At 47.2% G+C, this 144,179-nt stretch overlaps 3 protein-coding genes and 1 long non-coding RNA gene across 4 annotated transcripts; 1 reads left to right on the plus strand and 3 right to left on the minus strand.

Annotated features, from left to right (window-relative positions):
- Window positions 1–12,638: 12,638 nt before the first annotated feature.
- LOC141164159 (uncharacterized) lies at window positions 12,639–22,808 on the minus strand. Its single transcript, XR_012250855.1, has 5 exons — window positions 22,698–22,808; window positions 18,796–18,838; window positions 15,911–16,017; window positions 14,492–14,539; window positions 12,639–12,818 (listed from the first exon to the last, which is right to left on the minus strand). It is a non-coding gene; the product is annotated as an uncharacterized lncRNA (long non-coding RNA).
- A 4,235-nt stretch (window positions 22,809–27,043) lies between these two features.
- LOC141164056 (uncharacterized) lies at window positions 27,044–29,264 on the minus strand. Its single transcript, XM_073649221.1, has 2 exons — window positions 29,211–29,264; window positions 27,044–28,320 (listed from the first exon to the last, which is right to left on the minus strand). Exons 1-2 carry the CDS (start codon window positions 29,262–29,264, stop codon window positions 27,343–27,345), a joined length of 1,032 nt encoding a protein of 343 aa, XP_073505322.1. The 3' UTR covers window positions 27,044–27,342.
- FAM114A2 (family with sequence similarity 114 member A2) lies at window positions 28,980–64,594 on the minus strand. Its single transcript, XM_073649849.1, has 14 exons — window positions 64,440–64,594; window positions 61,618–61,841; window positions 58,461–58,554; window positions 57,010–57,108; window positions 56,063–56,169; window positions 50,608–50,742; window positions 50,180–50,338; window positions 47,885–48,005; window positions 36,955–37,034; window positions 34,154–34,255; window positions 33,835–33,971; window positions 33,181–33,253; window positions 31,218–31,271; window positions 28,980–29,531 (listed from the first exon to the last, which is right to left on the minus strand). The coding sequence occupies exons 2-14, from the start codon at window positions 61,828–61,830 to the stop codon at window positions 29,430–29,432; spliced, it is 1,476 nt and encodes a 491-aa protein (XP_073505950.1). The 5' UTR covers window positions 61,831–61,841; window positions 64,440–64,594; the 3' UTR covers window positions 28,980–29,429.
- MFAP3 (microfibril associated protein 3) lies at window positions 64,507–73,863 on the plus strand. The gene is made up of 3 exons (XM_073649850.1): window positions 64,507–64,654; window positions 66,053–66,467; window positions 67,884–73,863. Exons 2-3 carry the CDS (start codon window positions 66,182–66,184, stop codon window positions 68,687–68,689), a joined length of 1,092 nt encoding a protein of 363 aa, XP_073505951.1. The 5' UTR covers window positions 64,507–64,654; window positions 66,053–66,181; the 3' UTR covers window positions 68,690–73,863.
- The last annotated feature ends 70,316 nt before the right edge of the window (window positions 73,864–144,179 follow it).

Below are 144,179 nucleotides of genomic sequence, written 5' to 3' on the forward strand. Positions count from 1 at the left end.
CTCGCCGTGCCCCTAGGATCCCTTCTATCTCTGGAGTCCCTCTCACTGCTCCGGTGTTCTCTCCTCACTCTACTCCTCTGGAACTCCTCTGGGATTGCTAACGAACTCCTGCTCCAAGGACTGAAACCAGGAAAATGGACCCTTCTAGATGTTTCTACCCTTCTTTTATACTGTTCTGTCTGTGCTCCCCTAAACTACTTCCTCCACCCACCTCCTCTACTTAGTTCCACCCTCCTAACAGGGACCAGGCCTGTGCTCTCCCTTAGGAGCTATCTGGACCTTCCCTTATGAAGTGGTGTAGTGTTGGATGTGAGTGTGTGGGTCCCGGGTAGTGCTCCCTCCTTACCTGAGAGTGGGGTACCACACCTCTGGCTGAGATGCAGTACCTCTGTGGCAACTGGACCTGCAGGGGCGCCAAATTTCCCCTCCCCTGTTAAACACAGCACGTCCGCAGGCTGGAACAGAGTAAAACTAGAATTTTAAGACAGACAAAATTTTAAAATGCTTTTACGGGTAAAAACGGTAAATAGATAACTTTTTCTTCCCTTTATAGGAGGCACTTTTTCTTAAACGTTACATATAACTACCGGTATGTAAATCAATTTAAGATCACTTTAAATAACTTTCTTTCAGATATAAAACATTTTATCACTTTTTCAAGTAAGTTCAGCAGACTGTAGTGAGATCCTTATCAGGGTGTGCATCTCACTGATGTAAGTGCAATGTGGGGGACCCGTCCACAAAAAAACCCCAGCGTAGGCCCTGGGCGTGGCTGCAGAGCATAACTGATCCACTCGTTGGACCACGTGTTCGGCCACGCCAAACGGGTTTTTGTTCAGTGGTCTATGAAACCAACAAGTGCTAACTTTTTACAATATAAGTTTTTGGGTTAATCACCGTCCTTAACCAGAATGTCCTTTTTCCTTAACTAGGTAACTATAAAAAACGTTTTTTTTTTTAAATGCATTTTCCTTTTTTTTTTTCACACAAGAATTACGTTAATACCTTCTGGGTAACTGTGGCACCCCAGGGGTCTGGTTCCCACAGTAATAGCAATATTACGTCTGTGAGCAGGTGGGAGGTTTCCTGGTCAGACATCCTATGCATGCCACACCTCCTGCCCAGTCCTGGGAGGGGAAGAACTTCCCCTATATAAAGCTGGGGCTGAGGCAGGGTTAGTGAGTAGAGAAAGAGCAGAGAACACAGACAGAGACACAGTCTGGTCTGTAGTGGAGCAGCTATAGGAAAGAAAGATCAGGAGCTCTGTGGGAGCTGTGCTAAAAGAGGTCAGGGGCTGGAAGCTGTAGAGCTCGCCCTGATTGAAGAGTTCTTACCGGACCCGGAGTCCGAGGCTGTGGGGACTAATCCTTACCCAGCAGCAGAAACCGCCCGGCAGGGGATTTCAGGTCCTCTGGCCAAGAAACCCGAAGGCACGGTCACACGCAAGGGACCAGCACCGCGACGTGGAGCGGAAGCTACCAAAAGGCCCCGAGTCACCGGCCATACGGGTGAGCACCACACGGTACACTCAGGGACGTGGGCTACTTTTTCAGCCTCTAGCAAGGTAGCCAGAAGAGTACGATTAGTTGGGGAGGCCTACAACTCGGCCTGGCCAGGGGAGATCCCATCAGCTCACGGACTGACCAGGCCCCGATCGCTAGCCAGTACTCCGGGAGGGTCTACTTTGTCACCAGTAAAGACCCAGAACTACACCGCACCGTCTCTGAGTGGTTCCTGCTACCCCCTTCAAACACGTCGGTTGCCCTGAGGCCATACCCCTCCCGTTGGGGGTTCTACCAGCTACGCTGCACGACCTTACCACCGGCCTCAGCGGTCTGCCCTGCAGCGGCGGCTTCACTCTACTCCTCTGGAACTCCTCTGGGACTGCTAACGAACTCCTGCTCCAAGGACTGGAACCAGGAAAATGGACCCTTCTAGATGTTTCTACCTTTCTTTTATACTGTTCTGTCTGTGCTCCCCTAAACTACTTCCTCCACCCACCTCCTCTACTTAGTTCCACCTTCCTAACAGGGACCAGGCCTGTGCTCTCCCTTAGGAGCGATCTGGACCTTCCCTTATGAAGTGGTGTAGTGTTGGATGTGTGTGTGGGTCCCGGGTAGTGCTCCCTCCTTACCTGAGAGTGGGGTACCACACCTCTGGCTGAGATGCAGTACCTCTGTGGCAACTGGACCCGCAGGGGCGCCACACTAACATACTAAGCATAGCCAGCTTATTCTGTATAGCAGGAACACTTTTGGATAATTTGTGTTGTTTCGCACTAATATAGAGTCTTGTATGCAGGACGGAAATGTTTGTTGTGAAATCATTAAAGGTAATGAATTAAAGATAATAATAACCCGTCCGTTTTACACAACAGCTCCCATTATCCCCAGATTGCTGCAGGCCACCAGTTGGAAATCTAATCATCATGGAAGATTATACAATGAACTTGGGCAGGTTCCATCATGATACATGATATAACAATTATTTGTTATGCATAATATTGGTAATAGAGAATGGGCAGTCTATCAAAAAGTGGTAGATTATCTCAGCAGATAGAGCGTAATATAAAAATTAACTTTTAATAAATCAGTTAAAAGCAAGGGACTCAAATGCATACACAACAAGAAAATGACCCATGAATCCTCATAAGTACATGAACTGTTCCTATACCAAAGGAGCAGTATGTAAGAACAGGAACAATGGTGTAGTTGTAATAAATTAATATTACATATATAAAGGTTGAAACGATCTCACCATATCTGTTGTCCTGTGCAGGTAGCCAAGGTTCCAGAAGACCCTCACACTTATCGAGGTTAGGTTACGTAAGGGGGGGGGCTTATACTTATCAGGCCATGTGAGAGTGTGAACTGTGATAGCAGCAGGAGAGCATTAGGATCCTGTGGGTTTTGCCTGGCTGAGATAAGAGCAGGGGCAGACCGGGAGACTCTGTGTGTTCTGAGGGTGTGTGCTGTGTGAGATGCTGGAAGCAGAGTCTGAGGAGAACTGTGAGGACTGAACTTCAGCAACACTCTCTGTGACGGAGTGCGTGGTCGGTGGTCTGGAAAACAGTGAGTGACTGCGAGAGGAGAGACGGGGTCTGGTGCCATTCACATTGAGAGGATACTGACAAGCCTGGTGAAGAGTGCTTCTTCGACCTTAATCTGAGGCTGCAGGACTAAAGTCCCCGGCGTATGGGCTCGGCATCGGCCGACAAGACAAGGAACCTTTGCTGTTTTTGTAAACGTTGCATTTTATTTGGCGCCAAAGTTTTCCGGGACTAGCTGCAGCCACCGTGATTCACAGGCCTGTAATAGACCTCATCTGAGGTTAACGGTACCGTAACTTTAAGATACCCGGTTATCCCTATACTAGGGGTATAAGAGCAATTGGTATCGTTTCACGCATTCTTATTGTTAATAGTGGTAGGATTGTACTCAGTGTGCCATTTCAGGGGTCCCCATAGAACGCCCTCACTAGATTGACAGAGTGTTTAAGTAAAATTGTTCCAGATCTTTAGAATAATTCACATAAACTGGGAACCTTGAGATGGCACATTGATTTCAGCTTTTGCTGATTGTTTGTATTTAGTAGAGACAGTGTCCCAGGTAGAACCTGAGGCTGATTCATGCAATACTGAATTTTAGTCTAACCCCTGTTTTAGTAAAGAAAGTGTTGTTTATTTCTGTCTCTGTCTCAGTTTGTGACTCACTGGATCTCTCTCGGACCTCTGTTCTTTACATTTTTGGCGTAGTCGGCAGGATCCAGTGCTTGTCATGGACGGAGGTGAGGGAAGAAATGACTCTGCCGCACCAGCAGCCCTTTCGGTGGTTGCGGAACCCCTGGCAGCCGCGGCGACTTTGGGAGGGTATGTGCCGGTAGGAGCTTTACTTTAGCACATGCCGAAATACGATGGGCGTAACATGGCATTGCAGGATTGGGCTGAGAGTGTCCGGAGTATTCTGCGGATGTGTAATCTGGCCTCCGCGTTACAAGCAGAGCTGGCATTAAATGCATTAGAGGGCGATGCTAGGCAGCTGGTGATAGTCCAGAGTCATAGAGGAGCACATTAGAGAAAATCTTGGTACTGTTAGAGTGGAGTTCGGGAGGCCGGGCTCGTGTGGCCCAGCTTCGATCTTTGTTTTTCAATCGGCCCCAAAGGGAATGTGAGACCTTGATGCAGAACTCGAATACCTTACAGGAAACATTGAATGAGAAGCAGCGACTAGACCCGGGGGCCATGGGGTCATTCCGAGAGGTAGACCGCTTGCTCCGGGATCAATTCATAACAGGGTTAGCCAATAAACTCCTTCGAGACAAACTGATGGAGATGACCCGGGCTACACCGGAATTGTCCTTCTGGCAGATTTATTGGGCCGCGATGGAAAGAGAGGAGGAGTCTACTCTGGTGGTCAAGGGGGCAGTGGACAGTGCACAGCTGGAGGGAGGTCGGACGCCAGTTTCAGGAGGACTGGTAAATGTACAGGCTCTGCGTGCCGAGTTGAAGAAGCTAAAGCTGGAGGTGTCTAAACTCAGAGCTGGGCCGGTCCCTACTCCCACGGAGGGGCCATCCGCAGTGTCCTCTGGAATGGTGGTTCCGCAATCTGCCAAGTCCTCCTCGAATGATTCAAGCTCTCGTCCACGAGGAGCAGTCACCTGTTGGAGGTGTGGGCGTCGGGGGCATATCTCCCGATACTGCCTGATGTCTGCAGCCCTGAAGCCTCCTTCGCCAGCATTAAACTCCCAGCCGCTGTCGTGAGAGAGCGAGCATCAGCGGCCCACCCCCCATAAAGCCCTCGACTGGATGAACAAGATTTGTTCACATGCAGTCCAGTGCTGAAAGCAGAGTTTGAAGGGCGGAAGATGAGATGCTTGGTTGACACGGGATCCGAATGTACCATAATGCCCTTAGAAGTGTACGAGAGGCACTTCAGTCAACTAGTGGTTCCCGAGGACTTCCGAGTGATACGACTTACCGCCACTAACAATGGTCAACTGACGGTGAAGGGAATCGTGTGGATGCAACTAAAAATGTTTGGTCAAGAGCTGGGTCAGAAAGAGATAGAGCTGGTGGACCACCCTCCAAGAAGAGGAATGAAGGTGATGCTCGGAATAAACATTCTGCGAGATCTAAATCATCAGATGTATGCCAGTGAGGGACCCCGATACTGGGCTCGTGCTACCCACCATCGACCCACATAGAGAATGTTACACCGTCGAGTGATGAACTGCGATCTCCTGAAGAGTAAGGTCCTTGGGGGCCGTGTGGGCCTGGTCCGAGTGCCATCGCGGACCCCGATCTTGCTAGCACCCCGACAAGAAGAACTCTTAATGCTACCGGTGGGGGCTGCGCAGAGACTGAATGGGCTTGAAGTACTACTCGAGGCAGCCCCAGAGAAGTCCTCATTCGCCAAGGTGCACGTGGTCCGGTCTCTGGCGATTGTGAAGAATGGACGGGTGCTGGTCAGATGCATCAACGTTTTAGATGAGACTGTTGCAATTTCTGCTGGGACCATTCTGACTGAACTGTTCGTGCTAGCGGGGGAGGTACCTGACAAGGCAGTGTTTGAACTGCACCCAGATGAACAGTCTTTCTGGGCATACACGGTCGAAATAGGCCGGACCGAACCTCCTACCGAAGAATGGAATGGTCATGTGATCATGGACCAGATGGGATTGGATCGAGAGAAACTGCATCCGGTGCAATTTGAGCAGCTGGAGAAGGTCTTGTGGGAACATCAAGAGACCTTTTCACGACATGCAGAGGACTTGGGTTGTTCCCGGACGATTGAGCATGAGATTCCTATGGGAGATACCCATCCTATAAGGGAACGTTATTGTCAAATTCCCCCGAAGCTCTATCAAGAGGTGAAGGGCATGGTAGCCAGTATGCCTGACAACCAAGTGATCCAAGAGAGCCAGAGCCCCTGGGCGGCCCCTGTGGTCTTGGTGCAGAATAAGGATGGGACCCTTCGGTTTTGTGTGGACTATCGCAAATTGAATGCTCACATGGTGAGGGACGCATATCCATTACCTCGCATAGAAGAATCTCTGTCGGCATTGGGTCGGGCCAAATATTTCTTGACGTTGGACTTAGCAAGTGGCTATTGGCAGGTACCAGTGGCCGAAAAAGATCGGGCCAAGACGGCGTTTGTCCTATACCAATGGGGCTCTATGAATTCAACCAGATGCCCTTCGGGCTTACTAACGCCCCGGGAACTTTCCAACGCCTGATGGAACATTGATTAGGCAATCTGAATTTTGAATTAGTCCTAATATATCTAGATGACATCATGGTGTTCGGAATCTCATTTGAAGACCATCTTGAGAATTTATGTAAAGTTCTCCGGCGTTCAGTAGTTACGGCCTAAAAATAAAACCAAAGAAGTGACAACTGTTACAGAGTCGGATTGAATATTTAGGCCACGTGGTGACTCCAGACGGGGTGCTGCCCGCGACTAGTAAGGTCATGGTTATGCAGGAGTGGCCACCTCCCCGTACCCTGTGAGAGGTTCAGGCCTTCTTGGATTTAGCGGGGAACTATCGGAGTTTTGTACCTAAGTTTTCACAAGTAGTGAGTCCCCTGAATGAACTTTTAAGAGGGACAGCGCAGGGCCTCCAAAATCGCCCCATCCCATGGGGACCCCAGCAGCAAAGGGCCTTTGTGGAGGTAAAGGCCGCCCTAACGAGTGCTCCATTGTTGGCGTATGCTCGGTTTGATGCTCCTTTCCTGCTATACACCGATGGCAGTCTGCATGGGCTGGGGGCGGTACTAGCACAAGTGCAGGATGGTCAGGAGCGAGTAATTGCCTATGGCAGCAGGTCTTTAGGAGACACTGAACGCAATCCAGCTAACTGCAGTTTGTTTTGCCTAGAGCTACTGGCCCTTGTGTGGGCGATGAAAGAACACTTTGCCGAGTATTTAACAGGATCTGAGGTGCTAGTAATGACTGATAATAACCCTCTGGCTCACTTAGAAAACGCAAAACTGGGAGCTTTGGAGCAGTGGTGGGTCGCTCACCTTGCTAAGTTTAATTATCTAATTAAGTTTCGCTCTGGGTGGGAAAACAGAAATGTGGATGCACTGTCAAGGGTGCCCCTTGGGTCCTAGGGGGAAAATGTTGATGACCAGCTTGAGGACACTGAAACCCTTGACTTGGAGCAAGTACTTATCTTCCGAAGTGTGTTGCATTCAAGTGGGGTGGCGTCAGGGATGCCGTGTGTTCTGGGAAAAACACCCTCGGATTGGGGGAAGGACCAGAACGATTGCCCAGACATTGCACTAGTGCAATTGGGTACAAAAAGGGGTCTGGCTGCGTGCAGAGGACAAGGCCCAGCTGTCCACAGAAGGAATGAAACTACTGCGACAGTGAAATAAGTTGTGTGTGAAACAGGGCCTCTTGTACCGTAAGGTGTACCTGCCAACTGAGCTGCAGCACCAGTACCAGCTAGTAATCCCTATGGGGATGGGTCCGTTGGTCGCTCGCGAGGCGCATGAGAAGGGTGCCCACTTTGGGAGTGAAAAGACACTCCAGTGGCTACAAAGAGTCCTCTATTGTCCTGCATTGGGGGGATGGTGACAGAGGCGTGTCGGCAGTGTCGGGTCTGTGGGCTCAGTAAGAGCCCTGAGCAGCGGGCTCCCACACAATCTATTAAGACTTCCGCTCGCTTAGAGTAGCTCATGATTGACTATGTCTTGATAGGATACTCAACGTCTGGATATTCCTATTGCTTGGTAATAACAGACCACTTCACCAAGTATGCTGTAGTGGTGCCAACAAGAGATCAGACGGCGGAGTCGGCGCCTGAGGCTGTGTGCCGACACTTCATCCAGGTGTTTGGGTGTCCACAAAGAATGCACTCGGATCAAGGGGCATGTTTCCAGGGGGTGTTGATGAAGGAGCTGTACCAGCTGTATGGCATTGCACCGTCGAGAAAAACACCTTACCACCCCCAAGCTAATGGGGTCTGTGAGCGCTTTAATCGGACTCTTTTGAAGATGTTGAGGACGTTGGAGGGTAAACAGCAGGTACGCTGGCCTGAGTATCTCCCCGAATTGATGTGGGCCTACAATAATAGAGCACACAGCACTACTGGTTATTCACCACACATATTGATGTTCGGGAGGCCAGGGTGGGATATTGAGGATTTGAGCATGCCAGGTCCCTCCTCCAATTCCCCTCAGACCGCATCAGAATGGGTTCGAGAACACCGGCAGCGATTAAGGGTGGTGCATCAGGTGGTGGGTGATCGACTCAGTCAGGTGACCCATAGGGACGAGCGTCGCGTGCAAGCCGAGCCTTTCTCTCCGGGGGATAGAGTGTTGGTGAGAATCAAACCACGGTCCGGAAAGCTCAGTGAAAGATGGGAAGTGACTCCGTACCTGGTAAAAAAGCGCGTGAGCTTCCAGTCTACGAGGTCGAGCCGGTGGGGATAGGGGGACCAACCAGTAATCTTCATCGTAACATGCTACGGTGCTGGTTTGAAGATGCGGTCCCCATTCCTATGGAACAACAGGCCGTGTCCCGAGGGGTGAGCATTCCTAATGCTCTTGAATTTGATGGTGAGTCCCCCTCTGCGCCTGTTTACTTGCCCCCTGTGATCAATCTATCCACGTGTGGAGAGTGTGTTGAGAATGTGATATGTCCTTCAGAGAACAGGGAATCAGGTCAGTTACCTGACCCGGATGATGTGGCACAGGGCGCCACACCTCAGGATGGAGCAGCCTCATGGGCTCCCTCTGATGACACCGCTGAAGAGACTTCTGCCCCCTCGGGGACCGAGTCTGTGGGGTCTCAGGACAACTTCTCGAGCTATGGTGGGTATACCCCCACAACGCTATGCACAAGGCAACTGAGTGGGGAGGTGTGTCGAGGATGCCAACCTCTAGTGGGGTGGCATGTGAGAGTGTGAACTGTGATAGCAGCAGGAGAACATTAGGACCCTGTGGTTTTGTCTGGCTGAGCTAAGAGCAGGGGCAGATTGGGAGACCCTGTGTGTTCTGAGGGTGTCTGCTGTGTGAGATGCTGGAAGCAGAATATGAGAACTGTTAGGACTGAACATCAACAAGACTCTCTCTATACAAGCTCTCCTGTCAGGGTTGTTAACCCCTGGCCCTGGTGAAGCTGTGTCCCTGCTTAAGAACGAGTGCTGATCTGGGAAAAGCTGCGTGGCTCTTTGGAGTTTTGTGGAAGTCCATGCTGAGTGAACTAGAAACTTTGTGCTGAATGAGCCAAGTGTCGAGTGAGAGGGAAAGAGACTGAGGATATCATCTCTGTGACGGAGCGCATGTTCGGTGGTCAGGAAAACAGTGAGTGACTGCGAGAGGAGAGACGGGGTCCGGTGCGATTCACATTGACAGGATATTGACAAGCCTGGTGAAGAGTTCTTCCCGGAACCTCAACCTGAGGCTACAGGACTAAAGTCCCTGGTGTGTGGGCTCGGCGATTCACAGGCCTGTAATAGACCACATCTGAGGTTAACGGTACCGTAACTTTAAGATACCTGGGTATCCCTATACTAGGGGTATAAGAGCAATTGGTGTAGTTTCACATTGTTATTGTTAATAGTGGTAGGATTGTACTCACTGTGCCATCTCAGGGGTCCCCATAGAACACCCTCACTAGATTGACAGAGTGTTTAGGTAAAATTGTTCCAGATCTTTAGTATAATTCACATAAACTGGGAACCTTGAGATTGGCACATTGATTTCAGCTTTTGCTGATTGTGTGTAGTTATTAGAGACAGTGTCCCTGGTGGAACCAGAGACTGATTCATGCAGTACTGAATTTTAGTCTAAGTCCTGTTTTAGTAAAGAAAGTGTTGCTTATTTCAGTCTCTGTCTCAGTTTGTGACTCACTGGATCTCTCTTGGACCTCCGGTCTTTACAGGCCACACATTACCCCAAAGGAAGGAAGCGAAACTAGAACTTGTGTATGCCCTTCATCAACCCCTCCTGACGCGTTTCGTCATTGTACTCATCAGGGGAGATGGGGTAAAAGAAAGACCGCTGTATACGGCCGGGGCTACAATGTTCCCTCAAATGGAGTGGGGCAGAAATATCTGTACTGCGGGACATCTGAGTATTATATCCGCGTATTGCCGCCAGGAAGTGACATATTCTGTGTGTCTAAGCTGTGAAACGCACCAGTGGAATGTACATCTCATCCTGTGCCGTCGTGACAGAAGTGAACGTCACTTCCGGTTACCGCTGTGGAGCGCATCATGTGATGTCCGCGTCATCACTCAGCGTCCCGCTTGGAACGCACCAATGAGGCGCATGGATCAACTAAACTTTAGAGAGCCCCAAATGACAAAGTGAAAACATATGTATTATATAAGACATAAGGGGAGAGCTTAAAGTGTCAACTTATATCTTAAAATACAAGAGAATTTGAATAATAGCAATTCGGGCATGGTAAAACAAAAAAGTTATCCTGCCACTTCAACATACAACTCATTGAAGGAGGAATGGCCTAATATGGCTTAGTAGGAATCCTTGCAGGTTCAGAAACACAGGTGTAGGTGTAATGGTATAATATCCACAAAGTATATATACGTGGATAAAAAGTAAATGCATCAAAGTACATCAAATATACTACAATAAACCCCAAAAACATTTTTGGAGCATTGAGGACATGGTTTGGAATCTGGGAATGAAGAAAAAAAATTCCTAGAATATCAGGAACAACTAGGCACACCCTCACTTTTTCCTCAAGTCTGTTTTTTTCATCATGGTTTTTTTCAAAATTCATGGCAAAAACTGCAAGGTTTTCCAGTGATTTTGAAAATCGTGGCAAAAAATAAACATGTTTTTGCAAGTAATTCGAAAATCCGCCAACTTAAAATAAGCTCAGAATGCCACATGAATGTCACACATGGTAATACACTTTGATATATTTTTTATGGCCCTTGGAAGGGTTTCAATATGATTGCCATGAGGATACGGCGATAGAGTGGGGTCAGAAGATTGCGGTGGCTGGTCACCCAAACTCCTGCACTGGTTAGAACTCATACTAAACAATGCAGGTTTTCTTTGCTCTGGCATTGTTAGGGTTAATCAGTTCAGTTGATCTCCTGGAGCTCGCCATTGTAGAACGAGCAAAAAAGCTTGTAAAAGAACTTCAACATGACGTTTCAAGGATGGAGCGAGACTGCCATCTACTGGCCAGAGACAGTCAAGCGGAACCAAAATATACAAAGGAAGTTGCAGGGAGGGCAGATTCAGAGGCTGGACCCGATCAGGTGACTTCCAGGAAGGAGTTGAGAGAGATAAGAGGCCAGTGCGCCAAACCTGAGGGGTCTTTGGCGCCAAGCAGCAGAGAGGAGCAGACGTGCTCCCTGCGTCCTGAGAAACCCCGCGTGACAGGCCAAATCCAGAGGCCTGAGAGGTGCTCCAGCCGGGCACCGGTAAAAGAGCTCCGGATCCCTCACAGTTGTGACTCGAGTGCTGTGCCTGCTGAGGATCCTAGGAACCTGATCGCGGTGCTGAGTGAGTTCGCGGAACCCGACGTCAGCCGCCGACAGACGAGGCCTGGACCCCCCTATCCAAGGCTCGAGAGACTGCCCCCAACAGCCAAGCAGCGAAGAGCTGCATACGTGAGCAGGGCCGTCACTTCCACTGCTCACCCACGGTATCGGGGACAATTGGGTTTAAGTACTCAGGTTGGGAGGGGAACGGTTGGGGCTAAAGTAGCACAACGTGATTTAATTGAATTCATCCGGAAAGAGACTCACGGCCTAGCGGGAATAACCGGTGACCCCTGCTAGGGCCAAATTCACGGTTAAAGAACTTGTGTGGTGCTTTTCATGCTTGAGGGCATCACCTTACTTTAAGAGACTGCGCCTTATTTTAAGAGACTGCTCCTTACTTTGAGAAATTTCGTATTTTTCTGATATTTCAAACCACTGTTCATTACCCTTGTTGCTAATCCCTTGTTTCAGTATACCTGTTGTATAAAACTGTTTACAAACATCTCTGACTGTTCTCGCCTTGTGTCTCTGTGCGTTGCATTCCGGTACCAGCATTACACCATCATGGACTGCTTCAGCTGTTCTGTGTTGGACACTCCCCTCTGGTATATATGCTTGCCACTGGTACTTGGGAATTGCCAGTGATAATTAATTCTGCCTGGTTTGGAGTTGTTTGGTATTTGGAGTTGACAGTTGGAGAGTTGTTTCTGTGTGGAGTTAGTTTGCATGTTCATCCTCATCCACTCCTATTTGGTTTCACCTACCTTCCCCTCCCTTGTGTTGCACTCTGATGTTTGGTGAGTATATTTTGTATAATTGCAGTTTTCATATATCCCTGTCTGTCTTCCCTTGTCTGCCTGGTTAGTGGTATTCTATAGACTTCGGCCTCACACCTTCCTGGGTGGGGGCAGGAACAGATACGGGTAAGTCAGGAGCAGAGCAAGGCACGTGACCCCGGCATCTCCACCTTCAGGAGTAATCTGGGGGACAGAGATAGACTAGGGCACCCCATAGCATGAGGGGTAGGGAAGGTGCCCCTTTCCCCGAGAAATCCTGCAACAGTACCGTGACAATGATAACATGGCCCTAAGACCAGAAAATGTTGTATGTACTGATATTAGGCAGTAATTGAATCAAATCAGGATGCAGAAGGACCAATGACAAAGTAACAATTGACTTCTAACTTTATTAGGAAATTCTGAGTGACCATTAAGAAAGTATGATATAACATATGTACACAGAAATATCAAAACAGCAACAGTCATAATAAAGTCTTCTTCCAGCGCCAGCTGTGGACTTCTCAGGCATCAGTGTTTGCCCTTTTTATCCTTTTTCTTCTTTTCTCCCTGTGAATTAGGTAGAAATAATATAAATATGTGATAATTTGCTCAGACCAGAACACCTTTCTAAAGAGGATACGATTAATCATTTGCATTTTTTTAAGTCACTTTTATTTGTCTCGATTCATTGTCGTTTCTGCACCAAATTCTTCAAAATGGCGCACACGGTTTATGAATTTTGCGCAAAGTCAAAAATGCTCTTTAATTTTGCCTTTAACCTTTTTTGCAACTTCTTAGTACAAAAAAGTTGCACATTTAGCAAAATGTTGTACAAATTTCTTTCGTACAGAAAATCACTCCTGGGAGGACTGGAGTAAATTTGTGCAAAAAAGTTTTAGGACTTTTCGAAAAGTCAAAAATGATGAATCAGATGAAAATATTTCAACGACACCCAAAGCAGGTACACAAGGGGGCATTATATCTGGCATAGGGAATACCCCTAACTTCTATTCTAATCATAAAGAGATGAGCAAATCAAAATTATTTTTAATTATTAGGAATTTGAGCGATACGCGTTTCGCTTCATGCAAATTGTCTAAAATTGCTACCAACATTTTATACATTGCAGAAGATTGCATCAGAAGGATCATATGACCTTGGGATTCCTCATAATTCTATGTAGTTATTACATCACATGGTATAGCAGACATAATCAGAAGGGAGTATCATAGGATGTATAAAAGCTGAGGCAGGGAATGCAGGAGCTGCTTTGTAGCGAATCTGGATAGTGAGAGGACGTCACAGCTTGCAATTTATCCATAGAAATATGGAAATAAAGCCATAAAACTGAAGAAACTGTATGGATAGTGTATGACAGCACCGCAGGGAAGAGACGGAGTGTTATACACGTCTTTTCAGGACAATTGGGGACTTTGAGGTACTTTAATTTGGGGCAAATTGATTCAGAGTGAATTGAAATTCCTGCCAAAATTCTTCAAAAATATCAAAAGATTCGCTAATCTTTTGCCTCTCTGTGCTGTGCATGAAATTGCAGGGTCTCATAAGAGATGTTCTTTGTATACATTGTGGGTGAAAGATGAGGGTCCTGAGTGGGAAATCCCACCTATGAACTCAAGAGTTTGCTATCAGGTTATTTGAAAATGGAGTTTCTAAACCAGTGGATCTCATGTGCTCCTACCTCATGAGACTAACCCCGTGTGCTTTATTTAAAAAATGTTACCAGCCCTCACACCCCCACCCCCATGCCCTTCACCCTCAAATGCAGTAAAATATATAATTTTCTAAATAGAAGTGGTAAATTTATGGCAGAAAAGTGAGGGACAAGGCATGCAGAAACTAAGAGATAGAACTGCTTTCAGCAGTTTTTTTTTACAAGGTTGGTAACGACAATATAACATCAAAGCCACCCAATAAATTTAGGTCCAAAAAGCAGCACATTATCGCCACCCAGGGGTCACATTCTGATACTACATACGCTGCATAAATCTACATCATAGGGGCAAGGTGGGAGCATGAAGCGGACTGAGAGTTGCGTTCACTGCAAATACAAATTCATAATATTAGATGCTGGATTCCTGGAATTACCACTAGAGGGAGACAATTACATGGTGTTATAAACTGAATTCCAATAATACCGCAATATGCAGTGACCTCCCTCTAGTGGTGGCTGCAGGTAGCACAGAAATCAGGACTTATGATAAATTGTAAGATGGTCTTACATCAGAATCACTGTCAGAGCTGGAACTGCTGTCGCACTTATCTCCATCCTATTAGAAGAAGAAAAAAGAAAAAACAGGAGGTCAGTGGTATCATTGCTTAAACAGATCAGAACGGTCATTTGTTTTTCCAGTCTTTGTCAGGCTTAATATATCTTATTTAGAAATTCCTAATTAGTCATTCAGAGAACAAAATACATTATTTCCAAGCAGTATCCTTTCCTACCTTCCTCCATTTCATTCTTCCTTTCTCCCTCATGCCCTTCCTTTTTCCCTTCCTTTCTATATTTCTTTTTTCCTCCGTTTCTTCATTCCACCCTTCCTCTATTCCATTCGTACTCTTTCTATCTCTCTTTGTTCCTCCCTACCTCCTTCCTTCTTTACTTACTTTTTCCCTTCTTTCATTCCATTCTCCCTTTTTTCATTCTTCTCTCTCCATCATACTTCCTTCCTCTTTCCTTTCCTCCACCCTCCCTTCCTCACTTTCGTCCTTCATTTTATCCTCCCGCTCTTCCTTCCTCACTCTTTCCCTTCCTTCTGCCCCAACTTCCTTTCTCCCTCTCTCCCCTCCTTCCTTTTTCCCTTCCTTCCTCCCTCTGCCAACTTCCTTTCTCCTGCCTTTTCTTCCTCCCTCTTTCCCTCTTTCTTCCTCCTTCTTCTCTCTTCTTTCCATCCCTTCCTCTCTCCCTTCCTTCTTCCCTTTCCATCCCTTCCTCTCTCCCTTCCTTCTTCCTCCCTCCCTTACCTTCCTTTCTCTCTGCTGCTCTCCTTTCCATCCTTTATTTCATCCTCCCCTTTTCCTTCCATTCTGCTTTCCTTCCTTTAACTTGTCCAATTCTCCTTCCTTCTTGCCAATTCTAAGCTGCTTCTTTCATTCCCCCCTTCCTGCCTTTCTTCCTTCTTTCCTCCCTGCTTCCTTCGTTGTCCCCCTTTCCTCACTATCTTAGACCTTCTGGGAAGTTTATATTAACCCCACTACTTCCCTAGTCGACCACAGATGTTGGCACAAACCTCTCCACCACCCTTGACCAGCAGAGTTGTCACCATTAATCACTTATAGAGTTTGGCTTACAATGAGCACTTATCACCTATCCCACCTACGTGAGGGGTCTGATCACTGGGGTCCCCACTGATCACAAGGATGGAGGTCTTCATGGCATCATGTGATGGCAGGAGATCAGCCATGTCCGGCAGTCCCATGGAGTTTACCTGGAGCCATTCCTGTGAGCAGTTTGGGTCTAAGAGGACAGATCTGCACCGTACAAACACTTAGAACCCATCTTGTGGATAGGTGACAAGAATCAATCTTTGGTCGCTCCCCTCCTAACTGTACATCAGTAACAATATGGCGGCGTTGTCTCGTCAATGAAGCAAGAAAAATAATCTATGGTGGTTTTCACTTTTTGGACATCCATCCTTCACCTTTTTATCCTTCTTCTTCTTCTTCTTTTCCTTCTTATCCTTTTTGTCTTTATCTTCTTTCTTGTCCTTATCCTTGTCCTTATCTTTGTCGTCGTCTTTTCCAAATACTGAAAGGGGTTAACAGATACTGGTTAATCTACAAAACTCAGAACCAATACAGTAATAGTAAAAACCTGGAAGACTGCGCTCATCTATTGTAGGAAGGAAATATCCTGTGACGGGAACTTTTACTGTCATATTCCCTATGTAAAACACTAAGGAAGCCCCCGAGGAGCCCCGGATCGGGGCAGCGTGAGACTTTTGGCACTTAGACTTTGGGGGCTCTTTAGGATCCGCAGTTTTATACCTAAAATATAGAGTGTTACAAAACTAATCCCAAGAAAAACCTATATCTATAATACAAACGCATTGTACTTAATAAGGAATTCGAGTACGGACGACCTGGCTTTTCGGGTACTGCTCAAGGACACAGAACACTAGACTGTTTTGTTTTTCTGGAGAACATGAAGAGTTTTCTAGTAGGAAATGCTTTGAGAAACGCTCCTTCTTTGGCCAGTTTTTGGAGGAGTTTTTAGTTTCCTGAAGAGTTCTTTTTTCCCGGTGTTCTTTTCAGCCTTTTGATTGGACAGTGCCTAGTTTGGAGCAGATCCCATCAGGAGCTTCTTCTAAAGAAGTAACCTATACTTGCTTTTCTCCAAAAGAAAAGTGCTCAAAAGACTGAAAATATGAACAGCAAAGTGATTTTACAATAGAAGTGACAAGGAGTCTTTCAAGCATTCTTCGGGCCTTTTTTCGGAGCAGATCTGACCCCCAAAAAAAATTCCTCAAAAGGCTGATGTTCACACAGCATTCATATTAAGTATTTTTTCTGAGTTTTGAAGCAGAAATTCCAAGTTTTTCAGGAGTTTTGAGTAGGATTTTAGAAAGTTTTTGCTAATAAAAAATCAGCAAAAAAACTCAGTGTGAACATATCCTTAGAGATTCCACGTAAAATCCACCCAGAGCTTCCACCATATATCATTACAGTGGGTGGTGGAGGTCACTGTTTAATATAGGGTATATATGGAACTGCTGTGGAAAATTTCTGCAGGGACATTCCTAATTGTGTAGATTTTGGCAATGATTTTTTTGCTAATTTTTTGGTGTGGATTAGGTTAAATATCAAAAAAAAGTTATATTCTCCTCCCCTAATGCTTCCTTGGCTCCTCCGCCGATCTCGCTATAACCCCGCCTCCTCTGATGACATCACATCCTATGTGAATGCAGCAGCCGGTGATTGGCCCTACCGCTAGGACCCCCAGAAATTCCAAAAATGGGGCTTCGTAACACCAGATCTGAGCCCAGCAGGACCCTCATCTTGAATGAAGCTGAGGGGTGCATGCCCAGCCATCGCTCCATTCATTGTCTATGGTACTGTTTGAGAAACAACACTCGCCTATTTTCAGCAGTCCCATAGACAATGAAGGAAAAGAAGGGCAATATTGCACACCCATTTCATGCATGACGTGGTTCCAGAGTCCCAGTCTCAGGATTGCTGAATGTCCCAGCGGACGGACCCCCAGTGATCAGTAAGTTTTCCCCTATTCTGTGTGCAGGGTATAAATTGCAATTTTGGGAAAATCTCTTTAAATATTAAATTCTTGGCAGCATATAGCCACCAGTAGAGGGCGATCATTGCATTTGCTAGCTCCCCTTGACTTCTGTGGAAGCCTTGGTCATCTATATATAGGAAATTGCCCCCTTGTGCTGCCTGGTGGTATTGCATGTTGGAAAAAAAAAATCACAACAAAATTAAAGAGAGGCACAACGCCATGATCAAAACTAACATACAAGTCACGGGGGAAAATCTGGATGTTTTCACTGCAAACTGAAAATGCAAACAACCTTCTACGATTTAAGTGCTTATTTAATATATCCGCTTGCTGGCAGTGATTAAAAATACTCTTTTTTTATAATATCACAAACACATAGAGATTCAGTTTTGTGGACAACTGGGAAGTGGCTACTAGGGAAAGTGAAGAATTTATGCAGACTCTATGGGCTGGTAAAAATTCGTTGTTAGTTTGCTCCCCCTGGTGGCTACTTTGTGCTACAGAAAGTCATTCAAATCTATGAATACATAGAAATGATCTCTGTATAAAGGAAATATCATATTAATCAGTGTGAAATGTAATAATAGAAACAGAAAAAACTGGCCGGCACTTCCAAAACAAGAAATAGGTGTGTACAGGTGCTAACTAGGAGCAGCTACCTCCATATACAACAAACAGACAAAGTAGCACGCTGTAACGCTAAGTATGCAAACATGAAATATATGAAAATTTAATAGCATTACTGCTGTAGAAAATAGAAATAGAGACTTTTGAGAGACACCTTATAGTGGCTACCAGGTACACATGAATTGGACAATTTATGCGCTAAGATTTCTCATTTATTTCTATTTTCTACAGCAGTAATGCTATTCAGATTTCATATATTTCATGTTCGCATACTTAGCGTTGCAGAGTGCTGCTTTGTTAGTTGTATATGGAGATGGCTACTCTTAGTAAGCACCTGTTCACACCTACTTGTTGTTTTGGCCGGTTTTTTTCTGTTTCTATGTATAAGCTTTGATTGAGCACTCCGCCTCTAGGCCACAGGCGATTTTAATTGGAGCAGGATCTTATTATCCCACACACAAGCAACCTTATGTCTCTTAGAGAGGAGTTCACATTGATAGGGTCATGGTATTTTGAGAGACGCCTTATCGTGGCTATCAGGTACACATGAATTGGCCAACTGAAATGTAATAATTATATAATAAAATGTGCAATGATAATAATACTTATCACCAATGTCAGAAATGAGTTTGGATCATAAATTGTTTGGCTGCTCCAAAAACTTACATTTCATAACACCAGACATCTTGGAAGAAGTTTTGCTTTACTCCTGGAAATAAATAACAGATCATTTTAGGCAATAAACACCCCCCCTTTTGTCACAGAAGCTGAGATATGAGGAGCTGTTTGGTGGATTTTATGCACCGGAGAACTGCTGTCCTTATTAAAATGGTACTGTAGGATCAATAATAAATTTTACTTTAAAGGGCACCTGTCACTTGTCATAAATATGTAATATTTTTACCTGGTGTAAATGCCGCTGTTCTCCTGAATCCGGCATGGTTTTTCTTTTGTTCCTGCGCCTCTCGGTTCCTGAGATATGGCCCTTTCTTCTCTGTTTATTGTCATTTTTAGCAAAGTAGGTGTGGTTATCAAGAAGATGCCCACAGAGAAGAGTTGAGGACCACACCCAATTTGCTAAAAATAGTATATTTACATACAGGGAAGAGGGGGTCATATCTCAGGAATGGAGAGGCATAGGAAGAAAAGAAAAACATCGTCGGATTCAGGAGAACAGCGGCATTTACACCAGGTAAAAATATTAGATATTTATGGCAAGTGACAGGTCCCCTTTAATTTGTTTAAATAGGTGCATTTCTTTTCTACTTGCCATCAGTTCCTGATCGGTTGAGTCCTACAAGAAGGCATATGGTACATGGTACGATAAACAGCTATGTCTCAAAAAGGCCCTGTTAAAATCACATATTAAATTATCCGCATTTTTCTTGGTAAATCTCCTTTATGCGAACACTAAAAATGTAACAAAAATTGAGTACATCGCATATATCAAACGCAAAATGGAAGCATCGTTTTCAGCGAGCTGTGCCGAATATATATTGTGCCACTATATATCTTTGTAAAATCATGCATCCTGTGACATTATTAATGTGGTTATGGTTACAAAGTTCAATCTTTCTCCATCAATAATATATTGATATATTTCTAGATTTATTCTAACTCTCAATGTCATTTGCTATTTGATGAGTCCTAACTAGTGATGAGCAAGTATGTTCTGTCCGAGTATGCTTGGGCCGAGCACCGAGTAGTTACAGCGTGCTTGGTGATATGGTTGAATCGCTCCTGTGTACATGATTTGTGACTGTTTGACAGCTTTATTACATGTGAGGAATGTGTAAGAAGCAGACATTCCTCACATGTAATAAAACGGTCAAACAGTCACAAATCATCCACACGGGAGCGATTCAAACATAACACCGAGCAGCTGTAACTACTCGGTGCTCGGCCCAAGCATACTCGCCGAAAGGGTTAACAGAGCATACTCGCTCATCACTAGTCCTAACCTTTTTTAAATGCTGATGTTGCATCTGCAATTACTACCTTTTGTGGTGGGGCATTCTGATGTTGGACTACTCTAACTGTAAAGAATCCTTTCCTATAGTGATGTCTAAATTGCCTTTGTCATATGTAATGAATGCCTCTTGGTCTTTTCTTAAGTCCTTTGGAAGGAAGAAATCATGAGCCAGTTCTTTGTATTGACCACATATATTCATTCATGTGAGATGCCTTTTTTTCTTACCCGAACAAACCCTTCTTTCTAAAATCTCATTATGAAAAAAGACCTCCCATCCCATTACATATTCTGGTAATTTCCCTACTGTGATGCCTATCCAGCTCTCCTATATCCTTTTTCACAATGTGGAAGCTGAAACTGGATCCCATATTCAAGATGTGGCCTTACAAGGGATTTATAAAGGGGTGACAACACATTGGGATCACAGCTTTTGCAGCTGCTGCCTGGCATTGAGTACTGCAGTTTAGCTTACATGTAACAAGAAGTCATTCTCCTGTTTTGTAAAAGCAACATTAAAACTCATCTGCCATGTTTTTGCCCTTGCAGTCTGCTTATCTAGGTCTTTTTATTACACTAATATATTTTACAATATAGATGAGTTTTGTGTCATCAATAAAAACGGACACTGTACTTTCTGTCCCTTCCTTGTGGTGCCCACTGCTGTTCTTGTAGCACCTTACTGCAGATCCTTCTAGTATCCAATCCTGATCCTTGTGGCTCCCACTAGTGATCCTTGTTAAATTCACTGCTGATCTCCGTGGCCCCCACTGATGATCTGTATAGTACTCCACTGATAATCCTGGTTATACCCACTGCTGATTCCTGTGGCTTTCACTGCTGATACTTGTACCCACTGCAAGATCCTTGTGGCCACCACTACTGATCTTTGTGGCACCCCACGGCTGATCCTTGTTAAACCCACTGATGATCTTTGTAGTACCCACTACGTATCCTTGATTTCACCCACTGCTAATAATCGTAGTACCCATTGCAGATCCTTGTTGTACCCATTGCAGATCCTTGTTGTACCCACTGCTGATAATCGTAGTACCCACTGCAGATCCTTGTTGTACCCACTGCTGATAATCGTAGTACCCACTGCAGATCCTTGTTGTACCCACTGCTGATAACCGTAGTACCCACTGCAGATCCTTGTTGTACCCACTGCTGATAATCGTAGTACCCACTACAGATCCTTGTTGTACCCACTGCTGATAATCGTAGTACCCACTGCAGATCCTTGTTGTACCCACTGCTGATAATCGTAGTACCCACTGCAGATCCTTGTTGTACCCACTGCTGATAATCTTAGTACCCACTGCTGATAATCGTAGTACCCACTGCTGATAATTGTAGTACCCACTGCAGATCCTTGTTGTACCCACTGTAGATCCTTGTTGTACCCTCTGCTGATAATTGTAGTACCCACTGCAGATCCTTGTTCTACCCACTGCTGATAATCGTAGTACCCACTGCTGATAATCGTAGTACCCACTACAGATCCTTGTTGTACCCACTGCTGATAATCGTAGTACCCACTGCAGATCCTTGTTGTACCCACTGCTGATAATCGTAGTACCCACTGCAGATCCTTGTTGTACCCACTGCTGATAATCTTAGTACCCACTGCTGATAATCGTAGTACCCACTGCTGATAATTGTAGTACCCACTGCAGATCCTTGTTGTACCCACTGTAGATCCTTGTTGTACCCACTGCTGATAATTGTAGTACCCACTGCAGATCCTTGTTCTACCCACTGCAGATCCTTGTTCTACCCACTGCAGATCCTTGTTCTACCCACTGCAGATCCTTCTTGTAGTTGCTGATGCTCGTTATGGCCCCCACTGCTGATCCTTATTGCACCCACTCCTATTCCTTGTGGTACTCGCCCCTAATCCTTGTAGCCCACCACTACTGATCCTTGTAATACCCACTGCTGAACCTTGCATCTCCCACTGCTGATAATCATAGTTTTTGTAGTTACTGATGCTCCTTGTAGCCCCCACTGCTGATATTTATTAAAACCACAGCAAGATCCTCATGGCCCCCACTGCTGATCTTTGTGGCACCCCATTGCTAAGCCTTGTTAAACCTACTGCAACCCCCACTGCTGATCTTTGTGGCACTTCACTGATGTTCCTTGTAGTACCCACTCCTAATCCTTGTGGCCTCCACTGCTGAACCTTGCTGCTCCCATTGCTGATCCTTGGGGCCCCAATGCTTAATTGTACCATATGCATTGACTATTTTCTGCAAATATATTCTGGTGCCCAAGTGAGGAATGCCAGGATTGCTAGTGAAGTGATAGCAAGAAGCAGTGCGAATAGCCTCTGTCCACTCCTTCTGTCATTAGTTCTCTGTGTGCCCTTTTCAGGTGTCTGCCCTGCCTGCACTATGTCCCAGCTCTGCCAAAATGGCATCTCCTTTTCTTAATACATGCATGGATGCCATGTGCAATTAATTATGCATAAGACACGAGCATGAAACATCTGTGTGCTGTCAGCGATACTTCGTGCATGATTATAGATATATTCACTACTTAAAATTTCCTTCTTGTCTACAAAAAAAAATAATGTAGGAGATTTTGTAGTTACCTGTCCCAGAAGGCGTCTTCAAGGCTGCTTCTCCGCAATCGCTAAAGACAGAATGTGATGACTGTAACCTGACAGGGTGGGACCAGATAAATGGCCAACACCCAAAGAAACTTGTCCTACAGGTAACACAAGGAGTTTCCTCCTGAATACCTGCATCACACTCTGTTAAAATAACTTTACAAACACTTTTTGTAAAACTTTTGTAGAACTTTTCAAATAAAAATAGTCCCATCATATACACTCCTCAACAGTGAAACAGCAGCTCCAAGAAGGAAAAGTCGTGGAATTATGGAAATCACTGGATGGATAGACATGTTACTGATCTGCAAATAGTGAAAAAATGGAAATAAAATTTTGAAAACTTCACGATTTATTCAGTATGGAGTATGAGCGCCACATGCGGAAATCTCCAAAATTACAGCCTTGGTTGCTATCAGTGAGATTATTAATGGTCGTCTGAGAAACGTTCTGCTGCTCTGAATGCACTTGAGCAAATCATCAAGATCCACTGCTGGCAGCTCCATTTACAACTGCCAACCAATGACGTCCCAGATGTGTTCGATGGAGGACAAGTCCGGAGATGCTGCAGGCCATGGTAGCACATTTATGCCACTCAGGCTGATCACAGTAGAACGAGTAATATGATGGCTGGCGTTGTCATGTTAAAAAACAGCTCCTTGGACACGTTGGAGAAACTGCTCCACGACCAAATCAATGTAACGCCAAACTGTTAGGGTACCTGGAATAAAGACTAGAAGGGTTCGGTTATCGCTCATTATGTCACCCCATACCATAATCCTGGGTGTTGCCCACGTGGTCTTCAAACCAATCTCCACCAATTATTGCTTCCAAAACAAAAGCAAGACTCATTGCTGAGGAACATAGACCTCCACCCCAACCTCCATTGCCGTCTTGCTCTGCACCATGCAGTGGCGTGAGGTCAATGGACACCTGTAGCTGAAAGTCTGGCTCTAAGCCCAATGTCGTGCCAACGGCTCCTGATGGTTTGTGTAGACGGTGTCTGACAGCTTAGGCTCAGTATCGGCCATCTAATTTCTTTTATAGTATAGAATGGATCACTACGCACCAAATTTGAAGATCTGTCTGTGCAAAGGTTTGTCTTTGTTCTGCCAACCACTTGGACACCCAACATTGAACAGTGAAGACATCTTGGTCTACATACATTGTAGTCCACCAGAGTGATAAACCAAGGTCTTAGTTCAAGGATTCTGTCCCTCTCAGTTTGCAAGAAGTGGCAATAACTGGCACCTTGATGAACAGGAGGCATCGCACAATCATCCAGCAAGGCTTGATCTGATTTTTGAGGTTTTACATGGCCAAAAATGCGCTATCAATCCAGCTTTTATGTCCCAAATCGGAGCTAGGTGCGTGAAAATTGATCATTTGCCGATCTTCACGACACCTATTGCATTCTCAATTTTCAGAACTTTACGGCTTCTCCTTCTTGGTGTTGGAAGGAGCGTGGATGGATAGATATTAATCTCATCTGAAATTGGCCTTAGACAAAGATCACATTTTTATTGTTCATTCCATTTTTCTGTTCTATTATAGGACCAGAAAAACAATTTGACCGTGCGCTGCAACCTTAGCATGATGAGCACCGATGGACCTTGTTGCCTTATAACGGCGGTCTGTCCATGGAGGAAAAGTGCTGCGTGTTGTATTCTTTTCCCTGTTAAATATGATGGAAACTGTCCCCCTCCTCATGGCCTCCGTAAACCAGAATGGCTCTAAGGCAGCGAAATTCAATCTTTGTAAATATAAAGTCCTGACCAAAGCTAAAGGGGAAATTCAACACTTTTTTGATGTGAAAAAGTCACAAACGCCACTTTTTTTGCCGAAATTTGCAATTTTTTTTTTGAGCGGGTATAATTTTTTTAAAGGTGGGCACATGGATTACCGCATGAATGAGGTTAATCTATGTGCAAACCTGTTACAGTACAAACTGCAAATCCACTGATTCCAAAGAAAATACTTCTTGGACTTGGAGGCATAACATGATGGTCCGTGTGAATCCACCCAGTGTATTACGTCCCAACCGTCCAGGTGGTGACGGGCAAGCTCATCATAACCATAGTGGGGAGTTTCGGATTTTCAACCGTGCTTTTTATTTTTAAACCCAGGATATAATGACTACATGACACAAAACAGGTTGTGCATTTTCTCCAGGCGATACGTGATGATGGACACCACTGCAAATCGTGAAGAAACATGAAAACAAATGTCTCCTGGTATACAAAACATATCTGGGCCCTCTTCTGTTCCCCATGACTGTGCCCAGAGCACAAGGTCCATAAAGTCATGGTTGAGGTATTTTAGTGTAAAGAACTTGACCGGTCGCACAGAGCCCAGACCTCAACTCCATCCAACACCTATGGGATGACCTAGAATGGAAATTGTGTGCCTGACCTCTCCCCAACATCAGGGTCTGACCTTACAAATGCTCTTCTGGATGAAGGAGCAAAAATTCCTACAGGCACCTCCAAAATCTTATGGAAAGTCTTCCCAGAAGAGTGGAAGCTGTACATCTGCAACGCGGCATGGTTTCAAAATCTCCGCTTGCTGTCACTCAGTAACAATCTTAATTTTTTTTTAAGAAAATCGTTTTTTTATCTCCAGCTGTAAAACAGAGACAGACATCCGGTCATACCTGTAGGACAAGGACTTTCCAAATGTCATCCGAGCTTTGCTGCGTGCTGCAGGATGCCCAGGGCTACTTTACAGACTGTCTGTGGCTGCACGATCCCATGTCAGGCATGTATAAATCTATTTTGCATGCAGCTTTATAGGCAGTAACTTTCATAGGGTCTATGCTCCAGGGGGCGAGATAGTGGGAACATTTCTTGGGAATACCCTGTACACTGAATACAGTATATATATAAAAAAATTATAATTGGATTTCATAAAACATTTTTGCACCATTTAGCTTTTACAACCTCTTGGTTTCCCAACACATTTAAGATTGCTGTGGTCAGTGATCATAAAGGAGTTCGGAAAAGGACAGATAATAGAGTTCGCTGACGGATACTCAGTTAACCCATTCTGCAGACACCATCAGTGCAACCCCAAAGGCAATTGTGGGAAAGACTTAGTGCAACACAAAGGGAAGAGGGGAAGGGAGCCCACACTCTAGGGAAAGGGGGGGAAGTGGAGACCTCCTAGGTTGATCTAGCATCACCCTGTCTCCCCTAGCGTCCCTGTATTGGCTCTTCACCAATTGCTGCATGCGTTCCTCGCCCTGTCTTTCCCTGGCATTTGGCTAAGGCTAGGGAAGGGAGGAGATGAGCACTAGTCGATCTCCACTAAACTCTATAGACAACAAGTGTGAACAAACAGGGGGGGATTGCTTAGCTTTAGACGAATCCAGACAAATGCGCACAAGTCCTCAAGCTTCAAAGAGGACGAAGTACTGCTCTTGCTAAAGCCTTCACCAGCAGTAATGAATATCGCCGGCACCTCCCTCTGAAACACACCAGGTATTTATACACCCAGGCCAGGGAGTTAATTAGCCAGAGGGAGGTAGCTGCTGAGTCCTAGAGACAGCCTCTAAGAAGATGTCTGTAATGTCAAACGTAGAGATCTCCTGCAACCAACTGCAGGGCGACTGTTGGTCACTTTTGACACACCCATGACAGCAATAGAAGGCAAACTGTGCTACATTTTTGAATGAAACTCAATGATAAAAAATTATTTTTAGCCAAGAATACATGCAGTTATACAAAAAAAAAATTATCCCCAACCCCATGTCCCTTCCCAAAATATAGGCCTAAGTTGAAGGACGAATCATTCCAGGATGCCAAAAATGTGAATTCTGTCTTTGGGCTCCAACAGATCCAATGGGATGTCCCCAGTCCCCTATCACATCAGTCACACAGGTTACACTTGAATTGGCTTTTATTTCAGGTTTTGTAGCCACACAAGTATAAATATATATACAGAAAAATGCAGATTTGTCTCCTGAGCTGTTGATTTGTAGAGGATGAGGCAGCAGGGGTGACGTATGGTATCGATGTAATGAGACCCTGACAGTCCGTGGCTCCATGGTGAATGATGAGATGCGCCTATGGGGTCATTCATCTACAGCTGGTGGTCCTGCCCACGCATTTCTGGCTTTACCTGGTATATTGTGAGTATCGTCCGTATGACCTGAACACACAACTGCTGCAGAAACTGTCCGGCAGTATTCATAGGAACACATGAAGGATGACTCCGGCGAGGCACATAACTGTCACCCTGTTAGACATCTCATGGCACAACCTAATGATGGGACTACCCGTGAAGACCAAGTTTATGCACAACGCAAAAATGACACTTTAAAGGGGCCGTTAACAATGTGGAACTTTTTTTTTCTTTATTCACATCCACAGAAAATGAATATATTTATCATGACATATTAAAAATAAATTACTAAATAAAGCAACAGACTTTTCACTTTTAGTCAGATGATACATTTCGTATTGCTAGATTAAACATGAATCCCTTTTAAAAATAAAAATAGACATTTAAAGGGGTTGTCCGTTATTTTTTTTTATATAAATGAGCTAAAGGCGGGAAGTGGTGTAAAATAATAAAAGATGCTCACGTATGATATCATGTCCATCATTTATGGGACAGCTCTAGCCAATCACTGGCCTCGGTGATATGACATGTGACCACTGAGGACAGCGATTGGCTGCACGTGACCACTGAGGCCAGAGATTGGCTGCACGTGACCACTGAGGCCAGAGATTGGCTGCACGTGACCACTGAGGACAGCTATTGGCTGCACGTGACCACTGAGGACAGCGATTGGCTGAACGTGACCACTGAGGCCAAAGATTGGCTGCACGTGACCACTGAGGACAGTGATTGGCTGCACGTGACCACTGAGGCCAGAGATTGGCAGCACGTGACCACTGAGGACAGCGATTGGCTGCACGTGACCACTGAGGCCAGAGACTGGCAGCACGTGACCACTGAGGACGGCGATTGGCTGAACGTGACCACTGAGGCCAGAGATTGGCTGCACGTGACCACTGAGGACAGCGATTGGCTGAACGTGACCACTGAGGCCAGAGATTGGCTGCACGTGACCACTGAGGCCAGAGATTGGCTGCACGTGACCACTGAGGCCAGAGATTGGCTGCACGTGACCACTGAGGCCAGAGATTGGCTGCACGTGACCACTGAGGCCAGAGATTGGCTGCACGTGACCACTGAGGCCAGAGATTGGCTGCACGTGACCACTGAGGCCAGAGATTGGCTGCACGTGACCACTGAGGCCAGAGATTGGCTGCACGTGACCACTGAGGCCAGAGATTGGCTGCACGTGACCACTGAGGCCAGAGATTGGCTGCACGTGACCACTGAGGACAGTGATTGGCTGCACGTGACCACTGAGGCCAGAGATTGGCTGCACGTGACCACTGAGGACAGAGATTGGCTGCACGTGACCACTGAAGACAGCGATTGGCTGCACGTGACCACTGAGGACAGCGATTGGCTGCACGTGACCACTGAGGACAGCGATTGGCTGAATGTAACCACTGAAGACAGCGATTGGCTGAACGTGCCCAATGAGGCCAGAGATTGGCTGCAGGTGACCACTGAGGACAGTGATTGGCTGCAGCAGTCATGTGAATGGTGGATATGAATTCATCACTGCAAGACCATTAGGGTCAACTAGTATGGCAGTGCTAGGTAGACTTAATAGGTGAATATTGCTTATTATGTGTGTATATGTATAACTATATATGTATATCTATCTACATATAATGCATGTATGTATAGTTTCCTGCCCTTAGTTCATTTTTGAAAAATCCTGGAAAGCCCCTTTAAGACCATGAGATATCTTCTTCTGTATCGCAAACAGAAAATCGATTAATGAAGTAATAAATGAATAAAGGATGAGTTATAGGCCAGCTCTAACATTAGTAAGTCTGGAAAAAAAAAAACTATAAATTTGTGCATCAAACAGTCTTGTCGGATCGCCCGCAGTCTTCTCCCTAATGACTGGGCTGATCGCTAACTAAGCACTCAGCCTGATCGTAGAGAGAAGTGCCGCACGGTCCTGTATATGGCCGCCTGGCACTGATCTGTATATGTGCAGGGTAGGAAGTGAAGCTGAACACAGTGAGTGACTTAACACAGTGGGACACATTAATGAAGCCTGGGGAGGTGAGCGAACCACTAGACCACCAAATATAGACCCCAATCTTCTACCCCTTAAATATTCCTTTATGTGACTCCGTCCTAGGTTATAAGATTTAATGTGGCTGGATGCAAACTAGTGCAATTGTGGTGTGCAAGTTCCACCATCACTGCCATACTCAGAACTGCCTGCAGGAGGCGCTACAAGTCACACAATGGCTTATTGAGTTTCATAACAGCTGGATAGCCCCATATTGCTTGTGAAAGTTCATTTATCAACTAAAAGGGCCCTTCCAGTCCCGATTTTGTTGAAGAAAAAGGAATGAACTCCAGATTTTAGCGCCAAAAGCGATTCCCGATTACCCCTCTCCCGGTCAGTCGTGTTAACACCCCTTTAACATCAGAACGGTAAACCATAAAGAGTAGAGCTCACGTAAACCCACGGACACATATGACACTTATTTTAGTGATACAAGTCAAAAATAGAAATCTTCCCTCAAAATTTTGGTTTTTCGCTTCCTGGTTTCTCTTAACCCTGCTGCAGGTCAGAAGCGCGTCAGACTGGAGGGCGAGGGTCTCGTCCTAGACGCCCTTAGAGTCGGTCCTGCTCTGAATGTGGGAGATCTCAAGCACAGGGAGCAGAAGCTGGAAAGCATCTTGAATGTAGGAAGCGCTGTTTGATGCCTGGGAAGGAAAAAGGAAGGAAAGGGGTCAGCAGCCGTTGTGCAAACTGTGCGGTGTCTGCCGGTGGGGGCACCACAGATGTCCCGCCATCGAGGAATTCATTACCAAGGGGTCATCACACGAACAGCTTTCATCTATGATCCATGAGGGTCCTAGATCACGAAAGGTATTTATTAAGAGCAGTATCACAAAGCGTTTCGGCTGTGTCCAGCCTTCATCAGGTGCAAGCACCAAGGTGATGCACCAGATGAAGGCTGGATACAGTCGAAACGCAGTGAGATATTGTTCTTAATAAATACCTTTTAATATTTTTGGTGAGTCCCCTACTCTCCATTTTACCTATATGGGAGCGCCTGGTTTGATATGATTGTTTCCTGCCGGAACGCTCCTTGGAGGAGATGTGTGCAGCTGTGGTGTTGGCTGCAGCTGAATGTTGTGTTTCTCCCATGCGATACAGGGAGTTTTACCCTAAATTGCACAACCGCACCAGGTGAGAGTCTTTTATATGTCTCTCACTTTATTTTGCCGTTCTATCTATCTGCCAATACTACACTCAGATAGCACAGCTCCACATACCACTTTACCCCTAAGGAAAATAACTCTAGATATTAAACTTCTAAGGGGGATAAAGAGGGCATGTGTGACCACCACCATTACATACGCTTCTAAGGGCAAGTGTGACCACAATTATCTAAGGGGTAACGTCTCTACTAGTGGAGAGTGACATGACAGTGTAAGGAGACTTGTAGGCCATGCAATGCTCCTATGGGAAAATTGCATATTTAAATTCCCAGAGAAGCATTGCATTGCCCACAAGTCTCCTTACACTGGCATGTCAGGCATGTCACTCTCCACACAGAGAGACTTTACCCCTTAGAATACAGTCAGAGCCAAGTCAGATTCCTTGCTTTGCACTGAGGAAGGGGGAAACACTCCAAAACACGTGTCTGCTAATAGGATAAAAGCCAAACAAGAATCTCTAGGGCTCTTTAAAGGGTCGATATTAACTTTTAGGAATGCTACATCCAATAGGTGGCGCTAGAGTTCTAGTCCTCTTCCTCTCTCTGAAGAGGCAATTAGACCACAATTATATTGCACGTGTGTGACCCCCAATATTATCACTTCTAAGTGTGCGGTAGCGAACATATGCGACCACCATTTCATTCACTTCTATGGGAGGCGTATTGAGCTTGCGCGACCATGATTCCATCCACTTCTAAGGGAGCGATAGCAATCATGGATGACCACCATTCCCATAAACAGTGAACGAAGCTGTGAAAACACAGGTGCACTTTATTCACACGGGTGACATAGGATCCCCTTTGTGATGATGGGTCGGACCCCTCACTGATCACAAGTGTATTGCTTGTGTTGTGGATATGTAATAACTGTTCTTTGTGGGATAACCACTTTAATATTAAAGGGGTCACCCAGGACTGTGATACTTATAAAGTTATCAATATCAGGTCGGTGGTGGGGCCGACAACTGACACTACCAGGTCAGGCGCCGAACGGAAGTACACAGTGTAGTGGCTGTTCTGGGGTACTGCGGTTCATCTGGTGGTGGTTGCAGGCAGTGCAGACAATACTCCTGTATTCCTTTCCACAAGAGGCCCCATGGTCGTATTGCAGCCTGCATCTATGGAAGGTATACGGCTCAATGCAGCAATAAATATGGAAACTCACCTCTAGGAATACTCCTGTGATTAAAGGGTTCAGGATGTCCGATTTTTCAGATGCCTGGAAATAGCATAAATATTAGACGAGTACACACATGAGACCCAGCAATACCCGATTATTCTTTATTTGCAAAATGAAAATGGTTGTCCTAATGCCCCTATTAAAGGGGCTTCATAGCACATGGGGGAAAGAAAAGCATCGTATGGACCCCCCTCTCTATGAGTCAGAGCTGTGATGAGACGGGAAGTAAATGAACCTCTAATATCTGCTTTTTGGTGTAACTGCAGAGATTACTGACCCCTATGACACAAACTCCTGGACTGCCACTATCACCGTGGACGGATAGCAGTGAAAATCTGCAGATGATTCACAAGCGGATCCCTTTTAGAGATGACATTTCTGCATCCTTTCTTTACTCTATTCTGCAAATTTAAAAACTTAGATATTGCCACCTAGTGGTCAATCTACAGCATTAAAAATGCTTGAAATTAATTAGAAAATGAGAGCAAGTAATAAACATGCAGCTATGAATTCTGCTATTTGCTATTATGTAAGAACCTCCTAAATTTATGTATGGATCGCCTACATTTATGAAGGATATAAAATAAAAGAACACTCCGGTAAGACCCCGGACATTGTTGGACAGAATACTCCGGGAAGACCCCGGACATTGTTGGACAGAATACTCCGGGAAGACCCCGGACATTGTTGGACAGAGCACTCCGGGAAGACCCCGGACATTGTTGGACAGAACACTCCGGTAAGACCCCGGACATTGTTGGACAGAACACTCCGGGAAGACCCCAGACATTGTTGGACAGAATACTCCGGGAAGACCCCGGACATTGTTGGACAGAATACTCCGGGAAGACCCCGGACATTGTTGGAAAGAACACTCCGGGAAGACCCCGGACATTGTTGGACAGAATACTCCGGGAAGACCCCGGACATTGTTGGACAGAATACTCCGGGAAGACCCCAGACATTGTTGGACAGAATACTCCGGTAAGACCCCGGACATTGTTGGACAGAACACTCCGGGAAGACCCCGGACATTGTTGGACAGAACACTCCGGGAAGACCCCGGACATTGTTGGACAGAACACTCCGGGAAGACCCCGGACATTGTTGGACAGAACACTCCGGAAAGACCCCGGACATTGTTGGACAGAACACTCCGGGAAGACCGCGGACATTGTTGGACAGAACACTCCGGGAAGACCGCGGACATTGTTGGACAGAACACTCCGGGAAGACCGCGGACATTGTTGGACAGAACACTCCGGGAAGACCCCGGACATTGTTGGACAGAACACTCCGGGAAGACCCCGGACATTGTTGGACAGAACACTCCGGGAAGACCCCGGACATTGTTGGACAGAACACTCCGGGAAGACCCCGGACATTGTTGGACAGAACACTCCGGGAAGACCCCGGACATTGTTGGACAGAACACTCCGGGAAGACCCCGGACATTGTTGGACAGAACACTCCGGGAAGACCCCGGACATTGTTGGACAGAACACTCCGGGAAGACCCCGGACATTGTTGGACAGAACACTCCGGGAAGACCCCGGACATTGTTGGACAGAACACTCCGGGAAGACCCCGGACATTGTTGGACAGAACACTGCGGGAAGACCCCGGACATTGTTGGACAGAACACTGCGGGAAGACCCCGGACATTGTTGGACAGAACACTCTGAGAAGACCCTGGAGATTGTTGGACAGAATACTCAGAGAAGACCCTGGAGATTGTTGGACAGAATACTCAGAGAAGACCCCGGAGATTGTTGGACATCACAGCCTGTGTATTCCTTCTGCTCTCACTGGTCGAAATCTGAATAAAAGAAACTTCTACGTTGGACTGAGCGTAGTTCTCACATGATATCTATATTGTGTAGCAATATTAATGATATATAGCCTGTATCCTGGGTGCCAGTACTATATGTAAAGGCACGTTACTTACCCCTGCGGTTGTCAGAAGAGTGGTCATCCTCTTTGATAGCTGTGACAGCTCCCTGCACAGTGCAACAGTCATTCTGGTGGTGAGAAAGTTAAGACATTTAATGCAAACTTAAAGGGGTTGTCTACTAAATAAAATTATTTTCCATAAATTCTATTAGGTTAAATGGAGATTAAAAATATAAAAATGCTTCTTTAATGAGAATGGGCATCTGCTATAAAGTGGGGCTTGTGCACACAATACGGGGACAGTGTAAAAACATTTTCCAGGATTTATAAACATTTATCCAGACGCAAAGAATGAATTAGAGAATAGTTAAAAAAAATCTCTATACAACTTCTTTCTTGCATGTTCAAGAACATGTGACCGCTGCAGCCAATCACTGGTCTCAATGTACTGTTCATACTGTCATCACCACTGAGGCCAGTGATTGACTATAGAGGTTATGTGAATGATGTACGGTAAAAAGGAACCACAGTATAGCGGTAGGGTTTTGAATAGATGAGTATAGCTTGGTTGTTTTTTTTATTTAACTAATTTCCTTCTATATTCAGATCCGATTGCAAATGCATATAGGTTGATAAATCAATAAATGTAGCCTCCAGGCCACCATTGACAAACAGCGATGGCTTATAGATAAGCGGATTGAACCCTTACTGTGATAGCGCTTTGCCCCGTGTCACTGCTGCCACTTGCGTGTCACCGTGCAGAATTAATGCTGCCGTCTTGTGGAAGACTTCTATGGCACAGGCTGTTTGCTCGGCGAGGCTACGTATGGCAAATTCATGGATATCCTAACAAAGGAGAAGAGGGCATTGGTGTGTATTCCAGGATCACGTTCCTCACTGCTCCAAGTACGTTATATACCAGGGTTGTGCATACCATGGTTATAGGGGATCCCCTAGTCCTGGACAACCCCTTTAAAAACACAGAAAGTACACAGAGCTGGACAGAGATCCAATCACTCTCACTATACCTCTATGGTGGGTTTCCTCTGTGGATCAGCGTTCTCCTCCGCTCCTGTCACTTTCTCCTCCTCCTCCGCTTTAATAATCCAGTTGTAAGTGGCTTTTCGGGCCTGAAATAACAAGAGACGTCAGCGGGCGAAAGTAATTACAGGAAGCCATAATCCACAATGGGGTAAAATTAGGAAACTCGGCTGATGACTCAGAAAGTTGTAAAGTGGCAAATGAGTCTCAGGATTGTTCTGGGTCCACAAAACAGTATGATGGCATACGGGTGATCAGAGAGAAAATGATCTCGCCACATCGCACTCATGTAAAAAAAAATCTGACGCACACTAATCTCAGTATTCTTATTTTTGTATTTGGGGCTAAAAATAATTTTTGCCATTGAGTTTTATCAAAAATGTTGCACCGTTTGGCTTCTATAGCCTTTCTGTTGCACAGACTATTGCTGGCAGCAGAATGAGCTAACTGAGAATCCATCAGTAAGCTCATTCAAATTGAATGACGGGAGGGTCTGTGACTCTTATGTCTTTTGCTGAGCTCCTCTCTGCTGTTTTATGATCACAGTTCACAGCAAAGTTGCAGGGAAACGAAGCCAAACAGGGCAACATTTTCATTAAACCAAATTGCAAAAATTATTGTTAGCCCCAAGCCCACATATTTAAATAAAAAATTATAATAATTATCCCCTTTAATCAATTCTTACAACACAGAATAATCACAGCAGAAATCGATCGGGCAGCGCTGATGCGTCCGTTTTAGTTTATCGGACTGACGCAATGCAATCTCTGTAGGTGCAGCTCCTAACTCCCAAATGGTGCACCTTCATCAGGCACAATGACACTCAGCACAAGTATAATGATCAAAACGAGAGGACTACCTATTCATTAGTGCCCAATTCAGGACAGAAACAAAAAGGATTGGAAAAAGGAACTTGTAAATATATCTAAAGTGTAAGATTTGTATTACATTTCCATAAGACGCACCTAGGTTTTAGAGGAGGAAAATAGAATTAAAATGTCGTCATGATGCACTATTAAGGGGGAAGGGTTCTGCCGCTGAAACTGTTATAGGGTTAATGTTCCCCAATTCTGTTAATATCCCCCATCCGTGTATATATGGCCCCCTCCTTCCTGTTATAAGTGGCCCTCATCCCCATCCCGGTACGCATGGCACCCCTCATCCCCATCCCGGTACGCATGGCACCCCTCATCTCCATCCTGGTATACATGGCACCCCTCATCTCCATCCTGGTATGCATGGCACCCCTCATCCCCGTCCTGGTATGCATGGCACCCCTATCCTTCTTCCTGGTATGCATAGCATCCCCTGATTCCCATCCTGGTATGCATGGCACCCCTCATCTCCATCCTGGTATGCATGGCACCCCTCATCTCCATCCTGGTATGCATGGCACCCCTCATCCCCGTCCTGGTATGCATGGCACCCCTAATCCCCATCCTGGTATGCATAGCACCCCCTGATTCCCATCCTGGTATGCATGGCACCCCTAATCCCCATCCTGGTATGCATAGCACCCCCTGATTCCCATCCTGGTATGCATGGCACCCCAAAATAGTCCGGAAAATACAGTATTTATTTCTTCTTTTTATGATGGATTTTTGCCGTAGATTCTCTTGTAAAATACACATGAAATCAGCCCATGGCAAATCTGCAACAATCGTTCTTAATGAGGAAAAAAGTAGTAAATTATGAGGTGAACCATAATTTGCCAGATTCCGTTTTCTGCACCATAAATTACCCCTCTCCCTGTTTTCTGCACCATAATTTACCCCTCTCCCTGTTTTCTGCACCATAATTTGAGACTTTCCCTGTTTTCTGCACCATAATTTACCCCTCTCCCTGTTTTCTGCACCATAATTTACCCCTCTCCCTGTTTTCTGCACCATAATTTGACACTTTCCTTGTTTTCTGCACCATAATTTGACACTTCCCCTGTTTTCTGCACCATAATTTGACACTTCCCCTGTTTTCTGCACCATAATTTACCCCTCTCCGTTTTCTGCACCATAATTTGACACTTTCCCTGTTTTCTGCACCATAATTTGACACTTCCCCTGTTTTCTGCACCATAATTTGACACTTCCCCTGTTTTCTGCACCATAATTTACCCCTCTCCGTTTTCTGCACCATAATTTGACACTTTCCCTGTTTTCTGCACCATAATTTGACACTTTCCCTGTTTTCTGCCACTGTAGCCACTATTTTTTGTTGTAAAGTTGCTATCTTTCTCCAGCTAACTTCATATCAACCCCTTAGTGACGGGCTTTAACCCCTCCCAAGTGCCGGGCAAGGTCAATTTTTGATGCACAATGAATGCCGTAAAAACGAAAAAAAAAAAACACTAAAAAACAAGAAAAGTTTTTTTGTCACAGTTTCGCCACGCTCGGAATGGTTTCCTTTTTTCCCGTTTTTAATATATTATATAGCAAAGTGAATGGTGTCATTCAAAATTACAACCCAGCCCCACTATGGCTTAAATTTTTCTCCTTCAGGTTGTGACAATGAAAAAGAAATTACTCTTGGAAGAAAGGAAGAGAAAGAAAATATAGCATTCGCTGGGCCATTTTTTACAGCTATCGCCACTCAGATCGGCCCAGCGAGCATGCTTACTTTATTAGTGAAAGGCGTGTCTGGCAGAGCTCACTTCGCTGCAAAACATACGGATAAGACATGTGGAAATCCAACATGCCCAATCCTGGTTTTGCCGATCCTCAACGGGATCTTTCAGACTTTGCTTAATAGAAAGCTGGACCTTCCGCCATTGTGGATATATTGACATACTCACATTTGTCAGTTTCTCCGGCCGCACAGAGATCTGCAACTCCTTGAACAAAGCCGATATTTCCACCACAAAATCCTCATCCGCTAAGGAAAAAAAACAGGGAGTTCAAGATCAGTATGGACACATCAGACCACTGAGAATTATTAAAGGGGGTGTTTCAACCTCCTGGGAGTAAAAAAAAAAAGTGTTAATAATACGTTATTAACGTTATTACAACATTAATAAAGGAACATTGTAATACAGTCTAGATTAAAAATCCACCTTTGGGGGCAATTTTTTTTTTTTTACTTAAATGCATGTATTTTGGGTCCAAAAAGAAATAAAAAATAATTTTTACAATTGGGTTTCATTAAAAATTTTGCACTGAATGGTTTTTACAGGCTTTTTATTTCCCTGCAAATCCAAACTAGATGTGATCCATGGTTATAAATCAGCTGAAACAGACAGATAAAACTGTTACAAACTCTCCCATTGGACTGTCAGAATGAGCTCACTGACAGATTCTCAGTTAACTCTGTAGCCAGCAAGACAGTGAAACATAGAAGCTATAGAAGGCAAATAATGCAACGAGCCCAATGTTAGTCTATGGGAGACCCGAGCATTTTTGCGGCGGCACCCCCGGCAGTCTGTAGAAAGCCTAAAAAGTGCCCAAAAACGATAGTGACAGTGCTCAAATGACATGGGGACAGCATGGGGATCACCCCTGGAAGCATTTCTGACCCCCAGGTCACTGCTGTCAACAACGTGGTCAGAGGTATTAAGCCACTTTTAAGGGCTCATAATAAAACGTTCAAAAATGAAACAAACTGCTTTCCTGTGAAATATGTTAAGGAACTTCCTTTCCAGGGTAAAGACTTGTGTATAAGGTAAAATAAATAACCAAAAACATAAATACTCCTCCACACCTGGGGCTATGTTCACAAGTAGCATTTTTTATGCGTTTTTGCACTTTTGTATTGCTTTCAACCATGACAAATGCATTCACCGGGAAATGTCATTTTAACATTTTACAACCTTATCTGGCCATGTGCTGTGTGACACATGCATACAGTGCTGAAAAGACATGGGAACAGCATGGGGAAGACCCCTGGAAGCATCTCTGACACCCAGGTTACTGCCTAAAAGCGTGCCCATCAGAAGTGATCCTTGCCGCATCAGAAGATGCAGACTTGCAACTATCTCCGTGCAAGTCCTTGTCCCAGGGCAGTGTTCAATTGTACCTCCCCCATTCCTTGCAACGCAAGCGCAAGTATGCAGCCTGCCACCCACCCACCCCCAGGCTGCAATACCATACTGCTAGCTTGCACTTGAAATGGGGCCTTTTATTTTGGAGGAGGCTGAAGCTGGCCACTACCTCATGACTGCGTAGGCAGCGAGGTCTCCATACTCAGTCCCCAGCCGCCACTATTTCTCCTGGGAACTACCCCCACACTTTTCTTAGCTTGGCCTGCTTTAGGGCAGCATTGGACGAGCCCACCAGACAACCAGACTCCTCCAGTGGGCCCTGGCTTCTCCATCATGGGAATTGAGAGTGACAAGGTGAGGAGCATGATTATGATGATAGAAGTTAGCATCTGCTTTGTTTTCTTGGAATGCAAGCGTAAGTGTGCAGCCTGCCACCCACCCGCCCCCAGGCTGCAATACCATACTGCTAGCTTGCTTGCACTTGAAATGAGGCCTTTTAGGCTTGTGGAGGCAGACGCCGGCCACCATGTCATGGCTGCGTCGCCGGCCGGGTATCCATACTCAGTCCCCAGCCGCCCGGCGGCCGGGTGTCCACACTCAGTCCCCAGCCACCAGGGGGCGGCCGGGTGTCCACACTCAGTCCCCAGCCACCAGGGGGCGGCCGGGTGTCCACACTCAGTCCCCAGCTGCCCCTATTTGTCCCAATGCGCCTTATAAACAAGCGCGCACACCAAAACATTACCTGTGCCCTCCCCAGTGCATTTAGTGGGAAGGACAGCCTATTCCGCTGTAGTGTGTGCACGCCAACCCCCTGTTCATGGCACATGCAAAGATGCCTCCCGCCCTGAACCTGTCGTTGCAGACTTGCAACTATCCCCGTTCAAGTCCTTGTCCCAGGGCAGTGTTCAATTGTACCTCCCCCATTCCTTGCAATGCAAACGCAAGTATCCAGCCTGCCACCCACCCACCCCCAGGCTGCAATACCATACTGCTTGCTTGCACTTGAAATTGGGCCTTTTAGGCATGTGGAGGCGGAATCTGGCCACCAAGTCATGGCTGCGTCGGCGGCCTGGTATCCATGCTCAGTCCCCAGCCACCCGGAGGCCGGGTGTCCACGCTTGGTCCCCAGCCGCCAGGGGGCGGCCGGGTGTCAATACTCGGTCCCCAGCCGCCCCTATTTATCCCGGTGCGCCTTATACACAAGTGCGCATACCAAAACATTATCTGTGCCCTCCCCAGTGCATTTAGTGGGAAGGACAGCCTAACCACAAACACGTGGACAAGTGAATGTGGCCAGGGATGGTCCATCTCACTGACGCCTTTACACTGGGTTAATATTGTGGAAGAAGGGACACAGTTGGACACTGGGATGCAACACGTCCTCCAGACATAGAGGATTGCGGGTCCTGGGTCAATCAGGCTTCAACACAAAGTTCAGAAGGTAGACAGCAGCAGTGGTCGGCCTCCTACACAACAAGTAAATTATTCATGATCATGAGGCCATCCATCTCCTTAGCTTTCTGTTCCTTGGAATGCAAGCGCATGTATGTAGTAGCGGCTAGGCCTGAGGTGGTCAGCATTTTGGCGCATATCCTACCTCCTCCGAGGATTGCTGGATGTTTTCCTACTACTATCCCAGTTCTATGACTCCCGTTAAAACAAAGCTTCAGGTGATGAATGATGGATGAGGTGGTGGCAAAGGAGAAAGAGCAGGAGGAACAGGGACCATTCACATCAATATCAGGCCAGTCAACCACACATGTCTTGTAGGATATGTTTCTGTACCAAAAGGAGCAGTTCGGCTACACAGTTATAGGGCATACAGTAAGTGCAATGCCTACCAAAAATTTTGAGGCACTCCAATGCCCCTTGGAAATGACATGGAGGTCAGAGAGCCTTAACTAAACCGTTTTTTCCATTTATAGCAACTGGGTCTCCTGTGCACTGTTGGCCTAAGCAGTGAATGGAAAAATTATGAGGAACTGCAATGCCCCTTGAAACAGACGTGGATTATAGTGTACTAAAAACCTTCAACCCATTATTGGGGAGTGGGTCTCCCTTAGTGTTCGCCTATGCATTGAAAAGCAAAAGCTGACTAAAATTAGGAGGAAATGCAATGCCCGTTGGAAGAGTCGTGTAGGTTAGAGGTAATTAAAAACAACATTTCAATGCCCCTTGGAAGAGCTGTGGAGTTCAGAGTGGTTTAACAAGACGGTTGAAATGCCCCTTGGAAGAGACGTGGAGGTCCCATTGGAATAAAAAGACAATATCAATGCCCCTTGGAAGAGTGGTGGAGGTTACAGTGGAATAAAAAGACAATATCAATGACCCTTGGAAAAGACGTGGAGGTCACAGAAGCTTAACAAGACGATTTTAATGCCCCTTGGAAGAGACGTGGAGGTCACAGTGGTTTAACAAGACGGTTTTAATGCCCCTTGGAAGAGACGTGGAGGTCCCAGTGAAATAAAAAGACAATATCAATGCCCCTTTGAAGAGTGGTGGAGGTCCCAGTGGAATAAAAAGACAATATCAATGCCCCTTGGAAGAGTGGTGGAGGTCGCAGTGGAATAAAAAGACAATATCAATGACCCTTGGAAGAGACATGGAGGTCACAGTAGCTTAACAAGACGATTTTAATGTCCCTTACAAGAGCCATGCAGTAAAGCATATTAAAAACATTATTCCCATTATTGGGGAGTGGGTCTCCCATAGTCTTTGGCTATGCCTTCCAAGCAAAAGCTGCCAAAAATTAGGACAGAGGAACTTGCAATGCTGGCAACACGGACCACGGTCACCCTGGTGGTATAGTGGTGGTGGAGGCTGAGGATAAGGATAAGAGTAAAAACAGCCGAAATCAGGAAGCGTATACCCATGTGTGGGTGTGAAGCGGTGCATGGGAATACACCTCCCGAAATAACACAGTGGATTTGACTTTATGTTACTCTGCTGTCATTTGGTGGTGATGAGAAGTCTGGCCCAATCCAGCCCTTGTTTATTTTGCACTTATCAGTTATAATTCCCCCAGCGGCACTAAAAACACGCTCCGATAACACACTAGCGGCAGGGCAGGCCAGGACCTCCACGGCGTAGAGAGCGAGTTCATTCCAAGTGTCCAGCTTGGATACCCAATAATTAAAAGGCACCGAGGAATCACGGAGGACGCTGGTACGGTCGGCAAGGTACTCCCTCACCATCTTTTGAAACTTTCCACTCCTTGTGAGAGTACCCCACGCCTCAGGGCCTATAAGCTGGGCGGGTCTCAGAAAACTGTCCCAGAACATTGACAGTGCTCCCCTGCCTCTGCTGGATTAGAGTTGCATCTCTCTTGCCTGTACGTCTTGGTTGGTCAACGAACTGTGACCTCTGCCGCTAGCATGTTCAGATTGGAATTTTTTTAACAGTTCTGCAGCAAGGGCCTTCTGGTACTGCCCCATTTTTGTAGACCTCTCCACCTCAGGAATAAGAAAGTGAAATATCTCCTTGTAGCGGGGTCTAAAAGTGTCACCAACCAGTAATGACAGTCACCCAACATTTTGACAACGCGAGGGTCATGGTTAAGGCAGCATAACATAAAGTCAGCCATGCGTGCCAGACTGATAACGGGCAAGACTTCCGTGTCCTCACCAAGATGACGACTGACCATGCTCTCCTCATCCCCCCTGTCCTCAGGCCACCCACGCTGAACCGACAGTATGACAGTTGTACAGGTACTACCGTCTACAGCGCATGATACCAGCTCCTGTTCTTCCTCCTCCTCCTCCTCTCCCTCATTGTCCCCCAATGCACGTTGGGATGAGATGAGGCTGGGCTGTGTGTAATCGACCGCTACGGCTTCTTGATCCATCTCATCATACTCTGGCTGCAATGCCTCCTCTTTAATTCTCTGCAGAGAGAATTGCAAAAGACAGACAAGTGGGATGCTCACACTAATGATGGCGTCATCGCCACTCACCATCTTGGTGGACTCCTCAAAGTTTGTCAATATGGTACATATGTCAGACATCCAGGTCCACTCCTGAGGTCCTATGTGTGGAGTCTGACCTGAATATCGACGGCCTTGTGGCAGCTTGTACTCCACAACTGCTCTCTTCTGCTCACAAATCCTTTGCAACATGTGGAGGGTAGAGTTCCAACGTGTGGGGACATCACACACCAGTCGGTGTGACGGAAGCTGCAAATGCTGCTGCAACACAGCAAGGGCGGCGGAAGCTGTAGCTGACTTCCGAAAAGGAGCTGACAGGCGGCGTACTTTGACAAGCAGATCTGGCAACTCGGGGTACGATTTAAGAAACCGCTGAACCACAAAGTTAAGCACATGAGCTAGGCATGGTACGTGTGTGATCTCACCTCGCCTCAGAGCCGCCACCAGGTTACGGCCAATGTCACACACGACCATGCCTGGATGTAGGTTCAGCGGTCTCGGCCACAGATGCGCCTGCTCTTTCACAGCTGTCCACAACTCACAAGCAGTGTGAGGTTTCTCACCTAAGCTTATGAGTTTCAGCACAGCCTGTTGCCACTTGGCTGAGGCAGTACTGCAGTGCTTCCAGCTTGTAACTCATGTGGTGATATCTGAGATGGAGGCTGAACATGAGGAGGAGGAGGAGGATGAAGCGCAGGAGCTGTACACTGTGGGGGCAACTCTGATTGACATAGGGCCCGCAATCCTCGATGTGGGGAGGATGTGTTCCGTCCCAAGGTCCGACTGGGTCCCGGCTTCCACTATGTTTACCCAGTGTGCCGTCAGGGAGATGTACCATCCCTGGCCACAAGCACTTGTCCACGTGTCCGTTGTCAGGTGGACTCTCCCAGTAACTGCGTTGTTGAGGGCACGGCAGATGTTTTGGGACACGTGCTTGTGTAGTGCGGGGATGGCACACCGGGCAAAATAGTGTCAGCTGGGGACAGAGTACCAAGGGACGGCCACCGACATAAGGTTGCGGTAGGATTCCGTCTCCACCAGCCTAAAAGGCAGCATATCCAAAGCAAGCAGTCGTGAAATGTGCGAATTTAGGACTGTGGTCTGTGTGGCGTTGGCTGCGAATTTGCGCTTTCGTTCAAAGGTCTGGGATACGGACAATTGAATCCTGCAGTGGGACGTGGACGTTGATGCTGTTTCTTGAGAAACTGCCATAACAAGTGAAGACTGAGAGGAGGGGGCATCTTTGCATGCAGTATGGACAGGGGATTGCCTTGCACGCACAACAGGGAGTTCTCTTACACGCACAACAGCGGAAGAAGCAGTGGTGACACCCGCTGACACTGGTCGTGGACCCTGGGTTTCGCCCCACAAAGTAGGGTGCTTTGCTGCCATGTGCCTGATCATGCTGGTGGTGGTCAGACTGGTAGTTTTGTCACCCCTGCTGATGCTGGCCTGGCAGGTAGAACAAATAGCCCTTTTTGGGGTTATCAGCAGAGTCTTTAAAAAATATCCAGACTCTGGAAGACCTACCGGTTGTACTGACAACGTCCCTCGTGTTGGTGTTACGGGGAACGGTTGCCCGCCTTCTGTGTACGGCCACCACACTGCTTCTTCCTGCCTGTTGGGGTACTCTGCCTCCCTCACCCTGTGTGCTACAGGCCTCGCTCTGCGTGTCCTCCTGCCACGTTGGGTCAATTACTAGATCATCCACCACCTCCTCCTCTTCCACTACCACGATCCTCCTCCTCACTTCATGGCAATTGTGTCTCGTCTTCGTTCACCTCTTGTGACAAATTGCCAACGACGCCTTCCTGTGGCCGTGGCTGTTCAAATATTTGGCCATCGCTACATGGGATCTCCTCTTCCACCACTTCAAGCGGAGCAGGCGAGGGGCCCAAATATGGAAATGGACCAGTGAACAGCTCTTCAGAGTGTCCAAGTGTGGGATCAGTTGCTGTCTGACGACACTCGGCATGGTGGGAGGAAGGAGCATCAGGGTGAGGAGGAGTATGTGGTCGAGACTCACGGCTACTAAACTTGACCATGTGGAAGACAGACTGGAGGTGGCGGTGCCCAGGTAACTGGAAGTATTATCTACTATCCAATTAATAACCTGTTCACACTGATCAGTTCTCAATACTGGTGTTGTTCTGTGCTTCCATAGTAATTTGGTCAAGAACTGGGAGCGAGAAGATGTGGCTGTTGGTTGTGGCACATTTTCACCTTGGCCACGGCCCCGTCCTCTGCACGCACCATCACCAGAACGTCCACTTCCACGTCCCTTGCCACACGCCTTGCCCATTGTAAATGAAGTAAAATAGCTTACACTCGCTCTATCAATGGCAAAAGGGTAATAAAAAGGAGATTTGAACAGTGGAAGAGGAAAACCACAGTTCTAGTTCTCTGGCCTACACCAGAATCTTTTAAACAGATATATTTGTGTCTGAACAGTCAGCGAGACACTCAAACTGTTTTTTTTTATGGAAAAAAGGCAAAAAGGTGGATTACACCCAGATTTAAACCGTGGAAGAGAAAAACCACAGTTCTAATTTCCTGGTGTATACCAGACTTTTTTAAATAGATATATTTGTGTCTGAACACTCACAAACACACTCAATTTTTTTTTTTGGGGGGGATACCAAAAGGTTAATAAGACGGGTATTTGTACAGTCTGACTGAGGGGAAAAAAAAATAGGATTTAGATGAAAAAAAAAGGATTTTTTCCTGGCCCCTGAGACCTGGGGCTAAGTCTAGCAATTTGAGCAGCAGCAGCACACAGGACTGTAATGCAGTGTTTGTTGGTATAACCACTGCGTCTCCTATACAGCCTGCCTGCCTGCCTGATATCTGGGATGAATATTAGTCCTGAGAAGGACAATTTGTTTGATTTTTCAGGCTTCAGAGACCCTACACTAACTATTTCACAGTATAAATCTCTCCCTAGCTCAGCAGCACTCTCCCTACACTGTCTGATCCGGAGCGACTGTGTCCAAGATGGCGGCGCCTGGTTTTAAATACTCGAGGTGACGCTGTGCGTCCAGCCAATCACTGTAATGCCCACAACCAACATGGCTGCGGCATTACAGTGACTGGCTGGCAATCCCTGCATGTTCATTGGCTCTGTAAAGAGCGCCAAACGTGCAGGGCGGAGACCCGATCTCCCGCCCGAGTAACCCGGAAATGCTCGGTGCTCGCCGAACATCCCGAGTAGAGAGATGCTCGGGCGAGTACCCTACACTACAAATAATGCAAAATTTTCAATGAAAATCAATTACAAAAATGATTTTTTTAGCCAAAAACAGATGCATTTATGTAAGAAACAAAAGTGGAGAACCACTTTAATCCTATGTGTCTCCATGGGAACAGACTACAAAGAAAGAATGTGTAGTCTGATTCTGCAGCTTTTGATATTTATTCTACTTCTTACTAACATGCAATCAATAAATCAGCAGAAAATAGGGGGAAGGGTGGATGGAAAAAGGACATCTCTATCAGGGTTTGTTTGTAATCCGTTATAATGGAGAAATACACATTCATCTGCATAGGAGCTGTAAACACAAAACGGAAGATTTTTTTTTTTTTTTTACATTTTAGATGCACTGAGACAATAAGAAATTAAACTTACAGCCATAAAATACTGAAAATACAGTTAGGGAGCTCAGAAAATATCGACGTGATGAATAATGATGCATTTTCGTACACACTGAGGGTCAAACAAGAGGTGGACGATGAGAAAAATAAAAGCACGGAGCGGCCAAATCCAACTGTGCGGCTGCCGGCTTTGATCTAATATTGAATCCCAACTACAGAGACCTCACACGGTCTGTACACGGCGTTACGTTGCCTGATAAATCCCACAACATGGCCGAGTACGTCTGATCCTCACAGGCAGCCGCAGGGTTATTTCTACTAGAGCCTGAAGAAGTGATTTCCCAAGTGTCTCTGATGTAGGCAGAGAAGATGCCAGAACAAGACGTCAGGAGGGCACTTGGTTTACTTTCAGCGGTGATCTTAAGACATGTTCAACATTTTCTTACATTTTCTCTATAAATATGCATCTATCTATACATATATATATTATTTTCTAAAGTGCCAATGACATGAAATTCTCCCCAGATGTCAGTAACAACCCATCCAATCCACACAGGCAAAGAAATCAAACCATAGATGTCCATAAATTAAGTTATGTGTAATAATGAGAAATGACACAGGGAAAAAGTATTGAACATATGAAGGAAGAGAGGTTACAAAGCTACGGAAAGTCATAACACCAGCTGAAAGCTGTCAGTAATTTGAAAACAATCCTGCCACTTAGTGACAAATAATATCAGCTGGTTCAACTGATGGCCTATAAAAAGGTGTCACACACCTTTTTGTGTTGGGTAAAACCAGTGAGCTTTCTCAAGACCTTTGCAACCTTATTGTTGCAAAACATACTGATGGCATTGGTTACAGGAGAATTTCTAAACTACTGAAGGTTCCAGTGAGCACTGTTGGGGCTATAATCCGGAAGTGGAAAGAACATCATTTCACCATAAACCGGCCATGACCAGGTGCTCCCCACAAGATTTGAGACAGAGGAGGGAAAATAATTATAAGAAGAGTTGTCCAAAAGCCAAGGACCACCTGTGGAGAGCTACAGAAAGACCTGGAATCAGCAGGGTACAATTGTTTTAAAGAAAACTATTAGTAATGCACTCAACCTCCAAGGCCTGTATGCATGCTCACCACGCCAGACTCCATTGCTGATCAAAAAGCATGTTCAAGTTTGTTCTACAACATTTAGACAAGCCTGTGAAATACTGGGAAAATATAGTCTGGTCAGATGAGACCAAAATTGAACTCATTGGATGCCATCATACACACCATGTTTGGAGGCCAAAAGGCACTGCATATCACCCCAAAAACACCATACCAACAGTAAAGTTTGTAGGTGGGAACATCATGGTGTGGGGCTGTTTTACAGCATACGGCACTGGCAAACTCCATGTAATTGAAGGAAGGATGAATGGACAAAGATAAAAATCTGCTGCCATCTACCATGATGATGAAGATGAAACGAGGTTGGACATTTCAGCAAGACAATGATCCCAAACACACAAACAACTCACAATTGGTTTCAGAGAAAAAAAATAAAGCTGCTAGAATGGCCGAGCCGATCACCTGACCTGAATCCAAGAGAAAATTTATGGAAGGAACTAAAGCTCAGAGTTCATAAAAGGAGGCCACGGGACCTTCAGGATGTGAAGAGTGTTTGTGTGGAAGAATGAGCTAAAATCACACCTGAGCAATGCCTGCGACTAGTTTCTCCATATAGGAGGTGTCTTGAAGCTGTCATAAACCAACAAAAGGTATTTGTACAAAGTAGTAACTAAGTTTCATTAAGCCTGTACAATACTTGTTCCCTGTGTCATTTCTCATTTATACACATCAATTAATTCATGGACATCTATGGTGTGATTTCTTTGCCTGTGGGGATTGGATCTGGTGAAAATTTTACGTCAATAACAACATTTACTTAGAAAATTGGTGACGTGTTCAATACTTATTTCACATGGTGATTATAAAGAGCAGACTAAAGACAAAGAGGATCCTGTGAGCACCGCGCCCTTGTAAAGACTATAAAAATTAGCACTTAATAAAAAGGCCCACATCTCAGGAATCATATGGCGGATTTAAAAAAAAAATAAAAAATGAATACTCTGGAGAGCAGTGGGAATAAAATAAGAGCAAAAATTGTTCACATTTGACCTGGTGACAGGTCCTCTTTGAGGATGGAATTTTATCTAGGAAGTTTTACACTAGGACATTTTAAAGGGGTATTACCTTTCTCCACCTCTTCATCATCATCAAACTCTTCCATTGAGAACACTTCCTTCAAGGACTCCAGCTCTTGCTTAAGATCGACCAGTTCTTCTCCCGATAGCGCCCCAATAATGGACTTCACCTGAGCATGCAAATAACAAATTAAAGTTCTTCTATATGGGTCTCAGAGGATCAGCCACTTTTAAGTCAACACAAACTAAAGGGGCTATCAAGGATTATTTTCATGTTTTCAGTCCCAAAAAATCCCTTCAAAGTGCCGTCCACAAAGTATCTCGGTCCTGTCTAACTTGCTGTGCACTGCCTGTTGTCAAGAGCAATCTGGCTTTAATATGGGAGGAGCTAAGTCAGATTAGCAGAAGTGGGGGGCGGGTCTTCCCGTCGCTACGCGAAGTCGGGGCGGGTCTTCCCGTCGCTACGCGAAGTCGGGGCGGGTCTTCCCGTCGCTACGCGAAGTCGGGGCGGGTCTTCCCGTCGCTACGCGAAGTCGGGGCGGGTCTTCCCGTCGCTACGCGAAGTCGGGGCGGGTCTTCCCGTCGCTACGCGAAGTCGGGGCGGGTCTTCCCGTCGCTACGCGAAGTCGGGGCGGGTCTTCCCGTCGCTACGCGAAGTCGGGGCGGGTCTTCCCGTCTCTACGCGAAGTCGGGGCGGGTCTTCCCGTCTCTACGCGAAGTCGGGGCGGGTCTTCCCGTCTCTACGCGAAGTCGGGGCGGGTCTTCCCGTCTCTACGCGAAGTCGGGGCGGGTCTTCCCGTCTCTACGCGAAGTCGGGGCGGGTCTTCCCGTCTCTACGCGAAGTCGGGGCGGGTCTTCCCGTCTCTACGCGAAGTCGGGGCGGGTCTTCCCGTCTCTACGCGAAGTCGGGGCGGGTCTTCCCGTCTCTACGCGAAGTCGGGGCGGGTCTTCCCGTCTCTACGCGAAGTCGGGGCGGGTCTTCCCGTCTCTACGCGAAGTCGGGGCGGGTCTTCCCGTCTCTACGCGAAGTCGGGGCGGGTCTTCCCGTCTCTACGCGAAGTCGGGGCGGGTCTTCCCGTCTCTACGCGAAGTCGGGGCGGGTCTTCCCGTCTCTACGCGAAGTCGGGGCGGGTCTTCCCGTCTCTACGCGAAGTCGGGGCGGGTCTTCCCGTCTCTACGCGAAGTCGGGGCGGGTCTTCCCGTCTCTACGCGAAGTCGGGGCGGGTCTTCCCGTCTCTACGCGAAGTCGGGGCGGGTCTTCCCGTCTCTACGCGAAGTCGGGGCGGGTCTTCCCGTCTCTACGCGAAGTCGGGGCGGGTCTTCCCGTCTCTACGCGAAGTCGGGGCGGGTCTTCCCGTCTCTACGCGAAGTCGGGGCGGGTCTTCCCGTCTCTACGCGAAGTCGGGGCGGGTCTTCCCGTCTCTACGCGAAGTCGGGGCGGGTCTTCCCGTCTCTACGCGAAGTCGGGGCGGGTCTTCCCGTCTCTACGCGAAGTCGGGGCGGGTCTTCCCGTCTCTACGCGAAGTCGGGGCGGGTCTTCCCGTCTCTACGCGAAGTCGGGGCGGGTCTTCCCGTCTCTACGCGAAGTCGGGGCGGGTCTTCCCGTCTCTACGCGAAGTCGGGGCGGGTCTTCCCGTCTCTACGCGAAGTCGGGGCGGGTCTTCCCGTCTCTACGCGAAGTCGGGGCGGGTCTTCCCGTCTCTACACGAAGTGGGGTCGAGTCTTCCCGTCTCTACACGAAGTGGGGTCGAGTCTTTCTTTCTACACAGGAAGTTGAGGCGGGTCTTTGTCTCTGCACCATAAGTGGGGGAGGGTCTTTGTCCCTCTACAGGAAGTGAGGATGGATCTTAGTCTCTCCACAGGAAGTGAGGGCAGATCTCTCTCTCTACAGGAAGCTGTGGATGGTCTTTGTCTCTCAGTTACTGCTCTCCTTTCCATTATCCCGCATAGAAGCATAACAGAGTTGACTATTTGAGTTGGGGAGAGGCAAAACCATGGCAGGAGCAATGTATGCTGGAAAGTGAGGGAACGTAAGTTCCAGCATCTATAGCACTGGCAGAATGCTAATGAAGAGGAACCTCCCACTCAAAAAGTGTGGATGCTAAGTTACAGAATATGAAAGTCGGGACAGTTACTGGACATATCTAATTGGCATGTGCACCAAAATCAGTCTTGCGTTATTTGGGGATGAGGGCAGACCATGATTTGTACAGATTTTTGCGTGAAAGGACAGGCATGCTTTCACATTCCTGCCATCAGTAGATGACAGACGGTGTAATTCCATGATGTGACACGCTCAGTACAGCCGGATAGTGAATAGTGACAGCAGAGAGATTACAGCTACCTTTCCTTCGCTCTCTTTGGACAGCATCTCCAGCGCCTCGAGGTGGGCCAGCCCCTGATACTCATCAAATAACAGTCCATAGTGCGCTCGTCGCTCCGTCTCTGCAGTCACCTCGCCGCTGACCCGCTGTTCTTCGCGTTCCTTCGCTTCTCGTAAAACCTATGGGGAGTGATGGAAGAGAAGTGACACCAGCAAAGCCGGATCCTGTGCAATTAGGAAGACATCAGCTTTTTCTAGATAAGAGTCGCCATGTAGAGTCCCCAATAAATCCTGCGAATGAAGGGGTCTCGGAGAAACTTTAGCACTATGCACCATTCACTGTTCTTCCCTCCACAGCAGCGCTCAGACCATCCGGCTGTGCAGGAAACTGCTGCAGATCTCTGGTTGGAATAGTAATGTTACCATCACAGCAAGTAGCCTTGACCTACGTGGGACAAAGTAGCGTTCCTGTTCATCAGTCCTTTGGTTTTTTTGAAGCCCGGGTCTCCTTCTGCGATAACGTCCATGGTCTTTTTGCCAATAAACTCCAAGGCATCGAGCCCTCCGGTGAGCACGGTCTTCCCCTGCGGCAGGGACCAACACATCATATTTGGCAAAAGGTGATTAAACATTAACAATATCATTTTCATTACAAAGTACATTGTATTAACCCCTTAGTGACTAGGCCTGAGCGGCCATTTTTTATTTTTTTCCTTGCCTCTCCTTTTTTTTCAGAAGCCATAATATTTTTTTTCCATTGACTTGGCCGTACGAAACTTCTTTTTAAGCAGGACGCATTGCAATATTTTTCGTGCCGTTTAGGGCTGCATATAACTTCCAGTAGAATTTACATAATTTTTCTTTGCAAAGCAAATATAGAAAAAAAAAGCTATTTTTTGTTTAGATTTATTGTTAATTTATATATTTCCACACAAAATAACCCGTTGAATGCATTTAATTTTTTTTGTTATATAATATATAATAAAATGTATTTTATATTTAACAAAAAAAAAATCAGATTTTTTTATTGTGGTGACTTTTTTTTTTTTAATCTCTTTCTGGTGATTTATACAAGTTTTTACTTTTTACATAATTTGTTCCTCAAGGAAATCAAAAAAGATCTATGCAGAATATTTTTCCCCTGTAACTAGGGTTCCTATGGATTCCACAGTTACAGTGGGGAAAAAAACAACAATAAAAGAAACAAAATATTCTGCATAGATCTCTTTTTGATTTCCGTGGGGAACAAATTATGTAAAAAGAAAAAAAAAGTCCCCACAACAAAACAAATTTATTGTTATTTTTTTTTCCCCACTGTAACTGTGGAATACATAAGAACGATAGTTACAGGGGAAAATCGGGAAAACTGCCTCCTTATGTGTCAGGCGTTACTGGCAGAGTTGAGCTAGGTCTGCTAAGACCCAATAGCTCTGCTATGCCAATAGAGAAATGGCGGTCATGTGTTCACTAAGCCCTGCCAAAGAATGGGCAGTACCGATGCATCTGTTCACAGCATACTGCTCACTGAGTTTTATGTAGGCGGCAAAGGAGAAGACAGAAGTGGTAATAAACCGCTTGTGTCTTCTCTTCTAGGTCTCGAGTCATGTCTGACAGCCGGGGATCACACCATCTCCTGCTAGATTGCAGGAGCTTTAAAAGGGTATTCCCATCTCCAAGATCCTATCCCAATATGTAGTGGGTGTAATAATTATATTCATATTAGCAAATAACTCCAATTAGAAATAAAGTATAGTTCTTTTGATTCGCTATGTCTCTTACCCCATGTGCAGGGCATTGCAGTAGCTTAGGCATCCATGGTTATGACCACACATATAGTGACAGTTAGATAGCTCTTAGTGGTCATAACCATGGATACGCAAGCTACTGTAATGCCCAGTACATGAGGTACGCAACATGGTGAATCAGAAGAACTATACGTTCTTTGCATAAGATCCAGTCTACAAGGGCTATGAAACCAGATCACTTCCCGCAGTTGGGTAAGTAACTCAATCTCAATATAGTTAGGCTTTGTTCACATCTGCATTGCAGGCTCGGTCACATTTGATTGAAAAAAAATAATGTATACGGCGTTATATTTTCTGACGGACACTGTGAGCAAATTTCATGGACTCCTTTAAAAATGGGTCAAGTCTGACACTATTGGTAGATGTGACACGGCGCCATACTTTCCTTTATACACGGAAAGCAGGACACAGATGTGAATAGATCCTAAATCCTGGGTAACAACAGTATTTGGGGGTCATCCTACCTGTGAACACGCTGACCGCTGAGCAGCAGTCGGACCCCAACAGAGCACTGTTTTTTCTACACTGCTCAAAAAAATAAAGGGAACACTCAAATAACACATCCTAGATCTGAATGAATGAAATATTCTCATTGAATACTTGGTTCTGTACAAAGTTGAATGTGCTGACAACTAAATCACACAAAAATCATCAATGGAAATCAAATTTATTAACCAACTAGATGGTGGCCCGATTCGAACGCATCGGGTATTCTAGAATAGGTATGTGGCCGACGGGGCGCAATTAGCAGAGCGGCGTTTAAATTTGGCTCCCAAATCGCTGATTGGTCGCATTAGGCAACCGCGACCAATCCGCAAAGCGGTGTTTAAAACTGGCGGCAATATCGGTGATTGGTCGCGGGCGGCGGCCGCGACCAATCTCGGAACCGTGTTAGTGAGGACTGGAGAGCGTGTTTAAATTTGGCACCAAAATTGCTGATTAGTCGCGACCAATCAGCAGAGCGTTGTTTAAATTTTGCGCCAATACTGCTGATTGATCTCGGCCAGCGACCGCGATCAATTAGCACAGAAGTGTTTAAATGTGGCGGCAAGATCGGTGATTGGTCGCGGCCGCTATTTAAATGTGGCGCCCAAATCGGTGATTGGTCGCGGGCAGCATCCGCGACCAATCAGCACAGCGGTGTTTAACTTTAGCGCCAAGATCACTGATTGGTTGCATGCGGAGAGCGCGACCAATCAGAGAATCGTATTGGTGAGGAGCGGGGAGCGGAATCGTATTAGTGAGGACCGGGGAGCGCCGCTGCCTGTGCGGCTACTTCCGCTGGAGAAACCGGGACATGAGCGACTGCTCGCAGCAGAAGTATCCCGACCCGCAGCGCCGCTCCCCGGTCCTCCCTTCACACCCTAGCCGCTGATCTCCCCACAGTATCAGCATGGTGTTACAAAGGTCCGGACATTTGTGTTAAAAATCGCTGATTGGTCGCTGGCGCTGCCCGCGACCAATCACCGATTTGGGCGCCAAATTTAAATATCGGCCGCGACCAATCACCGATCTTGGCTCCACATTTAAACACCGCTGTGCTGATTGGTCGCCGACGCTGGGCGCGACCAATCACCGATTTTGGCGCCACGTTTAAATAGCGTCCGTGACCAATCAGTACAGCGGTGTTTAAATGTGGAGCCAAGATCGGTGATTGGTCGCGGCCGATATTTAAATTTGGCGCCCAAATCGGTGATTGGTCGCGGGCAGCGTCCGCGACCAATCAGCACAGCAGTATTTAACTTTTGCGCTAAGATCAGTGATTGGTCGGGTCCGAAGACCGCGACCAATCATCGAATCGTCTTGGTGAGGACCGGGGAGCGGCGCTGCCTGTGCGGCTACTTCCGCTGCGAGAACCCGGGACATGAGTGGGCGCTCGCAGCAGAAGTATCCCAACCCGCAGCGCCGCTCCCCGGTCCTCCCTTCCGCATGGATGTAAGCGACGCCGGCGGTCCTTCCCCTGCTACCGGCCGGGACATGAACGCCTCGCGCCGCTCATCTCCCGGCTGCATCTCCGTCCCGCAGATGGGTCCGGCGGTCGGGGTCCTTCTGCTGGTACCAGCCGGGAGATGAGCGCCTCGCGGCGCTCATCTCCCGGCTGCAACGCCGCTGAGCTCCGTCCCGCAGATGAGCCGCTAACGGCCGTCATCTTTTTTCTGAAATCCCGTGGCGCTGATTGGCAGCTGCCGGACCAATGAGCGACGTGGGATTTCCTGGACAGACAGACGGGATAAGACAATTATATAGTAGATGGAGGCCTGGATTTGGAGTCACCTCCAAAATTAAAGTGGAAAAACACACTACAGGTTGATCCAACTTTGATGTAATGTCCTTAAAACAAGTCAAAATGAGGCTCAGTATTGTGTGTGGCCTCCACGTGCCTGTATGACCTCCCTACAACGCCTGGGCATGCTCCTGATGAGGTTGCCGATGGTCTCCTGTGGGATCTCCTCCCAGACCTGGACTAAAGCATCCGCCAACTCCTGGACAGTCTGTGGTGTAACGTGACGTTGGTGGATGGAGCGAGACATGATGTCCCAGATGTGATCAATGGGATTCAGGTCTGGGGAACGGGCGGGCCAGTCCATAGCCTCAATGCCTTCATCTTGCAGGAACTGCTGACACACTCCAGCCACATGAGGTCTGGCATTGTCCTGCATTAGGAGGAACCCAGGGCCAACCGCACCAGCATATTGTCTCACAAGAGGTCTGAGGATCTCATCTCGGTACCTAATGGCAGTCAGGCTACCTCTGGCGAGCACATGGAGAGCTGTGCGGCCCTCCAAAGAAATGCCACCCCACACCATTACTGACCCACTGCCAAACCGGTCATGCTGAAGGATGTTGCAGGCAGCAGATCTCTCTCCACGTCGTCTCCAGACTCTGTCACATCTGTCACATGTGCTCAGTGTAAACCTGCTTTCATCTGTGAAGAGCAAAGGGCGCCAGTGGCGACTTTGCCAATCCTGGTGTTCTGTGGCAAATGCCAAGCGTCCTGCACGGTGTTGGGCTATGAGCACAACCCCCATCTGTGGACGTCGGGCCCTCAAACCACCCTCATGGAATCGGTTTCTAACCGTTTGTACAGACACATGCACATTTGTGGCCTGCTGGAGGTCATTTTGCAGGGCTCTGGCAGTGCTCCTCCTGTTCCTCCTTGCACAAAGGCGGAGGTAGCGGTCCTGCTGCTGGGTTGTTGCCCTCCTACAGCCCCCTCCACGTCTCCTGGTGTACTGGCCTGTCTCCTGGTAGCGCCTCCAGCCTCTGGACACTACGCTGACAGACACAGCAAACCGTCTTGCCACAGCTCGCATTGATGTGCCATCCTGGATGAGGTGCACTACCTGAGCAACTTCTGTGGGTTGTAGAGTCCGTCTCATGCTACCACGAGTGTGAAAGCACAACCAACATTCAAAAGTGACCAAAACATCAGCCAGAAAGCATTGGTACTGAGATGTGGTCTGTGGTCCCCACCTGCAGAACCACTCCTTTATTGAGGGTGTCTTGATAATTGCCAACAATTTCTATCTATTGTCTATTCCATTTGCACAACAGCATGTGAAATTGATTGTCAATCAGTGTTGCTTCCTAAGTGGACAGTTTGATTTCACAGAAGTTTGATTTACTTGGAGTTATATTCTGTTGTTTAAGTGTTCCTTTTATTTTTTTGAGCATTGTATAATCTAGAAGGTGCAAGTCCTCCAGAATGGGGGCTGCTCTCTGCAGTCAGGATAATGGATCAGGGGTCCTAAAATAACATATAAATAGGGGGCTATCCTGATAGTATAACCCTTTTTGTATATGCCGTGGGTTCCTCACTGAAAAAAACACAGTAAAAAAAAAAAAACATGTGGATGGCATTTTGGAAACATCATGCACATGTAGTGAACATGTAGGGGACACTGAGGGTTTTCTAGTCCACAATATATCAATTCTGTTATGAATTTGCTGTGGATTTTACCTTTTCCAATTAAGAGACTAAAATCTGCAAGAAAATCAGCAGCAAAATCGTAGAGAATCCATAACATGTAGGAGCTTGGAGGTGGAATTTTTCCACCATTTATAGACTCCGTTCCCTTATTGCACAGGTGTTACTTACTGTGCTCTGCATGGCGGTAGAGATAGAGGAGAGGAACCCCAGTGCGCCTGTGATGGGGGACGAGCCCTCTGCCTCTTTGGGTTCACTGATTTCTCCGGCTCCGGCATCTAACAAGAAGAATGGCATGACCTTACTTTATTACAATACATAGAAGTAAGAAAGCTCAGAAAAAATGTACATTTAATACATGTACTTAGATCATATCACACAACTACAAGAGCTGCAAAAGTTACATTTTTTGTGGTTTCAAAACTACTTCAGTAGGAAAACCGATTTTACAGCATTATAGCTATTATGGAGGAGGTCACATAACTTTCCTAAAGTTAGGAACCTGCACCGATCGCCAGACTTATCCAGACGGAGCACTTTTATCCAGGTTATAAAATGGAGTCAGATATAGCAGGGTATGATGCACCTCACTGCGCAGTTGATGTTTTTTGCTTCATTTGCGCAAAGCCCGAATTCCCCGTCGCTGCTGGACTCATTTCGGCAATGTATAAGTCCAGGAGATAAGTAAAGTCCTTTTAATACCCAATGCCGAGATGATTGGGCATGTTTGCAACAATAAAGTGTCATGCAGACGTTCCGATCTTGGACTGATCATAGCTCTCCTGACCCGAGTGTCACAGCCTCATAGATCGGGAGCGCCACAGCCAGTCCGTGCATTGAGATCCGAGATCGGGCTGATTTGCAAGGACGTCAGCATGAGCCGTTAGAGGTCAGCTGCAGACTAACAAGTCAGTGAAACCTAGTGACAGGCTCCCTTTAAATTTATCTGTAACTTTCTTATATCTTTTGATGGTATGTGTTTGTTTTATTGTTTTTAGGAATTTTTAAAAAATTTAGGACCAGGTAATAAAATGGATAAAAAAAGCACTTTGAAAAAATATTACTAAATTGTTAAAATATTATAGCAATTAAATAAACCAATTATGGATGTTACTTACCTTCTGTGGCTTCTGCACGATCTCTAAATGACAACTCAACAGGACTCGGGACTCCCAGTGAGCTCTCCGCCTTCTCGATTGCAGAAGAGATGCCATGACCTGCGAGAAGGAGCATATACTGTCACCTTCTACATGACATTCTCCGAGGCTGGGCAGACTGCTGGAGCGCACTGTTACCTGCCGATCTCTCAAAGCTTTATTGCCCCACCTCTGCTTGTTTCACTGCCCCTGTCTCTGCTTGCTTCACTGCCCCTGCTTGCTTCACTGCCCCTTCCTCTGCTTGCTTCACTGCCCCTTCCTCTGCTTGCTTCACTGCCCCTGCCTCTGCTTGCTTCACTGCCCCTGCCTCTGCTTGCTTCACTGCCCCTGCCTCTGCTTGCTTCACTGCCCCTGCCTCTGCCTGCTTCACTGCCCCTGCCTGCTTCACTGCCCCTGCTTGCTTCACTGCCCCTGCCTTTGTTTGCTTCACCGCCCCTGCCACTGCTTGCTTCACTGCCCCTGCTTCAGCTTGCTTCACTGCCCCTGCTTCTGCTTGCTTCCTTCACTGCCCCTGCTTGCTTCACCGCCCTTGCATCTGCTTGCTTCACCGCCCCGCCTCTGCTTGCGTCGCTGCCCTTGCCTCTGCCTGCTTCGCTGCCCCTGCCTGCTTCACTGCCCCTGCTTGCTTCACTGCCCCTACTTGCTTCACTGCCCCTGCCACTGTTTGCTTCACTGCCCCTGCTTCTGCTTCCTTCACTGCCCCTGCTTCTGCTTGCTTCCTTCACCGCCCCTGCTTGCTTCACCGCCCCTGCCTCTGCTTGCTTCACCGCCCCTCCTCTGCTTGCTTCACCGCCCCTGCCTCTGCTTGCTTCACCGCCCCTGCTTGCTTCACTGCCCCTGCCTCTGCTTGCTTCACTGCCCCACCTCTGCTTGCAGCATGTACAGCAGAATTAGGAGTGCACAGCTTGGGACAGTAGCGCAACGATGCCGCTTGTCTGAACTGTCAATCAAGAAGAAGTGCACAGCCACAAGCAAGCAGGAAGCGGTGTACCTTTGCTGCAGATGAGCACCCCTTTAAGTGTGTGACCACCCAGGGTTACCTGCCCTTTATGGTCTTATCCTAAAAATTTACTAATAGAGGTGAGGCTCCGTCTTGTACTGAAGAAACTCTACTTTCCCCCAGTCATTCCAGTTGATGGACGCTGGTATCAAATTTTGGACAATCTACTTGTAGTCAGTGCTCCCACCCCATTCCCGTTAGCTTTAAAAGCCCAAATATAAACAAAGGAGTGACATTTCAATGTAAGTTTAGCCCTTATACCTAGTTTTTCTCTTACGTAGACTACACATTTTTAATACAAAGTTCACGTGCCGTTTACAATGGTAGTCAATGGCACACATATACAACTCTACAGACATTATAATAGGCACTCGGGGCGTATAGACCTCATCAAGAACCTATCTATACTCACCAACATTAGCCACTGTGGCCGTAGCGGTGGAAATCAAGGACTTGCCCCAGTTACCCCAATAGCCCCATGATGACGGAGATGTGGCAACAGACTCCTGCAAGAAAATAAAGATTAATGAGCTTTAAAGAAAAATTAGGATTTTTGGTACTCACTGTAAAATCTTTCTTATAGCCTTCATTGGGGGATACGGGAACTATAGATTATTTGCTGCCACCTGGAGGCTGACACTAAGAATAAGGGAGGCCGCTGTGTCCCCCAATGAAGGCTATGAGCTGGCACCTCAATTTAAGACCTCAGTTCCTTGAATGGTTATTCACAACTTAGCGATTTTGGAGGATAGATTTCCAAGTTTCTCAGAAGATCATTTGTGTTTTCAGCACATCGAACTGTAGGGAGGTATCTGTGGAGAAGTGTGCGTGATGTATTTTTGGAGGTGTCAGACTGTTTGGTAGGACAGATGTGATTTCCATCATGTCAGTGGAAGCTAAGACCAAGTCGATAAGAGGCATCAATGTTCTGAATTTTGGGCATGTGAAACTTTTTCAATACTTTTCCATTCTCCAGACGGCATCAGGAGCACCACCATCAAACTGACAAGAAGGACTTACGGGGTAAGTCTCAAGGGCCTACCGGAGGCAGCAAGATGGATGCCTGGCTCTCCAAGGCTTCAATCTGGTTGACCACTGACAGAGTCACCCACCAGATGGAAGGATAATACCTGGTGCCAGCAGCTTTTCACATAGGACATGGAGCTGTCCGACGTGGCCAGGAGGCATCTCCAGGATCTTCAGGTCACAACTAGCTCAAGGGTGCCCTGGAGCAGTGAGTAGAGAAGAAGGTCCACGCCTCTATCTGACAGGGCTCCACCACTCTGACAGAAGTTCCTGCTCCAAGAACCAGATGAAAGGATCATACCGAGAGGTCTCTCCTTCTATTGACCAAGAACCTGTACTTTTGGTGCCAAGTATGTATCCAAAGAAGTTCCTTCCTCTCCAGAGGGTCATCTCCAGCAGCTCTTTATGGTGGTACAGTAGCTGAAGCTGGAAGCTGCTAAATCTTGAGGGTAGGATGCAAAGCTAAAACCTTGGACAGGTGGTCGGGTGTTATGCCAATAGCCTCCGAAAGGGGTTTTACTGGCATCTGGATAGAGTTGAAATAACACAGCCTTCTACACGTTTGTAGGACTCCTGGTGGCGTCCGGATAATGGAAAAGTACCGCTTACTAATATGAAGTGTAATAAAAGGTTTATTGATATAGCTTTTGTTGTAACAAATTTAGCTTTTTATGGACATTACATACTTCTTATCATTTCATCACATGGTTGGTTTATTACTGAGCGCCCATAATGGCGACCTTCACCCAGTGCAGCCAACTGATACTGACATTATCATGAAAAAAAAAATTGCGAAACTGGAGATTGTAAATAGTCCATCAGCAAAATTAAGCTACCCATCCTCTTCGTGTAATTAACCCTTTCCCAACTGCCCACAGTAAACTAATGGACTGGTCCCTACACGGAGTATGACTGCACTGCACCTTCCTGCACACTGTGCTATAGGCAGGAACGCCAGGCAGCACGGACTCCCTGGCCAACACCGACTCCCCGGCCGCACTGTCTCCCCGGCCGCACTGATGTGTTTAAGTGTGTGTTGTAAAGTACTATAGATTTAGTAGATGACCTCTTATTCTGTCATTGTAATTTGGGCAAATTCGTACATGGGGCATATTACCATTTATTGCCACATTCACATGTGCAGAATATGCAGTAATATTCACGTTTGCCATACAGAAACAGAGAATTGGTGCGTAACAAAATCAAGAGTTACTACTACTAGTGTGAGACTTCAAAAGGTTTTTTTGGGGGTCAAAAGGGGTTTGTGGCAGTCAAAAGGGGATTTTAGCGGTCAAAAGGGTTTTTTGGCAGTCAAAAGGGGTTTTTTGGAGATCAAAAGTTCCAGCCATACTTTTTACCCGCAATAATTGCTGCAGGAATGGGTCTGTGCACGTGACCAATGGAGACATGGGGGCCTTACAAATGAATGGCAGCCATGTAATACGTACATGTAGATGGCCCAGTCCCGGTAGAGCTGTAGATGCCGATACTAAGAAGCTCTCCTCTGTGGCATCAAGCAACCCAGTGAACCTAACTGAATGCGGATGGCACCTATTTATCGTGCCAACAGTCTTAAAGGGCTTAAAAGCCGGGACCAGAGGGATCTCTGATCCTGGCTGCAAGCGGAGGAGCTGGGCTGTCATTAAACAGTAGGGCACCCCCTACAGGGTGCTACAGAATATTTATGAAGGGTGTGTAGAAAAATGCCCCTATAGGACTGCCAACAGCATATTGATGATTTCTGGTTTCACAAAATCCGTCCCCCTGACAAACTGCGCTTTACTCATCTTCCCCAGGTCTAACGTGGAGTCTGCACCGCTGCTCCCGGTGTTTGTTATTGTCTGCAGCGCTCATGGCGCTGCAGCAAATCTATGAGCTCAGCAGCTCTGAGAGGCTCATGCCGTCTACTCGGGCAGTGAGCTCACAGATTGGCTGCAGCGCTGTTGATGTGACAAAAACGCTGCAGACAATAATAGACACCAGGAGCAGTGGCGGAGACTCAGAGCTGAACTGAGGGAAAGTGAGCACAGTTTATTTTTCTTAAAAAACTAACTGCAGCCGTGTGGAAGGGTTCTCCAAAACAGCAAAACCCCTTTAAGCATTTTAAAAAAATGTGAGTCTAAAACATAAACATAGATGTCCGATTTTTTGGAGTACAAGAAAAAATGGACCAATTATTCTGATCAGATCAGAGTTTGACCAGACTGTGCTATGACTGCCATCAGATTTTCTCTTACGCGGAGAAATTTGAAAAAAATCTTTCCCTCTTCTCCGTTCTGAAAGTTCATGAAAATCGGACTGCCACTCAGATGTCATCTGAGTGCAGTCAGATTTTTTCACTGAACCACTGACTTGCATTGCTGATCGCGGATCAAAATCAGATATGTCTCTCATATTTTTCAAGGAAAAAAATCGGACATGTGAATCGCCCCATAAAGTATCACAGGTGCGAGTGCTATCCGTGAAAAATACAGAGCTCGTACACAAAAATCAGGAGTGTGAATGCGGCCTTACACAGAGGTAACATCTTGCCCATTCCTCACCTGCTCCGGCTTGTCGGGGGTCCGGCTCTCCTCCTCCTCCTCGGCTGACACACTGTTAGATTTGGCCTCGGGACGTTTGCGAGTTATGGCCACCGGTTCGGAGATGGCTTGTCCTTCCTCAGGACGATTACTTTTCGTAGAAGCTGGGTTCCCTTCCTGCTCTCGGGGTGGCTCGGTTTCCCCCGTGCACTCACTGCTGTCTTTTTCAGACATTATTAAAGCATCTAGAATAGAAACAGAAAAGTGCGTCCAAATATAAGAAATACTTGGGAGACCAGTCGATCAGACATACGGCGGTCACCGATACGTCCCGCTAATCAGGCGGCAGGTAAAACGCCACCATACACCTCGTGTACAGTCATATCTGCGGGCCTATACGTCACCTCTGTGAGCAATCTAGTCATACCCCATCCTGGAAGCCATTCTCAGTGCAGTGCTTACAAGCTCTATAGAAAAGAGCTTGTAAGCACTGTCCATGTTAGGCCACCAGTGCCAATCTTTTCCTTCTTTGTCTACTTTGTGAACTTTTTTGAACAACTCTCTTGACTTCCCAAGAATATTAGTGACCTGTAGGCCATTGTCCATTAGTTATGAAGCTGGTGTCTGGCTGTGTATCGCATTTGCAGCAGGTTATAGCAGCCAGAGGTGCTCTACTAAGTACTACAGGTGCCTGTAATAAAGGGGATGAATAATTCTGAGACTGTGGTAATTGGTAAAAGTATCATTTTGTGATGGATGTGGAGAAACTACTTCTTATATTAGTTAAATAATTTTGACCCCTTACCCTAAGCATGACATTACGACACCAAGCTCTCCATAATATGTCCATCACGTACTATCAGAATTCCAGTTGTTCTTCTACAGTTTGACCACTAGTGGCTGCTATGGTTCACCTTAATAATTGTGCTGCAATCCCACTCCTTACCACTGGAGGCTGCTTGTGTTCTGCAATTGCTGGTTACTAGGATGGCAAATTCTGAACCAGTAGGATCCCTCTTGTCTCTACTTAAAGCCGCATGGATCTCTCACTCATTGCTTGAGTATTGTGTCTAGCTGTTAGCCTAGTTGCAGTCTCCAAGTTCCTGAACATTCTTACCCAGACTGTTCTCATTCATCTACGGATTGTTTCCTACAACTCCTTTTGCTAAGTACAAGAACTTCTAGCGCTGGCTGTTCTGCTCCTGCTCCTTTGGCCACTGGTTTCCAGCAGTACTACACCAGTACACATACATTCACTTATCATATACTGTACAGCATTTAACCCTTAGTAATTTAATTTCAGTAACACCAGAAAGATGAAAAGTGAGGAGCCTTGTGAGTCCTCAGCTATCAGAAGTTCTATAATGATCCGACAGTCGGGGGATAACTCAGCGCTTAGGCCTGGGGGAGATCAGGGCTCTAATACATTTTCCTGATGTTCAGCGGAAATTAAAAAAGACGAGACATGTACCGCTCTTAAAGGGGTTTTTCAGAGCTCCTCACTTTCCTATCAGGAGGTGAGTGGCACCAACGATGGTGATTTTTCTGAAGAGTCTTCTTAGGCTTTGTTCAAACATTGCGTTTTTGCAGCGTTTTTTTTTTTTTTCAGTGCTTTCTCATGCAACTTACAAGGTGCTTTTTCTTGTCTGACAACTACAGCTTTTTTAAAATCTGCAGTGTCACTTTTTTTTACCGCTGAGAGAGAGGTTTTGCCTGCAGAAAAAAAACAGCTGCAAAAATGCAACATGTGAACATAGCCTTAGGATATTTTTTTTTAACTTATAACATAATGGTCACTTCTGATCATCTCTTCACAGTTAAAAAAGACGGAACATAAAGACAGCACATCGGTTTGACATTGCGGTGCCGCCCATAGTTTACGCCGTGAGCAGCTCAGAGTGGCCGTCGTGCTGCCTGTAGTTTACGCTGCGGTGCCGCACATAGTTTACGCCTCAGTGCCACCCATAGTTTACACCCCCATGCCGCAGAAGTTTACGCTGCGATGCCACCCTTGGTTTATGCTGCCCCTAGTTTATGCCTCGGTGCCGCCCGCAGTTTACACTCCAGTGCCGTCTGTTGTTTACACCCTGATGCAGTCTGTAGTTTACGCCTCTGTGCCGTCCGTAGTTTGCGCCCCGATGCCACCCCTGGTTTACGCCTCGGTGCCACCTGTAGTTTACACCTCCGTGCCACCCGTAGAGTTTACACTTCGATGCCGCCTGTAGTTTACGCCTCAGCGCCGGCCCTAGTTTTACGCATTGGTGCAACCCGTTGTTTACGCCCCGGCACCGCCAGTAGTTTACGTTCTAGTTTACACCTCGGTCCCATCCGTAGTTTACACCCCGATACCGTCAGTAGTTTACGCCCTAGTTTACACCTTGATGCCGCCTGTAGTTTACACCTCAGTGCCGGCCCTAGTTTACACTCTGGTACAACCCATAGTTTACTTTTCTGTGCCACCTGTAGTTTACGCCCCGGTAACCCCCATAGTTTAGGCCCTGAGAAGCTCAGAGTGGGCGGGGCCTCAGTGATTGACAGCTCAGCTCTGACAGACCCCACAGTGGACCCTATAAAAGCCATAATTAATATATGCGGCCATCATTCACCCACAGACCAGAAAACTCTCAGCAGTGGAAAAACAAACAACTTCCATCACTGTAAATAACAGGACATGCTGGGAGTTGTAGTCCCATCACTGTAAATAACAGGACATGCTGGGAGTTGTAGTTGAACATCACTTATTGTATTCAGGCACTGGAAATACAAGGCAGCTGTAAGGGCTATAACTTCCAGCGGGCATGCTGAGCATTGTAGTCCCCCCGAGCAGCTGTGAGTGACGTTACCTGTGGAGAGGCGCGGAGGTCCCTGCGTGTGACGTCACCGCTGTCCGCAGCTCTCCCGCCACGTCATGGACACCACTGGGGTCAAGGAAGAAGCCGCGACCCGGAAGTGATCTGTCAGCAGGCGGCGAGTTCTTCCGGATGCCGTCAGCTGGGTGGAGGAGGCTGCGGGCAGATGTCGCCGCGGGGAGGACGGGAAGGCGAGTCTGCAGTAACCGGTAGGCTCTGCGTGTACTTACCTATTGTGTCAGGGAGGACTGGGAGCATGAGATAGCACCCTGCTGTGTCCCCTCAGAGGGGGAGCGGGTGGTGCTCTTACCCACTCAGCTCTGGGGGGCACAGTGACATTATACTGTAGTGCACTGCAGGTGCTCTTACCTACTCAGCTGCTTGGGCAGGAGTCTTTATCTGATCATTGTCATTTATGGTGCTCTTACCCACTTAGCTCCATGGGACAAGAGGTGTTAGCTAGCTGGAGAGTGGCATTATACGTGCCCTGCATTACAGGTGCTCTTACCTACTCAGCTGCACTGTCATTGCTCTTACCTAGCTGCACAATGTCCTCACAACTCTCCTGTGTCACAGGTGCTCTTACCTACTCAGCAGCACAGTGTATGTGCTCTTACCTAGCTGCACAGTGTCTTCAGAAGTGTCCTGTGCGACAGGTGCTCTTACCTTCTCAGCAGCATGGTGTTGGTGCTCTTACCCAGCTGCATAGTATCTTTACAAGTGTCCTTCATTACAGGTGCTCTTACCCACTGCAGTGTCTTCACAACTCTCCTATGTCATAGGTACTCTTACCTACTAAGTTGCACAGTGTAGATGCTCTTACCCAGCTGTACAGTATCCTTATAAGTGTCCTGCATTACAGGTGCTCTTACCTACTGCACAATGTCTACTCAGCTGCTTGGGCAGGAGCCTTTATCTGATCATTGCCATATGGTGCTCTTAACAGCTCATGTCCCATGGAGCTAAGTGGGTATCTAGCTGGATAGTGGCATTATACGTGCCCTGCATTACAGGTGCTCTTACCTACACAGCTGCACTGTCATTGCTCTTACCTATTGCACAGTGTATTCACAGGTGTCATAGGTTCTCTTACCTACTCAGCTGTACGATGTGGGCGCTCTTACCCAGCTGTACAGTGTTTTTACAACTGTCTTGCATTACATGTGAGCTCAGCTGCTTAGGCATGAATCTTTAGCTGATCATTGTCTCATCTAGTGGTCTTACCCACTTAGCTCTATGGTGCTGATGCTCTTATCTAAGACTTACAGAACTAGCTCACTGACAGATTCTTTAGTTGACTCATTCTACAGCCAGCAGTAGAGCTGGGCGAACCCGAACAGAAATCGAACCGCTTCCTTTAAGAAGCCGTCGTCTTTAGGTTTAATCCTTTTTTTAACCACATCCAAATGTATAACCTATAATTCGGGCAATGATCGTTCTCATTTCTATATTTCGAGAGCTGATTGCAGAGAATAACAATGGGAGTGCGGAGTGTGGTCTGTCAGGTGGAATGAGGCCAGACCTGTTTTTTGCTATGTGTATACAGTGCCCCGTACGGTATTTTCCCTGTGGTCACAGAATAATCCGTCTTGTTTCATCCCTTCTAGGCATGATCTTGGCTACGGGAAGATGGTGGAGACCAGGCTGCCGCTTGTAGCCACCGATGATAGATCTGTTTGAGTCTCCCATGCCTGGACCTCTTACAGCTGTATACTCCAGGGTATTTGTATGATCAGATGGCACGGCCTGTGTCCTGTCTCTCTTCCCTGCCCTTCCTCTTCCTTCTCCTCTGCAGCATCCGGGCAGGATCGCTTTCCAATGGCCAAATCTTTCCCAATACCACTCACCACAATGCCTCCATACATGCCCAGTTGCAGATCTCTGCCAACGCCCCTGCCCACCGAGACCAGATCGCCAAGGAGGGCAGCAGCACCGTGATAGAGTGCAACCTCAATGCCAGTCAGAATGGGGACGTGGTATGGTTTAATTCCAAAGGGCGTCCTCTGGGAGAGGTGGACGGAGGTAAGATGGCTGCGGCAAGAGGTGGACTCTGCTTGTGGCAAAAATGAAGGGCTGATTCATCAAGCTTGGCATTTTATACTCCAGTCTCGATCTGCAGTAAGCTGCGCCAATTTTATCTTTAGCCTGTTGTGCGCCAGTGTCAGAAATTATCTAAATTTTGTCGGACCCCACTCAGCCCCATCTTTAGCTATGCTCTGGCCTCTTTTAAAAAGTTGGCGAAGCTGGTTAAAAACGCCAGTTTTTGTGCAAAACTTTTATGACTTTTTAAATAGAAGGAATTGGGGAGAGGAGGAGTATTAGGTCACGGTCCCACTATCAGTATTTGTTCAGTCAGTATTTTTTCTCAGGAGTTGGGAGACAAAACCAGGTGAGGAACAATCAGAGAAAAGGTGTAATAGAAACAAGTCACCAATTCTGCATTTATCACCCACTCCTGGTTTTGTCTCCCACTCCTGAGAAAAAATACTGACCAAATACTGATAGTGGGGCCCATGGCCTTAGAGCTGTTCATGCTGGTAACATGGATGAATCCGTTGCTGTGATTAGAAACCAGTGGGTGCCGTACCTGCTGGTGATTGCATCTGACCGAGAGAGAAAAAACAAAGGTAATTTCCGGTACAATCAACTGGATAAAAGATATATAAAAGTTTATTGAATCAAGTTAAAAGTTAAAAAACCTCAACACCTGATGCGTTTCTGGCACACCAGGACTCCCTTAGTCATAGGATAGTGATTGGTCCTATGACCAAGGGCATCCCAGTGTACCAGAAACTCGTGAGGCGTTGAGGTGTTTAACTTGATTCATTAAACTTTTATATATTTTTTATCCAGTTGGTTGTACCGGAAACTACCTTTTTAGTTTTTTTTTCTCTCGACTTTTTAAACACTCATGCCAAATTTCGGGCATAAACTGATGAATCGGCCCTGAAACTTTATCTTTTTTGATGAGGAGATCCTCTGCCGATACCTGCTTGGGTCTGCAGTACAGGAAATAACTCCTCCTATCTGTAGTTATGGCCTAGAGTTCCACTTTAATATGAAAGCATATTCCCATATTTTGGAACCCTTAGCGATCAGCTGTGATCTGTGGGAAAACCTTGGCAGTAAGGGTTCACTTTCCCTGCAGCACCCCCACAGGGGATACAAAGTATTGCAGGGTGCCTTTTCAAATTCATGGACTGTGCGCAATGCAGGACAGCACGGGTTCCCCAGAGACCACAGACTCTTTGTTAAGACTATGGCCAAGGAATGAGGGTCTAGAAAAGAGGACCCCCTCTATGAACCCTCAAATAGGATTTATGACAGTGGATTAAATTTTGTATGTGTTTTTATTATTTCCCCTCAGTTTGAAGTAATGATATTTTAATTAATGGAGTTACTGAATATTTCAGAGTTTTACCCTTTTATTTCTTGCAGGAGGGAAATGGTTGATCTCCTCCACCGGAGCCCTTAATATCACCAGCGTAACATTTGCAGACCGAGGGAGGTACACATGTATGTGTCCGGTTGGGAACACCACTTCCTATTATACCATTACCCTCCGTGTGACTTTTACCTCTGGAGACATGAGCATTTATTACGTGATCATCTGCTTGGTGACCTTCACCATCACTCTCATCTTGAACATCACCCGACTCTGCATGATGAGCAGCCACCTCCGAAAGACCGAGAAAGCCATCAACGAGTTCTTCCGTACAGAAGGGGCCGAGAAGCTTCAGAAAGCCTTCGAGATCGCAAAACAAATCCCAATTATCACCTCGGCCAAAACCTTGGAGCTGGCCAAGGTAACCCAGTTCAAGACCATGGAGTTTGCTCGTTACATAGAGGAACTGGCTAGAAGTATCCCCTTGCCTCCACTCATCTTCAACTGCAGGGCTTTCATGGAAGAAATGTTCGAAGCCGTCAGGCTGGATGACCCGGACCAGGTTGAGAAAGATCACGTGGCTGGGATCTACACCATCAGTCCAGGGATGAACCGGAGTGGATCTCCTGCGGGTGACTCTGAGGACAGCTCCGTGCAAGGGCAAGAGATAGCCGTCAACGTGTCGGTTCATCCTCAGTGCGAGACTCAGAGCATTAACACCAACCACTCCCAGGAGGGCGCTCAATCGGTCGTCCTGGAGGAGGTTATTACTGTACTGGATGAGGACCCTCCAGCCGAAGCTACCGTGTGCCCACCGGAGCTCAGTGATGAACCTGAAGACCTGTTACAGATTGTGTGAACTTTCCAGTCCCACCTCATTCCTTCCAGTTGTTAAGGAGCTGTGCCAAGCCGCGTCTTTACAGATTTTATTATAGGTCTTTCAATTGCTCTCCAAAACAGCGCCCCTCTGGTCTAAAGGCTGTTTCCAGTATTGCACCTCAACCCCATTTAAGTGAAGGGGATTGAGCTATGGATACAACCGGCCTGTTTGTAGAAAAAGGCTGCCATTTTTTTTCTAAGCCTTCAAGTAAATAGGCGGCTTATGTTATGCTCAGTTATTGTGGTCACCTGGATATAGTTGAACTCTATTTTTAATTTAAAAAAATTTAAAGGCGTTTCCACCTCCCCGACTTGACATTGGCCATGGAGAGATGCAGCCGCACACCTGACCGTGTAACTGAAGAGAAATCGTCGTGCGCGAGTATTATCCTACCTAAAGGGGGTGTTCTATGTACACACATTTATCCTCTATACTGTTAATTTATTATTGCTGTGGGGTTCAATCTCTGGGATCCCCACCGATCACTAGAGCGGGGTAGTGGACGTGCACGACCATCAACTGGTTTTAGGAGTAGTGGTCGCACATGCTCACTACTCTGCTTACACAGGGATCTTTGGGCACCCTATTCTCAGGATTGGTGGGTATCTCAGCAGCCAGGATCCCCCCCCCAACAATCATTTATTTGTCACCTATTCTGTAAACTGCCCCCTTAATAGGACCCATGCATGATACTTGTGGTTGCCGTTCGCTGTGCAGCAGCATCTCTCCACACCCGATGTCAGACCAAGAGGGAGAATAAGGCTGGACAACCCCTTTTACAGGGGTTGCCTCACCTTCTGAAATGGGTCAAATTGCAAAGTACTTGTAAAAATGACTTGCCTCTTATTAAAATCCTCTCCTATTATGAAGAATGGAGGCACTTTTAAATCTATCTGTCGTACTGTTCATTGCCATGGTTACCAGCCTCCACTACTTTCTTATCAGTAGTGGACAATCTCTTAGGCCAGTTTCTGCCTCTTTTTTCAGCATGCAAGAGCGCACTGTCATTCATCAGGAGCGCACTGTCATTCATCAGGAGATGGCACTGCTCCTAGCACTCACGAAGCAGGGGAGCAGTGCACTCCTGAATATAGAAAATACGTTAAATCTTTAATTAAAATTTGCACTTTTCTTTATTGATCATGTAGGGGTTTCAGCTACATCCGATGTCCATGCACATCCAAAGCTGCCTGAAAATTCTGCTGGCTCCTTATAGATACGGGCCATATAGTCTTCACGGTCAGTAATGTAACCTTGCAGTTTAACACTGGAGTTCCCACAGCTCTCTTGATACAAGAAACCAACTAAAGTATAATCTTGGCTTTGGATGTGAGTGGAGGAGAAAATGTCTACCCAATATAGTACTGTCAGATATTGCAAAAATTATTTTAGTTGTGAAAATATACCTTAAATTGTGGCCTATGCAGTAAACCAAAATCTAATTATGTATTTTTCAGGACTAAATGAAGGACGCACCCCAAATTTAGACAGCAGAAAATAGGAAAAACATATTTCCTAGTAATTAAAAGAACGGAGAGCAAGAAGTGGCGATGTATTATATAAAAAATAACTTTTATTTATCTATTTCTAAAAAAGATTCAATAAATATTTAGGACTAATATAAAAACGAAAGATATCAAGTGTTTCAAAACGGTACTTAGCAGCCTATAAAGTAGGTGTATCTGTGGAACTAGTAACACGCCTGGTGTAGTTACCTCTAACTAGGGAACTATAGTGGACCACAGGTGTATAACCATATAGACCACCACCTCAATTCCAACTAGGTGGTCTTTGTCTATTCCAAAGACAAAATCCTGTCATGCCATAAGTAGTTCCCTATATATAAATTGGAACGTATTAGACATGCAGGCATGAGTCAAGAATCCCCTACAACCATAACTTCAACTCAAAAATGGGTGGAGAGAGAAAGAAGATAGACCAACTACAATAAAGAGTCTAGATGTGACATAAAATACCTGGTGGAAGATAATTTAGATATGGAACAATCTCACCGTTAGAATGTCAATGTCATCGCTGTTGACTCATATCCATACAGTTCTAAAAAAGACTCTTTGGAAGTGGCATTATCCAGTAGAGTGCAGGACTCATTTCTTCTGGAAGAACCTAAACCAACAGAGTGAGGGGTGCCCTCCCGACGCGTTTCCTCATGCTAATGATTCATCAGGGGAGAGAAAGGTGATGCATATGGGTCTATCGGCCAGCAGTGGAAGTGGCACAGCTAAAAGCTCTATTAGTTGGATAGGTATAGGCTTTGTTGTCTTTAAATTCCTGCAAATCTCTTATGAAAAATTTATGTTTTTGTTCTTTTAGATGGTACTGGTACCTCTCTAACGTGTTCTGGAGTAAAGTCTCTTTTAAGGCAAAATCTGGTTCCAGGGAAAAAATTTTTGTTTCCAGTTGTGTTTTTAAAGAGTCGTTAAGAGTATTCAACGTCGCTTTTTCTTCCTCCAATAGTAGCTTCATGAACCTAAGGGAGCTCTCTATTGCCTCCTTCTCCCAAATCTTTTTTAGAAATAGATAAATAAAAGTTATTTTTTATATAATACATCGCCACTTCTTGCTCTCCGTTCTATTGAATACCTGTGGTTTATACTCCTAATTAAAACTTCTCTGTTGCTGCAAAATAGTGGAGGGTGAAATCACTAATTGTCATGCTGTCGAGTAGAATAGGGATGTAAAAAATGTAATGTTAGTTTTTCTCTGCAGCATGTGTATTACACACACAAAGCTTTACAGCACGCACATCATTCTCTGCTGCATACACAGTACATACACATAAAGCTGTGCTACATGCACACACAGATCAGCTACATCCGCGCGCACATACACCGATCATCTGCGACACACACTGTACAGTCTTGGCCAAACATTTTGAGACTGACACAAATTTTGGTTTTCACAAAGTTTGCTGTGTCATTGTTTTTAGATCTTTTTGTCTGATGTTTCTATGAAGTTTATGAAGTACAACTATCACCGTTTCATAAGTTTATACACAAAAACATCAAGTTTAGGTTTTGACAACTTTGACGTCAGTACAAGAATTGGGATCAGAGGACTGGGGCAAAGTTATTTTCTCTGATGAAACCCCCTTCAGACTGTTTGGGACATCAGGAAAAATGCTTGTCCGGAGAAGAAAAGGTGAGCACTACCATGAGTCCTGTGTGATGCCAGCAGTAAAGCCTCTTGAGACCAGTCATGTATGGAGGTTTCTCATCCATGGTGGAGGCTCACTCACAATTTTTCCTAAGCACACTGCCATGAATAAAGAATTGTATCTACACGTCCTCCAAGAGCAACTTCTCCCAATCATGCAGGAGCAATTTGGTGATGCATGATGGAGGCCATGTCACATGGCAAAAGTGATAACTAAGTGGCTCTTTGAACAAAACATTGACATTTTGGGGCCATGGCCGGAAAACTCCCCAAATCTTAATCCTTTTGAGAATCTGTGGTCAATCAAAAAGCGGGTGGACAAACACAACCACAGACATTTGTGATAAACTCCAAGCATTGATTAGACAAGTATGGGCAGTCATCAGTCAGGATTTGGCCCAGGAGCTGATAACCTGCTGTCAGTGTGAAGGGCAGAAGTCATGAAAAACTTTGCATAAAGTTAACAAAAGTTTAAAAAATTATGAAATGTTTATAATTGTACTTTATTAACCATCGAAACGTCTGACTAAAAGATCAGTAAACGCTAAAGCAGCAAACTTTGCCAAAACTGTTTCCAAACTTTTGTCCACGACTATATAAATTGCCACATTTTTTTTTCTTTCCAGGCATGTGACTGATCACTCGACAAGAATGGTCCTTCAGCTGGTCAGGATCGGTGCAGGACCCTGTGGCTTCGTCTCTTGCTCTGCACCTATCAGACTGATCAGTGTCTGGCAGGGAGAGCAAGATCTGCGTCCCTGCGTAGTTCTCATAGTGATCAGGAAGGCTGTTGTGTCCATATTCTCTCTCTTCCTACAGACTATAAAATGCAAACGCTTTTTAGCAAGATTTTGTATCTTGCTAAAAAGTGTGTCTTCTAGTCCAAAATTTACAGTATTTGATTTTTGTGGCTGAAAACCACACGATGCTTACTAATGAGAGAGGTAGATGCTCTGGCTGCATGGAATTGCATAACATTGATTGGTATCAGACACAATGTTTATAATCCTGAAATATAAAATAACTCCATAGCCACTTTCACCATTTTTTGATGGAAATTACTATTTTCCTTGAAGTGTTGCTGACATGGTAGATGATTTAGTTCTTACATATGTCTATCATGTTATACAAGGAAAAAACAACAATGCCCCCGACTCCCTCGGGGACCTTACTATGCCTCTGGGGGTAAAATATAGAAATGCATGCTCACCCCACCAGGCAATCAGATCATTTACCGGGATGAATTGACTATCCTTACTTTACCTTTATACTTGGCACAACTGAAAGCTTTTTTTCTCAATCTACCATGTACACTCATTTGAGCGATGGGGAGCAATCCACTACCAGTCTCTGGGCGGCTGTTTATCCATGACAACAAAGGATCGGGTATGCTGAATATCAACATTTTTTTTTATCCTCCTTTCCCCTCGTATTTGCCATTAAATTCATGTATTTGAGGCTAAAAATCATTTTTGCAATTGACTCCTATTAAAAATGTACCGTTTGGCTTTTATCGGCTGTCTTCTTGAATGAGTTAACTGAAAATCTATTAGTGAGCTCAATGTGATATCTGTCATAGCAATAGATGAGCAAAAGTTAAAACATCCTGCAAACCTAACATTTCATATATTTTTAGCTTGTATCTGATAATGCCGGCGCCTCCTGGAGTGCAGTCTCAATATTACACTTGTAGGTTTTGTCTTTTTTATTTTAATCTGTGTTTTATTACTGTGCTGGTTGTCAATCTTTTTACTTTGTACAACATTTCTATGTGGCGATATGAAGGGTCTATTTTTTTCCAGTATTACTATGTATTTTCTATGTATGACTTGTATTCTGTTCTGCTCCATTGATTAACATTCCTGATGGATCTTGTATTATCTCTGGCCGAATTATTCATGTTTTTTTTTGTTTTGTTTTGTTTTTTTTTTTGTTCTTATGGAAAATGTAGAAATAAAATGATTAAAAGAAAAAAAAAATTTTGGGGATATTTAATTTTCCTTGCGTCGTAAAGGCTTGTGGTCATGAGTAAATTACGGCTCCACATAACCTAAGAGTTGCTTTTTCATTCAAATAAATAGAATAATATAGTAGTTATTACTTGTAAAATAATATATTACTCCAATACTATTATCGTTTACTGTCTTATACCATTAGGATTTTTTTTTTTTTTAACCGTTTTGTGTAAACAGCTTCTAGAAAGACCTTATATGTCTCCATGGTAACAGACTACAAAAAAAAATGTAGTCATGCTCTTCCTTCCATATTTCCACTAAGTTTTGTTAATGTCTGCTAGCATAGCAAGGAATTAGGAGCCAGATGGGAGCAGGACTGGCAGATCTGACTACACAGGAATGGTTTGTAGTCTGTTACCATGGAGACATACATCTGCATAGAATACGGAACACTAGGAGATTTTTAAATCTTGACTGTTGCTTAAAAAAAAAATAAGTGCATTGGAGCAGGATAATAAATGGTTGCAAAGGTCGAGCTTCCCTTGCCAGGAGTGGTCATCACAAATGTGATCAGACTGGAGTCACATCGATGATCAACACAGATCTGTCTCTTAAAGGGGTTTTCCACTTTAAGGAAAAGTGGACCCCCAAATGCTTTTATAAACAGAACCGGTCTCATCTAGTCCAACTCTGGCTTTTATGCAGCTGCTCTGGTCTCTGCATGTTGGCTGCAGCGACAGCTCGGATCACTGCTGCAGCCGATCATCTGAGTTCAGCAGCTCTGCCAATATAGATGGCACAAGCTACCAAGCTTAGTGATTGGCTGCAGCGGTAATGCAAGCTGTTAAAGTGACATCGTCACTGAAGCCGGAACAGAAACCACAGCGGTGTAAGAGAGACAACACTAATTCAATTTTTTTTTCACATTTTTCATGCCATTCATTTCATCATATAATGTAATCATTCAAAAATACTAAGCACCCCGAAAAAATGCCTATATATGGATAGGGTGACAGAATAAAAAAAAAGTCTTCAAAGGAAAGGACATAAAAAGTAAAAGACCAACTAAAAATGTCCCTGTCTCCAAGAATTCAAGATTGGGTACTACAGTATGCAAAATTTCAGATGTTCTCAGGTCTTCCCTGACCATAAGAATGGAGCTACTCGTAATGTAAGGACCCTGCCCCCCCCATTCCAGGTCTATGGTACTGTTGTAGATATCATAAGTAGGAAGGGTCGCTCGAATCTAAAAATTATCCACTGGATAATTTTTTGCAGACTGGAATACTCTTTAACCCCCTTTAACCCTGAAGACTGTTTGCACGTTAATGACCAGAACAATTTTTACAATCCTGACCAGTGTCACTTTGAGGTAATAACTCTGGAACGCTTTTAACGGATCCCACTGATTCTGAGACTTTTTGTGACATATTGTACTTCATGAAAGTGGCGTTTACTTGTGAAAAAATTGCAAATTTGGTGAACATTTTGCAATTTTTAAACTTTATAAGAGAGATCTGTCACACAAAATAGTTAATAAATAACATTTCCCACATGTCTACTTTACATCAGCACAATTTTGGAACCCAATTTTTTTTTTTTAGGAAGTTATAAGGGTTAAAAGATGACCAGCGATTTCTCATTTTTCCAACGAAATTTACAAAACCTTTTTTTTTTGGGGGACCACATCATATTTAAAGTGACTTTGAGGGGTCTACATGACAGAAAATACCCAAAAGTGACATCATTCTAAATACTGCACCCCTCACAGTCCTCAAAACCACATTCCAGTAGTTTATTAACGCTTCAGGTGCTTCACAGCAATTAACGGAATGTGAAAAGAAAAAATAAACATTTAACTTTTCTTTTTTTAACAAAATTTTTACTTTAGACCCAATTTTTTTTTATTTTTGCAAGGGTAACAGGAAAAAATTGACCCCAAAATTTGTTGTGCAATTTCCCCTGAGTAAGCAGATACCCCATATGTGGGGGAAAACCACTGTTTGGGCGCACGGCAGGGTTTGGAAGGGAAGGAGATCCATTAGACTTTTTGAATGTAAAATTTGCTTGAATAATTAGCGGACGCCATGTCACGTTTGGGGAGCCCCTGATGTCCCTAAACAGTGGAAACCCCCCACAAGTGACACCATTTTGGAAACTAGACCCCTTAAGGAACTTATCTAGATGTGTGGTGAGTAGTGTTGAGCGATACCTTCCGATATCAGGAAATATTGGATCGGGCCGATACTCAAAAAGTATCGGATATCGCCGATTCCGATACCTGAAACCAATGCAAGTCAATGGGACACAAATATCGGAATGAAAATAAACCCTTTCTTTCCTTGTAGGTTAATTCTACATGAAGGAAAACAACTAACAATAATGTAGAATGTATTGGGGGAGGTGGTTGCCCAAATCGATGGGAACAGTGCTCACAGTGAAACATGAAAAGCCGGCAATTCAGCAGCGGCATACACCGGTACCCGACAATTTAGAACAGAAAGAATAGAGCTTAACACAGATTAGATAGATAGAAACATGTCAGTCACATATATAATAAGTATAGTGACAGTGTTGGTTACTGTACTTGTCATTTAGTGTAAAGGATTTATTTAAAAAAATATTAGTGTTTTCATGCACCGTCTCTTTAAAAAAGCCGGCTGGCAATTCAGCATCTGTACCCGACAATTTAGAATAGAAGGAATAGAGAATCACACATAGATTAGATAGATAGAAACATGTCAGCCACATATATATGAAGTACAGTGACAGTGTTGATTACTGTACTTGTCATTTAGTGTTAAAATAAAGGATTTATTAAATAAAAATTGGCGTGGGGTTCCCCGTAATTATAGTCTCTAGCGGAGGTTAAGCAGACGGCTGGGGCAGATGTTTGAAGCCTGGGAAGGGGGTAATACCCACGGAGCTTCCCAGGCTACTAATATCAGCCCCCAGCTGAATACCTAGCCTTTACTAGCTATTAAAATGGGGGCCCCCCCCAAAAAATGACGTGGGGTCCCCCCTATTTTAATAGCTAGCAAAGGCTAGGCAGACAGCTGGGGGCTGATATTAATAGCCCAGGAAGGGTGCCATGAATATTGGCCACCTCCCAGGCTAGAAACACCAGCCGTCAGCCGCCCCAGAAATGGCGCATCCATAGGATGTGCCAATTCTGGCACTTAGCCTCGCTCTTCCCACTGCCCTGTAGCGGTGGCAGTGGGGTAATAGGGCTGGGGTTGATGTCAGCTTATAAAGCTAGCTGACATCAAGCCCAGGTTAGTAATGGAGAGGTGTCTATAAGACACCCCCATTACTAACCCCATAGTGAAAGTTACAAAAAAACACAAACACCCATAATAAAGTCCTTTAATTGAAATAAACACACAATTCTTTATTGTTCTAAATTAAACCATACTTACCATCACGCCCATTCCAGCTGAAGCCAACAATCTCCTGCAATAAAAGAAAAATAATAAACCAACATCATCCTTACCTTTCCATGGTTCCCAGGACAGCTCCAGCTCTGCTACATCGAGATGACAGGCTGGACCGCAGAAGAAAGCTGCCATCCAGCCTGTCATCCCGCAGACACTGAGAAGCGCAGGCATGCTTGCGCTCCCCAGTGTCAGGCTGTGACGGCATCCAGATGAGCCGACAATGAACTCGGCTCACCTCATGCACGTCACAGACAGCGTGGGAGAATTTCCTGCGCATGCGGTGAGCGTGAGAGAATTCTGCTGCTGAAGCGCTGAGCACAGGAGATGCCGTCACAGCCAGACACTGAGGAGCGCAAGCATGCCTGCTCTTCTCAGTGTCTGCGGCATGGCAAGCTGGATGGCAGCTTTCTGCTGCAATCCAGCCTGTCATGTGAATGTAGCAGAGCTGAAGCTGTCGTGGGAACCATGGAAAGGTAAGGATGATGTTGCTTTATTATTTTACTTTTATTGCAGGAGATCGTTAGTTTCAGCTGGAATGGGCGTGATGGTAAGTATGGTTTAATTTAGAACAATAAAGAATTGTGTCTTTATTTCAATTAAAGGATTTTATTCTGGGTGTTTGTGTATTTTTTTTAACTTTGACTATGGGGTTAGTAATGGGGGTGTCTTATAGACGCCTCTCCATTACTAACCTGGGCTTGATGTCAGCTGGCATTATAAGCTGACATCAACCCCAGCCCTATTACCCCACTGCCACCGCTACAGGGCAGTGGGAAGAGCGAGGCTAAGTGCCAGAATTGGCGCATCCTATGGATGCGCCATTTCTGGGACGGCTGACGGCTGGTGTTTCTAGCCTGGGAGGGGGCCAATATTCATGGCACCCTTCCTGGGCTATTAATATCAGCCCCCAGCTGTCTGCCTAGCCTTTGCTAGCTATTAAAATAGGGGGGACCCCACGTCATTTTTTTGGGGGGGTCCCCCATTTTAATAGCTAGTAAAGGCTAGGTATTCAGATGGGGGCTGATATCAGTAGCCTGGGAAGCTCCGTGGGTATTACCCCCTTCCCAGGCTTCAAACATCTGCCCCAGCCGTCTGCTTAACCTCCGCTAGAGACTAAAATTACCAGGAACCCCACGCCAATTTTTTTTTAAATAAATCCTTTATTTTAATACTAAATGACAAGTACAGTAAGTAACACTGTCACTGTACTTCTTATATATGTGACTGACATGTTTCTATCTATCTAATCTATGTGTGATGCTCTATCTTTCTGTTATAAATTGTCGGGTACCGCTGCTGAATTGCCGGCCGGCTTTTTTTAAGAGACGGCGCATGAAAACACTATTATTTTTTTAAATAAATCCTTTACACTAAATGACAAGTTCAGTAAGTAACACTGTCACTGTACTTCTTATATATGTGACTGACATGTTTCTATCTATCTAATCTATGTGTGATGCTCTATCTTTCTCTTATAAATTGTCGGGTACCGCTGCTGAATTGCCGGCCGGCTTTTTTTTAAGAGACTGTGCATGAAAACACTATTATTTTTTTAATAAATCCTTTACACTAAATGACAAGTACAGTAAGCTGAGCACTGCCATCCAGCTTGTCATCCTTCAGAGACACTGCAGAGCGCAGGCATTTTGGGAACTTCCGATTCCGGTATTCGATATTCTAAAAGTATCGGAACTCAGTATCGGAGCTCCGATACCGCGAATATCGGCCGATACCCGATATTTCAGTATCGGAATGCTCAACACTAGTGGTGAGTACTTTGAACCCCCAAGTGTTTCACAAAAGTTTATAACGTAGAGCCGTAAAAATAAAAAAAACACTTTTTTTCCACAAAAATGATCTTTTAGCCCCAATCTTTTTTTTTTCTTTGCCAGAACAGCAGAACCCCGCATAAGAGACCCCATTTTACAAACACATGTGCCTCACAGAGTTTTACACCATTGGGCGATGAAGAAAGAATAATTAAATTTTTACCACCACAGTTTTGTTTTAGCCCCAGATTTTACATTTTCACGCTTGGAAATGGGTAAAAATGGCATTAAAATTTGTCATACAATTTTTGCTGAATGCAGAAATACCCCATATGTGGTTATACAGTACTGCTTGGCCAAACGGCGAGACTCGGGAGGGACGGAGCTCTATTTGCCTCCTGGAGCACAGATTTTCCTAGAATAGTATGCGGACTCCATATACAGAGCTCTTAAGTGCTAGAAGAGCAGAATCCCCCTTTAAGTGACCCCATTTTGGAAATTATACCCCTTTGGGAATTTATCTACAGGTGTGGTGAGGATTTTAACTACATGGGTCTTTTCCAGAAACAATCAGCTGTGGATGTTGCTGAGTGAAAACTGCAAACTGCCGTTGTAGTGACCAGTACGTTGTAGTGACTAGTAGGTTGTTCCCAGCTCGTACATGCACCCGTTAATTAGGCAGGCTCTCATCGCTATAGAAATGCCAAACAGGTGGATGCTAATTACAGTTTAGGTACACACTGGAGAACAGAAGGGAGGGGGCATTTGGATTTGGAAGCACAGAATTTGCTGAATTTCTTTTGGAGGGCAAGAGCCATTTTGCTTTTCCAGAGCATTTGTGTTACTAGTAACGTGGAAGCCCCCTATATTTCCGGTAATAGATGACAAACCTGAGTGGGGACTTGCTTTTTTTGTGGATTGAGTCTGTCACACAGCTGACACCCTGCGGTGACCGTTGTCCGGGCGCGATCAGTGAGATGTAATAATACGTATCTGGTCATTAAGGCCCAGGTCAGAGGGACATATTATTATGCTTCACGTCAGAAAGGGGTTAAGTTAATTGCAGTAGGTAGCATTATCTTGCTCTAGCTATGTCCATATCACAGATGCAGGGTCTGTTTTCCAGTTTTCCCACTAGAGGGCACTATTCCAATGGTAATATATTATGCACAGTCTCAATAACACGACAATTAGCAGTCTATGATAACAGCCAGCTGACAACAAAATCTGCTTGTTTTCATAGAAGATCACAACAGAAAATGTGTTCTCCTTCTCTGGGCACATGTTCAGTTCTTATAGTGAAGACATGAAACCAAATATATTAACCCCTTAAAAACCGCCGTAACGCATTTTCACGGCGGCAGTTAAGGGTACTTATTCCTCAGCACCGTAAAAATGCGTCGCTGAGGAATAAGGCTGCAGCGTCCCCCAGAGTCGGAAATTCTCTGGGGTCTCAGCTACTCCCGCCTCTGGGGGGGGGGGGTAGCTGAGACCCTGGAGAATATGATCAGGGCCGGTTTTTACAGTTTCCAATCATGTTATCGTCGTTAATCACCGGATAACGGCTATCACAATAAAAGAGTGTGCTCGCGGTTTACAATCATTTCTCCGTCCTCTGATCACCCACGGATCTTCCCCCGGCCATCCGGCATCTTTCGGGAGAAAAAAAATGGCAGGTGCATGCGCAGTGCGCCCGCCGAGATTTGTCGGCCGGTACCCGGCAACAACAGGGAATTTTCCCTGTTGGTTCATTTTGATCACTGAGATAAACCCTATCACAGTGATCAAAATAAAAAGAAATAATAAATCAAACCCCCTTTTGTCCCCCCTCTAGGGAAATAAAAATGATAAAATAAAAAATATTTTTTTTCCAGGGTTAGGCTTAGGGTTAGGGTTGTGTTAGGGTTGTGTTAGGGTTGTGTTAGGGTTAGGGTTGTTTTGGAGTTAGGATTAGGGTTAGGATTAGGGTTGTGTTAGGGTTAAGATTGTGTTAGGGTTAAGATTGTGTTAGAGTTAGGATTGTGTTAGGGTTAGGGTTGTGTTAGGGTTACGGTTAGGATTAGGGTTAGGGTTGGGGGTTAGGGTTATGGTTAGGGTTGGGGGTTAAGGTTGTGTTGGAGTTGGGATTTTTTCAAAAGTAAAGAAAAAAATTATGACAATACGGTGACTAGTGTTGAACGCAAGTGCTCGCTACTTGAGATTGCATCGGGTGTTTGGGTATGCACCGAGTATAGTGGGTGCTCAAGTGACATGCTTGAGTTCTCGCCCCGCATGTTTCGCGGTTTTTATACTTCCAAAAAACACACGGGGATTGCCTGCCGTACATGAGCGATCCCCGTATGGTTTTTTTGGGTGTCTAACAACTGTGAAACATGCGGGCGCGGACTCGAGCGTGTCACTTGAGCACCCGCGATACATGGTGCATACCTGAGTACCCGATGCAAACTCAATTAGCGAGCACTTGCACTCAACACTAATGACAATATATTCAATATGATGACCTCATGATATCAAATTCTGTGTCGTACCTCTGGGTTCAAAATGTTCACTATACCCCTTGATAAAATCCCTGAGGGGTCTAGTTTCCAAAATGGTGTCACTTGTGGGGGGTTTCCACTGTTTAGGCACATCAGGGGCTCCCCAAATGCGACATGGCGTCCGCTAATTATTCAAGCAAATTTTAAATTCAAAAATTCAAACGGCGCTCCTTCCCTTCCAAACCCTGCCGTGCACCCAAACAGTGGTTTTCCCCCACATATGGGGTATCGGCTTACTCAGGAGAAATTGCACAACAAATTTTGTGGCCCATTTTCTCTTGTTACCCTTGAGAAGATTAAAAATTTGCGTCTAAAGTAAAATTTTTGAGGAAGAAAAGTTAAATGTTCATTCTTTCCTTCCACGTTGCTTCAGTTCCTGTGAAGCACGTGAAGGGTTAATAAACTTCTTGAATGTGGTTTTGCGCACCTTGAGGGGTGCAGTTTTTAGAATGGTGTCACTTTTGGGTATTTTCTGTCATATAGACCCCTCAAAGTCACTTCAAATGTGATGTGGTTCCTAAAAAAATGGTTTTGTAAATTTCGTTGGAAAAATGAGAAATCACTTGTCAACTTTTAACCCTTATAACTTCCTAACCTAAAAAAAAATTTGGTTCCAAAATTGTGCTGATGTAAAGTAGACATGTGGGAAATGTTATTTATTAACTATTTTGTGTGACATATCGCTCTGATTTAAGGACATAAAAATTCAAAGTTTGAAAATTGAAAAATTTTAAAAATTTTCGTTAAATTTCCGTTTTTTTCACTAATAAACACAAGTCATATCGAAGATATTTTACGACAATCATGAAGTACAACATGTCACGAAGAAATAATCTCAGAATCAGTGGGATCCATTGAAGCATTCCAGAGTAATTACCTCATAAAGTAACAGTGGTCAGAATTGTAAAATTCAGCCTGGTCATTAAGCACATAATTGGCTCCGTCCTCACTACTTAAAGGGAACCTGTCACTAGATTCCTGCTGTCCGATCCCCTTCCCGATATGGCAATCTTCCATTTTTGCATTTTCATTTTTTCTTCTCCCCCTTCCAAGAGCCATAACTTTTTTTATTATTCCATTCACATAATCATATGACGGCTTTTTTTGGGTTGTTGTTGAACGATTTGTAGCTTTATATAACACCATTGATTTTACCATTCAATGTACTGCAAAAAGTTAAAAAAATTCTCAATGTGGTGAAATTGCACAAAAAATAAGTAATTTGTCTTACGACATTGAATGTGCGGTAAGAATGACTTGGAAATTAATAATATATTTTTATTTATATAGCGCCAACATATTCAGCAGCACTTTACAATTAACTAGGGAATATAATATATTCAGGTTACGACAATCCAAACTTCTATAGTTTATTTTTTTCTTTAAATGATGGGAAAAAATTTGAAAATTCCTAAAAAATATATTATATATTATATTATTATAATAATAATAATTCACTTGTTCCCATTTGCTGAGACTCCTTTTTGTGTGGCAAGCTGACATTTTTATTAATACCATTGTGGGGAAGATACAATATTTTGATTCATATTGCGTTTTTTTTACCAAAAAAATCCACAATTTTTGCATTTATTTTTCTCTTTATGGTAGTTACTGATCGCATTACTTTATTTTTTTTCCTTTTTTAATGGGAGGGGAGAAAGGTATAGAATATATTTATTTTTTTTCTATTTAAAAAAAAAAATTACTGTATTTTTTAGTCCCTTCAGGTGACTTGAACCTGCGATCGTTCACTCTCTTCTACTACAGTATGTACCGCAATACTACACTGCTCAAAAAATAAAGGGAACATTCAAATAACACATCCTAGATCTGAATGAATGAAATATTCTCATTGAATACTTTGTTCTGTACAAAGTTGAATGTGCTGACAACAAAATCACACAAAAATCATCAATGGAAATCAAATTTATTAACCAATGGAGGCCTGGATTTGGAGTCACCCCCAAAATTAAAGGGGAAAAACACACTACAGGCTGATCCAACTTTGATGTAATGTCCTTAAAACAAGTCAAAATGAGGCTCAGTATTGTGTGTTGCCTCCACGTGCCTGTATGACCTCCCTACAACGCCTGGGCATGCTCCTGATGAGGGTGCGGATGGTCTCCTGTGGGATCTCCTCCCAGACCTGGACTAAAGCATCCGCCAACTCCTGGACAGTCTGTGGTGGATGGAGCGAGACATGATATCCCAGATGTGCTCAATCGGATCCAGGTCTGGGGAACGGGCGGGCCAGTCCATAGCTTCAATGCCTTCATCTTGCAGGAACTGCTGACACACTCCAGCCACATGAGGTCTGGCATTGTCCTGCATTAGGAGGAACCCAGGGCCAACCGCACCAGCATATGGTCTCACAAGGGCTCTGAGGATCTCATCTCGGTACCTAATGGCAGTCAGGCTACCTCTGGCGAGCACATGGAGGGCTGTGCGGCCCGCCAAAGAAATACCACCCCACACCATTACTGACCCACTGCCAAACCTGTCATGCTGAAGGATGTTGAAGGCAGCAGATCGCTCTCCACGGCGTCTCCAGACTCTGTCACGTCTGTCACATGTGCTCAGTGTGAACCTGCTTTCATCTGTGAAGAGCACAACCCCCATCTGTGGACGTCGGCCCTCATACCACCCTCATACCCACCCTCTAGTCTGTTTCTAACCGTTTGTGCAGACACATGCACATTTATGGCCTGCTGGAGGTCATTTTGCAGGGCTCTGGCACTGCTCCTCCTGTTCCTCCTTGCACAAAGGAGGCGGTAACGATCCTGCTGCTGGGTTGTTGCCTTCCGATGGCTCCCTCCACATCTCCTGGTATCTGCTGCATGCTCTGGACACTGTGCTGACAGACACAGCTACCCTTCTTGCCACAGCTCGCACTGATGTGCCATCCTGGATGAACTGCACTACCTGAGCAACTTCTGTGGGTTGTACTGTAGACACCGCCTCATGCTACTGTACTTTTAGGGGTGAGAGCAATGGCAAAAAGAAAAAGTTACCAAAACAACAGCCAAAAAGGATGAGAACAGAGAAATGGTCTGTGGTCACCACCTGCAGAACCACTCCTTTATAGGGGGTATCTTGCTAATTGCCGATCGTTTCTACCAGTTGTCTGTTCCATTTGCACAACAGCAGGAGAAATTGATTCACAATCAGTGTTGCTTCATAACTGGATAGGTAGATTTCACAGAAGTGTTATTGACTTGGAGTTACATTGTGTTCTTTAAGTGTTCCCTTTATTTTTTTGAGCAGTGTATATCATTGCAGTATTTAGTAGAAATCACAGTATCCTATGAAGCCCAGGTACTGGCTGGGCTTCATAGCAGCACCATCATGGCAAGCACGGGCGTCTTCAGCAGGCACCCGACAGCCATAACAACCCATCAGCGCCACATGATCACATTGCAAAGGGGCCAATGTGCATGTGAAATGGTGTGCCCGCAGGCTGCACCCTGTAAATGCTGTCACAGCTCAGCTCCACCTGCTGCTGATAGAGGCATATCTGTCTGTGTGACCTGACATATGATGTAATAAATAATATGTCATATGTCAGGAAGGAGTTAAGGGAACATTCACATTGAGGGTTTTTTTCGGCATTCAAAAACTACAAATTTTCTAATGGAAACTGCGTCAGGACACCCTTTCTTTGGGAAGTTTTTGCAGCTTTTCTTTTTCGGAAACTCTTTTTTAAGGGTTTTTGGAATTTCTTTTTTCAGCCCTCTGATTGGACAGCACCAAGTTTGGAGCCTTTTCCATCAAGAGCGGCTTTCATGCACTTTCTATTCTTCCACCAGGTGGTTTTGAAAACATGAAGCATTTAAAATACACTCAAAAGCCTGAACATATAAGAACAGCAAGTAGAAATTAACAAGAAGATTCTTTTGAGTGATTTATGAACGCTTTTTCTGGCGTTTTTGGCAGCCAAGGCTCTCTCAAAAAAAAGAAGATGCAGTGTGAACATACTCTTACTATAAAAAGCCGCAACGTGTTAGAGACAACATTCTTTTAAAAGCCATCTGGCGATTTAAAAAAAATCAGACCTGCCTTCTATTAAACGAGATTTACAAAATAGACAAAATAAAAAAATATTATAAATTTCATAATTCCTTTTAATTAGTAAATCACACTTTTTTTGTCTAGGGAGGTAATCATTGTTGCGCATTAAAATGGCCACCATCTTATAACACTGACAGAAATCTGTCCTAAAGGGTTTGTCCAGCCTCAGAAAAGCAGCCTCTTCTTACCTCAGCACCCCTGGTATCTCCAGTATTAGATCAGATAGACAGAGTGGACAGCAGTGTGAGCAGCACCTTCTTACCTCAGCACCACTGGTATCTCCAGTATTAGATCAGATAGATAGGGTGGACAGCAGTGTGAGCAGCCTCTTATTACCTCATCACCCCTGGTATCTCCAGTATTAGATCAGATAGGGTGGACAGCAGTGTGAGCAGCACCTTCTTACCTCAGCACCACTGGTATCTCCAGTATTAGATCAGATAGATAGGGTGGACAGCAGTGTGAGCAGCCTCTTCTTACCTCAGCACCCCTGGTATCTCCAGTATTAGATCAGATAGACAGGGTGGACAGCAGTGTGAGCAGCACCTTCTTACCTCAGCACCACTGGTATCTCCAGTATTAGATCAGATAGATAGGGTGGACAGCAGTGTGAGCAGCCTCTTATTACCTCATCACCCCTGGTATCTCCAGTATTAGATCAGATAGACAGGATGGACAACAGTGTGATCAGCTCTTTTTACCTCAGCACCACTGATATCCCCAGTATTAGATCAGATAGGGTGGACAGCAGTGTGAGCAGCCTCTTCTTACCTCAGCATTCCTGTGTTGTCCAGTATTAGATCCGATAGGGTGGACAGCAGTGTGAGTAGCCTCTTACCTCAGCATCCCTGGGTTGTCCAGTAATTAGATCTGATAGACAGGGTGGACAGCAGTGTGAGCAGCCTCTTCTTACCTCAGCATTCCTGGGTTGTCCAGTAATTAGATCTGATAGACAGGGTGGACAGCAGTGTGAGCAGCATCTTCTTACCCCAGCACCCCTGGGTTTTCCAGTATTAGATCAAATAGAGTGGACAGCAGTGTGAGCAGCATCTTCTTACCCCAGCATCCCTGGGTTTTCCAGTATTAGATGAAATAGAGTGGACAGTAGTGTGAGCAGCCTCTTCGTACCTCAGCACCACTGGTATCTCCAGTATTAGATCAAATAGAGTGGACAGCAGTGTGAGCAGCATCTTCTTACCCCAGCACCCCTGGGTTTTCCAGTATTAGATCAAATAGAGTGGACAGCAGTGTGAGCAGGATCTTCTTACACCAGCACCCCTGGGTTTTCCAGTATTAGATGAAATAGAGTGGACTGCAGTGTGATCAGCCTCTTCTTACCTCAGCACCCCTGGAATCTCCAGTATTACATCAGATAGACAGGGTGAAAAATCAGTGGACTATCCTTAACTTATAAGATTACTGTAAAATGGAAATACCCCTTTAAACGTGTCTCATTGAATTTAGAATTGGATATCACAGCAATGATCTCTTGTGGCTGGAACTGAAGGGGAAATGTCTGATTTTCGTCCCTGTTGGTTTTCCTGCTTCAATACCTAACGCTCGCCATGTATTATATTACCCACCGCTCAATGTACAGTGAAATTGCCTAATCAGGTGTAGTGTGTGTGGATACAGCGTGCGGTACCTCACCTCCTCCTAATGTAACTGTTCCTGAGATCGTTGGGATAATTTATTAGCCGTCTCCTTCAATCTCATTTTAAGGAACTCATCACCGCTAACATTTCCACCAGCTGAAGTGAACTGGCTCCAGGGACTTGATCTCTCAATTGCTTCTGGATGATAGTTGTAAAAAATGTAATAATTTATTATGATCCATCGGCTTAGAGGATATACCGAGCTCCTTTCTGTAGGGAAATGAATTTTTTACAGGACCGGGGATTATAGTATAACGGACTGTGAAGAGAAATCCTAAGGCAGCGTTGCCATTTCTACATAAGAATTGACGGGATCGGTGGAAAAAAATATTTGGGGGTTTCCCAGATAGAGATTTTGGAGTCCATTGGGGACTGATTTTTCCACCAATAATTCCACCACTGTATATTGATTATTATTTGTAGCAGAATCGGAATGTGAATTTTCTTGAAGATTTACACCAAAACTTTCTAAGTCTCTAATTATGTTTTTGTAAATTTTCTTGAAAAAAAAGAAATGAAAAAACTTTTATTCCTTCTAACATCCTAACAAAATGAAAGACATTTGAAAAATTGTCCATACGTAAAGTAGTCAAATGGGAAATGTTATGTATTAATTTTTTTCTTTGGTATAACTATCTGGTTTAAGGGGAAAAACAAATTTTTCTAAATTTTCAGTAAATATATGATAGTTTCCTAAATAAACTGTGCAATGGCTGTGTCTGACCATGCAGGAACAAGGTCTGATCATACCACATCTCCTTGGCAGGGGAGGAAGCAAAAGAGTATACAGACATTACAGCAAGGGATCGCAGGTGATTATTTCTGTGAGGCAAAACATTTCCCTGCCTGTTTATAAGCAATGTTTTACCTCAAAGAAAGAAAGAATTAGAAGTAATCCCATGCTGTCCTGTCTGTATACTCTTTTGCTTCCTCTCCTGCCCAGGAGATGTGGTATGATCAGACTATGTTGCTTTACAGTCAGACACAGCCATTACACAGTACACAGCAGGGGCACATTTATAAGATTATCTCAGCACAGGAACATTTTTTTTAAACACATCCAATTGTGGAAGTTATTATTCTTCAAAGATCTATTGATTAAAATGTTGATTAAAATTAACTTTGTGCCTGGGAAAATCCTTTTAAGGTCCTAATAATTTACGGATTATTTTATCAATCCTGCATGGTAAATGGCATTAAAAAATATTTTCGATAATTGGTGTGCTTTGGTCACATCTCCTCCCCAAAAGAATAAACCAAAGTAGTGTGTACCCTAAAATAGTCCCAATAAAAATGACAACTCATCCTCCAAAAAACAAGACCTCACATAGATACATCGAAGGAAGAAAAAAGTTATGGATGTCAAAATACGGCGACACAAACCAAAATTTGTATTACTGTAACTTTTTTTTATTTTTATCAGTAATATAACATAAAAATATATAAGTTGGGTATCACTGTAAATATACTCGATACTCTGTATAGCCAATTCTGGCTGCCTCTAACCTCCATTATTGAGAACTTACTACATTTGGATTTATATACCTTGCATTGAACACAATAATAAACTGATATACATTAGTTGCCTAAGCTTCCCTAATGGCTACCTGTCCCCTATCTGTAAAATCCAGAGTAGTCTGGAAAAAAAGCATATATTACTTATATTCTCTGTTAAAGGGGAATGGTCATTTGCCATAAATATGTGATTTTTTTTTTTACCTGATGCAAATGCCGCTGTTCTCCTGAATCTGGCGATGTTTTTCTTTTGTTCCTGTGCCTCTCCGTTCCTGAGAAATGGCCTCCTCTTTTCAGTATGTAAATCTAGTCTTTTTCTCAAACTGGGTGTGGTCCTAAAGAAAGCTCCCAATTAGCTAGACTTCTAAACAGGGAAAAGAGGATCATATCTCAGGAGCAGAGAGGCGCAGGAATAAAAGAAAAACATCGCCGGATTCAGAAGAACAGCGGCAATAATAATAATACATATTTGTGGCAAGTGACAGGTCTTCCTTAAGTGTGTTTTTTTAATGTTTCCATGAAAAATTATAGCTATTGTGGATATTAGATTGTTCATTAAAAAAAGCCAAAAAATGGTTTGACAGTGATGGAAAAAGAGAATTGATCAGGAGTGAATTTTGGATATAAAAAATGATATTTCAAAGTTTGGGGTAACTCTGAATCTCTGGGAGCGGAACCAATCTGGCTGATTTTTTCTGTTTGGTTTGGTTCTCTTTGCCGTTTTTATTCAGTGTCATTTTTAATGCTGCCCGTAGATGGCGCCCTATAAGCACTGTTGGGCCGTAATGTGATGATTTTATCTGGGGCAGTATATTTCAATCAGAGCAGCCGACTGCACAGAGCCATTTCGCTGTACATATTTTAGAAGCTTACCCTGCCCCGTGGTATTTTAAAAAGGGATTTCTCTCAGTGACCTGTGATTTTAACAAGCTTTTTTATTATGTCACCTGTTACTCCTAATCTATTAATCTTCTGGAAAGACCTTTGCAAGCTGGCAGTCTCCGAGATAAAATAGGACAGCGATTTTATTTTATTTTCTTTGGCAGTTTTATAACCCACATATTCATCATTTCATGTGCCGGGATTTTTACACTAATAACCAAGATGCTACATGAGGAATGATGCCAAGGGAGATATATATTCTAAGGGCGCACATACTTGTTCTGTGACCTAAAAAAAAGGACATAGTGGCTAAAATATTTTAAGGAAAATCTCTCTAAAAAAAAAAAAGTAAAAATTCAAGGTCATTGAAATCTGCAAATATTCCTGTACTTATTGTGAGTTAAAGGGGTCTTCCTATTTTACACTTTTAGTCCAGAATTGTCTGATCGATGGATGTCCCACCGCTAAGATCTGCATTTATTCTTGAGAATGGGAACCTGTCCTGCATCTTTGTGAATTGCGAAGTTTCTTTGCATGGGCAGGATGTCCATTTTCTTCTATGTCCACTTGCTCGGCTATTTTCAGAACACACGTAGAAGTGAGCACATGCACGGTTCTCTATTCGCTTCCATTTCCACTTGTTCAGAAACTTTCAGACCACACATAGAAGAAATGAGTGTGACGACTCTATTGTCTGGGGGCCAGGGGCTCCTTCACTGTCCCTAGCGCTAGGAGCACCCTAGCTATCCCTTCTCCCCGGATTACTTCTAATGGTGAAGTCGCCGGGGCCATATACCTTGCTAAGCTCCTGAATCTCCCCTCAGTCTATTCCCTCCCCTCACCCAGGAAAGAGGGGTGTAGTAGTATATGGCAATACACCAACCAGACTTACAAGGTAATACGTACAGGTATAAAGGAAAATACCAATCATACAAATATGCTCTCACAAACAACAGAGGGGAACACCGGGGAGTGAAGGAAGGGAAAAATCAAAGTAGGAGAAAAAAAGGATTTTCACACAAGCAAAACCAAGCAACGGACTTTAGATAAATCCACCAAATGCCTCCTCAAACAACAAAACTCCACCAACTCCGGAACCATGCAGCATGAAGCTAGCTCTGGCAATCCCTGCTTGCCAGAGTCTAGTATATAAAGGAGAGGGGAGTGGCCACAGTGAACAGCTGAGATCATCAAGGCAGGAAAGCTTCCAGGAGTGCTCAATTGAACAGATTAACCCCTGCACTGCTAGAAGAAACTTGTTTAATATAAAGGTAAAGTGCTTCTAATCAGTGCAGGAGTAGGAGAAATCAGACAGCACAGTCTTCTGGATCCTCTCTGTCTCTGTAAACCCGTGACATTGATCTATGTGCATGCATGGTTCTTTATTCATTTCTTTGAACGCTTTTTTGACTATTTTCAGAATACACATATAAATGAATGCACGCGCATGCACGGCTCTCTATACACTTCTATGCACACTTGCGTGGCTATTTTCAGAACACACAGAAGTGAGTACATGCACATGCATGGTTTTTCAGAACACAAAAAGTAGTCCATGCACATGCCCGGCTCTCTATATTCATTTCTATGTACACTTGCTCGGCTGTTGAATGCATGCACATGCGCGGTTCTCTATATTCATTTCTATGTACACTTGCTCGGCTAGTCACAGTGTTGAATGCATGCACATGTGCGGCTCTCGATTCCCTATTATTTACACTTGCTTGGCTATTTGCAGAAGTTAATGCATGCGCATGCATGGCTCTTTCTATTCAATGCTATATCCACTTGCTCAGTTATTTTCAGAACAAACAGAAGTAAGTGCATGCGCATGTGTGGTTCTCTATACACTTCTATGTACACTTGCTCAGATATTTTCAGAACACACATAGTGTCTAAGAGCAGTAAATGGTACTCTCTTGTACACATCATACACATACGAAGAAACTAATCCTTGGAAAAGGACATCATAGTCGGAAGAATAGAAGGAACAAGACGAAGAGGAAGACCAGCAACCCGATGGCTTGATACTATCAAAATATTGGCGGAGTAGACCCTGGTGGACCTATCTAGGCTTGCACGAGATCGATATTCCTACAGACTGCTCATCCATCAGGTCGCCATGGCTCGAGATCGAGCTGAAGGCCATTAATAATAATAATAGCTCTCTTGTACTCCCTGCGGGTCTTGTTTACTTACCCACATCGGTCACGTGCCATCTGCCAACGTTTCTTCTGCAGTCAATCACAAGACTCAGCAGTCTCATGCCGCCCACCTCAGCCATTTACTGCCTTTAGAGGGGGTTTCTACGGGAATAGAAAGAAAATAAACAGCTAAAGGAAACGTCACTATAAATAAATTCCTAAATATCTTTAAAAAGCAGATCACATTCACTTTGTTTCAGTAGTTAAACACTATAGAATTAAAATGGCAGCTGTCTTGTTAACAGACATATATACCTGTTATAGAGTGCTATGTTAGGAACATGTGCTGTAGCAAACTTCACTGTTATGTTCAGAAGATAACCTATACCACATGCTATCAAGCAATCTCCAGATCACAGCAGCCACTCAGCCTTCAGAAAGAGAGGGTGGACGGACAGCAGTGTGAGCAGCCTCTTCTTACCTCAGCACCACTGGTATCTCCAGTGTTAGATTAGATAGACAGGGTGGACAGCAGTGTGAGCAGCCTCTTCTTACCTCAGCACCCCTGGTATCTCCAGTATTAGATCACATAGACATGATGGACTGCAGTGTGAGCAGACTCTTCTTACCTCAGCACCCCTGGTATCTTCAGCATTAGATCAGATAGACAGGGTAGACTGTAGTGTGATCAGACTCTTTCTTCAGCACTCCTGGTATCTCCAGTATTAAATCATATAGACAGGGTGGACAGCAGTGTGAGCAGCCTCTTATTACTTGAGAATTCCTGGTATCTCCAGTATTAGATCACATAGACAGGGTGGACAGCAGTGTGAGCAGCCTCTTATTACTTCAGAATTCCTGGTATCTCCAGTATTAGATCAGATAGACAGGGTGGACAGCAGTGTGAGCAGCACCTTCTTACCTCAGCACCCCTGGTACCTCCAGTATTAGATCATATAGACAGGGTGGACAGCAGTGTGACCAGCCTCTTATTACATCAGCATTCCTGGTATCTCCAGTATTAGATTAGATAGACAGGGTGGACAGCAGTGTGAGCAGCCTCTTCTTACCTCAGCACTCCTGGTATCTCCAGTATTAGATCAGAAACACAGGATGAACAGCAGTGTGAGCAGCCTCTTCTTACCTCAGCACCCCTGGTATCTCCAGTATTAGATCAGATAGAAAGGGTGGAGCGTAGTGTAAGCAGCCTCTTCTTATTTCGGCACCACCTTTGGTATCTCCAGTATTAGATCAGATAGACATGGTGGACAGAAGTGTGCATAGCTTCTTCTTACCTCAGTAACCCTGGGATCTCCAGTATTAGATCACAATATTCACTTGGGGAACATCTTCTTATTGGTAAAGCTTCTTACTGCACAAGCTCACAACATGTCCTCGAACAGGATTCTGTCAGTGTAGCAAAGCGGTGGTCATTTCAATGTACTGTACAGTAGTTATTGTGACGCCCAGCTGCGCTTGGTATCACAGATCCTGGAAGAGTGCATTGATGGATTCCTCCACAAGAGGCCCCCATAAACATTCACACATCTCCACCTTCCACCTCAGACCACCAGAGGGAGCCCGTTAGGGATAGATAAATAGGGAAGGTGGAGCCAGGCAGTTTAGTTCCTGCAGAGTGAGACACAGAAACAGGTCAGTCTGCAGTGGAGCTCAGTCGAGTCTAGAGAACTTAGCTAATAGTTCAGCAGTGGAGCACGAGGCTCCTGCCAGCTAGATTCAGGGAGCTCAGAATAGTGAGCTTAAGGTGTGCCGGCGCCATAAGATCGGTGAAGCGCGGCAAGCTGCCGTTAGTGTGTATAGCCTAGTGAGGGCCCGAGTAGGCCGAAGGAGAGTGGAGAGTTAGTTCATAGGCGGCAGAGGAGCTTAACCAGCTCACCCCAGAGAATTTACCGGACACCGGGTCCGAAGCTTACCGGGATCTCTAGGACCCAGTAAGGCATAACCGGAATCCCTGGAGAACTACAAGTCCCAGGATTGCTAAAGTGCTGATACGTAATAGAGCCAGGAGACACACAGGCCCCGCAAGCTGAGGAGCCTGTAATCCAAGGAAAGGCCCTACCACAAGGTCAGCCAGCGCAGGACAGAGGCAAAGTTAGGCCTAGCTCCAGGCAGGTCAGAAACTTACTACGCAGAGGCAAGTAACAGGAGGCCCTATACCCGCTCATTGGGGAGGATCCTGATATGCACCCTTCACCCTACAGTGCTCCGGGACATGCCTGAATTTCCATCAGTAAAAGGTACTGAAGTGACTATCGTGTCCGTCCCCGTTCTTGCTCTGACCCGGCTGGGTCTCGCCTGTCCTACATCCCCCTCTCCGTACGCTGCCCTGAGGCCTAGCTCCACCTGTGAGGAGCTATACCATCAAGCTGCCTTATCACCGGCCTCAGTGGACTGCGCAGCGCTGGTGATCCTCAGCAGAAGCCACAGGTGGCGTCACAAACTTTTTATAAAATAAACATCTATCAACACTTTTAAAGAGTGACCCCAGGGTACGGGCCCGGGAGCCGACCACCGCGACATCCTTAAGGCTAAAGGCCCGGGTAACCGAGTCATCCCCATCCCCCTGGGCTAGTCATTATTACCTACATAAACCAAATGAGTGTGATTTGCTAATTCAAGGTATTTAGGAATTTATTTATAGTATAATTAGATTTCTCTTAGTTATGTATTTTTTCTATGCCCAGTAAACCCGTCCAAGCATATTTTTCTTGGTCTCGGAAAATAAAAATAGCTTAAAATGGGTGTTAGCCAAATGTTCATTCAATTTATGGCTATTTTCCACCACTAAACATACACTTAGGCAGGCTGAGCATGCATGTAGGGAGAATGAAGGAATAAGTATCCTGAATTTAGATACCGTGGGAGGCAATGTAACTCCCATACATCTTTAATTGACAGCAAACCCCCACCAAAATCATGTTTCACACAAGAGAAAAAGGTCTGTTATTTTTTTCAGAAACAGCACCAGTATTGCTATTTCTAAATAGGACAGAGCTGCGATAAGATTCTACTATAATAGAAAAATGGAACTCATGCAGAAAACCAGTACCTGATGGACACATCTGGTGCCTGACGGAACCTGTTGACTATAATTGGATCTGTTGGATTCCATTTGGGTGTGTCAAGCCCCCCATACACATTAGATCAAAGTTGAACTAAATAGATAATTTTGACCAAATTGATCATACGTTGAAAGTTTTTTGGGTGGCAAGTCATCAACCTTTGGGCAACGAATGATCGTAGTTGCCTAATATTTTTGTCAAGATTCTCTGACGCCCGGAGTGGGCGGTTATGTGTTCGCAAGTATGAAATTTACATACTACCGGCCACATTCTGACTAGACATGTCCTGCCTTCTATTGAGCAAGGCAGCACACGTCTAGTCGGCATGTGACCACATGTATGCAACTAACATATTTGTGGTCACACACCCACCTGCTCCCGGCGCCAGAGAATTTTGACGTAGAGTGGCTGCAGACTTCTTCCCCTAGCCTGGACAACCCCTTTAAGCTTCAGGTAGAGTTGGAGTTTATTTACGCCAAGCAGTTCAAGCCTTAGGCATGTTTATAATGTGATACACGTGCAATAGTAAATTCCAGTAAGGATCGTTGATTTTCAGAAGGTCAAAAAGTCACAGTCTCTTGGAGTACTGTCAACAATCTGCCAGCACGTCTGCTCATCCGCAGTGTGAATCTAGCCAAGACATATTTTATCAAGCAGTACAGATTAGCAGATGAATATTATAACTCTAACATGTGTCTGTCATTTTAACAGAAATAATATCTCTTTTTCTTCCAGTGAAATGATGGAAGTTTCAACGAAGCCTCCAGCGCAGATGTGAACAAAGCCATAAGGTGGCTTTACACTTTAGATATTTTTTGGCTACACGCTTTTTCTTTGTTCCCCTCATGTACTGGCACGCTCTATCAAATGTTCATGAATTCTCAAAGGTAAATAAGTCATGTAGCAAGGCTCGTTAAAGAGTTAATATGTCACTCTCCACAAGGAGAATCGTTACCCCTTATACCCGAGTCAGAGGCCTCTCATATAGCCAAATCAGATTTTATGCTTTGCACTGAGGAGGAGCAATATCCCGAAACATGTGTTTGCAAATTGAAATTCTGGCTTTTATTCCAAGCCATGTAGCAAGGTTCTTTAAAAGGGTCAATACTGACTTTTAGGATTGCTACTTCCAATAGGTGGCACTAGAGTTCTAGTCCTCTTCCTCTCTCAAGAAACATATTTCATTTACCAGAGGAGCAATGAATGGCCAATAAGTCTCCTTACACTGGCATGTCACTCTCCATAAAAAGAACCGTTACACCTTATACCCAAGTCAGAAGTCTCTCATATAGCCAAATTAGATCTTATGCTTTGCACTGAGGAGGAGCAATATCCCGAAACACGTGTCTGCAAATTGAGATACTGGTTTGGCTTTTATCTTAAGTCATGTAGCAAGGTTCTTTAGTTGGGTTCATCTGACATTAATCTAAAATGGTAGGACAGCTTTACGGTTATTGATTCTTATACATTAGAACAGGAGGAGGGGGTGGAGGGGATGGGAATAATATGTTCTGGGACAACCAAACATTAGTCTGTATTTCTTACAAGTTAATAACTGGCTGTCGTCATACATCAAATGTGTATGGCCAGTGGGATCAGCATTGTCTACTTTGTGGTCTCCTTAGGGTCTAGTAATCAGGACATTTGTGTTTCCAGGCAACACAAATCTATATGGAAGAAAGAAGGGAGCCAGGAACTACACGTAACAGCTTATATTACATTGCATCGCGGCCTAATGGAACAGAGGCGGTAACTGTTACTGAGCTGCCATTATCCTACGACCCAGAATTTTTCAATACGTTATTCATATCCAAACATGAAGTATTGAACACATCTTAAGAGAAGAGTTCAGTAAAGTGTATTAATCTCATGTCATTATATAAGGATTGTGGAGTGTATTTACCATCTGCCATGTTGAATAGTGACAGCGTGCTTTTTGGCTCTCCATTACACCTGTGTTTATAGAACATGTGGAGTCATTGAGTTGAGGATCACTCCAGTAGGATGGCAGAACAAACAGGGGAACAAAGTGGTCAGGTAATCTGTGCATTACCGGTATGACAAACCTCTATGTTCACAATGCAATCCACCGCCAAAGTGCAGACAATGGTCTCGTAATATCCGCCACCGCTTCTGCATGTAAACTCTTGACTGTCACGTAATGTCCTGCCCTGTGGGACAGAGGGGGAAGCCTTGCCACTGCAAAAGCAGAGCAATGGACGGCATAGGGTCATCCGAACAAAAAAATTATCACCTATCCACAGACCCCTTTTCCGAAAGGAACAGGGGACACCCTGATGCTTTATTCAGTGCCAAGCAGAAATATCCTAGTACTATACTCATCAGTCCCATAGACTCTGAATGCAGCTGCAAAGTCCGTGCATGACCACTACACCCTCTAACCTGGGCTACTGACTGGTTGGTGGCCAATCAATCCTGGTTTTCATGAAACCCTTAAAAGTGCAAATTGTCTCTTCAGAGAGGAAGAGGACTTGATCTCTAGTGTCACCAATTGGAAGTAGCAATCCTAAAAGTCAAGATCGACCCTTTAATGAGCCTTGCCACATTAAACCAGAATCTCAGTTTGCAGACACATGTTTCAGGGTGTTGCTCCTCCTCAGTGCAAAGCAAGAGATCTGATTTGGCTGTATGAGAGACTTCTGACTGAGGTCTAAGGGGTAACGTTTCTCCTTATGTAGAGGGACATGGCTGACATGCTAGTGTAAGGAGACCTAAAGATCATGCAAATTAAATATGCAAATTGTCTCTTCTTCTCTGAATAGGCAATTTGCTTATTTAATTTCCTAGAGTAGCATCGCAGGACATCTCCTTACCCTGGCGTGTCATGCATGTCACTCTCCATAACGTTATCCCTTAGATCTAAAAGGTGGTAATTCTAGCGCCCGCGCCAGTTATAGTGCTTGTAGAAAATGACTGTTCAAACCTTACAGGCGGCAAAGCCCTAATAAAAATAGTCTTTTTCTTTTTAAACTATTTTTTTATGAATTTTAGAGCAAAAAAACCTGTTTTGTAAAATTGCTCCATAAAAACTAGCGTGCTCAAAAACACGCCGGATTTGGGGGAGCTGGAGTTGCGCCAAATTTTGTGACTTTTTAAAAACATCTGGAATCGCTATCCTCTGCCAATAAAATGGAGAAAAAAATGGCAAGAACATATAAAATAGACATAGCAAAAGGCAGAGATAGAATAGAATTGGGTGCAAGCAAAACAAGCAAAAAAAGAGGCCAAAAACACACACCTTTCATTTGGATAGAGCCAGCTTTACTTTCTCATAGACTAATTTTCAGCCTTTTATTCCAGTATTTTTTTTTAGCATGGTTATAGAACCTAACCCCTTCACAACCGATGACGTACGGTATATTTATGTCATCAGCCGTGCCTCTGCCTTTGATGCGGGCTCCGGGGCTGAGCCCGCATCTTTACCTGCACTTGATGGCTGTTTAGTGCCTCTTAACAGCCGGACGCGCGTCACAAGTCCCGCCCATTGGTGCCCCTCTCAGATGAACGCGGGGCGCCGATGGATTGTCATGACTGCCGGGGTCTGCAGAATACCCCCGTGCCTGTCATTACAATACTCCTGCTTGTGGCCAGCGTTCATAGGAGATCGTAATTTTTGCTATACATAGCAGGGCTGAAGCCTCGCTCTGTGTAGCACAGGTGATTGGATGATCCCTGTTTCAAGTTTCCTAAGGGGACTATTAAATAAAGTAGAAAGTGGGGGAAAAAAGTATTAAAAAAACACAAGTTCAAATCACCCCTCTTTGGCCCCATTAAAAATAAAACAATGAAAAAAAATAAAAATAAACATATTTGGTAACGCTGCATTCAGAAATGTTCGATCTATTAAAATATATTGTAAATTAATCCAATCTGTAAACGGTGTAACGAGAAAAGAAATCAAAACACATTTTTGCAATTGCAATAAAATGCAATAAGAGGCGATAAAAACATTGCATCTTCCCAAAAATGGTATCAATAAAAACATAAGCTCGGGACACAAAAAATATGCTCTCACCCCGCCCCAGATCCCGAAAAATCGTAAAAGTTATGAGTCTCGGAAAATGGTGACAAAAGCGAAATTATTTATTTATTTTTTTACAAATTTTCAAATTTAAATACATATAAAACTATACATATTTGGTGTCTGCGTACTTGTACTGTAATATACGGAACATGGTAAATTAAAAAAAAAAAAAAACTTTTGTGGAATTGCACTTTTTTTGCAATTTCACCGCACTTGGAATTTTTTTTACAGCTTTCCAGTACACTATATGGTAAAATCAAAAGTATCATTCAAAAGTACAACTCGGCCCGAAAAAAAAAAACTAGCCCTCATACGGCTATGTGGATGTAAAATTTAAAAAGTTATGACTCTAGTAAGAAAGGAAGGAAAAAGCGAAAAACGGAAAATAGCCTGATCATGAAGGGGTTAAAGAGAATCTGTCAGAATCAATTTTACTATGGAAGCTAATGGTATGGCTGTATAGGTCTTAGTACAACAATAAAAATGCTGTTTTGTAATAATCTGGTGTGCTAATGTAAGGAAATGGACATATTGCCCTCATTTCCCTTCTTGAAGAACAAGGGTATTATCGTAATGTGAATGGGCTATACGTTAATGGTGTTAATGATGCATGTTGTTAGACAGTAGGCAAAGTGAGAGTTAATGGTTGGGACTAGCCCATATTGGGAGGGGATAAGCTGAAGGGACAGAGGCAGTTTCCTATCAGAACGACAGAAAGGACCCAGTGTGCATAGAAGCAGACCTAGGGTCTACTGCGAGCAGTGCCGCATGACGTGGGTGTCCCTAATGTGAGAGGAGACCAAGCTAAGAGATAGCGATATCCTAGGAGAAAGTAGGAGAGAAGTGGCCAAAGGAATAGAGTGGTCGATCGGAGACAGGTCCTGGGTCTGGCCTATGGCACCATAGTTCCCTAGAGGGGAAAGAAGACGTGGAACCTCAGGTTGAGTAAAGGACTCTTGCTAATTGGACTGTAGTACTGAGCTGGGTTGTGGTGAAGTAGAAAGCAACGTTGAAGGTAGAGGACGAGTGTGGAAAATGCTCCATATTGTAAAGCAAATGTTCATCAAGAAGTGTACTCACTATCTACTATACATAATCGCTCCAAGTTATCGTTGAGTAAACACTTTATTTTTGACTGGTGGTCTCCTTCATTAAACTGTCAAACATCTGGTCCTGGCCAACCCAAATCATCGGTTACATGTGGCCTGCAAGGGTGTAGCGCCCCGACACCAACCAGCCAGTACCCCCACCATCATGTAACATGCCGGGGCATAAGACGTGAGTACCTCGCCCAAGGCCAGCTCCCTGCATCAGCACTTTAAAATCAAGCTTTACAAGCCACATGAAGACTAGACTTGAAGTGCATAGGGGGCGTGTCAATGAACTCAGATTGTATCAACACGCCCCCAATGCACTTCCAGGTTAATTTGCATGTGGTTTCAAAGCTCAATTTCTCAGCGCTGGCAAATCGGATTACTACAAGACAGGTGTCATTTTTATTGTTGTAGTAGGACCTATACCACCATACAACTAGTTTTAGTAATGAAATAGCCCTGACAGATATCCTTTAAAAAAAAATGCCTTTGCGCTAGTTTATTGAGTTGTTGACAATATTTTTGTCCCCACTGTTCAAGCCTCAGTGAATGGCCTCTAAGTGCGTTTTAATGGCACGCTTTCTGAGATCACAGACAACACCAGTGAATTATCGAGTCTTACTGCCTGAAGTGTTTGTGTACAAGTCTCAGCAGGCTCGGGGTTACCGAAAATACAAGGTGAACATATTTCATTAATCAAGACACCAAGATGCCAAAGTAAGATGTTTCCTCTGCCATCTATGGGTATCCCCATCTGTCACCTGCTGGGCCTTGGCATCTGGGAACTACAAACCTGTCACTTTGTTGGAACAAAACATAACATCAGACCTTAACATGTCGACTTAATATATGTACGCTGACGAAGTGCAGCGTGGGCTCCCTGTGCGGTGAGCGTCTGTGTAGCGAGGGAATGGGAAGAAGTAATAGGTGGCATTTTCCATCTGTAGATGTGCTGTCTTCTGTCTCAAGGTTTGATGAATGAACTTGGAGCTACAGACAGTAGACATCTTTTATTTCTAAGCAAAAGGCATCAAATCATAAAACGCTGAGTGTTAGGCGCTTATCCGGCTTGGACACTATGGAAAACTTATATAAGAACTAGTGATGAGCGAGTATGTTTTGTTAACCCTTTCGCCGAGTATACTCGGGCGAGCACCGAGTAGTTACAGCTGCTCGGTGATATGTTTGAATCACTCCCGTGTGCATGATTTCCAACTGTTTGACAGCTTTAATACATGGGAGGAATGTGTAAGAAACAAGCACTCCTCACAGGTATTAAAGCTGTCAAACAGTCGCAAATCATGCACACGGGAGTGAATCAAACATATTACCGAGTACGCTATAAATACTCGGTGCTCGTCCGAGCATACTCGGCGAAAAGGTTAACAAAACATACTCGCTCATCACTAATAAGAACCATTAGTACTTCTATAGCCTTTTTCAAAAACTCTATAGTTGTAAGGTGCCAGAGGGCGGTAGCCGTAGACGAGCCGCTGCTCCTTAAGCCCTGGCACTTTACAGGAAATTTGTGTCCCAATCTGCTGTCAGGTATGGGGTGTATCCCACTCACTTATAGGCCACGGCCTCCACTGTCTCCAGGCCTCCATCTTCTGGAGCCGCCGCACATGACTCAGGGGACACCCAGTTTCAACACAAAGTTTACTGGACAGTTCAAGTTCATCAGATTGTGAGTGACACGCAGTATCAGGCACAGTACTTCTCATTTGTGGTTTCCTTAATACTGGACATTTTCAGCATTACTATCCGTTCCTCCTGGACTATCCCTATGTTTACTGGCTCTATCAGCCCCAGGGATTTCCCGTCCAGTTCCGCAGTGCACCCGAGATCCGTTACCTTCCCTTCACAGGGTTCCACGTCCACCTTCCTCTGTACGCCAGAGAATAACGTACTCTTCGTAGTACCTATATTGAGTTTTGAGCTCCGCACGTTGCAGATATGTCGGAAAGGGATTCCAGTAAGGCCTCCCACTGCCCCGAACGATAGATTCTTGCTTTCCCTATCAGCCCACTGCAACTTGAACTATATCTTGGTTAACAAACTTCCCTGAGAAAAGGGGAAAAAGAGTCAGCTCACCCATACAGCAACCAAACGCACGGAACAACGGTGTCACGTAGAAGTCATCCAGGGAAAAGGAATTTCCAGCGTCAAGGTCTTTTATAAAAAAATCTATTTATTAATCTAATTAAAATATAGTCCAAGTAAATCTCTAAGTCACAACTGCAGCAAGGTTAAGGAAAGATATTAATATCTTTCCCTATCTTTGCTGCGGTTGTGACTTAGAGATTTACTTGGACTATATTTTAATGAACTTCCCTATCTATCTATCAATCTATCAATTTCCTTTTACTGAGGCTTTCCCCTCCCAATATGGGCTACTCCCAAACTTTAACTGTGTCTGTCCCTACAATATGTATCCCCTTCAAAACATTATGGATTACATTGCTGTACATTACGCATATTAAATTCACATTAGCTTATCAAAATCTATCTTACCCTATAGTCACTACCTTATGTCCTACTCTACACTTGTACATTACTTATCTCACACTATAGCTAATCTGTACTGCACACTACTCACATTATATGTCACAATACAGACTAAAAACCGCAGGGCATAGTTTACACTTCACATGACACAATATATGTAAAAGACGCATAAGACTTATTCACATAAGGTCATTGAAGTCTTCAAGGGCAGGAACATGACAGTACAGTCCACGTACTTACATAGTCCTGATCATAAATGATGTTTTTTGTCCATTAGTAGGACATGTCATGATAACTGACACTTAAACAGGTAGAGCATAAATTGCTGATTAACAATCCCAATGATATCCATGAGTGGTTGCCATTCAGTACCTCCTACATAGGAGACCAATATATTTCATCGACAGCACTTTTTCGTGTTTTAATTTTTACTTTTTTGCATTGTTACTTTTTTGGTATGTGACTTTCCATAAAAAAAAAATCCTAAAATCCCCATTTCTTATTTCACACACAAGCCACTAGAGTACACAATAAGCTGACACTTCTTGTTCTTTGCAGATCACTTAGCTTTGCTGTATAGACTGGGGCAGAATGAGCAGAGTCACCTCTTAATCATTAAAGGGCATACTTACCGTGCCAGCACTGGTGTTGGTGTAATTGGGATGTTTAGGTCTTGCTCCCAGTCTTATTTGGGAACACCTCAAGCTCATCCAGGACCTCAAGAACAATGCAAAATCACCGCCAAACCATATGAGATCACCCACTTTTATGCATGGTTTATATAAACACTTTTTGGCTCGGGGGACAACCAAGAATTTGCCAGTTTGATAGAAAAAGGGGGACAAATGGAAATTAATTGGTTGATTGTCCATCATAGAAGTGTAATGCTGAACTTCAAAGACTGGGGGTAGTGGGCACATTCTGAATCAACAGGGCCCAGGTGAGTTTGTCCCACTCCTCTTGCTGAGTTAGGCAAATAAATCAGCCATGTTGATTTTCACTTTTAACCCATTGTGTTTTTTCCACAAGACTGATAATAACAGAGGGGTCTCGTGTGATCGCATATTTCCTGGCTGATGATGGCTGATTTAGTCAACCATCATCTGCTTTTAACAGTTGTTAGTTGCTAGGCTGTTAACCTGCTAAACGCTGCTGTCAATCTCTGACAGGGGCATTTAACACATACTGGCAGGGGGGCGCATCATTCCTCGTACCTATCAGTGTGATCACGAGCCACCGCTGGGTTGCCATGCACTTGCCTGTCATTACGGTCCTGGCTTTCACAGGCGGTTGTGATTCTCTCTATACACACCAGTGCTGATACACTGCTGGTACAAGCGATCTGATCAGTAACCTTAGGTATCCATGGTTACGACCACTAGAAACTAGCTAACTGTCACTATATCAGTGGTCGTAACCATGGATACCTAAGGTCCTGCAATGCATGAGGAAAGAGACATCGCAAATCAGAAAAACTATACTACATTTCTAATTGGAGGTATTTGCTAATATTATTATTATTACACCTACTACATATTGGGATAGGATCTTGGAGAGAGGAATACCCCTTTAAGTCTAATAAAACATAAAAATAATACCATCGAACGCAATGTCCAGACCAGACCCATGGCCGTAGAAGGGTTAAAGCCGACTATAGTCTTCAGATATAAATTTGATGAGCTGGATAGGATGGCGGCCATGACTACATCATAACCCGCTTCCCCATCAAAACTGTTTTCTTTCTTCATGCGGTGATTGCATAAGAAATATTTAATACTTCAAATAGCAGCGGAGACAGAATTACAAGTATCACGTCCAGAGGCCTGTAAGTGGGACATGCTGCAATTCCCAGTTATTCATGTTGATTTATAAACTAGTTTATGGGAACTGACAGACACTTCTAGCCCCGGCAAAAAAAATGTCTGTTCTTGACTAAAGTGTTTATCAAGAGGAAGAAAAGCCCTAGAGGAGCATCTCGAAGGAAAATCTGCTAAAACAAATGCACCATTCAATACGTGCGGCTCTGCGCTAAATCAAAGGTGACCCGATACATGTCCTCATAGGTAGAGAAGTTAATGGGGCCGTCACCTTCAGGAAACACCTTCATTTTCTTGTAGGCTATATGGAATACTACACTTTCCTACTATCTTACCTAAGTCATTTTTAGGTGCCTGTGCACATAACGATTTGTGCCGTGCAGCTGTAAACAGCAGAGCAACGTCGCTCGCGGTTAAATTGTACATGGCCGCTGAATTTTATATTGTACATGGCTGGTACGGGGGGCGCCCATTGAATTCACAAACCACTATGTGCACAGGACCCTAAGGGATCATTCAGACGTCCGATTACATTTTCGACCAATATCATTAAAAAAAAGAAAAGGAATGTAAAAATGAAAAGAAAAATAGGAAATACAAGTCTATTTTTCACATTTTTTATGACCACCAAGAATCACTAAAAACATTTTAAATTGTGTTCTCCTTTCAATAGAAATTATTTTAATATATTGGACTTTTTTTTTTCATCAGGGGCAGGGATATTCAGACTGGTGGTGTTTCTTATTTTTTTTATTTTAGTTTTGTTGCCGTCCCAACCGTGAAGCATGGTGGAGAAAACATCATACTTTGGGGGTGCTATTCTGCAAAGGGGACAGGACGACTGCACCGTATTGAAGGGAGGATGGATGGGATTATGTATTGCAAGATTTTGACCAACAACCTTCTTCCCTCAGTAAGAGCATTGAAGATGGGTTGTGGCTGGGTCTTCCAGCATGATAATCACCCAAAACACACAGCCAGGGCAACTAAGGAGTGGCTTCTCAGAAGCATTGCCGGTCTCCAGACCTGAACCCAACAGAAAATCTTTGGAGGGAGCTGAAACTCAATGTTGTCGAGTGACAACCCCGAAACGTGAAAGATCTGGAGAAGATCTGTATGGAGGAGTGGGCCAAAATCCCTGCTGGAGAGTGTGCAAACTTGGTCAAGAACTCTGTAATTGCAAACAAAGGTTTCTGTACCAAATATTAAGTTCTGTTTTTCTATTGTATCAAATACTAATTTCATGCAATAAAATGCAATTTAATTACCATATATACTCAAGTATTACCCGACCCGAATATAAGCCGAGGCCCCTAATTTTACCACAAAAAACTGGGAAAACTTATTGACTCGAGTATAAGCCTAGGATGGGAAATGCAGCAGCTACTGGTAAATTTCCCCATCCTGGTAAGCATTGCCCACTCATCCCCAATCCTGTAATGCATGGCCCCCTCATCCCCAATCTTGGTATGCATGGCACCCCTCATCCCAAATCCTGTTATGCATGGCACCCCTCAACCCAATCCTGGTATGCATGGCACCCCTCATCCAAATCCTGGTATGCATGGCACCCCTCATCCCAATCCTGGTATGCATGGCCCCCTCATCTCCAATCCTCGTAAGCATGGCCCCACTATCCTGGTATAAATTTTCACCCTTCTCCACGCCCATGGGAAGAATGAATATTCATTCTCTCTAATAGCGGGTACAGAGGATCGCTGAGCAGCAGCAGGAAGCGGCAGCTGCGACTCACACTGCACTATTAAGGAGAATGAATATTCACCCCTCTCCACTCCCATGGGCGTGGAGAGGGGTGAATATTAGTTTTCTTTATCAGCGGGCACACGTGGTAGCTGCAGCAGCGGCTAGTGCCTGTGCACCGCTCCTCCACCACCGCAACCCCCACCACCTCCACCGGTATATACTAGATATAGAAGTATATATAAGTATATACCCGAGTATAAGCTGAGGGGGACTTTTTCAGCATAAAAAATGTGCTGAAAAAGTCGACTAATACTCGAGTATATACGGTATGTAAAAATCATACAATGTGATTTTCTGTTTGTTTTTTTTAAAGATTCTGTCTCTCACAGGTGAAGTGTACCTATTATAAAAACTACACACCTCTCCATTCTTTGTAGTTGGGAAACTTGCAAAATCGGCAGAGTATCAAATACTTATTTTCCCCACTGTATGTATATGTTAAAGAAAAAAACTGTCCGCTAGGTTTTATATTAGTCTCCCACTTCCTGTTCTTCACATGGACACTATCAGCTATAGAGTGACTCAGACCCTTTTTGTCTGTTTAGAAGAATAAACTGGGCATGGCCTAATCTAGGTATTGGGTATTCTGACCAGAGGAGGAGGAGGTGAGCTGTGACATCACCTATTGTGAATGTTGGATCCTGAGTTATCTACTGTATATAGAGGTGTTATCAGTCATTGTATAGGAGGCGGAGGTGAGCTGTGACATCCGCTACTGTGAATGTTGAATTCTGTATTATCTACTTGCCATAGAAAACATTAAGATCCATAGACCTCCCCAGGAAGGGGACACCCCCCTTCTTTCACACAGAATTTCCAGTATGAAAAAGAGCTGACTTCCTAAACTTCTTTTGAAGTAGAATTACACAGTTTACATATGGTGTAGTGAGGAATCCTAATTAAAATGCAGGAAGCTCCAACTTCAAACTACTGCAATGCCAAGCAGGATGTCTATTGTAAGGAAGAGATTTATAGATTGGAGAGGAAGATAAGCACAAAATGGGACATCTACAATATACAGTTGGGCATCGGTTGAAAGTTTTGAATATCCCATATTGATGGGACATGATACATCTTCAACTTCAGGACTAATCGGGGAAGAATATGCATATTTTTTCATAACTGTGAAACCTGCCTATAAGCCCCAAATCAACATTCACCAGATGGCTGACAATAGCCATGCCATGTTTACTATCTATGGAAAGGTAAAATCCTGATAAAAAATATGGTGGCGATCTCGAAATTCTGCAAGCATCAGGAGTGAAGGTATTGTTAGTGTTGGGAATTTCATAAAATCCTGAAAGTCTGAGAACAACCCACGTGAGGACATCAAGGAGGGGTATGTGGGTGTAACTTAGGTGCTAATAAAATTGTCCAGACAATAGGGGGCAGCAGAGAACTGTTTGTGACAAAAAGATAACAGCTGGTGGATCTGCTTGACCTCCCAGGCTGTGATCTTTGAAACTACTGTATATAGATCCTGTCTATGATGATAAGTGATAACGAGTCTACTGGAAAGTCTTCTGTAAAGAATATAAGACCTAGCATGCAGTGTGAAAATTTATGATTATTTTTTAATATTGATAGTGTCAAAATTTAGAAAAAAATTTAAAAGTACTTTTAGCATAAAAACTTAATTTAAGAATTATATAATTTTTGATTACATACTCCCTTTAAATGGGTTGTCGCAATGTAGTAGGTTATCGCTTATGTGTAGACTTTAAGTGATCCATAATGGTCCTACCACCAATCCAGAGAATGGGCCTGATAGTTCCCTGATTGAAAGGCGCATTCATTGTCTATGGGACTGCTAGACATAGCAGAGTGCAGTGCTTGGTCAGCTCAGGCAGTCCCATAGACAATGAATGAAGCAGATGAGGCACATTGCTCCTTTCATACAGGGAACTTCAGAGCTTACAATGTTTGATTTAATTTTAGGATTATACAGAGATTCTGACTTAGATTTTCAAAGTAAGTACACCAGCCCCATATGGTCTAAGAAAACTATTCAATATAGATGGCGGCCCGATTCTAACGCATCGGGTATTCTAGAATATGTATGCGGCCTACCGGGCGCAATCAGCAGAACATTGTTTAAATTTGGCGCCAAAATCGCTGATTGGTCGTGGCCGCCCGTGGCGACCAATCAGCAGAGCGGGGTTTAAATTTGGCGCCAATAATGCTGATTGGCTGTGGCCAGCGACCGCGACCAATCAGCAGAGCGGTGTTTAAATTTGGCGCCAATATCACTGATTGGTCACGGCTGGCGGTCGCGACCAATCAGCAGAGCGGTGTTTAAATTTGGCGCCAATAATGCTGAATGGCTGCGGCCGGCGACCGCGACCAATCAGCAGAGCGGTGTTTAAATTTGGCGCCAATATCGCTGATTGGTCGCGGCCGGCGGTCGCGACCAATCAGCAGAGCGGGGTTTAAATTTGGCGCCAATATCGCTGATTGGTCGCGGCTGGCGGTCGCGACCAATCAGCAGAGCGGTGTTTAAATTTGGCGCCAATAATGCTGAATGGCTGCGGCCGGCGACCGCGACCAATCAGCAGAGCGGTGTTTAAATTTGGCGCCAATATCGCTGATTGGTCGCGGTCGGCGGTCACGACCAATCAGCAGAGCGGTGTTTAAATTTGGCGCCAATAATGCGACCAATCTCGTCGGCGGGCGGCGACCAATCAGCGTCGCATTAGTGAGGACCGGGGAGCGGCGCTGCCTGTGCGGCTACTTCCGCTGCGAGAAGCCGGGAGATGAGCGGCTGCTTGCAGCAGAAGCATCCCGACCGGTGGCGCCGCTCCCCGGTTCTCCGTTCACACTTGCCCTCCGGAGATCAGTGGGCCAAGCCGCTGATGTCCCGACGTTAGCCGCATGGAGGTCAGCGGCGCCGCCTGTCGGGGTACTTGTGCTGCCAGCAGCGGGGAGATGAGCGGCATCGCCGCTGACCTCCGTCCGGCAGATGAGCCGCTAACGGCCGCCATCTTTTTCTGAAATCCCGCGTCGCTGATTGGCCGCGGCCGGACCAATCAGCGACGCAGGATTTCCTGGACAGACAGACAGAAAGACAGACAGACAGACGGGATAAGACGATTATATATATAGACTAGATGGTGGCCCGATTCTAATGCATCGGGTATTCTAGAATATGTATGCGGCAGACCGGGCGCAATCAGCAGAGCAGTGTTTAAATTTCGCGCCAAAATTGCTGATTGGTCGCGGCCGGCAACCACGACCAATCAGCAGAGCGGTCTTGAAATTTGGCGACTATATCGCTGATTGGTCACGGCCAGCGAACGTGACCAATCAGCAGAGCGGGGTTTAAATTTGGCGCCAATAATGGTGAATGGTCATGGCCGCGACCATTCAGCAGAGTGGTGTTTAAATTTGGCGGCAATAATGCTGATTAGTCGCGGCCGGCAACCGCGACCAATCAGCAGAGCGGGGTTTAAATTTGGCGCCAATAATGCTGATTGGTCGCAATCGCCGGCCGCGACCAATCAGCAGAGCGGTGTTTAAATTTGGCGCCATAATCGCTGATTGGTCGTGGCTGGCCACCACGACCAATCAGCAGAGCGGGTTTTGAATTTGGCGCCAATACTGCTGATTGGTCACTACCGGCAACCGCGACCAATCAGCAGAGCGGGGTTTAAATTTGGCGCCAATGCTGCTGATTGATCTCAGCCAGCGACCGCGACCAATCAGCAGAGCGGGGTTTAAATTTGGCGCCAATAATGCTGATTAGTCGCGGCCGGCATCCGTGACCAATTAGCAGAGCGGGGTTTAAATTTAGCGCCAAAATCGCTGATTGGTCGCGGCCGGCGGCCTCGACCAATCAGCAGAGCGTTGTTTAAATTTGGCGCAAATCTCGCTGATTGGTCGCGGCTGGAGTCCGCGACCAATCAGCAGAGTGTTGTTTAAATTTGGCGCCAAGCTTGCTGATTGGTCGCGTCTGGCGTCCGCGACCAATCAGCACAGCAGTGTTTAAATGTGGCGGCAAGATCGGTGATTAGTCGCGGCCGCTATTTAAATGTGGCGCCCAAATCGGTGATTGGTCGCGGGCAGCGGCCGCGACCAATCAGCAGAGCGGTGTTTAACTTTAGCGCCAAGATCATTGATTGGTCGCGTGCGGAGAGCGCGACCAATCAGCAAATAGCATTGGTGAGGACCGGGGAGCGCCGCTGCCTGTGCGGCTAATTCTGCTGCGAGAAGCCGGGAGATGAGCGACTGCTTGCAGCAGAAGTATCCCGACTCGCAACGCCGCTCCCCGGTCCTCCCTTCACACCCTAGCCGCTGATGTCCCCACAGTATCAGCATGGTGTTACAAAGATCTGGACATTTGTGTTAAAAATCGCTAATTGGTCGCAGGCGCTGCCCGCGACCAATCACCGATTTGGGCGCCAAGTTTAAATATCGTCGGCGACCAATCACGGATCTTGGCTCCACATTTAAAAACCAATCAGTACAGCGGTGTTGAAATGTGGAGCCAAGATCGGTGATTGGTCGCGGCCGATATTTAAATTTGGCGCCCAAATTGGTGATTGGCCGCGGGCAGCGCCAGCGACCAATCAGCGATTTTTAACACAAATGTCCGGACCTTTGTAACACCATGCAGATACTTTGGGGACATCAGCGGCTAGGGTGTGAAGGGAGGACCGGGGAGCGGTTCTGCGGGTCGGGATACTTCTGCTGCGAGCGCCGGCTCATGTCCCGGGTTCTCGCAGCAGAAGTATCCGCACAGGCAGCGCCGCTGACATCCATGCGGCTAGGGCGTGAAGGGAGGACCGGTGAGCGGCGCTGACATCCAATTGGTCGCGGCCGCTATTTAAATGTGCCGCACAAATCGTTGATTGGTCGCGGACTTGGCCCGCGACCAATCACTGATCTTGCAGCCAAAGTTAAACACTACTGTGCTGATTGGTCGCGGACGCTGCCCGCAACCAATCACCGATTTGGGCGCCAAATTTAAATATCGGCCGCGACCAATCACCGATCTTCGCTCCACATTTAAACACCGCTGTGCTGATTGTTCAGGGCCGATATTTAAATGTGGTGCCCAAATCCGTGATTGGTCGCGGGCAGCGTCGGCGACCAATCAGCACAGCGGTGTTTAAGTTTTGCGCTAAGATCAGTGATTGGTCGGGTCCGAAGACCGCGACCAATCATCGAATCGCCTTGGTGAGGACCGGGAGCGGCGCTGCCTGTGCGGGTACTTACGCTGCGAGAACCCGGGACATAGCGGGCGCTCGCAGCAGAAGTATCCCGACCCGCAGCGCCGCTCCCCAGTCCTCCCTTCCGCATGGAGGTCAGTGACGCCGGCCGGGAGATGAGCACCTCGCTCCGCTCATCTCCCGGCTGCATCTCCGTCCCGCAGATGGGTCCGGCGGTCGGGTTCCTTCTGCTGTTGCCGGCCGGGAGATGAGCGCCTCGCGGCGCTCATCTCCCGGCTGCATCGCCGCTCATCTCCGTCCCGCAGATGAGCCGCTAATGGCCGCCATCTTTTTTCAGAAATCCCGCGGCGCTGACTGGCCGCTGCCGGACCAATGAGCGACGCGGGATTTCCTGGACAGACAGACAGACAGACAGACAGACAGACAGACGGGATAAGACAATTATATATATAGATATGTATGTACGATAATTTGTACTAGTTTTAGACCTAAATTTATCTTTCTGGGGCAACCGAGCACCAAGAATTCAATCGCATCCAATATCTTTAAAATCTCTTGTAGCTTTAATATTCCAGACACTAAAAAAAGACATCTATATATATAATTGTCTTATCCCGTCTGTCTGTCTTTCTGTCTGTCTTTCTGTCTGTCTGTCCAGGAAATCCCGCGTAGCTCATTGGTCCGGCAGCGGGCAATCAACGCCGCGGGATTTCTGAAAAAAGATGGTGGCCGTTAGCGGCTCATCTGCGGGACGGAGCTCAGCGGCGATGCAGCCGGGAGATGACCGGCGCAAGGCGCTCATCTACCGACCGCCGGTGACGCTGACCTCCATGTGGCTAGGGTGTGAAGGGAGGACCGGGGAGCGGCGCTGCGGGTCGGGATACTTCTGCTGCGAACGCGCGCTTATGTCCCGGGTTCTCGCAGCGGAAGTAGTCGCACAGGCAGCGACGCTGACATCCATGCGGCTAGGGTGTCAAGGGAGGACCGGGGAGCGGCGCTGCGGGTCGGGATACTTCTGCTGCGAGTGCCCGCTCATGTCCCGGGTTCTCGCAGTGGAAGTAGCCGCACAGGCAGCGGCGCTCCCCAGTCCTCACCAATACGATTCCGCTCCCCGGTTCTCAGCAATACGATTCGATGTTTGGTCGCAATCTCTCGCCGCGACCAATCACTGATCTTGGACCAAAAGTTAAACACCGCTGTGCTGATTGGTCACGGACTCTGCCCGCGACCAATCACCGATTTGGGCGCCACATTTAAATAGCGCCCGTGACCAATGACCGATCTTGCAGACACATTTAAACACCGCTGTGCTGATTGGTCGCGGACGCTATTTAAATGTGGCGCCCAAATCGGTGATTGGTCGCGGGCAGCGTTGGCGACCAATCAGCACAGCGGTGTTTAACTGTTTCTGCAAGATCGGTGATTGGTCGCGGCCGCTATTTAAATGTGGCGCACAAATCGGTGATTGGTCGCGATCTTCGGCCGCGACCAATCACTGATCTTGCCGCAAAAGTTAAACACCGCTGTGCTGATTGGTCGCGGACGCTGCCCGCGACCAATCACCGATTTGGGCGCCACATTTAAACACTGCTGTGCTGATTGGTCGCGGACGCTGCCTGCGACCAATCACCGATTTGGGCGCCACATTTAAATAGCGGACGCGACCAATCACCGATCTTGCAGACACATTTAAACATCGCTGTGCTGATTGGTCACGGACGCTATTTAAATGTGGCGCCCGAATCGGTGATTGGTCGCGGGCAGCGTCCGCGACCAGTCAGCACAGCGGTGTTTAAATGTGTCTGCAAGATCGGTGATTGGTCGCGTCCGCTATTTAAATGTGGCGCCCAAATCGGTGATTGGTCGCGGGCGGCGTCCGTGACCAATTAGCACAGCAGTGTTTAAATGTGGCGCCCAAATCGGTGATTGGTCGCGGGCAGCGTCCGCAACAAATCAGCACAGCGGTGTTTAACTTTTGCGGCAAGATCAGTGATTGGTCGCGGCCGAAGATCGCGACCAATCACCGATTTGTGCGCCACATTTAAATAGCGGCCGCGACCAATCACCGATCTTGCAGACACATTTAAACACAGCTGTGCTGATTGGTTGTGGACGCTATTTAAATGTGGCGCCCAAATCGGTAATTTGTCGCGGGCAGTGTCCGCGACCAATCAGCACAGCGGTGTTTAAATGTGGCGCCAAGATCGGTGATTGGTCGCGGCCGATATTTAAATGTGGCGAGCAATCAGCGATTTTGAACACAAATGTCAGGACCTTAGTAACACCATGCGGCTACTGTCGGGAGATTAGCAGCTAGGGTGTCAAGGGAGAACCGGGGAGCAGCGCTGCGGGTCGGGATACTTCTGCTGCGAGCAGTCGCTCATGTCCCGGGTTCTCGCAGCGGAAATAGCCGCACAGGCAGCGGCGCTCCCCGGTCCTCACCAATACGATTCGCTGATTGGTCGCGGTCTCCGCACCCGACCAATCAGTGATCTTGGTGCTAAAGTTAAACAACGCTCTGCTGATTGGTTGCGGACGCCAGACGCGACCAATCAGCGAAATTGGCGCCAAATTTAAACAACGCTCTGCTGATTGGTCGCGGACTCCAGCCGCGACCAACAGTGAGATTGGCGCAAAATTTAAACAGCGCTCTGCTGATTGGTCGCGGACGGCAGCCACGACCAATCAGCGAGATTGGCGCCAAATTTAAACAACGCTCTGCTGATTGATCGCAGACGCCAGACGCGACCAATCAGCGAGATTGGCGCCAAATTTAAACAACGCTCTGCTGATTGGTCGCGGATGACAGCCGACCGCGACCAATCAGCGAGATTTGCGCCAAATTTAAACAACGCTCTGCTGATTGGTCGCAGACGCCAGACGCGACCAATCAGCGAGATTGGCGCCAAATTTAAACAACGCTCTACTGATTGGTTGCGGTTGCCAGCCGACCGCGACCAATCAGCAAGATTGGCGCCAAATTTAAACAACACTCTGCTGATTGGTCGCGGACGCCAGACGCGACCAATCAGCAAGATTGGCGCCAAATTTAAACAACGCTCTGCTGATTGGTCGCGGATGACAGCCGACCACGACCAATCAGCGAGATTGGCGCCAAATTTAAACAACGCTCTGCTGTTTGGTCGCGGACGCCAGACGCGACCAATCAGCGAGATTGGCGCCAAATTTAAACAACGCTCTGCTGATTGGTTGCGTCCGCCAGCCGACCGCGACCAATCAGCGAGATTGGCGCCTAATTTAAACAGCGCTATGATCTCCCGACGGCAAGTATGAACGGAGGACCAAGGAGCGGCGCCGCCGGTCAGGATACTTCTGCTGCGAGCAGCCGCTCATCTCCCAGCAGCTCGCAGCGGAAGTACCCGCACAGGCAGCGCCGCTCCCCGGTCCTCACTAATACAACGCTGATTGGTTGCGGCCGCCGGCCGCGACCAATCATCGATATGGGCGGCAAATTTAAACCCCGCTCTGCTGATTGGTCGCGGTGGCCGGCCCCGACCAATCAGCGATTTTGGTGGCAAATTGAAACACCGCTCTGCTGATTGGTCGCAGTTGCCGGCCGCGACCAATCAGCAGTATTGCCGCCAAATTTAAACCCCGCTCTGCTGATTGGTCGCGGACACCAGCCGCGACCATTCAGCGAGATTGGCGCCAAATTTAAACAACGCTCTGCTGATTGGTCGCGGACGCCAGCCGCGACCAATCAGAGAGATTGGCGCCAAATTTAAACAACGTTCTGCTGTTTGGTCGCGGACGGCAGACGCGACCAATCAGCGATTTTGGTGCCAATTTGAAACACCGCTCTGCTGATTGGTCGAGGTCGCCGGCCGCGACCAATGAGCAGTATTGGCGCCAAATTTAAACCCCGCTCTGCTGATTGGTCGCGACCGCCGGCCGCGACCAATCAGCGATTTTGCTGCCAAATTTAAACAACGCTCTGCTGATTGGTCGCAGTCGCCGGCCGCAAACAATCAGCGGTATTGGCGCAAAATTTAAACCCCGCTCTGCTGATTGGTCGCACCCGGCGGTCGCGACCAATCAGCAATTTTGGTGACAAATTTAAACACCGCTCTGCTGATTAGTCGCGGACTCCGGCCGTGACCAACCAGCAATATTGGCGCCAAATTTAAACACCGCTCTGCTGATTGTTCGTGGTCGCCGGCCGCGACCAATCAGCAGTATTGGCGCCAAATTTTAACCTCGCTCTGCTGATTAGTCGCAACCACTGGCCGTGACCAATCAGCGATATTGGCGCCAAATTTAAACACCGCTTTGCTGATTGGTCGCGGCCGTGACCAATCACCATTATTGGCGGCAAATTTAAATACCGCTCTGCTGATTGGTCGTGACCGCCGGCCACAACCAATCAGCATTATTGCCGCCACATTTAAACCCCGCTCTGCTGATTAGTCGCGACCGCCGGCCGTGACCAATCTGCGATATAGGCGCCAAATTTTAACATCGCTTTGCTGATTGGTCGCGGTTTGCCGGCCTCGACCAATCAGCGATTTTGGCGCCAAATTTAAACACCGCTCTGCTGATTGCGCCCGGTCGGCCGCATACCTATTCTAGAATACCCGATGAGTTAGAATTGGGCCACCATCTAGTCTAATAATATAAGTAACTAGATGGTGGCCCGATTCTAATGCATCGGGTATTCTAGAATATGTATGCGGCCGACAGGGCGCAATCAGCAGAGCGGTGTTTAAATTTGGCGCCAAAATCGCTGATTGGTCGAGGCCGGCAACCGTGACCAATCACCAAAGCGGTGTTAAAATTTGGCGGCTATATCGCAGATTGGTCACGGCCGGCGGTTGTGACTAATCAGCAGAGCGGGGTTTAAATTTGGCGCCAATAATGGTGATTGGTCACGGCCGGGACCAATCAGCAGAGCGGTGTTTAAATTTGGCACCAATAATGCTGATTATTTGCGACTGGTAACCGCGACCAATCAGCATAGCGGTGTTTAAATTTGGCGCCAATATCTCTGATTGGTCGCGGCCGGCCACCGCGACAAATCAGTAAAGCGGTGTTTAAATTTGGCAACAATAATGCTAATTAGTCGCAGCCGGCCACCGCCACCAATCAGTGAAGCGGTGTTTAAATTTGGCGCCAATATCGCTGATTGGTCACGTCCGGTGGTTGCGACTAATCAGCAGAGCGGGGTTTAAATTTGGCGCCAATATTGCTGATTGGTCGCGGCCCGCGACTAATCAGCAGAGCGGTGTTTAAATTTGGCGCCAATACTGCTGATTGGTCGCGGCCGCCGACCGCAACCAATCAGCAGAGCGGGGTTTAAATTTTGTCTCAAAATCGCTGATTGGTCGCGCACGGCGGTCGCGACCAATCAGCAGAGCGTTGTTTAAATTTTGCGCCAAAATCGCTGATTGGTCGCGGCCGGCCACCGCGACCAATCAGCAGAGCGGGGTTTAAATTTGGCGCCAATAATGCTGATTGGTCGCGGCCGGCGACCGCGACCAATCAGCAGAGCGGGGTTTAAATTTGCCGCCCATATCGCTGATTGTTCGCTGGGGAGCGGCGCTGCCTGTGCGGGTACTTCCACTGCGAGCAGCTGGGAGATGAGCGGCTGCTCGCAGCAGAAGCATCCCGACTGGCGGCGCCGCTCCTCGGTCCTCCGTCCACACTTGCCGTCGGGAGATCAGAGCTTTGTTTAAATTTGGCGCCAATCTCGCTGATTGGTCGCGGCTGGCGTCCGCGACCAATCAGCAGAGTGTTGTTTAAATTTGGCGCCAATCTCGATGATTGGTCGCGGCTGTCATCCGCGACCAATCAGCAGAGCGTTGTTTAAATTTGGCGCCAATCTCGCTGATTGTTCGCGGGTGGCAGCCGTGACCAATCAGCAGAGCGTTGTTTACATTTAGCGCCAATCTCGCTGATTGGTCGCGGTCAGCTGGCAGCCGCAACCAATCAGCAGAGCGTTGTTTAAATTTGGCGCCAATCACGCTGATTGGTCGCGGCTGGCATCCGCGATCAATCAGCAGAGCGTTGTTTAAATTTGGCGCCAATCTCGCTGAATGGTCGCGGCTGGAGTCCGCGACCAATCAGCAGAGCGTTGTTTAAATTTGGCGCCAATCTCGCTGATTGGTTTCGGCTGGCGTCGGCGACCAATCAGCAAAGCGTTTTTTAAATTTGGCGCCAATCTCGCTGATTGGTCGCGTCTGGACTCCGCGACCAATCAGCAGAGCGTTGTTTAAATTTGGCGCCAATCTCGCTGAATGGTCGCGCCTGGAGTCCGCGACCAATCAGCAGACCGTTGTTTAAATTTGGCACCATTCTCGATGATTGGTCGCGGCTGGCGTCGGTGACCAATCAGCAGAGCGTTTTTTAAACTTGGCACCAATCTCGCTGATTGGTCGCGGCTGGAGTCCGCGACCAATCAGCAGAGCGTTGTTTAAATTTGGCGCCAATCTCGCTGATTGGTCGCGGGTGGCAGCCGCGACCAATCAGCAGAGCGTTGTTTACATTTAGCGCCAATCTCGCTGATTGGTCGCGGTCAGCTGGCAGCCGCAACCAATCAGCAGAGCGTTGTTTAAATTTGGTGCCAATCTCGCTGTTTGGTCGCGGCTGGCGTCGGCGACCAATCAGCAGAGCGTTGTTTAAATTTGGCGCCAATCTCGCTGATTGGTCGCGGCTGGCGTCCGCGATCAATCAGCAGAGCGTTGTTTAAATTTGGCGCCAATCTCGCTGAATGGTCGCGGCTGGAGTCCGCAACCAATCAGCAGAGCGTTGTTTAAATTTGGCGCCAATCTCGCTGATTGGTTTCGGCTGGCGTCGGCGACCAATCAGCAAAGCGTTTTTTAAACTTGGCGCCAATCTCGCTGATTGGTCGCGGCTGGAGTCCGCGACCAATCAGCAGAGCGTTGTTTAAATTTGGCGCCAATCTCGCTGAATGGTCGCGGCTGGAGTCCGCGACCAATCAGCAGAGCGTTGTTTAAATTTGGCACCATTCTCGCTGATTGGTCGCGGCTGGAGTCCGCGACCAATCAGCAGAGCGTTGTTTAAATTTGGCGCCAATCTCGCTGTTTGATCGCGGCTGGCATCCGCGATCAATCAGCAGAGCATTGTTTAAATTTGGCGCCAATCTCGCTGAATGGTCGCGGCTGGAGTCCGCAACCAATCAGCAGAGCGTTGTTTAAATTTGGCGCCAATCTCGCTGATTGGTTTCGGCTGGCGTCGGCGACCAATCAGCAAAGCGTTTTTTAAACTTGGCGCCAATCTCGCTGATTGGTCGCGGCTGGAGTCCGCGACCAATCAGCAGAGCGTTGTTTAAATTTGGCGCCAATCTCGCTGAATGGTCGCGGCTGGAGTCCGCGACCAATCAGCAGAGCGTTGTTTAAATTTGGCACCATTCTCGCTGATTGGTCGCGGCTGGAGTCCGCGACCAATCAGCAGAGCGTTGTTTAAATTTGGCGCCAATCTCGCTGTTTGATCGCGGCTGGCATCCGCGATCAATCAGCAGAGCATTGTTTAAATTTGGCGCCAATCTCGCTGAATGGTCGCGGCTGGAGTCCGCGACCAATCAGCAGAGCGTTGTTTAAATTTGGCGCCAATCTCGCTGATTGGTTTCGGCTGGCGTCGGCGACCAATCAGCAAAGCGTTTTTTAAATTTGGCGCCAATCTCGCTGATTGGTCGCGTCTGGAGTCCGCGACCAATCAGCAGAGCGTTGTTTAAATTTGGCGCCAATCTCGCTGAATGGTCGCGGCTGGAGTCCGCGACCAATCAGCAGACCGTTGTTTAAATTTGGCACCATTCTCGATGATTGGTCGCGGCTGGCGTCGGTGACCAATCAGCAGAGCGTTTTTTAAACTTGGCACCAATCTCGCTGATTGGTCGCGGCTGGAGTCCGCGACCAATCAGCAGAGCGTTGTTTAAATTTGGCGCCAATCTCGCTGATTGGTCGCGGGTGGCAGCCGCGACCAATCAGCAGAGCGTTGTTTACATTTAGCGCCAATCTCGCTGATTGGTCGCGGTCAGCTGGCAGCCGCAACCAATCAGCAGAGCGTTGTTTAAATTTGGTGCCAATCTCGCTGTTTGGTCGCGGCTGGCGTCGGCGACCAATCAGCAGAGCGTTGTTTAAATTTGGCGCCAATCTCGCTGATTGGTCGCGGCTGGCGTCCGCGATCAATCAGCAGAGCGTTGTTTAAATTTGGCGCCAATCTCGCTGAATGGTCGCGGCTGGAGTCCGCAACCAATCAGCAGAGCGTTGTTTAAATTTGGCGCCAATCTCGCTGATTGGTTTCGGCTGGCGTCGGCGACCAATCAGCAAAGCGTTTTTTAAACTTGGCGCCAATCTCGCTGATTGGTCGCGGCTGGAGTCCGCGACCAATCAGCAGAGCGTTGTTTAAATTTGGCGCCAATCTCGCTGAATGGTCGCGGCTGGAGTCCGCGACCAATCAGCAGAGCGTTGTTTAAATTTGGCACCATTCTCGCTGATTGGTCGCGGCTGGCGTCGGTGACCAATCAGCAGAGCGTTTTTTAAATTTGGCGCTAATCTCGCTGATTGGTCGCGGCTGGCATCCGCGATCAATCAGCTGAGCGTTGTTTAAATTTGGCGCCAATCTCGCTGAATGGTCGCGGCTGGAGTCCGCGACCAATCAGCAGAGCGTTGTTTAAATTTGGCGCAAATCTCGCTGATTGGTCGCAGCTGGCGTCCGCGCCCAATCAGCACAGCAGTGTTTAAATGTGTCGGCAAGATCGATGATTGGTCGTGGGCAGCGTCCGCGACCAATCAGCACAGCAGTGTTTAAATGTGGCGCCAAAATTGCTGATTGGTTGCGGCCGCTATTTAAATGTGGCGCCCAAATCGGTGATTGGTCGCGGGCAGCGGCCGCAACCAATCAGCAGAACAGTGTTTAACTTTAGCGCCAAGATCACTGATTGGTCGCGGGCGAGAGCGCAACCAATCAGCGAATCGTATTGGTGAGGACCGGGGAGCGGAATCGTATTGGTGAGGACCAGGGAGCGGCGCTGCCTGTGCGGCTACTTCCGCTGCGAGAAGCCGGGAGATGAGCGACTGCTCGCAGCAGAAGTATCCCGACCCGCAGCGCCGCTCCCCGGTCCTCCCTTCCGCATGGAGGTCAGCGGCGCCCACGGTCGAGGTCCTTCTGCTGCTACCGGCCGGGAGATGAGCGCCTCGTGCCGGTCATCTCCCGGCTGCATCTCCGTCCCGCAGATGAGCCGCTAACGGCCTCCATCTTTTTTCAGAAATCCCGCGGCGCTGATTGGCCACTGCCGGACCAATGAGCGACGCGGGATTTCCAGGACAGACAGACAGAAAGACAGACAGACAGATGGGATAAGACGATTATATATATAGACTAGATGGTGGCCCGATTCTAATGCATCGGGTATTCTAGAATAGGTATGCGGCCGACCGGGCGCAAGCAGCAGAGCGGTGTTTACATTTGGAGCCAAAATCGCTGATTGCTCAAGGCCGGCAACCACGACCAATCAGCAAAGCGGTGTTAAAATTTGGCGCCTATATCGCAGATTGGTTGCGGCCGGCAACTGCGACCAATCAGCAAAGTTGTATTGAAATTTGGCGACTATATCGCTGATTGGTCACGGCCGGCGGTCGCGACTAATCAGCAGAGCGGGGTTTAAATTTTGCGCCAATAATGCTGATTGGTCGCGACCAGCGAACGTGACCAATCAGCGGAGCGGGGTTTAAATTTTGCAGCAATAATGGTGATTGGTCACGGCCACGACCATTCAGCAGAGCGGTGTTTAAATTTGGCGGCAATAATGCTGATTAGTCGCGGACGGCAATTTGGCGCCAACAATGCTGATTAGTCGCGGCTGGCAACCGCGACCAATCAGCAGAGAGGGGTTTAAATTTGGTGCCAATAATGCTGATTGGTCGCAATCGCCGGCCGCGACCAATCAGCAGAGCGGTGTTTAAATTTGGTGCCAAAATCGCTGATTGGTCGCGGCTGGCAACCGCGACCAATCAGCAGAGCGGGGTTTAAATTTGGCGCCAATACTGCTGATTGGTCATGGCCGGCAACCGCGACCAATCAGCAGAGCGGGGTTTAAATTTGGCGCCAATACTGCTGATTGGTCGCGGACGGCGACCGCGACTAATCAGCAGAGTGGTGTTTAAATTTGGCGCCAATACTGCTGATTGATGTCGGCCGGCAACCGCGACCAATCAGCAGAGCGGGGTGTAAATTTGGCACCAATACTGCTGATTGGTCGCGGACGGCGACCGCGACTAATCAGTAGAGCGGGGTTTAAATTTTGCGGCAATAATGGTGACTGGTCACGGCCGCGACCATTCAGCAGAGCGGTGTTTAAATTTGGCGGCAATAATGCTGATTAGTCGCGGCCGGCGGCCACGACCAATCAGCAGAGCGGGGTTTAAATTTGGCGCCAAAATCGCTGATTGGACGCGTCTAGCGTTTGCGACCAATCAGCAGAGCGTTGTTTAAATTTGGCGCCAAGCTCGCTGATTGGTCGCGGCTGGCGTCCGCGACCAATCATCACAGTAGTGTTTAAATGTGGTGGCAAGATCGGTGATTGGTCGCGGCCGCTATTTAAATGTGGCGCCCAAATCGGTGATTGGTCGCGGGCAGCGACGCGGGATTTCCTGGACAGACAGACAGACAGACAGACGGGATAAGACAATTATACAGTATATATAGATGTGCAGAGGTGGATTTAAGAAACATATTTCTAAGGAACACAATCCAAGTATATGTTTTGAAAGTAAATGTTGGCGATCGCCCAGCGCCTGTCATGGTAGTTAAAACTTTCCTTAAAGGCTTAGTCTGCCGATGCGTTGTGACATTTCACCATCTGTCATCGCTGCTCTTGCTTAGTTATGTCGGTCCCGATTTCTCTTCTCAAACTATTTATTTGTACCATCTACAATGCAAATAACCTATTACTGCTGGTTAATGATGCATAAAATGGGACGAGCCGCTCACCTCCCCATAGAGGGACCGAATATGACTTGAAAAATCAACATCTCCTGTTATTTAAAGAGCGAGGGGCCACGTTTATAATACAGCTTTGTAAATTAGCACCATGTTTACCTATGGGATACGGGACAAGCAGGTCGCTCCTCAGAAGAAAGCCCCCAGTGAGCGATCACAGCGCTATGTCAGCACTTCAATATTGTCTTTGTATGCATCTATGCTAATATGTAATATCCTCTACTGTTTGACAATTTCTGCATTCTTATCTACAAGTAGAGATGAGAGGATCGATTGGTGGAGGATCGAGTCGAATTTTCTGAAATTCGCCTCTTCACTGAATTCAAACAATTCACTGGGTCTCTCTCTCCTATAGAGTGTTAGCTCTTATGGTCAGCAGGGTCCTCTCTCTCTCTCCTGCAGAGTGTAAGCTCTTAGGGTCAGTGGGGTCCTTTCCCTCCTGTAGAGTGTAAGCTCTTATGGTCAGTGGGGTCCTCTCTCTCCTGTAGAGTATAAGCTCTTATGGTCAGTGGGGTCCTCTCTCTGTCCTGTAGCGTGTAAGCTCTTATGGTCATCGGGGTCCTTTCTCTCTCCTGTAGATTGTAAGCTTTTATGGTCAGCGGGGTCCTCTCTCTCTCTCCTGCAGAGTGTAAGCTCTTATGGTCAGTGGGGTCCTCTCTCTCCTGTAGAGTGTAAGCTCTTATGGTCAGCAGGGTCCTCTCTCTCCTGTAGAGTATAAGCTATTATGGTCAGTGGTGTCCTCTCTCTGTCCTGTAGCGTGTAAGCTCTTATGGTCATCGGGGTTCTTTCTCTCTCCTGTACAGTGTAAGCTTTTATGGTCAGTGGGGTCCTCTCTCTTTCTCCTGCAGAGTGTAAGCTCTTATGGTCAGTGGGGTCCTCTTTCTCTCCAGTAGAGTGTAAGTTCTTATGGTCAATGGGGTCCTCTCTCTCTCCTGTACAGTGTAAGCTGTTAAGGTCATTGGGGTCCTCTCTATCTCCTGTAGAGTGTAAGCTCTTATGGTCACCGGGGTTCTCTCTCTTTTCTGTAGAGTGTAAGTGACGCGCCCCCTGGGCCAGTGCTGTTTGGGGATACCCGGAACCGGATCAGATGGGGTTGTAGTCTCCGAGTGGCGGCGACCCGGTCCGTGCCCAGGGTGTCAAACTCAGTGTGTGGCAGTCTTTACAGATGTTGTTAAATGTTCTTAGTGTCGACTACGCCACCCGTTGATTTGCGGTCAAAAGGCCGCCGCTGCAGAAGGGTCCGCTGAGGCTGGTGGTGTGTGTGTAGCTGTGATAGTATAACCCCCAACGGGAGGGGTATAGCCTCAGGGGGTCAGATGTAGAGGATGGTGGTTGTGAAGGTGCAGGATGATCCAGCAAGAAGACTCAGAGTCGGGCTGTGCAGTTCAGGGGTTTTTACTTACGGGTGTTCTTATGGTCACTCTGGCCTGAAGCGACCACCCGAGCCGTGCTGCGTCCACCAGGTCCTGGACTCGGCCAACCCCCAAGCAATTCTGGAGCGTGGTCCTGAGCTCCTGTCTGACTTTCCCTCTCTTCTGGCCGTTCTCACTAGGGATCCACTTATGTCCGGCTCCCTCGGGTCTCTTGGTGGGTACACCTCCTCTGGGTTCCCTGACCCTATACTTGGTATGCCTTCCTAGTGGATTTAGTGAGGGTCGTGGCAGATCCTGCCCACGACCTCCAGTCTCTGGCTAAGGTGTGCTTTTCTCTCTGCCAGCTTGGGATCCGGTACCCTGGGAGCCAACCCTTCACCCTGCTGTTTGTATTCTGGGGTCTTGGGGTTCCTTCTTCTTCTCTCTGGGTCCTTCTGATTCCTCTCTCTCTCTCAGACTTGGTCTTGGAGCTGGGCCCAGCCGGAACCACAACTCCCTGTCAGCCCTTCTGGCTGAGCTTCTCTGCTCTGCTCCTCTTGCCTGACTGAACTCTCTCTACAAAAGACCCTGTCCTAAGATGGTGCCCACCTTATATACTCCCTCTATGTGTGAGCTCAGGTGACCAGCACCCAATGAGCTCCTAGCATTACCCAGACTGCTCCCCCTATCTGCCCCTACACTACTGGGATGTTCCACCCCCCTCCCACTCCAGCCAGGGACAGACACTATCGTACCTGCACATATATTGGTGGGAGTACCGTCGATCTGTCCCCCGGAAATGGGATGTATGTAGTGTATGCAGCTATCTGAGCTCAGTTCCACACTCCATCCTTACCCGGGAGTGGAATACCACACCTCTGGCTTGAGGTGTAATACCCCTGTAGCAGCCGAGTCCTCAGGGTGCTACATTCCCCCCTGGTAAATCACAGCACGTCCTCGGGCTGTAAGAGAATAAACATCCATAAACATACATTTTTTTTTTTTTTTCATAAAACGTAAACATATAAAGCATCATATATTATCAGCGTAAAACTTTTTCATATAACATTTTTGTTCCTCCGGCCACGGTGCAACTTGTGACCGGGTAAAGTGCGACAGTTTCTTGTAGTAAAAACAACAGTTTCCTATAAAACCGGTAGGGGGCGCCTTAGAAAGCGCAACTATATACAAGGGAAGGTGGCCGCTCTCAGTCCTCGACCAGTGGGGAAAAGGGATGGCTGCTCACAGTCCTCAGCCTGTGGGGAGATGGGACACACTGGAACAGTTCAATTTGCTGGTCCCAACGGGGACTATATTTTAAGTTAGCAGCATGGCATATACCCTGACGGGTAACTATGTACAGTCTCTTTACCGTACTTTAATGATGGCGTACTCCTGCTCCTCCTTCAGACCCGTCCGGGTCCTCTTGCTCATCTTCACACCGTAGCTCCTCCTCCGTCAGCCGGTGTACATGGAGAGCGTAGGGTCCTTTGGCACACTTGTGCCGGGTGAACGTGACCTCGTCCCCTACATATAGGTCACGACCTCTGTGTCCCTCCGGCAGATGGGACTCCACGTCTCTTCTGGTGACAAAGACGTCGCCGGGGGTGTGATGATCCCTGATGAAACCCCAACCGTGCTGCAGTTGGAATTTAATTACAGTCCCGGTGGCACGGGGACCGTGGGCTGCACGGGGGTTCCTCCTGGTCCGGCTCTTCTGCTCTGCACTCTGTTCCTGCAGCCGCTGCTCTCGGACCCGCCTCTCTCTTCGCTCCCGGTCAAAGACCTCTAACTGCTGCCGGCAGCACTCCGCACGCTCAGCTGCGGCTGCCCGAGTCTCTTGGGTGAATCCCATGAGGTCTCCTCCGGTGGGGTCCCACTCGAACTGCGCTTCTTCCAGCGGGAGCGGGGTCCTCTTAACGGGCTTCGGAGCCGGAATCAGGGGCTCGCACAGGGGCCTTGCTTTTTGGAGTTCCAGTTGGTAGTACTCCGGTGGCCATATAAAGGGCTGCCCATCCGGGCACGTATGCTGGGCAAATAGGTTTTCACCCAGGTGCGGCACTCTAGATGTTGAGGGCGCGGTGGTGGTGGCGGCGCCCGGGTTCGCCAGGCCTTGCGGCCAGGCCTGGGGTACCCTGAACGTAAAGGGCACCGTGAAGACGGCGGCGCTCGGGGTTACTTGGCCCAGCGACCAGGCCGGTGGCTCAGTGGAGGTAGAGGGCGCTGTTGGTACTGCGGCGCCCGGGGGTACTAGACCTTGCGACCAGGCCGGTGGTGTTTCCTGCTTTGCCGCGCTCAGGGTTGAGGCGCGTGACGTCACAGGGGTCGCGGCCGCGGCTTCTGCTTGAGGCCTTGTCTGGAGCGGTGACGATGCAGCGACGGGCACGGCAGGGGGAATTTCAGGCTCTGCGACGGGGAGCTCGGGCAGGCACGCGGTTTCTCGGCTCGGGGTAGTGACGTCCCCTTTACCTGCCTCCATCTGTTCAGCTCCCTCCTCGGCGCCGTCTCCGGCCTTCACTCCTCCTGCACCATCCTCAGAGGCGGTCTGTCTCCTCGTCTCGGGTGGCGTGCTTCGCTGGCGGGTTCCAGCCTGCTGGGCCATCTCTCTGCTCCATGCGGCCAGTACGTCCCGCTGCACTCGGGCCATCCTCTGAGCCAAGCCCTCCAGTGCGGTCTGTGCACGCTCCCGGTCTCGGGGGAGCTGTGCCAGGATCTCCACCAGGCCTTCTGGGGTTGTCGCTTGCAACAGGCTCCTGACCACTGGGTCGGTGCTGCCTGCCTCTCCCTCCATCTCCGGGTACGGCTTCTCCGGAGTCCTCTCCAGACTTCTTGTCTCCGGGTGCGCTCTCTCCAGACTCCTCCAGGCTGCACCCATCTTCGCTCTCTTGTTCTGTCTCCGCCCACATTGAAGGTGGTCCCGGGGCAACTTTGTGATTGTCAGTTCCAGGGGCAGTTCTCTCACGCTGATGGACATCTCTAGCATCACAGTCTCCGTTGGTGGGGGCGGTTTCCGCTTTTGGCGCCATTCCTTGACCTGGCCCACGATGGGAAGTGACCTCTTGCCATCCTCTGGCACGCCCATAATGGCGTCCGCTCTTCCAAGGCGGGAAATCTTCTGGAAATGGCGGGAATCGTCTCCCAGTGGCGGGAAACTCCGTGGATGGCGGGAAAAAGCTGCAGATGGCGGGCAACCGGCGGGAAACGATCCGTGATGGCGTCCCATGGCGGGGACCCTCTGGAACCGGCGGGAGACTTCTTCTTGAGGTAAATTTGGAACTTTTCTTCAGGCACGCAGTACCCGGTGGTTGCGGGCACGAAATCCTGCCGACTACGCCAAAGTTGACGCGCCCCCTGGGCCAGTGCTGTTTGGGGATACCCGGAACCGGATCAGATGGGGGTTGTAGTCTCCGAGTGGCGGCGACCCGGTCCGTGCCCAGGGTGTCAAACTCAGTGTGTGGCAGTCTTTACAGATGTTGTTAAATGTTCTTAGTGTCGACTACGCCACCCGTTGATTTGCGGTCAAAAGGCCGCCGCTGCAGAAGGGTCCGCTGAGGCTGGTGGTGTGTGTGCAGCTGTGATAGTATAACCCCCAACGGGAGGGGTATAGCCTCAGGGGGTCAGATGTAGAGGATGGTGGTTGTGAAGGTGCAGGATGATCCAGCAAGAAGACTCAGAGTCGGGCTGTGCAGTTCAGGGGTTTTTACTTACGGGTGTTCTTATGGTCACTCTGGCCTGAAGCGACCACCCGAGCCGTGCTGCGTCCACCAGGTCCTGGACTCGGCCAACCCCCAAGCAATTGTGGAGCGTGGTCCTGAGCTCCTGTCTGACTTTCCCTCTCTTCTGGCCGTTCTCACTAGGGATCCACTTATGTCCGGCTCCCTCGGGTCTCTTGGTGGGTACACCTCCTCTGGGTTCCCTGACCCTATACTTGGTATGCCTTCCTAGTGGATTTAGTGAGGGTCGTGGCAGATCCTGCCCACGACCTCCGGTCTCTGGCTAAGGTGTGCTTTTCTCTCTGCCAGCTTGGGATCCGGTACCCTGGGTGCCAACCCTTCACCCTGCTGTTTGTATTCTGGGGTCTTGGGGTTCCTTCTTCTTCTCTCTGGGTCCTTCTGATTCCTCTCTCTCTCTCAGACTTGGCCTTGGAGCTGGGCCCAGCCGGAACCACAACTCCCTGTCAGCCCTTCTGGCTGAGCTTCTCTGCTCTGCTCCTCTTGCCTGACTGAACTCTCTCTACAAAAGACCCTGTCCTAAGATGGTGCCCACCTTATATACTCCCTCTATGTGTGAGCTCAGGTGACCAGCACCCAATGAGCTCCTAGCATTACCCAGACTGCTCCCCCTATCTGCCCCTACACTACTGGGATGGATGTTCCACCCCCCTCCCACTCCAGCCAGGGACAGACACTATCGTAAGTGCACATATATTGGTGGGAGTACCGTCGATCTGTCCCCCGGAAATGGGATGTATGTAGTGTATGCAGCTATCTGAGCTCAGTTCCACACTCCATCCTTACCCGGGAGTGGAATACCACACCTCTGGCTTGAGGTGTAATACCCTTGTAGCAGTCGAGTCCTCAGGGTGCTACATAAGCTCTTATGGTCAGTGGGGTCCTCTCTCTCTCTCCTGTAGAGTGTAAGTTTTTATGGTCAATGGGGTCCTCTCTCTCTCCTGTAGAGTGTAAGCTCTTAAGGTCATCGGGGTCCTCTCTATCTCCTGTAGAGTGTAAGCTCTTATGGTCACGGGGGTCCTCTCTCTCTTTCTCCTGTAGAGTATAAGCTTTTATGGTCATCGGGGTCCTCTCTCTCGCCTGTAGAGTGTAAGCTCTTATGGTCAGTGGGGTCCTCTCTCTCTCCTGTAGAGTGTAAGCTCTTATGGTCAGTGGGGTCCTCTCTATCTCTCTTCTGTAGCGTGTAAGCTCTTATGATCAATGGGGTCCTCTCTCTCTCCTGTAGAGTGTAAGTTCTTATGGTCAGCGGGGTCCTCTCTCTCTCCTGTAGAGTGTAAGTGTGGCACCCCAGGGGTCTGGTTTCCACAGTAATGTAATGTTATGTCTGAGAGCAGGTGGGAGGTCCTTTGGTCAGGGATCCTGTGCATGCCACACCTCCTGCCCAGTCTTGGGAGGGGAAGAACTTCCCCTATATAAACCCGGGGCGGAGGCAGGGTTAGGAGTCAAGGAGAGTAGAGACGAGAAACAGTCATAGGAAGAAACAGCAGAAGCTCAGTGGGAGCAATACTACTACGAGTCAGGGGCTGGCAGCTGCAGAGCTCGCCCTGACTGAGAAGCTTTCTTACCGGACCCGGCGTCCGAGGCTGTGGGGACTAACTCTTACCCAGCAGCAGAAGCCGACCGGCAGGGGATTTCAGGTCCTCAGGCCCAGAAACCCGAAGGCAAGGTCACACGCGTGGGACCAGCACCGCCATCGTGGAGCGGAAGCCATTAGAAGGCCCCGAGTCACCGGCCATACGGGTGAGCACCACACGGCACACTCAGGGACGTGGGCTACTTATATCCGCTTCTAGCAAGGTAGCCAGAAGAGTACAGTCAGTTTGGGAGGCCTACAACTCCGCCTGGCCAGGGGAGATCCCATCTGCTCAAGGACTGACCAGGCCCCGTTCGCTAGCAAGTACTCCGGGAGGGTCTATCGTTGTTACCAGTAAAGACCCTGAATTACACCGCACCGTCTCTGAGTGGTTCCTGCTACCCCCATCTTCCACGTCGGCTGCCCTGAGGCCATACCCCTCCCGTTGGGGGTTATACTATCACGCTGCACAATTCTACACCGGCCTCAGCGGTCTGCCCTGCAGCGGCAGCTCCATAGCTGCAAATCAACGGGTGGCGTAGTCGACACTCAAATAACACCTATCAAGACTGCCACACACTGAGTTTGACTCCCTGGGCACGGACCGGGTCCCCGCCACTCGGAGACTACAACCCTCATCTGATCCGGTTCCGGGTAAGCCCCCGTGCGCGAGACGCTGCGCGACACAGCAGGCCCAGGGGCGCGTCAACTTTGGCGTAGTCGGCAGGATTTCGTGCCCGCAACCACCGGGTACTGCGTGCCTGAAAAGCAAACACTGTTCAAACTTACCAGTGGTGAGGTTTCCCGCCATCCGGCGCCATCTTCTGCCTTCTTCCCGCCATCCGCGAAGTTTTCCCGCCATCCGGCGCCATCTTCGGCCTTCTTCCCGCCATCCGTGGAGTTTTCCCGCCATTGGACGCCATCTTGAGGATGCCGCGAGGGAAGAAGAGGGGCGTGGACTCCGAAAGCGCGCGAGAACTGAAGCCCCGCCTCACGTCCGGACGTTGCGTAAGGTCCTGGAAGGAGCCCAGCAGACGCCGACGTCACCGGAGCGCGACGGAAGGTCCTCAACCCTGACGATCTACTGCGGAGCCGCGGCCTACGGAACAGGATCATCGCAAGGTAGGCCACGGTCCACTAGGGGGGAGGAAGATGTCGGATGCGGAGGAGAGCTTCACTGCCTCAACCCCCGCCAGCGCCACCGCTGCTGCAGTTATGCCCTTCACCATGCCCTATATCCCGGGAGCAGCTTGGCTACCCCAGTACTCAGGGGAGTCACATACCCTGCATGACTTTAGAGAAAAGCTGGATAGCCTCTTCCAGGTGTACCCCCTCACAGAAGAGCAAAAAGTGAGCATCCTGGTGGCCCAACTAACCGGGGCAGCCAAAAGGGAAGTAAAATCCTGGCCACCTGGGAGGAAGACTGTCGCAGGGATACTAACCCGGCTGAAGGATACCTTTGATACCCGCACCTCAGCCGAGATTAAGCTTAGATTCTACGGGTGCAAGCAGCGAGCGCATGAGAGTATAAGGGACTATGCACTAAACCTACAAGAGGCCCTGAGGGCCATTAAGCAGACCGACCCTGATGGAGTGGGAAACGAGGACAGGCTGTTGACCGAACAATTTATAGAGGGACTATATTGTAATGCCCACCGAACCCAGTTGCGGGCGATGGCCTTACAGGATCCCCATCTGGGCTTTGCACAGTTCAAGGACAGAGCCATCCGGGTGCTCTGAGAACCGGCACCGGGTGGCGTTGTGACCCACAGGCGCCCAGCTATCACTTACCACCAGGAGGCGGCGCCCTTGTCGGCAGGGCCTGTGGGAGCTGATGCGCAGGCTTTGGACAATGACCCGGCTCCAGACCTACACCATCAGGTCCAAGAGCTAGCTAAGAGCGTTGCTGCGCTAACCCGAACTGTGCAGTCTTTACAGGTTTCCACCCCAGGGAAGATCCAGCTGGCATCCGGACCGAAGGACATGCCGTGGCGTCGACCAAGGAGGACCCCACCGGCCAGAGGAAGACCCAGTGACCGATACAGCGAAGACGGACGACCCATCTGCCGCCGCTGCAATCAACCCGGACATATGGCAGGGTACTGTTCTTTAAACGGGCACAACCTGGGGTAGAGGGCCAACCCCCAGGAAAAAGATCACCAGGCCCATCGAACTGGCGCGACAGATATGTGGGAGGATGTCCAGTCTTGCCTGTGGTACTGGATGGCATTCCCATGAGTGCCCTACTGGACACCGGGTCACAGGTCACCACCATCCCGTACGTGCTCTTTAAGCAGTACTGGAATGACTCGGATATTACCCGCTACCCTGACGACGACTTGAGTATCATCGCCAGCAATGGCCAGCCCGTGCCACAGATCGGATTTAAAGAGGTGACCATCAAAATCGGTAGAGTCGAACTGGCAGCACAGGGACTGATCATTGTAGATATTGACAAACATGAGAGTCACCCAAAAATAACTCTAGGAACTAATGTAATTGAAAATTGTCTTGCAGAGGTGATTTTCCTTTTACAGCAGGTTGCCAAGAACGCCAGCTCCGGCGAGCAGCGGGTGCTCCAGAAAGAGATCCGGGCACTGATGCGACGGCAACAGGTGGAACTCTCCGGCGGTGAGATTGGTAGCGTAAGAATGTGTGACCCTTTTCCTATTGCCATGCCCCCAAAAAGTGAAATGATGATTTGGTGCCGGGCAGCTATTGGTCTGAGAGGTAGGGATTACCAGGCAATGGTAGAACCAGTTTACTCGGACAGTAGGCCCACCATTTTGACAGCACGGGGGGTGGTTGATGTACGCCATGGGAGGGTGCCCGTTCGCATAATAAATATCGGGGAGAGGGAAGTGTACCTGCCCCGGTATGCCACGCTAGCCAAATTATATACCATTAACCAAAATTCTATACAATCTGTGGAACCCTTGCCTCCATCTCACCCGGAGGAAGGTAACGGCTCTAAGAAAAACATGGAGGACTGGTGTCAGCAACTACATCTGGGTACTGACTCCACTCCCGCACACCAGAAACAAGGAGTCTATCGGGTGGTTCAAGAGTACGAGAGAGTGTTCAGTAAACACCCGTTAGACTTCGGGCGAGTCAAGGGGGTAGAACACCACATCCCCACGGGAGACCATCCTCCTATAAAAGAGAGGTATCGACCCGTACCCCCTGCCCACTACCAACACGCCAAGGGGATGCTTAGAGACATGAAGGAGGCTGGGGTGATCAGGGATAGCTGTAGCCCCTGGGCAGCTCCACTAGTCTTAGTCAGAAAAAAAGACAACACCATGAGGATGTGTGTAGATTACCGGAAAATCAACCGTATCACACACAAGGATGCGTACCCCTTACCAAGGATAGAGGAGTCATTGGCTGCTTTAAGATCTGCTAACTTCTTCTCTACCTTGGATCTCACTAGCGGGTACTGGCAGGTTCCTGTAGCAGAGGCGGACCGGGAGAAGACCGCATTCACCACCCCGATGGGACTTAGCGAGTTTACCTGCATGCCGTTCGGACTCTGCAACGCACCAGGAACCTTCCAACGACTAATGGAGTGTTGTCTGGGCCACAGAAACTTCGAGACGGTCCTGTTGTACCTGGACGATGTCATCGTATATTCCAAGACGTATGAGGACCACGTGAAACACCTGGCGGAAGTGTTCGAAGCTCTGGCGAGTTACGGCCTAAAGGTGAAACCCTCCAAGTGTCACCTCCTGAAACCAAAGGTGCAGTACCTGGGACACGTGGTGAGCGCTGACGGAGTGGCTCCCGACCCTGATAAGATCACCGCAATTAAGGAATGGCCAAGCCCCTCCAGCGTAAAAGAAGTGCGGCAGTTCCTCGGGTTGGTAGGCTACTACCGAAGGTTTATTCCCGGTTTCACCAAAAAGGCAGCACCTATGCAGGACCTCCTGATAGGCCAGTCCCGGAAGGCCAAGAACCAGAAGCCGCCCTTCAAATGGGAGGAGCTGGAAGAAGAGTCCTTCCGCCAGCTGAAGATGGCCCTCACGGGGGACGAAATCCTGGCGTACCCGGATTATAGCCAGCCCTTTATCCTCTACACCGACGCCAGTAACATCGGGCTAGGAGCCGTACTGTCCCAGATCCAGCAGGGGAAGGAACGAGTAATCGCCTACGCCAGCCGAAAGCTGCGACCCACCGAAAGGAACCCCGAGAATTACAGCTCATTTAAGCTAGAGTTCCTGGCCGTAGTATGGGCAGTCACCGAGCGCTTTAAGCATTACCTCGCTTCTTCCCGGTTCACCGTGTACACGGATAACAACCCGTTGACACACCTGGACACGGCAAGACTCGGTGCCCTGGAACAGAGGTAGATGGCCTGTCTGTCCAACTACGAGTTCACAATCAAATACCGGGCCGGACGCTCCAATACCAACGCGGACGCCCTGTCCAGGATGCCCAACCTGCCGGACGAAGGAGAAGATCCGGAGGGACTGGAAGAAGTTGAACTCCCTGCGTTCCACCGTCATGGGACTATCCAGTATTCCCACCGGGTAAGGAGTAAGCAGGCTGCTACGTTGAACCCCTTACCTCACTACAACTGGGCGGAAACGCAAGACAGCGACCCTGCCGTCCGACTGGTGAAGGAGATGCTGACTCGCCCGGAAGCTTGCCTTGAACCAGACGCTCCGGAGGAAGCCAAACAACTATGGGCAGAGAAGAGTCGACTGTTCCTTTACAAGGGGAAGTTGTGCCGCAGAATGGTTAACTCCCGGACGCATGAACTACTCTGGCAAGTAGTGGTGCCATGAAGAGACGCAGCCATGGTGATGGAGGCATACCACGACGGAGCTGGACACTTCGGGTGGAAGAAGCTGGAGTTCCTGCTGCGCGAGCGATTCCACTGGGTAGGCATGAGGGGAACCATTGAGAAGTGGTGCAGAGACTGTGGCCCGTGCAACCTGAGAAGGAAGGACCGTGCCAGCCAGAAGACTCCCCTGCAGTCCATCGTCACCCGGCAACCGTTGGAACTGGTAGCCTTGGATCATGTAAAACTGACCCCAAGCAGAAGTGGCTACGTCTACGCGTTAACCATCGTGGATCATTACTCCCGGTTCTTGGTTGTCGTCCCCGTCAAGGACTTAACGGCTCAAACAGCAGCTAGAGCCTTCCAGCAGCACTTCTGCCGTCCACACGGGTACCCGGACCAAGTGCTGACGGACCAGGGACCTGCCTTTGAAGCGGAGGTCTTCCAGGAATTCTGCAATCTGTATGGCTGCCGGAAGATAAGGACGACACCCTACCATCCGCAAACTAATGGACTTTGTGAGAAAATGAACCAGGTGGTAATGGATCTTCTAAAAACGTTGCCCCTGGAGGAACGCAGTCTGTGGCCTGAGAAGTTGCCCGATCTGGTGGACCTATACAACCACATCCCGGTAGGTTCCACCAACTGTACCCCGGCTTACCTAATGAGGGCAAGACCTGGTAAGTTACCTGTTGACCTGGAAATGGGAGTCCTGACACCCGAGGACACTTCACCAGAAGCAGACTGGGACACAGAGAGGCAGCAGCAGTACCGGAGAGTACAGGAGAGCGTGGAGCGAAGTCTCTGTCAGGCTAGGGAAAGACAAGAGAAAACTTACAACCAGTATGCTCCCGCTGTTCCCCTGGTACCCGGAGAGCAGGTCTTGAAGAGGAAGAGACGGCTCCACAAGTTGGACGACCAGTGGGAGAAGGACCCGTACACCGTACTGCCCTCAAGCCACGAGAACCCGAAGGTTTGTACCATCAGTAAAGACGGAGGGGAAACCACAGCCATTGTATCCCGGGACCACCTGAAGAAGTGTCCCGAACAACTGAGGAACCCTGAAGAGGAACAAGAAGACCATCGACCCGTAGAGGAAAGGGAAGATATGGTTAGTACTGTGCTCGGGGACTTCCCTCGGTCTTGGACTCAAGTCAATGGTGCAGTTGTGGTACCCGTACTCACCTTCCTCCAACCAGCATCCCAAGCACCTACGGAGCAACAGGTAGAGCTGGAAGAACAGCCGGTCCAGGAGGCAGAAGACCCCACACCCGCAGACCAGGAGGATCAACCCTCTGCTTGCAGTGAGCCTGCCATATCCCTAGTGAGCCAAAGAGCCGGTAGACAGCTGCCCAGTTTACCCTTGACAGCTCCTACACCCTGTAGTTCAGGGCTAGACAGTCAGCTCCGTAGGTCCACTAGGGCCACTAGAGGCCAGTTACCCGCACGTTGGAGGATTTGAAGTGTATAAATTGTTTTATTTATGTTTACCTGTGTATTGTTGCTTGTGTATAATTTTGTGTTTCTAGTTATTTGTAGGAGTCCTTGGTGGATTTACCGGGAATCCTTTGTACATAGTTGGAGCGTAACCCAGGACGGACTAAAGACTGTTAAGGACTCGGGGCAGGACAAACCCCTACCTGGTTACGTCTCCCTGTTTTGGTGAAATGGACACCTTGCTTTTCTTCAAAGACTACACCCTGTTACGGACATGCCGTGACCACCTTTATGTGTTTCTTCTTATTGTACTATTATTGTTGTTATATCTTGTTATGTTTTTCTAAAATATGTTTAGTCCCGGAGTACTAAATTTCACTAGGGGGGAATGTGGCACTCCAGGGGTCTGGTTTCCACAGTAATGTAATGTTATGTCTGAGAGCAGGTGGGAGGTCCTTTGGTCAGGGATCCTGTGCATGCCACACCTCCTGCCCAGTCTTGGGAGGGGAAGAACTTCCCCTATATAAACCCGGGGCGGAGGCAGGGTTAGGAGTCAAGGAGAGTAGAGACGAGAAACAGTCATAGGAAGAAACAGCAGAAGCTCAGTGGGAGCAATACTACTACGAGTCAGGGGCTGGCAGCTGCAGAGCTCGCCCTGACTGAGAAGCTTTCTTACCGGACCCGGCGTCCGAGGCTGTGGGGACTAACTCTTACCCAGCAGCAGAAGCCGACCGGCAGGGGATTTCAGGTCCTCAGGCCCAGAAACCCGAAGGCAAGGTCACACGCGTGGGACCAGCACCGCCATCGTGGAGCGGAAGCCATTAGAAGGCCCCGAGTCACCGGCCATACGGGTGAGCACCACACGGCACACTCAGGGACGTGGGCTACTTATATCCGCTTCTAGCAAGGTAGCCAGAAGAGTACAGTCAGTTTGGGAGGCCTACAACTCCGCCTGGCCAGGGGAGATCCCATCTGCTCAAGGACTGACCAGGCCCCGTTCGCTAGCAAGTACTCCGGGAGGGTCTATCGTTGTTACCAGTAAAGACCCTGAATTACACCGCACCGTCTCTGAGTGGTTCCTGCTACCCCCATCTTCCACGTCGGCTGCCCTGAGGCCATACCCCTCCCGTTGGGGGTTATACTATCACGCTGCACAATTCTACACCGGCCTCAGCGGTCTGCCCTGCAGCGGCAGCTCCATAGCTGCAAATCAACGGGTGGCGTAGTCGACACTCAAATAACACCTATCAAGACTGCCACACACTGAGTTTGACTCCCTGGGCACGGACCGGGTCCCCGCCACTCGGAGACTACAACCCTCATCTGATCCGGTTCCGGGTAAGCCCCCGTGCGCGAGACGCTGCGCGACACAGCAGGCCCAGGGGCGCGTCATAAGCTCTTATGGTCAGCGGGGTCCTCTTTCTCTACTGTAGAGTGTGAGCTCTTATGGTCAGCGGGGTCCTCTCTCTCTCCTGTAAAGTGTAAGCTCTTATGCTCAGCGGGGTCCTCTTTCTCTACTGTAGAGTGTAAGCTCTTATGGTCAGCGGGGTCCTCTCTCTCTCCTGTAGAGTGTAAGCTCTTATGGTCAATGGGGTCCTCTCTCTCCTGTAGAGTGTAAGTTCTTATTGTCAGCGGGGTCCTCTTTCTCTCCTGTAGAGTCTAAGTCCTTATGATCAGTGGGGTCCTCCCTCTCCGGCAGAGTGTAAGCTCTTATAGTCAGCAGGGTCTTCTCTTTCCTGTAGAGTGTAAGCTGTGTATCCATATGTGTATGTGCTCTCTGTATACATATGTGTGTATGTGCTCTGTGTATCTGTAGCATCGGCGTCTCTGCCTCCTGCTAGGCAGAGACGCCGTCCCTCTCACCTTCCTGTTCAGCGCGCGGCGTCCTCCTGCGCTCCTTCCCTCGCTGCTGCCGGCGCGCGCTACTTCCCGGGCACTGTGCTTAGGGCGCGCGCGTCGTCCTAAGGAGTCTCCGGCCAATTGCCGGAGGACTTCCCATATTTAAGGCACCTCCTCCAAAATGGAGGTGCCCGAGCAAAGTTGTTTGCACTGTGTCTCAGCTGTGCTTCAGCCCTCAGGTTCCGCTGCTAGCCTGACTCCTCGTCCTGCCTGCCAGCCTGTTACCTGCCTTGCCTGTCAGACCGCTCACCTGGGAGCGTCCACTAGTTACCTGCCTGTTCCTGCCTCGTCTGTCAGACCGCTCACCTGGGAGCGTCCACCAGTTACCTGCCTGTTACCTGCCTCGTCTGTCAGACCGCTCACCTGGGAGCATCCACCAGTTACCTGACTGTTCCTGCCTCGTCTGTCAGACCGCTCACCTGGGAGCGTCCACCAGTTACCTGCCTGTTACCTGCTGTGTCCGTCAGCCCGCTCACCTGGGAGCGTCCACCAGTTACCTGCCAGTTACCCGCCTCGTCTGTCTGCCCGCTCACCTGGGAGCACCTACCTATTTCCTGCCAGCCTGCCTGGAGACCCTGCCGTCACTTGCTGTGACCATCTTCCTGGTAAACCTAAAGACTGTTACCTGCCCCGCTTTCTCGAACTGTGACCACCTGCCAGCTACCAGAGACTTCCGCCTGCTTGCCGTGTCCATCCGCCATACAAGGTCGTCCCCAGAGTAGCACCTGGTCCCTCAGCCTGGATCCTCCCTGGTCACGGTGTCGTTCGCTGCCGTACAACCAGGGTCGGTTCGGGTGGATACTTAGTCACGCCCCTCTGGGTCCCTCCTTGCACCTCGGCACAAAGGTTCCACCACCCGGCCCCGTAACAGTTTGCTCGGGCCATGGAACCCGGTGGCACCCAAGCTCCCTCGCTCTCTGACCTATACCAGGAAGTCTCCCGTCAGAGATCCCAGCAGGAGTCCATCCTGAACCACCTGCGGAATGTCCACTCCCGCCTGGACACACTGACTGCTCCACCTACAACCACCGCTAGTTGCACGACTCGCACCCCGGCAGTGCCGCTGCCCATCAATACCATGGCATCCTGCTCTGGACCCCGGCTTTCTGCACCTCCTCATTTCGGAGGCGACCCCGCTCAAGCTCGGGGCTTCATAAACCAGTGCACTCTGCACTTTGAACTCTTGGCACATCACTTTACCACCGACCTGGCCAAAGTGGCTTTCATAATGTCCCATCTCACTGGAGAGGTACTGGCTTGGCTAAATCCCCTGTGGGAGAGAGGGGATCCCCTAGTATCCAACTTGTCAGCTTTCCTCACTGCTTTCCGGAAAGTCTTCGATGAATCGGGACGAAAGACCTCGTCAGCCTCCTCTCTGCTACGTCTCCGCCAAGGGAGTCTCACCGTAGGCCAATATGCCATACGGTTCCGTACCCTCGCTTCTGAACTTGCGTGGGATAACGAGGCCCTGCTGTCCGTCTTCTGGGAGGGTCTTTCCGGTCGGATTAAAGATGAACTTGCCGGTCGGGACATCCCTACCACCCTGGACGACCTAGTGTCACTTGCTACCCGGATTGACATCCGGTTCCAGGAACGTACCAAGGAAACCACCTGTGAGAGAAAGTTTCCCCGCCTTGCTCCTAACTTCCAGAGACCTGTCTCTTCTTCAGTCACTCCCCGGGCGCACTCACCCGAGCCCATGCAGGTCAACCAGACCAAGTTGGTCAAATCCCGCCAGGAGTCACGCCGGGCCGAGGGGAGCTGTTTCTATTGTGGCAGCAAGGAGCACCTGATCCGTTCCTGCCCGGAGAGGCCGAGAAACGCCGGTGTCTAGGATCGCTCGGAGAGGTCGTCCTAGACAAAAGTAAGTCCTCTCCCTCCCTGACTTTGTCTGTCTCTCTCTCCTGGGGAGAGGATCGGCACTTTGAAAACGCTCACCTGGACTCTGGAGCGGCTGGGAACCTCATCTCCCAGTCCTTAGTAGAGAGATACCGTATTCCCACCAAGCCTCTCACTGAACCTTTGTCAGTTGCCTCCGTGGATGGTAAACTCCTTCCAGTACCCATCCTGCTCGTCACTGAACCCGTCAAGGGTGGAAAAGTAATTTGCAGACTTTAAGGCAGCTAGGGACTCCTCTATGCGTGGTAAAGGGTATGCATCTTTATGTGTAATGCGATTTACTTGTCGGTAATCTACACACATTCTCATGCTCCCGTCCTTTTTCCTAACTAGCACTAGGGGAGCTGCCCAGGGACTACAACTATCCCTTACTACCCCCGCCTTTCTCATGTCATGCAGCATCTCCTTAGCCTTCTGGTAGTGAGCTGGTGGTATAGGCCTGTAACGTTCTTTGATTGGGAGATGGTCGCCTGTGGGGATATGATGTTGAACCCCCTTAATCCTCCCGAAGTCAAGTGGATGCTTACTGAACACCTGCGAGTATTCTTGAACCACCCGGTGTACACCCTGTTTTTGATGGGCAGGAGTGGTGTCTGTCCCAACATGGAGCTGTTGACACCAATCCTACACCTGGGTTGCAGGGTCATTATCCTCCACTTCGTCTGGTGAAGTTAAGGACTCCGCCTTGTGAATGCAGTTGTTATTTACAGCATGTAATTTGGCAACAGTGGCATAACGTGGCAATCTGACCGCATCTTCCCCACAGTTGAGAAGACGGACGGGCACCCTCCCATTGCGTACATCTACCACTCCTCTGGCGGTTAAGAGCGTGGGTCTGTGCTTGGAGCAAAGGGGTTCTACTACCGCCTGGTAGCTCTGTCCTCTAAGACCTATAGCAGCTCTACACCAGATGAGCATTTCCCTCATTGGAGGGATTACAATGGGTACGGGGTCCGTTACCCGCACATTACCGATTTCGCCGACTGTTAACCTTACTTGCTGTTGGTACATCAGGACTCGGATCTCCTTCAGCAGCGCCCTCCTCTGTCTTGGTCTGGCAGTGTCAGCTATCTGTTGGAGCAAGAACACAACTTCTCCCAAACAGTTACCAACAATGTTAGTGCCAAGTACCATATACGGATTGGTGTCATCAGGATTAATCTCTACTACAATTAGCCCCTGGTCCTTCAGCTCCACTCTCCCCACCTTTACAGTCACATTCTTAACCCCGATTAGGTTAAGGGGGAGTCCGTTTGAGGCATAAACAGAAAGATTTGGAGCTGGCGGACATAGGTCGTCCATGGACCAAAACCTCTTGTAGAGGACGTCAGGCATGATGGTTACCTGAGATCCTGTGTCCAGCAGAGCGTGCGTCGGGATCCCGTCCAACACAATGGACAGGAAAAGTCTTCCTCCGACGAACCTGTTGTACCAGTCTGATGGGCCTGGGGAATTTACTCCTGGGTGTCGGCCCTCGGCCCCAGGGTTTTCTCGTTTAAAGGACGATTCTGGGCAGTATGTCCGGTCTTGCGGCAGCGGTAGCAGGTAGGGTCCTTCTGTGGACGGCGCTGGTCACTGGTCCTCGTAGAGGCTGGTGTTGGCCTCCTCCTCCTTCGCATCCAGGGGACATCCTCAGGGCTATCGGCTAACAGGATTTTCCCTTCTTCCTCGGGCTCCGTCCGCAGCTGCAGGGCACTCAGCACAATGGTCAAGGTTTTGCTCAACTGACGCACCTCAGAGCGCAGACTGTCCAGTTCTCTAGGGGACGTTGCTGTAAACTTAGCTTCAGCAGCCACTGGGGAAAAGGTGGGTGTAGCAGGTACTGGGGTAGCCCCACCTTGGTAACATTGGATGGCATTGGTTTCCAGGGGCTGCAGTCCTTTTATAGCCATATCCTTAAGATTGTCAAAGGTGGCATCTGGATGATCCAAGGACCACCAACGCACAGTCCTGCTCTCCTCTGGAGACCTCAGTCCCCGGACAAACTGTTCCTTCAGCATTTTGTGTTCATTTTCTATGCTGGTCGGACTAACCTGTTTCAGAGCCCGCAGGGCCCCCTGTAGACGCCAGGCGTAGTCCCGAACATTGTCCTCCAGCTGTTGAGAACAGTTGTAGAACCTCATCCGGAGGTCCGCCTCAGTAAGATCCTGTAGTTTTTGAAATATTGCGGACACTGACTCCTGGTCTGCGGCCGACCATGTTTCCACTTCCCGTTCCGCAGCACCAGTCAGTTGTCCTAATACAACAGCGGCTCTTTGTTTGCCTGTCATAGAGTACATGTCCAAGATACCGCATATTTTCCGTTTGAATCCAGACAGGGTATCTGGTTTGCCGTTGTACTGGGGGAGCCACTTTGCTCCAGGAATGTATGGTAGTGTTATGGGAATAACAGGAGTTACAGGCGCTGCTGGTGGAGCGGTCGCTTCGGCCTGCTCGGCGTCGGGCGCAGGTTGAATATCAGGGCCGTTAACAGGTATTCCGGCGTTGTGCTGTTCGTCGGACATTCTGGCACCCCCCTAGCAAACCATGGCCTACCTTCTAATTTTTCTTCCGGTAAGCTGCAGCTCCACAAGTGACGGTCGTCTTCAGGACCTTGCGTCGCTTGCGTCCTACGTCAGAGCGTTCAGCGACGCTCCTTACAGGACCAGGCACTTCCTGGTTTGACATCGAGGCGTGGGGCGTGTCCGGGGCTTCGTTCTCTTTTGCAGGTACACCCCTCAGTTTCCCGCTGTTACGCCCTTCTTCCCGCTCGGCGGCCCAGTAATGGCGGCAGTCTTCACCACAGTCAAATATACAGTTCACTTCAATAAAGGCGCACAGTACCCGGTGGCAACGGGCATAACACTCCGTCGTTGCTGCGGGCACGCGATCCTGTTCGTGACGCCAGGAAGAGATGACTAGCCCAGGGGATGGGGATGACTCGGTACCCGGGACTTGGTGATGTCGCGGTGGTCGGCTCCCGGGCCCGTACCCTGGGGTCACTCTTTAAAAAGGGGATAATAAGTTTCTTAGTTTTATAACAGTTCGTGATGCCACCTGTAGCTTCTGGTGAGAATCACCAGTGCTGCGCAGTCCACTGAGGCCGATGATAAGGCAGCTCGATGGTATAGCTCCCCACAGGTGGAGCTAGGCCTCAGGGCAGCATACGGAAAAGGGGATGCAGGACAGGCGAGACCCAGCCGGGTCAGGGCAAGAACAGGGACGGACACGATAGTCACTTCAGTACCTTTACTGGTGGAAATTCAGGCACATCCCGGAGCACTGTAGGGTGAAGGGTGCATATCAGGATCCTTCCCCAATGAGCAGGTGTAGGGCCTCCTGTTTCTTGCCTCTGCGTAGTAAGTTTCTGACCTGCCTGGAGCTAGGCCTAACTTTGTCTCTGTCCTGCACTGGCTGACTTTGTGGTAGGGCCTTCTCTTGGAATACACGCTCCTCAGCTTGCGGGGCCTATGTGTCTCCCGGCTCTGATACGAATCAGCACTTTAGCGATCCTGGGACTTGTAGTTCTCCAGGGATTCCGGTTATGCCTTACTGGGTCATAGAGATCCCGGTAAGCTCGGACCCGGTGTCCGGTAATGCTTCGGGGTGAGCTAGTTAAGCTCCTCTGCCCCCTATATACTAACTCTCCACTCGCCTTCGGCCTACTCGGGCCCTCACTAGGCTATACACACTAACGGCAGCTTGCCGCGCTTCACCGATCTTATGGCGCCGGCACACCTAAAGCTCACTATTCTGAGCTACAACTCAACTGAGCTCAACTCTGCATTCAGACCTGTACTTGCTGAACTCTCAAGAGGAACTGAACTGCCTGGCTCCACCTTCCCTATTTATATCCCTAACGGGCTCCCTCTGCTGGCCTGAGGTGGAAGGTGGAGATGTATGAATGTTTATGGGGGCCTCTTGTGGAGGAATCCATCAATGCACTCTTCTAGGATCTGTGATACCAAGCGCAGCTGGGCGTCACATATGTACATACACATGTCTATATATGCTATGTTTATATACATGTGTATGTATGGTCTATGTGAATACACATGTGTACGACATACAGTGTGTGTTATATACAGAGTGTATGTGAGTGGTATCCACATTTATAAATAACGGCAGCGGAGACGAGCATTCCTAGGTGTTATTATTAATAATTAATTAATAATAATTAATTAAGGTGTTATTATTATTAATAATAATAATAGGTGTGAGTATGTCAACAATCACCCCACGAGCTAGCAAAATGATGCTTATTCATGGGGTGATTGAATTTTTTTATGTGCGGAACAAAAGTCATTGTTCTCGGCAGCACATTGCCCGATGTAAAGAAGAGATGTGCTGCTGATAACATGATATTGTATGGGGACAGAGTGATCCCATAGAGATCACTTTGTCTAAAACAGTCTCTTTTTGGGGTTATAAAGCTCTTCAATAACTATCCATAATACATCATACCGCCGGTGTCTAATCTGTATACCGTAATTGCCAGGCGCCTGCTGCGACACCAAGAAAATCAGACAGTATTGTGATATCAGACGGAGGACGGAGCGGCTACATCTATGTTTTGCAGAAAGATTGCCTTTGTCTAAATGCTGCAGGTGCTTTTAATTCCTCAAGGGAAGAGCTGATGACACAGATATTTAGAACGGTCTCGTCTTCATTTAAATTATGGATAAGGAGCCATGCATACATTGATCTTTACAAGCTGATGCAGGGCCAGGTGCCAGCGACTTAGGTAAGATCAGTTCAATCCTCCTCGAGCGGCTGCCGATGCGTTCCTGCCAAAATCATCTAATTGTTGTGCAGCTTTTCTTATCATAAAAGTTCCACTTTGAAATATGTTTCACATCCAGATTGCATTGCCCAAAATAGGATTGAAAATCCTGGCTCAGTCTCATGGGAACAAATGAATCCAGGGTTAAGCCTCAGGCCTTCGCGGCACTAACTCATCCATATTCACATATTGAAAATAGAATCTGCAAGTTTTTGACAGCATTGTCTGTTCTAGATAGTTTACAATTACAAAAAATATATGACTTTTATACAGTATCATACATTGGCACCTTTTCCACTCCAATCACTAAAGCTCCGCTCGCTAAACCGTGGCTTTTGCAGAAAGAAGAGGGTTGTTGCTGCCAGGCTTGGACTGGCCGACAGAAGAAAAGGAGAATCCTCCGGTGGGCCACCACCCTCTTAGAAGAGCAGTACTTGGCAC

This window comes from Phyllobates terribilis, unplaced genomic scaffold (genome assembly GCF_046119375.1).
Source record: "Phyllobates terribilis strain yellow unplaced genomic scaffold, ASM4611937v1 Scaffold_10__3_contigs__length_209671492, whole genome shotgun sequence".
NCBI classification, from domain to species: Eukaryota; Metazoa; Chordata; class Amphibia; order Anura; family Dendrobatidae; genus Phyllobates; species Phyllobates terribilis.

Bases quoted from the DNA above. Each gene is read 5' to 3' on its own strand.
- LOC141164056 (XM_073649221.1), bottom strand. From the start codon at position 29,264: ATGGTTTACCGTTCTGATGTTAAAGGGGTGTTAACACGACTGACCGGG. The intron at 28,321-29,210 runs GTAATCGGGAAT...TGACTGCTGCAG, and splicing joins CACGACTGACCGGGAGAGGG to CCAATCACTGTCCTCAGTGG.
- MFAP3 (XM_073649850.1), top strand. From the start codon at position 66,182: ATGGCACGGCCTGTGTCCTGTCTCTCTTCCCTGCCCTTCCTCTTCCTT. The intron at 66,468-67,883 runs GTAAGATGGCTG...TATTTCTTGCAG, and splicing joins TCTGGGAGAGGTGGACGGAG to GAGGGAAATGGTTGATCTCC.
- FAM114A2 (XM_073649849.1), bottom strand. From the start codon at position 61,830: ATGTCTGAAAAAGACAGCAGTGAGTGCACGGGGGAAACCGAGCCACCC. The intron at 56,170-57,009 runs GTAAGTAACATC...TCTTCTTGTTAG, and splicing joins TCGTGCAGAAGCCACAGAAG to ATGCCGGAGCCGGAGAAATC. The intron at 34,256-36,954 runs GTGAGTATGTCA...TTGTTATTTCAG, and splicing joins GGCCGGAGAAACTGACAAAT to GCCCGAAAAGCCACTTACAA.